Here is a 144,179-nt window from a genome sequence, read left to right as displayed (position 1 = left end):
ACTAAACATCTGCTGGCTCAGGAGATGGCACAAAGATACGACAAAAGTGTGTCCCATTTTCTCAGGGTTTGAGAGGTACTGATGCTGTCTGCCACTTCCAGTGCAAAACTTCTGAGTTTTAAAGGTTAGATGCATTGGTTAGGCTCATTAGCATTGAACTCCAAGTCTCCATAAGGGTAGGCTGGTTTTGACAACTAGGCCAGCCTGTGAGTAAGGTGTCTTCAAAGAGAAGCAGCTCTTTGGAGCAACATCAATAAATCTTTGGATATCTGGAATGCAATAGGAAGGGGAGTACGCCTTTGTGGAACAAGGCCAATCTTCCAATAAGTGAATTTTGCTGTGCTGGACTGATGCTAATTTGCTGTATATATTTTGATGCGAAGAAACCATCACTTTAATTGAAAAGTTAGTTTCTCTTTAAGTCTCTCAGGTGCTGCAATGCTTCTTGCAGAAGAATTAACCTGTGGGCCACAACTTCTTCTTTAGTCAAAAGCAAATACTTCTAGAATTTTCATAAAGTCTGCTTTAAGAAGCACATGCAACAGGCATTTTATCCGCTTTCAGAAATATTTACTGGCCTCAAAAGACACTGAAATTGTAGACTTAATCACCTGTGTATAAAGTTTACAGAATAAGAAACAAATTCTGCAGATCTGATACGTTTAGCACAGTCACTACCCACAAGATTGGTGGCCAGTATTTCCCTTTAAGGATCTGTTCTAGGGTTTCCTTATGCAGAATTCTTCCAACAGCCAAGTAAGCAGCAGTGGCAAAGCAGCATAAAAATTGTACAAACACTGCCTAGCCTTCACACTTATGACTGAACTGCAGCACTGCGTAGAAATATATTGTTAATATGTTTGTAAAGTTCAAAATTCACTTAATATCAGTGTTGTTATTCTAAACACTGTTTCATCCTGTCTGTAAATCGTTTCTCACACATCCTTCTGTTTCCTGTCCTCTATTCTCAGCCAAGACACCCCTTGCACAAGTGAGCCTAGATTCTCTAGTGCACACCAAATCACACACCTTTTCATTCACCTCTTCCTGATCCCTGATATTTCTGGCTTGGTGCAGTTCTTCGTCTTTCCCAGACCTCAGTTTTCCAATACATCCCACTTACCTCAGCTGGATTTTGGCAGAAGGGGGACAGTGGGAACTGGCAGCTGGCAAGCAGCAGCTCCCAGCAGATGCACAGCATAGGGAAGGAAGGAAATTCTGCAGCAAATGGTGCATATGGAGCCTGATCCTATTGTGTTCGTTTGGCCCCGCCATTCAATGAACAAAATTTTTCCTTAGCCCTGAGCAGCTTTTTCTGTGGCTTCTGCAAACCCAAGATTAGTCAACAACTCATTACACATCTGGACACTAAGAGTTTGCTTTCTTAAATGTCGGACTTGCCACAGGTTTAGTCTGTCGTGAGGAACAATAGCTTCTGCATGTATAAAGAAGTAACCCCTAAAAACATTAAAATAATGGGAAACTGCTAAGATTTACTTTATCAAGGGGTTAGGTAGGAGGTATTCCAGATGAAAATGCCTGAACATCTTTTTTTTTTATAAACACAGCTATCTTTTTGCCACAGATTCCTGGCAAGCAAGGCGCACAAGTGTATATTACACATAATATGCAACAAGCTGTGCAAGAAAGCAAAAAAAAAACCAAAACAAAACAGCTAAAATCTATGTTCAAAAAATGTCAGAAGAGAGCTTTTATATTAAATTGTAGTGTTACATCCTCATAAAATTCTCTCCATGATGATTTATTAAATGATGTTCTCTATTTAGCCTTAACCTACAACTTGCTGTTTACTTGGAGTTGTAGTACATGGTTTATTGTCAGTCTTGTGTTTGTTTTCTTTTATTTTTTTTTTTTTCCAAATTATTTCAATGACTTGTGAAAGCTGATAGGGAAGTTCATCCCAAGAAAGAAGCTAATGAAGGCAGCAGATCTTGGTTCCTTACAGACTTAGAAAACTGTGTCCATGGAAACAAAGAGAAGTAAAACCTGAGATTCCCCGTTTCTTCTCTGCTGTATGACGTGATGAGAAATAATCAGTGTAGTGATATCCGAGGACAAACATTTTGTTGTAGCAACTCCAAGACATGAGGTGCCAGGAAACTAGTGTCAGACAAGTTCCAAATGATGACACACGCTAGCAGGTAACGCCTGCCATTTCCCCAGCTACTGTGTCTCAGCATGCAGCTTTGCGACGACTATCACTAAACTGTTGGTCTGTGAGTTTGTATTGGTTTTGTAGCTATGGATTCCATATGAAAACAGAAATCAGTTTTGGTACCAGCTCGCGGAAATATGTTATGATAGCTCTTTAAATCATGAGTTACTGCATTACCATAACTTTAATGTTGCTAATGTCCCAAACATGGTTTGGGAGATTATCTCCCTCACACAGCTACTTACATTTTGTTTGTTATAGCAATCTAGAAGGTTACAGCACATTTTGTGATGATATGTAAGCAAGCCTGATCTGGGATAGCTTTTTTCTCCAATCGTGTTTTTATCTTCACAGATTTTTTCATTTTCTGTTGAGAACTGTGTGCACATACTAGTTCTCTCTCTCTCCAGAGAATGCTTTATTTATACCACATATTTTTTAAATCTTTGTTAAAGAAACCACCATCTTAACAGGATAACTCCCCTCATTTATTTGCCTCTGACATGACTCCCGAAAACCTAGTAACTTCTTCCTTACTCTTCATTTAGAACCATCTGCCTCCCATCCTTTTACTTTTCCCAGAGGATATAGACCTGCTTTCCCTACCCTTTTTTAATAGGTTGGTTTTTCTGTACCCCTCTTGGAGCAGTCTACTCAATCGTCTCTGTTGCCACAGATATAAGTTAACTGCCTCTACTTTCATAACTTGTGGCAACCCTTTCATTTTAAACCTATGAAGGTTTATATTCATTTAGGAAATTTGGAGGAATGATTTAGCAAACATAGTCACAGCTATGAAATGCGAGTCACACCAAAGTATAATACACCCCACTCCCTCCACCTCCCCACCCCTGAAAAATACACATACATACTGGTCATGAACAGAGCAGTTCGATTTAATTTTCGTGACCAAAAGCTAAGCGTCATCACCTACTCCAGATAGGGTTTTGCTCTCAAAACTTTCGGTTCTTCCAAACTGGGACCGCAGGGACAAAAGGCCCAGACTTCCTTTTGACCAGCAGCAACACACTAAATGCTCAGACTCCACAAGACTACTACACAGCTACTGTTTTTCTCTTTACTTTTTCAGCTAGTCAACCCAGTTCAGCCATTCCTTCCTTCCTTCCTTCCTTCCTTCCTTCCTTCCTTCCTTCCTTCCTTCCTTCCTTCCTTCCTTCCTTCCTTCCTTCCTTCCTTCCTTCCTTCCTTCCTTCCTTCCTTCCTCCCTCCCTCCCTCCCTCCCTCCCTCCCTCCCTTCCTTCCTTCCTCCCTCCCTCCCTCCCTCCCTCCCTCCCTTCCTTCCTTCCTCCCTCCCTCCCTCCCTCCCTCCCTCCCTCCCTTCCTTCCTTCCTTCCTTCCTTCCTTCCTTCCTTCCTTCCTTCCTTCCTTCCTTCCTTCCTTCCTTCCTTCCTTCCTTCCTTCCTTCCTTCCTTCCTTCTTTCCACTGTCTTGGTACCTCCTATAACAGCAATCCTGCCTGTTTAAAATGCAGAGCCTATTTATCCAGCTGTACTCCCTGATTAACACACCAGTAGTGATCTGAAGCGTGACTCTATCTCAGAATAATCCAAGTAACTAGATGAAGTACAAGTCCAGTAAATGATCAGCACAGGAACATCAGTAAGGTCTTCTCTGATTTAAAGATGAGTCTTTTCTTATTCATCTGCCCAGTTGAGTAGAACTGAGCAGAAGGTACTGAGTTATAGCAAAAGTGATGTTATTTTTCCATTAAATTATGCTGGATAGCTTGAGCTAACTTAGTTGGAAACTTGCCTTGTTACTTCGTCCTAGTCTGAAAAAATCCCTAAAGCTGAGTCTAGAATTGGCAAGGCTTCAGAATTATCTTCTAAGCAAACCAAAAAAACCTGTCTACCCCATGGCAGTGATTAATTTCCTTTGCATAAACTTCAACATACATCTTCTCCTGAAAGGAACAAATGAGATACTTACACTGTACCAAGTGCATATCTAACTAAAAATGATCTATAATCATACCTTTTTCAACTCTGAGCAACTTCATCTTTTAGATATCTTTGGGATATCTTCTACAGGAAGGCTGATCTCTGTCTTTTAACAGAGATGATCTAAACACTGCTTTGCATTGTTTGAACATACTATATTTCTAACCTCAGTGGGTCATCAACTTCATTGTAGTGTCAGAGATGTCCAGACTGGGTGCTAAACAATATATCTCCCAAACTGGAAGGAGCATTATGCTGTTATGCTACTGCAATGCTCTCCTTGGGCTAATTAGCCCTGATTCAGGGGCACACCACTGTGCTAACAGCCGTGCTGCTGCCAGGGTCCCCCGATAATTCACACGCAGCACTAGCTCGTGTACCTCTGCTGTCTAGACAAACCTGTAGTGCAGTTTTTTCACTGGCACTCTATAGAAAACTTTTTAGAAGTCCAGGATTATGAAGTCCTTGGCTTCCCTTTAAAATTCTTTCTGGCAATTCCTGCAATTAGTCATGCGTGACTTCATATTTAATAGCTATAATTAAATCATAATTTACCCTGTGCTTTAACTGTGTTCTATATGAACAGCTTCGCTTTCCCTAGATAGGCTAGTTACTCAAGTCAATAGTTTCCTGTCTGTTCCATAGAAGCAAGATTAACTTCTGGAGAGTGCTGAAACATCCCTCTTTCCAAAAGACGATTAAAGTATTTGAACTTCTTTCTTTGCCTGGGGACAACAAGAAGAATTCTTCCTGGCACAAGAGCTTTATTATTTCTCCCAGTTTTTGCTTTTTTCAGCTTGCTTCTGGTAACATCTCAATTTCTTTGAGTAATTCTGCTTCTATGGAGGGAAAAAAAATCTTTCCTATATCTAATCCTTTTCTTTACCTTGTATGGTGAAAATTGCTGTAATGTTATAGCAATGTCTTTACAAACAAATTGCCACCTTTTGGAAGTCTGATAGCCTTTTTCAGATGTTTCCTGGTTTTTCTATAATAAAAATGACTGATGTGTTACTGATTTCTGTGCAGTCTTGCTTTCTGTTAGTACCAGCCGGTTTACAGCTATGTCACCTTGTCATTGCTAAAGTGACACTGTGCTTAGGCTGGCTGCTGGAAGGAGAGACTGGTCGTACCTCAAGAAGTGCAAACAGACCACATACATGGCATACTGAAGGCCAAACACACTACAGACTTGACTGTGACTATTCAGGCAAGTCCACTCAAAGCATACCCAATACCTTAACCCATAGATCATCCTTTCATTGTGCTACTGTTTTCCTTTCCATTTTTCTATCTTTAAGGTCATTTCAGACAAGTTCCAATGTTTTGCTTTGTCCTTTGACATTTGGGCCCTGAATCATGATTACAGCAACCTGAAAATCAACTTTCAAATCTATCATTATTAATAATTTTCAGCAAAGGTACCAAGCACACAGAGCACAGAGTAAAAACAAGAAAAGATTAGTACTCTTGGGCTTTATTCTTGACTTCTTTTTTTTTAAATCCTGCTAGCTTTTTAAAATTAATCTCAAATTACTTCACCTTCTCTCCCCTGGCTAATGGAAATGGATCCTCTCCTAAATTTTTCCCCTCCCTGACCAGTTCTGCTGCTTTTAGAATTCTTTTTCATTTCTTTCCCCATCCTTGAACAACATAGTTAACACTACTAGGTTAGAAATTTGCTTAGGCATAATTATCCACTGTAATCTTGGTTTACTAGAATACTCCTGATCAAGGTCCATACTTCATCTTTCTGCTGATTTCCCTAATATCCCTTTATCTATTTAATCATTTAGTAACAATTCAACTTGACGAAAAACTGATCAGTCAAATGACACTAATGTCCTAGCTTGTCATGTTCCTTCTTTATTTTGAGACTGTGTATCTTTCGCTTTTCAGTCTGCCATTTTTGTACATTTTCTTTGCTAGCTATAAAAACACTGTCTATTGAAGTTGTTTCTCTGGCAGGCAAGGAGCAGAATATTAAAGTAAGAGAACTGATGTAATTTTGTTGATCAAAAATCTATCTAGCCCAATCTACCAATCTTGATAATGGCTAGCAAAAGTTGTTTAAGGAATAGTAGAAGCACATGCAATTAATTCAGTGCTCTTGACCCAAGGTATCCAACCTGCTTCTGACAGTCATCTTACAGACTTTCTGAGCTGGAGGTTCCATCCAAAATAGTTGGCAAAGGCTGTTCTTGCAAGAATTTGTCTGATTCCATTTTGAACACATGTAAACTTTTGGCTTCCAGAATATCCTGTGGCAATGAGTTCCGCTATGTATGTACGTGCTGCATGAAAACAATTCCTTTTTTGTGTGTGTTTTAAACCCAGTCACTTCATTGGGTATGCTTTCTTTTCCAAATTGCTACAAATAGTGAATCATGGTTTGAAATTTTTCTTATCTTTAACATATATGATACTAGAACTTCTTCCATAGGCCTCAGCTCCTTTTTAAGATCAAATCCTCATCTACTTAATCTTTACTTATCTGCAAGGAGGTGAATAATAATTTCCAAAAGGCATTCAGGAACACCTTGGGCAAACCTGCAGAGTATTTAACTAGGGGACCAACACTAAAGTTCCAAGCACAGCCTCTCAGTTGCAAGACAGGTGCTCTGCGTCACTCTCCAGCCATGTGTGTGGCTCACTTTTGGACTTATTACAGTGTCTTTAAAGTCAGAAAAGTGTGGGGTCACTTTTCAGATTACCCTGTCAGGGGAGACTTACAGCTGTAAGCTAGGCATCAGAGTCATCTAGCAAAAGTTTGTAAAGTGAGAGCACAGCACAGCATGGCAAGATCCTTCAGATCCAGCACATCTGGAGCTGAACTGAACCTTTGGGACATGCAGGTAAGCAGCTAGGCAAGCACCTACTTAGTGCTCAGTTATCTGTTTGTTACCACATTGCTTATGAAAAATGTGTAATTACTCTAGCAAGCAGATTTACATGATATGTAGGCAGACTGTCTGTGCTACACTTTAACAGCCTCTAGCTATAAATAACATTATTAGGAAAGCACGTTGCCTTAGATGGAGAGAGCAGAGATAATCACCTTTCTGACTGTCTACTGTCTAGAAATATATTTAGATTTCACGTTTAAAGATTAAAAATAGACCCAACAATTGCATTCTGTTTTAGACATTGAGATAAGCTTCTTACCCAAATGATACAATTGACATAATAATGCCAAAAGTTTATTAAAAGTTTTAAAACTCATTAAAAATTTGGTCAAAAATCTGAGACCTTAAAAGGCCCTTTAATTAAAAGGTGAAAATTAGGGCTGTGACCGTTTCGTTCCAAGAGGTATAACACAGGTGGCTGGCACAGCTACTCCACAGCTATGTACATGTACCACCCTCCTGATGGACACCACTGCCCTGAACCTGAGACAGCTGAACCACCACAGATTTCAGCATGGGTTTCCACTCAGTACTGAGGCTGGTTTATGTAAAATGCCCGCCTGCAAATTCTGGCTGGTTTTGAGGGGCACATTCTGTATGGCTTCCTGCCACATCAGGGATGTTACAGGCTAAAGCCAGGTCCCTGCTGTCCTTGTCCCAGGATCAGATGGTGGGGTTACTTGGCATGTCCTGTACTGTTCTCTTCCTGGAGCAAAATATAAAAGAATTGGCAGCAGCTAGTTACTACTCACACACCTTCAATTCCACCTTCTTTACATGGTAGGAAGAAAGATCCTGAGCCCTGTGCTTCCATTTCCACTGTTGCACCACTGTGCCTGTTCCCTGCTTCAAGCACCACTGGACCAAAGACATGCTGGCCTGCTGAAAAGGCCAAGTGTCCCACCTGGCAGAGCCTAACCTGAAAAGCCTGAGAGCCCTTTGCCCAGCAAGCATCTCACCAGGAAGCTGTGTAACTACACAGCATGCACCTCCCTATGGGTAGCCACTTTATCATACCTTCTGACCCAAGAAAGTGGATATAACTTTGTGGTAAGCTAAATGTGCAAGTTTTCACTGAGGCCAGATTAGCTCAGCCACTCTGCCCTCTTGTAGCGTGTGATTGTTGATGCTACAACTTTCACGAGCATTGTTAGGATGCACAGAAAGGTCTGACCTGGTTGGATGTCTGTGGTGGACACCATTAGGACCATTAAAGCCCTTTACATTGTTTCTTTCAGTTTGGTCCACTGAAGTCCAAGCAACCTCAGAAACAGCAGCATTGCTCCGAATCCTGCCAACCTGACCTGTGACTAGCTGTAACCAAGAGCAGACAGTCAGGTGGAACTTCACCAAGCGGATTTGCATATCTCTGTGGAAAAGATTAATTGGTCAGACTCACGAACTAGTGAACTACCTATCAAACTAGGCCAACTAGGTTGGACTTCCACTTTCTGTTTGTAGAGGTGAAAAATAAATACATGCATATACTGAACCACAACACCTCAGCAAAGGAGCAGAGGACGTAATTGGCCTGCAGGCCATACAGGATACTCATTCACACAGGATACCTGCTCTGAACACTCCTTGCTATGAATTTTGTTTTGGTTGTTTTCTTAACAGAAGGGCAATCCCACACCCAGGCACTCCCCGTATGTTCTCAGCAAAGTTGTAAAACAAGCTCTCTGAGTCAAGAGTTACAAATTGTGGGTAAACGCATCAGATAAAGACCCACAGCTTCCCCAAATGCTTATATTCTACAAGGGTATCTGGTGTGGGACTTCATTGGCATGCATGGTCTTGTGCAAGTGCTGAATACAGATGAGATCTTCCATGTGGGATAAAGTATTTTTATAGTTTATGAAGATTATAAATAAGGTTTAAAAAAAAAATCTGTGTTTTTGTCTTCATCATTTGGTTCATCTGAAATCAAATATTTGCACCTTCTGTTGATTATCATATACTTGCCTCTGCTTATCATCTGTTCAACTAGCCAGAATGACTGGTCCTTGACCTTCATGTCTTTCCAAACTTCATAGTAGCTGGCTTATTACGATTGTTCCTCTCAATTATTTATTGAGAAGGAGAGAATGACTACAAATAGAGATGTGTCTAAACATAGAAACACTGAAGACATAAAACCACCTTTATGTTAGTGGCTATATCACATGTATACAATATTAACAAAGTAGCTTAGAATACAAGTGACATTCAAGTTAAAAACAAACAAATTTGTTATAAGTCAGGCAGTAAACAGACAGCTGGCTTCTGAAGGATACTCTCTGCTGCTTTCCACATACATAATATTTATTTTAAATTTCAGCGGGCTTATGCAAACTGCAGAGCTGTACAAAATTCTGATTAGATTGTTTAACTTTCTGTTGAATGAGTAGTACAAATCCCTCTGTGTGACAAAACCCAGAAGTCAAATGTAATACAGACTCTTGCCATAGAAATTTGGCTCCTGAATTTGAACTGTAGCAGCTCAAGGTTCTGGTGTGATGGTGAAGAAAGAACCATCATCCTTGACTACACACAACATTTAGCTAGTGGGTAATATTTGATATGTGCAATTTTTCTTTCTCTGATTCTCAAAACATCCACTTTGTAAATGTTAAACAAGGAAATTAGGAAATTACATAATTTTTTTTAGATTAGTTTTAGTTGCTATTAATTCCCATGAATACTCCTGATCTAATCTCTTCTCCCACTAGGGGCATGACCCAGCTCTTAGCAAAATAGGTGGTAAACCTTTCCATTAATTTTGGTGGGAACTAAAGAGATCCCTAAAGACCAATTAGCAGATCACTGTTTAGTTATGTGCAAAGCTCTGCTAGGGATAGATTTTGCTGTTTTCTAAAGGAGCCATCCAGAAACTGGAAGTTCGTTTCCTGTGATTCATAGCCCCATCGGGTAATGCAGTAGAATGCATTATGAGTGCTAATGTGACCACCAATATTGAAACAAATATCTCGTTTATTCACTGCCATCAAGGCTCTTGAAAAGAACAGCCCATAAATTCTTAATGATAAGTGCCTAAAATAAACGTCAATGAGACACACTGGATCAAAGCAGAAAACAAACAAGGTATCACATTCTGAGATCTTTTTAGTAGTGTTTCATTATTACACCTGAAGAGAGTACTGTCCTTTCTGAAAGATATATTTTCCTGAAGGTGACATTTATATAGATCATATAATAAAGTCTCCCAATTAGAGTAGATGTGGGGAAATCAATGCAGAAAAAAAGCTTGCCCTACTGTTTTGTACTGTCTCCCAGCTTAGAGAGTTAAAACACATGCCAATTTCCAGATAATCCACCATTGTCCAGAAACAAATACCAATATTTCCTGTATTTTTTGTTAAATCAGTAATAGTATCTAAACAGCATTTTGAAGAAATATTAGTTAGAGATGCGGAAAGAAATGAAGAAATCAAATAAAGCGCAACAGGTGTTTACCATGCCAGGCTATCCAGATATCTTTCCATGACAACTGTCTTATCACTGGGAAATTATTAATTCAACAAAGAGTTTTACTGCAAATATAGGTGAATAACAAAGAGAAGACAATGGGTTGAAAGGAGAAATTCGGGCTAGAGGAAGACTAGCAAAGGAGTTTCTGAAAGATCAGTCAGGGCTCATCTTGTCCAATACTGTCATCAGAGAATTTGGCACAGAAATAGAAATGAGCTGATGAAAGGTGGTGACAATTCTTACTTGAAAGTATTTGTCATCACAGTGAGGGACCAGGCTATTTTAAAGGAAGAACCGGACAACTTTGAGGTCTAGAGTAATAGCAATTGCATAAAATGTAATATTATGTTCGACTCAAAAATCTTTAAGGTCCTTTCCAACCTAAATGATTCTGTGATTTTGGTAGAATCCTAGAATCATACCATCATTAAGTTTGGAAAAGACCTCTAAGATCATCAGATCCAACTGTCAACCCAGCACCATTATGCCTGCTAAGCCATGTCCTGAAGTGCCACATCGACACATTTTTTGAACACCTCCAGGGATGGGGACTCCATCACTTCCCTGGGAAGCCTGTTCCAATGCCCAACCACTCTTTCAGTAAAGAAATTTTTCCTAATATCCAGTCCAAACCTCCCCTGATGCAACTTGAGGCCATTGCCTCTCATCTATTGCTGGTTACCTGACAGAAGATACCCACACCTTCCTCACTACAACCTCCTTTCAGGTAGTTGTAGAGAGCAATAAGGTCTCCCCTCAGCCTCCTCTTCTCCAGACTAAACAGCCCCAGCTCCCTCAGCCGCTTCTCATAAGACTTGTTCTCTAGACCCCTCACCAGTCTCGCCACCCTTCTCTGGACACGCTCCAGCACCTCAATGTCCTTCTTGTAGTGAGGGGCCCAAAACTGAACACAATACTCGAGATGCGGCCTCACCAGTGTCGAGTACAGAGGCACGATCACCTCCCTACTCCTGCTGGCCACACTATTCCTGATACAAGCCAGGATGCTGTTGGCCTTCTTGGCCACCTGGGCACACTGCTGGCTCATGTTCAGCCTACTGTCAACCAACACCCCCAGGTCGTTTTCTGCCGGGCAGCTTTCTGCTCCCCAAGCCTGTAGCATTGCATGGGATTGTTGTGACCAAAGTGCAGGACCCGGCATTTGGCCTTGTTGAATCTCATACAGTTGGCCTCGGCCCATCAATCCAGCCTGTCCAGATCCCTCTGTAGACTCTTCCTACCCTCGAGCAGATCGCTACTCCTGCCCAACTTGGTGTCTTCTGCAAACTTACTGAGGGAGCACTTAATTCCTTCATCAAGATCATTGATAAAGATATTTATTAAAAAAAAAAACAGACCCAAAACTGAGCCCTGGGGAACATCACTTGTGACCAGTCGCCAACTGGATTTAACTCCTTTCAGCACCACTCTCTGCGCTCGGCCATTCAGCCAGTTCTTTATCCAGCGAAGCATACACCCATTCAATCCACGAGCAGCCAGTTTCTCCAGGAGGATGTTGTGGAGAACAGTGTCAAAGGCCTTACTAAAATCCAGGTAGATTACATCCACAGCCTTTCCCTCATCCCTTAGGTGGGTCACCTGGTCATAGAAGGAGATCAGATTGGTCAAGCAGGACCTGCCTTTCATGAACCCGTGCTGGCTGGGCCTGATCCCCTGGTTGTCCTTCACATTCCCGGTGAGCGCACTCAGAATGAGTTGCTCCAGAATCTTCCCCGGCACCGAGGTCAGGCTGACAGGCCTGTAGTTCCCAGGTTCCTCCTTCCAGCCCTGCTTGTAGATGGGCATCACATTGGCAAGTCTCCAGTCATCTGGGACCTCCCCTGTGAGACAGGTCTGTTGATAAATGATGGAGGGTGGCTTGGCCAGCTCCTCCACCAGCACCTTCGGTACTCTTGGGTAGATCCCATTCAACTTTGATTGCAAAGTCTTTCAACTACTAATAAGAAGATTTTTTGTTAGAACACATTTGTTGGGAGTAAATGAGAGGGAGAAATTACTGAGAGTACCAGTTGCTCACAGGATTATTATGATCCATCAATGTGAGGTGACTGTGAAGAAGGCAACTGCAATCCCCATGAATCCTTTTTCCAGAAGAGAAAAGAAACTATTAATGACATTGTAATTGTGAAACCTCCGTATATAATTCTGATTATTTGTGTTCAAGAAAGATGAATGTGAGCTGAAAGACCTACAGTGAACAAAGTAATGACAAGCAACTTCACTTGTCTAGCAAAACAAGAACTGTCAGGTGATATGTTTGCTGCTCCTCAGGGGTAAAACAGAGGAGAGAGAAAATACAGTAGAGCAGGAGGACAATGTCAGGATGATTAAGGCCAAATTTAAACTGGCCATGGGTGAATGCAGCCTAGAAATTAGGAAAATTTTTGTAACCATCAGAATATTATGATCCTGAGGAGCTTTTTTCCTACAAGTGTGGGGCCATACCTTTGCAGTGGAGCATCATGAGTTTGTAAAGAAATGAATATAAACTGGCCACCTCAGACAGCAAAGATTTGCACTTCCATGTTAAAGTCTCATATACATTGATTTCAGTCTTCACTTACAATCTCCTGGGTGTTTTTCATGAGTAGATAGGTGAATCTGGGTCATTCAGGGGTCCAGCTCTAGTTTTGCCACCAGCCCTTGAGGCTGGTGACTAGTTGAAGCAAGTTCAAGCACAGATTAGCAATCAGACTGTGAGCCAGAGGCAGGATTGGTGTAGTCTTTGCCAGAATTTTTTCCCTTGCTGCAGCACGACACAGTGTAAGTGTATTGAAGAGATGGAACAAATTCTTTTCTCATTCGCTTCCCCTTCACACTATATTTACCTTCAGAAATGTAGCCCATTATGTTGACTGATGCATAAATACTCCCAAAGGAGAGAAGCAGGGCAATTCATATTCTCAACTTATTCCTGCTAAAAGTTGAACACAGGATTATAGTCTGTGAACTACGCAGGTTGGAAAACTATAGGTGGAACTATAGGTACCACAGGTAGAAGCTGTAGTGATAACAGTGATTCTTCAGTAACCACTTCTTGGTATTGCCAAGATTTCTGTTCAGATCTGCAGTTCTGCTAGGCATCTGTGTGGCTTAATAGTAAAAGCAAGAACTGTCTTAGGCTGTTGGAAGGATTTGGATACCAGCAGTAATTTTTGTATGGTTTACTTTCATTAGCAGTCTTCCCTTCTGCTGAAGGAACGTCATACGCTAACCTTCACGGTGTTTTGTGAAGAGCTGTCACCTTTGTTTTACACATGGGGACCCAAGAGACTATGCGACGCACTGAAAAAAAAGTACAGAAATACTGTGAAGAGATCACAAGCAAGATCTTCCAAGGCCTGGAGTAACATTCCAGCCACTGAATAACCCTTCTCTTTCACCCTAGAAAACTTCAGCTGAGGTTACCAGGGGTTCCCGCATGTGAAAGGCCAATGGGATTCATGCCTGGAATAGAAAATACACTGTGAAGCCACATATATTTGTAGTCTGTGCAGCTGAAATGACAAACAAAAAGCCATCAATACTTCCTACAACATAGAAGAGATGTGGCTACAGAAGGACTCTTGGCACTCCAGCCCATTAATTTTGGCTCTCTGAATAAAGGGTTGTGCTGTCCTGCAAAAAGAAGGCATTCTGTTTCTGTTGTAAAAGGGGCCGTGTAAGAACAGAGACAGGCAAATAATACACAAGAGAGCTTAAAGAAGGAAACCTCTGACGCACTGTGTGTTTCAGATCTTTGTCATTGATTTAACTTGTCTGTGGCAAGGAGCTTTTGTTTATAGACCTCATGTTCCTCTCTGATGAGTGATATGGGCTGCATTGATTTATAGAGTGAATGGTCTGACTACGTTTTTATCTGCTTCGCCTACTTGCCCTGTAGAAGGCACCAAGAAGTTTTTCCAATGTGATACTCTCTGTGGCTTTTCAAATTTTGGATTCTGTCCTTTGTTCAGGCTTAAGCACCTATTAGAAATACAGGATAAAGTTATATTCATAATGCTTTACTTTGAAAGACACGAGTCTGTCAAGACACCTGAACATCCAGTACCAGCTGCTGGAGTTACAGACCTCAGACAGGTAATCTTAACAGCCCACGTTCTGAGGCAGCCATTTAGAGTTAGTCAAGAAGAGACATGAATATTCGGGTTGTGTTTGAAACCACTTTTTCTTTGCGAGTTAAGCTCTCTGAGAGACACCTGGAAGGAAAGATCTTGCAATATCCTTGAGGTCCAAATCCCCAGATTCTCACCTCTGGACAGCATGAATCTGCACTTTTCCCTTATGTGGTATCCCTAGAGAAGGAACCAACCTTTTCTATTACAGTCTAGTGCTTGTAGTGTCTTCTTGTCCCTGCAGAGGATTAGAGATATCTCCTGTGTAAACTGAGATTACATGGATAGGCAGATTATTGATTAGCCTGGAACAGAGGACACTCTTCTCTCCCTCTGCTAGAGTATGAGCAAAGAGGTAAAGACTGGTGAGAAAAAGAAGGAATGACTCCATGGTCCTAGTAGTCAGCCTGTCCCTTATAGGAGAGCTCTGCCGAGTGACTGTTACTAAAGCATTGCAGTCCCGGCCCCTTGCTGAACAGTGACATCATGAATAAAATAGGTGGGTATTTCTGAGAGCAGGGTTTGAAATCTTTCATGCTGGGAAGCGCTTCAGATCTTCTAGAGAAGAAATATAAGCCATTACACAAAAACTGGACTTCTAAATCCCTAGCTTTTCAAAAGAAGATGGCCAGCACTCTTTTCTGACAGGCTTTATGCTACCAGCATATATTAACGATGCTCTGAGCATGAGGTGTCTCCCAAGGAACCTAGATGATGGAACAGCTACTGCTGGTCTCAGATGAGAACTGCATGTCCCTTTGCTCAAAAGAGATCTCTGTGACAAAGCACTGACATAACTCTGGGCACCAGGAAAATTTCAAGTTAAAGAGGTAAGCACATACTGAGGTTAGCAGCTTTTTGTATCAACAGGGTTTTCTGTCGTGATTTTAGGTTTAGGTTCGTCAGAAACACTTTGTTCCTACTTTAGGATTAAGATCCTCTACGGTATGTAGCCCTTGGTTCAGTCACATGCATTAGCTATAAAGTCCAAAAGCAAAAATAAGCATGAACTGTCAACACAAAAACACTCATCAAAAGTGCAAACACAAAAGGTCTCTGGAGGCTGTTACTCTGGATGTGCACTGTACCAGATTTTGGACCCTGCTGACTTCAGACGGACGTAACTGAGAACAGATCTTCATCGTCTGTATCTAAAGGACTTTGCTTTATATGCATTATCATCAGTTAATTCACCTTAGGGGACTTCAGTACCGAAGGTGTAAGTAAAGCTAAAGTGGTGAAATAATGTGTAACGCTGTGTTGTTTCATACCCAAAAAGCCTCTTGGGTTAATTGTTTGAACTCTGCCTGTTAGTACTGGTGATACCATGGTATCAGTGTCTTCCAGACACTGGAGTGACATTCCTTGTGAATACACCAACCTGGCAGGCAGGCATAAAGGAATCACATTTAGAGGAACTTCCTTTTCACCCTAGTCATGCTGTGTTTTGAGAAAAACTGGCAGAAACCAGCTTTGAGGAACAGCATTGTCTTGCTTGGCAGCTGTGTTCTCTGTGTTGGCTGCCAGTGGAGCTCCAAGGTGATCTCACCACCACCTTCTCTTTAGCCTCATTTCCTGAGGAACTTGAGTTTCTCTGTTCATGTTGTCTTTCCATTTGTATGTCAGTTTGTCTGTCAGTTGCCTTCTACCCTAGTAGCTTTTAAATCTGACAGCTGCTGACAATTATGCCAGACTAAAAAGGAGAATTTCCGATGGGAGATGAGTTCCACAAGCCTTGTGAAAATCAACAGGTGAGCAGAGGAAAGCAGCTAATGCAAATTAGAGAAAGAAGTAACAGGGAAAAGTTTCAATGTAAACTCCACAAGACCTTCTGGCTGGACAATCACCATGCATGTGTCTGCTTTCTGATCAGCATGCATATGGGTCACAGCATCTGCAGCACTGTGCTACCTCAGCCTGTAGTTAAGAGACATGGGGGTGAAATGAGGTGAAGAAAAAATGAGCAATTAAAGGAAAAAGGGGTAAGTAAGAATTAATGTAAGGATATGTAGTAGACATGAGGGGACTGTGGAAGTCTTACAGACTTCTGAGAGAAACTGATTGTCATGGGAAGGTCACATGAAAATCCATAGGAAGCTGGGCTTCCTTGTTCTGCTTTTCATGAAACAGGATATGTCACATATCTAAAACTGAACAAGCTCAAAATATAGCAGCAAAAATGTGGGTCTTCAGAGTACAGCAAAGCTACAATTTCATTAGATAGTGTCTTCATTCCAGATTAGGCCAAATTTGACAACAGATGTAGCTGCACCTGTTCAGCAACCGTATTCAGAGTGAAAAGGGACTTGCAGCTAAGCTTTTAATGAAGTCCCTTACTGTGTAGCTCTGCTGTTGCAAACTGAGTATCTGAGTTTAAAGGAAGGAAACACTGGCTGCATCAAGTACTAAATGTGGGTCATTTTCAAGCATAAATGATGCCTTTACAATGGATGAAACAGGCCCCCATCAAAGATCAACAGACGTCTCCACTGTCACATACTTCAGCTTCCTCCTTGCTGCCAGCATCTGAACCTCTCATCATTCATGCTGCATATATGTTCGCTCACTCCCAGGCTCCCTTTTGAAGCGAAATGACTAGTTTCCTTGGAGAGGAAGCCTGGACGTTGTTGACAGAATAGTTTGCTCCAGGCTCTGCTCCAGACAGAAAAAATGGGCTTGGACTGTAGCAAGTTTAACTCCCTCAACCCATGACAGTTGTCTGATGTTATTCCACAAGGCCTTATGTCCTCAAATCCCCTATGTGTTGTCATGGCACACCACAAGAAGGCAATACATACTTTGAATTAGTAAATCACAAATGCTTAATAATAAGCTCTCAGGGACATACGGGGCCACAGGAGACCTGGGCCAAGGACTATGCCAACCACACTGCCCTAAAGAGAGTAACGTGGATGGGAGTCATCTTGCACCACTTGGCCTGGGGTCAGAGACTACCCTTGGGGCAGCTGCTCTGGTAGTACGGGCATGGCCCCGGAGAAGCCAGGGCAGATGCCAGAGCTCCCGACAGAAGGACTTTGCTTCCAGGCTTACAGCTGGAATTTCAACTATTCACACCGATAGGTGCCACCCCTCACCATCAGCTTTCACTCTGGAGACTCGGACAGCCCCTCCAGCCTTTCTCCTCAGAGGCGGGTTAAAGTATTCTCTCAAAATAGATAATGAGGTAATCATTTTATTTTCCTAGCTGCTTAAGGCGAGTGTTAGAAGAGTTAATCCAGGGATCAAAGGTCTTTGTTAGCAGAGAGTCTTTTGAATCCCTTATGTGCCAGTCTCAGAAATAACACAGAAAGTGTACAGATCTGAAAATGACAGCCAGAATGGAAACCAAATCAGCCACTACCTTCTAATATCATTTAGTGTCTTTTAAAAGTTTGGGTCAAGTTTGATTTTGCTGGTTCAAGTAATTTATTGTGGGATTTAGCCAGCTGCTGAATCTTTTCATGCAAGTAAAACTCTCCAAAAGGGCCTTAAATTCCTGTGACGAGTACAGTTATTTTGTATGAGGTCGACTGCAGCTTCTAATTATAGGATGATGAATATATCCCCCAATCAGTAACTCTCTAAGGCATTTTATAAAAATAGATTATAAAAAACAAATAAAGAAGCAGGCATGTTTTAGGTTAACAAAAACATTGATACTCTAAACTCTCCCCATAGTCCTTGTATTTAAGACATTTGTAAATTCAGATAGTAAGCCCATTCAGATACAAACACACAAACTTTACATAGCATAGAGTTCAGGTATTCAGGGAAAAGGAATATTAATATATCCAATGGTGAATGAATACGAAAATAAGTGGAGGTTTTTAATGACTCACATAAAATTAAATTGACTGTTTTCTGTGATACCCAGTAGAGACTGCATGAAGGCACTTACCAGAGGTGTATGTGCTTTTAAAGGGTGTTGATTTAAGACCTGATTTGTTTGAAGATTGACTTGAAAGAATTTCAAAGGATGTAGCTTAATTAAAAATATTCCAAACTTTGCATTCCTCACAAAACCTTTTGACCTCTCATGACATTTCATGCTTGAAGGTGAGGAGTTCAATGACTGCTTCTCACTTCTCCAAAGGCACTCCTGATCCTTCTCCCCATGTAACAACCATCATTAGCTGTTGATAGGCGCTAATTACACCAACCTAAAATGCGAGTCAAGAGAAGTGGTAGGTTAGTAGGTTGCAGGCGCCTACTGCACTGGGTGGACTTTTTCCAGCCGTGCATCAAACATGGCTCATCCTTTCGAAGATCCCAAGAACAGAGCGTACACGCGAAGGTCTGTGCGTTGCAGCCATCGCAAAGTCTGGCATTCCCACCAACAGAGGAATCAAATGGAGCTATCCATTAACAGGCCAGCGAGGAGTCATTAGAGGGACTCCTCCGATGCCCGCCGCCTCCCATGACGGATGGCCTGTTGTCACCCCCTCCGAAGGGGCCTCTTACCATGCAGGCTGTTTGCATTCAGTCAACACTTTGCTTTTACAGGCCTGTGGAGCCAAAGATTGCCAGACTTTTGAACCCCAGGCTAACTTCTGTCTGGCTACAGCCTCATTTTCTGGAGCCAAAATCTTTTTTAACAACTACACAATAACAAGTAATTAGAGTAAAGTCTGCTAATCTTCTCCTTTGGGCCTGCAGGCTGTGTATTCAGAATCAGTTGGGGTGAAGGTAGAATTACTGCCATCAAAGCCTGAGGTTACTTTGTAAAAGGGGTTGAACTCTAGGTCAAGGAAATGTTAACTGGACAAAGAGAGATCAGGGCAGATAGTGTTAAAATTAAAACTGTCCCACTGAGGTAATGCAGAATTGACTGCTTTTGCTCTGAAAACTAGCTGAATGAAAGACGTGAAGGGAAGGCTAGAGCATTTCTTTCAAAAGGTGAAAACATAGTTAGCAATAAAGGATCTATTGACTTACTTTCATTTGGGAATTTATTTTTAGTCTCTTTTATTCAGTAAGGCAAAGTAAAAGATCTTATTTTTTATGTCACCTTGTATTTGAGCCACCTTGTTTCCTAAAGATGTTTGAGTTACTAAATTAAATAAGCTATTTCTTAAATATATTCTCTCTCCCAAAAGCCCAAGTGCACAATTCATTAGAAATGGAGAGGTTTCTGCTCTTGACTTAAGAGTCCTGAGGACAAATGGGACTTGCTGGGTGGCCGGAAGGATAAACAAGCCCAGACTCCCACGTACTGTGGAGGAAACGTGCTCCAGCAGACAGCGGTGTCCGTGCAGCATCCTGGATATAGCACGAGGCTGGTTTTTGTTTCTCCGCTGCATGCACATAGCACAGGTGGAGGAGAGATTCCAGTTTTTCAAAGGATTAGAGCCCAGCCATTGAAAATCTTTAATCATTCAAAATAAGATCACAGATTTTACCTGGAAATCTGTCACTGAGCAGGGCAGCCTTCATTCCACAGCATGGAGTCACTCCAAAATTAATTCCTCTTGCTGCCGTCAAGGATAACAAACATGCCGCTACCCCTTCACCGGTATCAAAGCTGTCCGCTCCGACAGGATCGGCGGCACTTTGTTCTCCTCCTTCACTGGGAACAGGCCTCTGCCTGCTGCTGCCAGTGGGTTTGGAGTCCCTATATGGAAGTGGAAGTGCAGAAATGTTGAGGCCAGCTATTTCCCATGCCAGGTCCCTCTGGGCTCTGCCACGGCACCCTGGCTGCCTCCCCCGCTTCCGGGAAATGGACAGAAATGCTTTGGCTGACACAGGCAAGGGGTATCTTTGGAATCCCTCAGTATGTGATGGCTATTAGCATAGCAGTGGAATTACCTTGCAGTTCAATTATTAGGGCAAAGATGTATTTTAAAGTGCTGCAGTTGCCAGCTGGATTAAGCCAAGCACAGTAAAGTAGGTACTGCTTTCTGCTTCCAAGTCTAGTTATCAGAAGGGTGCTCTTGTGGGTCCTCTGCAAAGTTGAAGGCTCCCAGGGAAGTTGGTGTAGGTACCATCACAGCAGAAAAAGTGTTCTGTACAAGACCAATGGTAGCAAAACCAACTCTCTGCTCTGTGGCGGGACAGTTGAGTGCACAGGGAAAGATGTCTCCAGCCCCACATCTTCCTTCCTAGGAGGGGGGCATCCTAAAGCTCTCCCCTGTGCTGTGGACAGAAGGACACTATCCAGTTTCTTCAGCAAAAAAAGGCAATAGCCAGTCTTCTTTAGCTCTCTGTCATTTTGTTGGCTTTTTCCAGGGGTTTTAGGAACCCCGTGCTGACATTAACTTCATGACAATCTAAACTTTCTCCATACATGAACTAAATGAAACAGGTCTCATCAGTAATAGCTTGCTTTTGTGATGGGTAGATTTTGCATACATTTTCTTTTAATTATATCAGAGTGAAATAAATTAGTGATGATGACTAATCATGGACACAAAGCAATTTTTTTTTCTTTTGAAGCATTCTTCTGACATGGAGATAGAAAATGACAAGTGCATTTTTATGTTAATTATAGCCATGTGAATTACCTCAGATAGATGGCACGACAACAATGCTAAAATCCACCAAAGTGAAGGGTGCCTTTTTTTTCTGAAACCTAGCAGAGGAGCAGTGTCCATGGTTCAACAGACAGTGAGATACTTTTCTTCAAGTTTCAGGTTAGAAGTAATTGTTCTCTGCTGCACTAGCAGCAACATCAAAACTAGTTAACTTCTGCCTGGTTTAAATACCTCACAGATTAAACTAACCAGTGTAACTGTACCATGAAGCAATTCTGTATTTATGTGAACATAACAAATTGGTCTTCTCTCAGGCTGAAGTGCAAACCTCTTTCCTAATTCAAATGCCTCCATCCACACTCTTTTCTGCTTTAACTCTGCAAAATGATTTTTTGCAGCTACCAGTGAAAACTGCCCGTCAAAACACCACACAATACTCCTTCATTTAGGACAGAATTTGCTTTTAGAATATGATTTACAAGCACATTGTAGCTGTTACACAAAGGTCTGTTCAAAATGGGAACTAAAAATAGACAGAAAATTAAGCTGGAGAATCAGAACCTGGCCTTCTCTGTGAGGAACTTGTAGTTTCTCATACACCTGTTATCCTGTGGGGAAGTTAGCAAGCTGGTTTGAGGGTCTTGCAGGCTTGTTTCCTTTAGGAAAGAAATCAAGTCTGTGTGCCCTCTGGTACCATCTCACTTTAATTCTTGAAGATTTTTTTCCATGCACCCAACCAAAGCAGACATAAGGAAGCACTTTCCTTGCCCAGAAGCCCCCTAACCTGTCTTTCCAATTAATTGTATGCCCAGACAGTAGGGCCATAGCTGGATTTTATAGCTAAGCCTATCTCAGTTCAAGCTAATGCCAAAAGATTCAGTTCTGTCCATATCTCTACTGCCACTAATCACATCCTCCTATTCCCGGCATTGCACTGTGTCTGATGCTTTTCTGACCTCATGGTGTGCTACATCAGGGCTAGATCACCAGAAAAAAATACTGATAAGTTTTGCAGAGCATTGCAGACAGGCAAGTGCTTGTGACAGCAAAGGAAGAAACAAGAGGACACAGCTGAAAACTGAGAAGGAGAAAGGGAATAGATTGTCTTTTCAGTAGCAACTGGTCATCTGATTGCCTGGCCTAGCATCAGGCTGTACCCTGCACCCTGACTGTCTGTTCCATCTCAATGTGATGGCCATGACTGTTTCCCTTCGAGTCTGGTGACTTTTTTCTGTACAAACAATAGCTTGCCCATCATATTCTTGTTCTTGCATACACAGACCTAGTATTTTATTACTCCTCAAGCTTTGTCACACACTCCTTGCCTTGGGCCATAACCCATGTCTGCTTCCTACTATCTTTTTATAAAAGACCATTTATTAAACTATCCAGTACTGAGTCCCAGAGAAGCAAACTCACTGTCTTCAGTCAGGTCTGTGATTACCAACAGATCAAAGACCTGTCTGACAAAATTGGGACTTCTAGGCAGACACCTAAGATACGAAAAGAGGTAGAAACTTCTACAGTGAAAGAATCAATCCTCATCATCACCGTAGGTAGAAGGCGCAAGGAACAGAATCATCTGACATTCACTTTGGAACAATACAGGTTCTTTTCTGTTTTTCTTGAATAACAGTAACTCATATTTACAAGAATGCATTAGAAAGTCTATTTTTCCTTTTTTCCCTCCAAGTAACAGCATTCACAAGCATGGCTCCTGTGCCTGATTCATCTCTGTGTTAATTCAGCTTTATTTCAGGCACTCCATTTATAGTGCTGCAACAACATGAACTATGAGTCCGGTCTCTGATGAGCGAAAGGGTAGGATGGACTTTTAAGTGGCTCGTGACTTAGGGCTGAGTTGCCTAAATTTCCTGTTTGGTGCTCCTCTGTGGGACCTGCTCCCCAGGGTGCGAGGGCTCTGCACTTCCCAAAAAAACTGTTTCTTCTTCCCTCATGCTAAGCAGTCAAAACACAAGGACATTTAGCTCATTCGTTAATTCAGAAAATTCTAGCAATGTGAGAAATTGCCTTGCCCAAGAATTCCTGGCTTCTTCAGTCATTAATCGATATTATCAATTGTTATGCAGCCTGCAGTGTGCAATGTGCTTCCACAGCCAAAAGAATGTCCCAGTGTCTGATTTTGCCAATAGTTATGAAGTGTGTGAATAACTTTACTGACAGCAATAAGCTCACTGAACTCTGTAGTAAGACTCAGCAATCCAAGTATGTAGATAAGAACTGTCATTCTGGAATACAGCAACATGTACATTATTTAAGTCAAGCTACACACTGTGTCTGGCTGTGCAGGACTCAGGAAAAAGGGAAATTTTCTTTTGACCTCAGATAATTCTCTTATTTTTTTATTAACACCACAATAATATTCCATAGCTCTAACCAGGTCTCATTATCCAAGGTACTGTATAAACATAGCAGATGATAAAATCCCTGCCAAAGGAAGCTTACACACACTTTGAAGTATAAAAAACATGGATCCTGTTAACTTTATTCCACTGTAATCGACAGGGTCTTTTAAAACCTTAACACTGTAATAACAAGCTATGGGCTTGAGTGTGATCTCTGCTACTCTTGTGTAAAGCCATAGGAACGCCTTTCATTTAGACCTCCACAGAGAGGTTGAAATATGTATTGCTGACATGAAGTAAAAACACTGTTAGAAGAATATTATTAAGGTTGCAACCTCAAGCACTTTGAAGCTTACAGAAGAACTTGTGCACCTAGCTGCCACCTGAGACACCTCAAAGCATGCAAAGTTTAACTGCCATTGAACCCCAGAAACAGCTCCATTTCTTCGTCTCTCGCGTTTCCCGCAACACCACCAAGGTGCCCCGCTTTCTGTCAGCTGATGTGCGTTTTCTCCTCTGCCTAACACCAAAACTGTTCTTAGCTAACTGAACTCATCCATATTTTGCCTGGCAAAAACAGGAATGTAGAGTATTTACACTGCACAGTGCACAGACACTGAAGATGGTTGTGATTGGTACTGCTCAGGTACAGAAACAGTACAGCTGTGCAATCGAACTTACCCATTTTGGGGCAGACTTACTGCACAATCCTCTACCTCACTGACACAACATCACATGTGCCCTGCCTCCTCCCAGGGTGCTGCGTTCATAGAGGCAGCAGTGACTGGGGAGGCAAAGGTTGGGGAGTCCCGCGCCGTTGCTGCTTGGTGGGGCTTGCAGCTCAACACCAGGAGTCGGCTCAGCTAAATTTTTTCTCTGCTGACTTATAAAGTTCAAGATGCAGTTGTTTACCATGTGCAAATCACCATCTTCCAACTGTTCAAATCTTGGGCAAACTGAGCTTTTCAGGGAAGCAGCGCCAGGCTCATTCCTGACACACCCTGACAGATTTTGCGTCCCTTCCTCCAGGCACAGAGTGCCAAAGCTGTTCAGGGAAACAGTAACAGATTTTGTTACACAGACAAAAAGCAAGGAATTTTCTTTAGGAAAAAAAAATGGTCGAGTCTTTTAGGATGACATTTTCAGAGGGATATTAATTTCTTTTCATCTTTATAAATCAGCCAGAGGCATCTGTATTCGAGTCCAAACAAAGTCTTACAAAGTTGTAAACATCTGAAAAGCAAGTCCTCTTACAAGAGGAAGCATTTGTCCACCTTAATAACAGAAATTGCTGTCTACTCTGACCGCAATCTGCAAATATAAAAAAGCCTTTGTTCACAGACAGTAGGCAGCAAAATTTCATTTAAAACAAAAAAACTGGGTGAGGGATTATAAAGGTGTGTGTGAAAGACTAATTTGTTGTTCCTGTTTGTATTCCCAGAAATCAGACACATTTTGTCTGTATTTGTAACAAAAACATCCTGCACAAGGTCCACGCATTACTGAATTCCTAAAGCTTGAATGGAATATCAGTTCAGTGCTGGGCTTCAGCATGGGCTGAATTTCTTCACAGAGAGCAAGGCTGGCCTGGAGACCCCTCAAACGAATGTGGTAGAAATACTGACACAGAAAATGCAGTTTAGGTCCTAATCAATCAAGCAACAGCTGAACTCTCGCTGATTCTGAATTATTTTTTTATGTGTTAGTAGGTCCCCAGGACACTAAAATTATCATTTATTAAAATAATAAGAAAAGTTCTCTCTCAGCGCATTGAGATGTTTTGCCTTTCTAGCTCCATGCCTAGTTCAGAATCCTATAATATTACTGCACACAGGAAAAAGGGACCTACAAAAATCAATAATGTCTATAATGGTCTCTATATAGAGGCAGATAATGTCTTCAAGGGGTTCAAGAGTGTTACGACCACCAGTCTGTGGTGGAGCCTCTGCTTTGTCACCTCTGCAGCTATGTTGATTTACGTCATTTGAGTGTCCAGCTCACCAACTGACCAGTTAATGTGTTTTCAGAAATACTAGTGCTTCCAGTCTGTTTTTGTAAGGACATCATTTCCCAGCAAAGGGAAAAAATGACTGCTTCAGACTATAAAGCACTTTTACCCTGAGTAAACCAAGTGTCAGCCATCAATCTATTTTTCAGATGTCTTCAGTTGCAGATGGGAATTTATTTCCTACAGTGTTGAGTTCAGCAGGAGAAAAAGATGAAAAAAGAGACTTCCGTAATGCCCCAAAACATGGCTTTAACAGAAAAACAGAGAAGTCTGCTAAATAAAAGTCTTGGAGTTAAGCAAGCACATTGCCCATTTAGGAAGGTGGAAGATCTCGGCAGCAGAACTTTCCAAAACACTTGTGCCTCTGGAAAAATGAGTAAAGTGCTCCACCATGGACTCCACATTATGGTAAACAGACCTCCCACGTAGCATCGTTTTATGTCGCTGGTATTTGCAGTGCTGGAACAGCCTAGGGATGGGAGAGCGCCAGCATTTCTGCACGCTTCCTGTGTCCTAGGGATAGCAGCTGTGAAGTAGAGCTGGGCACACTTTCCGTTGCATCTCTCAAATATAGTCCTGAATGCAGCTTCTGTCATTAAGAAATATTTCCTAAACAGACTTCATACCCCCACTTTCCATCTGATAATCATCTCCTTGTGTTTGTGGTAAGTCAACATCCTTCATCTTTGCCTTATGAGGAAAAGCCATGGCTGTGAGCACTCCAAGAATCCCTCAGTGCTTGCAGATCCCTATGATAACAAACGACAGAAAGCATGTAACATGCTTTTTTCCTTTCCTTACAGAGACAGCACTTTACTCAAAGGAGAGCAGCTCCCATACCAGCTTTCTGCCTGTGCTAGCTACTAAGCTACAGCACATGCTTATCTCTCAAATCTGGCAATGAAGCGAGGAGACACGCGGTGCAGCACCATCCGTTTCTGGCTGTTAGGGAGCGGGGAGAAAAGGACAGAGTTCGTATACCCCGATGTCACCACACGCCACAAGAAAACACCAGTGGCTAGCCTTTATTTCCCTTTGGCGATGAGGTGCGTTTGGAGCAAACTCAGCCACCTTGCTGGTACGCAGCATCTTGCTGGAATCCCAGGAGATGCTCACATGCGCTGCTGGGTGACGGAGGGGTCTGGCCCCATACCTGCATCCCTGGGGTAACTGAGCAATGCTGAACATGCTCATTCAAGGTCTAGGGGGGTACTGAGCTGAGCTTAGCAATTTGTTCCACTGTCTTCACTCGGGCAAAGCTTTTGGTGATTTATAGTGGTGTGGAGAGAGGGCCTAAGCTGTAGCCTCATGTAAACATTCACAGGCAATTGTTTTTCCTGGAGCTCTGAATGAAGTGTCATCACACTTCTCAACAGGGAAAAATTTTTGGATAAGCTTTTCATAGAAGCTGAAGAAATGCTCTCCAGACACAGGACTGCTAAGCCCGGCTTCAGTTTTGCTAGTAGAGCTGCCTTTGGCGGCCACATTTTTGGGCTCTCCCCACTTTCCTCCCCACTTCCTGCTCCTTAGAGGGGTTTGGTGCCCTGTGACACCAGATGGGCCCTGGGGAAAGGCTGCTTCCTCACCCCCACCTACCCTGTTAGCAGCAGTGGGGTGCTGGGTGCTATACAGAGAGGACCCGGGGAAGCCACGGAGAGCCAAACCTATCTAGTGACAGAAAATGGAGGTGGGGAATAAGATCATCTGCTTGGCAGTGGCAAGAGGACAGCAGTGGTATGTTCTTCCTTTTCTATACACCTTTTCTACAGCTCACTAAAACTGACCGACTCTACAAGACTTATCCTATTTTTCACTGTGAAAACAAAGAGAAACAGGGACTCTTAAGGCTGGGAGAAAGTGGAGCATATTTAGGAAACCTGAGAAAAACAGGAAGAGAGTAAGAGGGAAAAAAGACCAGGTAAGAAAATTAAAAAGGACAGACAGACCATGGAGCTTAGGAAAAGGTATGGAAGAAGGCAAGGGGGGAAGTGCAGCATTAAAAAAGGACAAGAAAGAGAATGGGGAAAGAGAAAGCGATGGATAAAACAACCAAAAACCAGAAGGAGGTAGAAGACATTTTGAAGGTGGCCATAGAGTGGCTTGAAAGGGTGTGAGTGGGAAAGAGGAAATGCAAGAAGGGGAACCAGAGCAATGAGCAACACAACATTATCGCACAGAAAATGGAAAGTGAAGAGCCAGTGTGCACCCAAACACTGAAGGGAACCTTGGCCTTACCAGAGCAAAGGGGACATGGCTGCCACGGGACACAATGGCACCCTTTGTGTTATAGGCACAGATGGGTTGTGTGAGCAAGCTCTGATCGCTCCTGACGGTACAGTTTTCCTTCCTAATATCTCCATAGCTTCTGAAGGAATTCAGTACCTCACTCTCCCACATTATAATATGAAGCAGGTTGTGATTTTTTTAGCTGCAAAGGGGGGATATTTCTCCCCTTTCCCCTATACACATCAGGCCTGTCCCTACAGGCACAAAGGATTTATTCTTCCCTTTACAAATTACTTTACCAGCTGAGGAACTGCAATAGCTGCCAAACCCCCCAGAAGCCTGAGACCTCTGCCCCATCCCAGCAAGGACTGAACTGAGGGAGGGGAGAGAGGAAGCGAGTTATTTCGAACCAAGGGGGGGGGGGCGGGGGACAAGACTGCATCAACAAGCAGAGCCCAGCCTCAGAAAAGATGGCAAGTGCTCGCGTGGCATGAACCATTCCCTTCACCATGCTGGGGCAGAGTTACCCAGGAGCCTGTGTGGAGAGGGTGAGCGTTGCTGCTGAGACCCCTTGCTGTTTTTCCCTCCAAACCATTTGTAATTAAGCGCCAGCACATGAGTGAGTGCAAACACCCCGAGCAAAATCAGAGGTTGAACCAGGTTTTGGGTTGGCTCCAGTGTTGGCTTGGGTTTGTCTGTGACCAAAGTTGTTCTCACCCAATCCTGGTTCAAGTTCAGCCAGAGTTTCTAACAGCCCTGGTTCAGGCCCCACTCAGGGAAAAATCCGGAAGAAGTTTTCTGCCTGACTTTGCTGTGTGTGCGTGTGTGTGTGTGAGCAAAGCTGGTTGTCTTTGCTTGCTTGTCCCGAAAAATGATGAATTGCAGAAGTACCCATTTGGTGTTAGTCATTCAGTGAAGCAGGAAGGAAGCAGGAAGCCCTTGTGAGCACTAACTTTTCAAAGCAGCTTGCAAAGAAAGCCAAGGCGCTCCTGCCCTAGGCTACATGGCTGCACACTGCTCCATCACCTTAACAGGCACCTAGTCACAATTCACATTTGCAACTCATTCAGCTGGAAATATTTGCCCGGTGCAAACAGCTGAGGCGTTCGGCACCAGCCCGTTCTCGTGCAAGGCGTATGAAAAAGGGGGAGGGAAGAGGAGCCCGACACTTGCCGAACGGGAGAGGCCCGGTTGCGCTCAACAGGTTCAGTTCACGCTGTGACCCTGCCCGGCTTCCTGCTATTCAGATGTGTTACTTCCCCTTTGTGGTAATGGCCTGTGGCAGCCGGCCAGAAAACACTATTAATTTCAGAAGTGGCCTGACAACAAACCCACAGCGAAACGAGAGGAAGTGGCGGGGAGGCCATCTGTTGACTTCAGCAGAACAGTAGGAATGAGCTATGTAGGTTCTACAAGGAAAGCAGATTAATAATCCACAAAGAGGAAACTGGCTAAAATTATCCACAGGCCGTATTAAAACAAAAAACAAAACAAAACAAAAAAATACAGGAGAAAGAAAAAAACCAAGGGAGTCGCTTGAGCTGCAGCTGGACAGGAAATTGCTAGAGCTGCTTGCAAATCTCCACTTTGAACAGAGCAGCACAGGGAATGCCAAGAGCGGAAACCGTTCAAAACTGGATTAGCACAAGCCAAGTTTAACTGCAACCCACTTCTACTTTCACAGTTTATGCACTCAATCTAGGCCACTACTGCATGAGACACTGACTCACTTTTTTCCCATGTTTTGCTTGCTTTTCATTTCACACACTTGCAGTTTCTAAAATTACCTTAAATGCATTCTGCCTGCCAGGAGTTCTGCAGAACCCCAGCCGACAGCCCCAGCTGCAGCACCAGCCCGTCACCGTGGTACTGCACGCAGATTTTGGCACCACCCTACCCTGGGCCACCTCTCATCAGGAAGGATGTTAATAAACTGCAGCAGGAAGTTTTGCAATTGCTATAATCCCCCTTTTTCCTGCTGCAGAGGCAGGATTACTTGAAGGGTCCAAAGAAGAAATGAGGTGACTAAGGGTACGTATTGACTTTTCCTCCTTACCTTCACCTGTTCAGTTGCAACGTAGCTGCACAGCAATAGAAAAATCATTTACAGGCTGCAGACTGTTGATGGATCTCTGTGAAATGATTTCCTGCCACACAGATAAGGAAGACATGAACCCATCTCCTGACATCTGTAACAAAAGTGGCCAAAACCTGTAAACAAACCCTAGAAAAAAGCTTCTTACTCTTAAAAAAAAAAAAAAAAAAAAAAATCCTTGTGGCCCAGGGTTAGGTGCATCCCTGGGGTAGCAAAGGGATGCCAGAGTCTTTTGCAATTAACCTGAAGTCCTTCAAAAGCATTCCCTTCACCAAATCAAGACAAGAATCCAGTTTATTCAGTTAGGCACCAGCGGACCAAAGGGGAAATCAAGGCTTTATTGTCTGAGCAGCTGTATAAAAGCTATTGAAAGCAATCATTACCTTTAAACATAACCATATGTGTAAGTGCAATTAACCACACCCACACAGAGGGAAAGAAGGAATAAACCAGCCGGGTTCTCAATAGCCAAAAATAGTTATTTATTTATTAATAATTTAAGGTTTTACATTCTTATAATAAATTCCATCTTAAAACTTTTACACCGTGAATTAGACTCTCCCTTATTGGCAACAGTGTGCAGGTTCACTGTGTGTACACGCAGGTACAAATGCTCACACATACTTCCAGTTTTGTACAAAAAAAGAAAAAGACGCAAAATATTGCATTTGAGGTGAAGCTCCCTGAAGAATTTGTACAGAGGTAATGCACTGCTTAGCACATCCGAAAGTTTTAAAAAGTGATCAAAAATCTTTCGCATTCAAAGACAAACCTCTTCCCAGATGATCTATTTACAAAAGGTAAGGCAAAAAATTAATTTAATTTAAAAAATATATATCATGTGGAAACTACACCAAGAGTGTGAGAAAAAAAATCACCACAAGAAAAAGATATATGAAAGAGACGGTACTTGCTCACAAAACATGATTTGAAAACTTCTCACCATTGTCATTTCTCCCTCATGGAAACCTTGCTTCAGTTGAACAATAAAATTAAGCATGCTGCAAATATATTCTTTTCAATTAAAAAAAATAAAGAACAAACAAATAAAGCAGAATTTATGAAGAGAACAAAAACACAGATGTCCCTTGGATTGATTTCTTGAATACATGTGAATTCAAAAAAAAAGAATTGCAAATCCATTTAAGATTAAATATTTACATCGATCAAGTAGAATACTACCAAGCTCCCAGCAAACAAGTACTCCAAATACACTAAGCTGAAATCTCTTTCTTTGGCTCCTCTAAATTAAAACAAACAAACGAAAATAATCAGTCTTCACTGAAGACAAAGACGCATGTCACAGATCCGAAAGCAGAGAGGGAAGCAGGACAGTTCCGGTGTCTGGAGAACACGTGCTCAGCCTGTCCAGCCTTCCCCTACCCCTCTGGAAGTCCTCGGAGCCAAGCCACTGCCTGAGTGGGGATGAGCGCACTGCCCACTGGCCGCCTGGTCACCACAGTCCTGCCCGGAGAGCTCACCACGTTCCCTCCCTTCGCGATAGCCGATGCTGTACTGTGTAACCTTTCCTAGCCTGCGCTGGCAGCTGCTTTTTGATAGCATAGGCCAGAAAAAGAGAAAGCTGTGTTTGCTTTATCACTGCCAAAGAGAAACCATTGAGGAGTGATCCCGTGAAACAGACAGAAGGGAGGTGGTGGGAGCTCACGTGGACTGCAGGGAGTCCACCTGAAAGACGTTCTGGTTGGAAGGGGTGGTGAAGTACAGCTGCTGGTTCGGCACTCGATTGTCACAGGGGCTGCTCAGCCCCAGAGTCCGCTCAAAGTCCAGCAGCTGACCCATGAAGTTGAAGTTGGGCGAAATGTTGGACTTCTTCATCTTGACGATATCGTAGGCATCGTTCATGGACAAGTTGAGCTTCTGCATGAGGTAGGCCACCGTCACTGTGACCGAGCGGCTGATCCCTGCTAAACAATGCACCAGGACGCCACAGTTCTTCCCCCGTGCTTCATCTGTACAGAGACAAAGAGGCACAGAAGGACACGTAAGACAGGGAGTTGGTAACCGATCTCTTAACACAAGTGAGATGAGTATCAAGCAGAGAGAAAGGACGATTCTGATCTCAGTGGCCAGCAATGCAACGCAAGAGTTAACTTCCCCGGCTTAAAACCAGGACAAGAGGAGAATCCACCCCCCTACGTATATCTGCCAGAGAGTCCAACGGCTGAGAAAACTAAGAGTGAGACAAAGGGAGCAGGATACGATGCATGACACTGTTTCAAAAGTCAGTTTTGAAAGACACGCTCTCGCCTGGAGATTTGCCTTAAATTCTTACAGTACCCTTGCCCCAGCATGGAAATCCTGCAATATGTCACTGAATGCCTTTTATACAGACCAGCAGACTGCAAAGGTCTATTAAATTATTCTCCAACTGTTGTGCAGCTAACAATGGAGGTATTCAAGCATTTTAAAAGAATGAGGGAAGTCACAGGGGACAGCCCATTAGGAGGAACAGGCTGTCAACATTGGTTGAAAATGGGTTCCTTTGTAATAGGAAATGCATTACAATGCCTGGAGATTAGTTTCTTTGTGGCTTCCAGCCCACATTTCTTCCTGCTGGGCTCAGATTACCTACATTCTCCACTATTACCGGTATCATTCAACCGGATTACAGGACAGCTTCCCAACAGATAATGCGGTGCCCACTCCACCGCACCCCGACGGGGTGATTTTAGTCCTCCCCGAAAAGAAGGAGGGCGCAGATTTTAACCAGAACTCCTTGAGCCCAAGGGGACGTGTTTCCAAAGCTGACGGATAATGTCTTAAGGGCTGGCTAACCGAGGCACCGAGCCCAAGAGGTATATCATTATTACCACGAGATTTAATTAAAGCTCTGACTATACATTAGCCAGGGATACGGGTTATGAATAACTTGCATTTAAAAGCTAAAGTTAGCTTCCCCAGATCGTTTCTTTTGATTATACTGCTCTTCAGTAACCTCAAGAAGAAGAAAAAAAACCCACACACACACAAAAAAGGACGAATAAGCTATCGACCCCGGGTTCGTTTACCTCCCTCCCACCCTGTCAGGAAGAGATTTAAAAATATTCCCCCCCCGCCCCATCCTGCGCATTGCCCAGTCCCCAGCTCCGATACAAACGGCTCAGGGAGGAATCCCACAGCCGGCCAAACCAGGCACACGTCTGCAACCGGCAAACACCGCCTACAAATGCACCGGGGCTCCTCAATGAACCCCCACGCAGCCCCCACCCGCCCCTCAGCTTCAGCCGGCTTTAGGACCGGAATGCGGGGCATCCCCTGGAGACTGCCAGAAACGCCGCTACCGCTTCTCGCCCGAAATCTCGTGAATACTTGAAAAGAAACTGAATTCTGCCGCTTGACATACAGCCGTTAGCAAATAACCGGGTCTCACCTATAAAGGAGATGGCCTCAGGAAAGAACTGAGACAGATTTTGGCTCCAGTGGTCAGAGATCGGGATCTGTTTGTACTTAAATTCGCCGGCGTTTTCAAAGAGGTTAGGCAGGTTGGGGGTAACATTCAAGATGTATTTAATGCCAAACTCTTCTAAAACGTCCAGATTCGTGGAGTCCTTGGCACAGCCTAAGTAGAGGTAGGGTAAAATCTCCACCGGGAAGGAAGGCTGGTTGTTGGAGAGAGGGCTGCCATCGGAGTCGGTGGCACTGTTGGGGTCTCTGTCAATGTCAGATTCAATGTCTGATGAGGAATCGGAGCTGATTCGGAGGCCTCCCAAGCCCAGGACTGGCAAAGGAGGAGAGCTGCTGCTACACGAACTGTCTAGGTTAGTTTCGCAGTGCAGGGCGAACTCGGCCTGGAACTTGCTGAAACCACCTGGGGAGAGAAAATAAAAAGGGGGGGGGGGGGAAATGCAACATGATGTAAGATGGCAAGCCGGCTTACTTCCTCGATACAGCCCTGTCTGCAGACGGGCATCTGCTTCCCACCCTCCCGAGCCCCGGGAAAAAGGGAAAAAAAAAGGTCACACTCTGCCGCAGAAGGACTAACCTAAAAGAAGGCTCCAGAAAATCTCCCGCTGCGGCGGAGGGCTCGGCACAGCGAAGATTAAAGCTCCGTGCCGCTTCGCCCCGCGGGGACCTCTGGGGAGAGGTCTCGGGCGCAACCCCTTCCCCCCTGCCCTCCCCGGGCTCCCCGCTAGCCCCGTCCTCCCCGGGCTGCTGCAGCCGCGCCAGCCCTCCAGGTCTCCTTAAACAAAGCGAGGACAGGGATCCTGGGGGCGGGGGCGAGAGGGCAGGGGGAAAAGCCCTCTGCCCGGCTCCGCGCCCTCCCGGAGCGTCAGCGTGCAATGCCCGGGGGACGCGGCGGACGCCCCCCTCCCTCTTTCACGATCAGGGCCGCACTTCCGAGCCGCGGGGCTCACCTCCCCGACACCCGCAGCCCCCGGCCCCCAGGCAGGCAGGCAGCGATCTCTCCCCTCGACTCCCCCGGGCGACCCTTCTCACCTTCGAGATAAAACGCCTTGCAGCCTTCGTCTTTGAGGCGCTTGAGGAGCAGCCCCAGCACGGACTCGCCGCCCGTGTTCTCGTTCCAGTCGCGGCTGTGCTCGTCGTACAGCACCACCGTGTCGGTGCCGCACCGGCGAGCGAAGCGTTCCCGGTCCTCCTCGCTGCTGGCGACGAGGGAGCGCAGGGGCAGGTTGCCCTTCTGTAGCCGCCGCAGCATGATGCCGGGGATGGCCACGTTGATGGCCGACTCGATGTGGGACGACTCGTACAACTCCTGCGGCCGACAGTCCATCAGCAGCAGCCGGTCGTTGCCCATCTCCAGCTGCTCGTTCAGCCACGCCACGGATTTACTAATCGCCATTTCCGACGCGAAAGGGACGGGTCTGAACGTATCTAGCATGAGGAAGCACGGGGGGAGCAGAGCGTGCTCTGGAAGAGCCCCTCTCTCTCTCTCTCACAGAGGCATGCGGCTGGCTCGGCGAGGCGGGCTGCACCGCTCCAACTCCCCACAACTTATCTCCCTCCGCCCCAGGAAAATGAATCACGCAGCCCCCCCCTCCCGCGCCGCCTCCCCCGCGTCGGGCAGCGGTGGAGTCACGGGGAGGGAGAAGCAGCCCCAGCCCCGGCGTGTGTGTGCGTGTGTCCCTAAGTCCGAGCGGGTGTGTAAGTGCAAGCGTGTGCCTGCGTGCGCCCAGCCAGCCTGCCCCGTCTCCTCTCTCTCTCTTTTTTTTTTTTTTTTTTTTGTCAATGAATCCCTGAATGAACCTGCCTAATCGCCGCTGCAGCCCGAGCCCTTGGGCTTTTCCTCCGCCTCGAGTGAATGAAATCCAATTAACGCGCCGCCGAGCGGTGCTCCCCCGCTCCGCGCGGGCTCAGGCGCGGTGCCGCTGCCGCCGCTGCCCGTCCCCGCTCCCCGCCCGCAGCGCCCCGCGGCCGCGGCCCCGCGCAGCCCGGCGGCTCCTCAATGGGCACCACGGCAGGCCGCCTCAATGGGTACATTCTGCGGCGCAGCCAATGGGGGAGCGCGGAAGGGGCTGTTGCCGCGGCGACGGGCCGGCTGGAACAGGTTGTGTTGATGAATCGTTAATGAGTTTGTCATTCACAAAAACGGAAAGGAATTTCCGCTCCGGATAAGCCGAGTGCAAACAAGCGGCAGCCGCGGCGCGGGGGGTGGGGGCGGCGGGGGCAGGTGAGGGGGCGCGGCCCGGCCCTCCCTCCCCTCTACCCCCCCTCCCCTCCCGTCCCCGCCGGCGGCGGAGCGAAAGGCACCCCTTTCCTGTCCCTCCCTGTTTTCTCTCCCTAAATCCGACGCCCGCGGGGGGCTGGCCGCGTCTCCCCTAATTCCCCAGCTCTGATCCCGGCCGGGCTTCTCGTTAGGGCGCTCCGGGAATCCCGTTTTTCGGGAGACGGGTAGCCCCTGTCCTCAGCTGATCTCTGCGCGGGTGAAGGGTAAATCCCGAGCTAATCCCTTCCCACGCGGCCCGGCTCTATTCGCCGCGCCAAGTGCAGCCGGGCAGCCGGTACCGCCTCAGAGCAGCCTGCGGGCACGGCTGAACCCCGAGCGGGCCGCCCCAAAAACCTGACCGGGGACAGCAGCCCGCCTCGGCGCCGCCGGCCCCGCCAGGTAGCCGGTGCCTGACTGGCGGCCGCCCGGCCCGGCCCGCGGCTCCTCGCACCTGGCAGCCGCAGCACCGGCTCCTCCCGGGTGGGGCCCCCCGCCGCTTCCCCGCCGCCCCGGCCGGGCGGGACGGCGCTGCGGTCCCCCCCGCACGCTGCGGGGCCCGGCGGAGCGGCGCCGGGGTAGCTGGGGCCGGAGGCTGAGCCGGGCGGGGCTGTTCCAAGGTGCGAGTTAGGAAACGGGTAAGTGAATAGCGGGGAGCGGAGATAACCCGGGAGAAGCCCGGCCTCAGCGCTAACCCCGCCGCCAGCGTCGGCCCGGGAGTCAGATTGTTGTTCAGGGGCTCGTCTGGTGTGCGCCGGTGCCGCGCTGCAGGGCTGGCGGCTGCTCACCCCCGCTGGGGGAGCTTCCCTCGGCAGCGAGCGGCCCGAGGGCGCTGACCCCGGGGACAGCGAGCGGCACCGGCAGCCCCGCGTGTTCTGCGCAGAAAGCGCCCGTGGTGTTCATTACAGCGGGCACGTCCTGCGCTGCGTCTTGAAGCAAGGCTGGCACCCGGGTGGCCCTAACGACATCCTCCCCAGCGGGGACTCGGAGGGGGTCCCGGCTTGCTGTCTGTTCCAGGGGCTTGCGTGAACGTGGGACCGAAGTGTCACGGGAACCTCGCCCCGACCCCGAGCGGGGGGGTTTGCCCGGGCTGATGTGCAGCTCGGGGGACGCGCACCGCACGCGCGTTGTCCCGCCGCTCGGGACGGGTAGGCTGTCCGGTCCACCTTGCCCACAGTCAGCGACCTTCCAGGCTGTTCTTAGCAGGTCCTTCACTTGCTGTTCAGCTCTGTGTATTCAGGGCGCGGTGTTGAAACGTTCGGAGAAGTGGCAGATCAAAGCAAGAGCCTTTGATTTTTATTTATTTATTTGTTGATCCCCCCATCCCCATTTAAGTGTTCTGTGTTCACCCATGTCAGGGCTCAAGCAGGACAGAAATTCTTTGGGGCTGGCACTGTTGGTCGCTCTGTATTAGTATGGCAAATAGCACAGTCCTGGTAAAATGAATAATCAAGTCATAATATTTTTTTTCCTTAAAATTGGCATCAGTTTGGGGTTTTTTAAATTATTCTTTACCCATCTTCTCAAGTATATCAGATCAACTTTTGTTCAAATTTTACAAACTAATATAATTCAGACCTCAGCCTTACTAACTGTGGATTTAAGGCTTTGGAAATGGAAGTTCTGCAAAGCAACTGAAATAGGAATTTGCAAACCACCTCAACTGTATTTATCTCTCAAGGTGCAGTATGATGCAATGCTTGTCATACAACTATCTTAAACATTTCTTATTGCTCATTTGTTCTTATAATAAGCTGTGTTTTCTCTGTTAGCCTTCATCTCAACAGGAGCCACACTCAGAAGAATCCTCAAATGATCAATTGTCACCTAAGGGGTCAACTTAGAAAACAAGCAGGAGTCATATTAAACCACAGTGAGTGTGACCCGAAAGTTAAAGACAAGGGCTATTTCAGTATAACATTGTGACAATTCCCAGCAAGCTTGACACAACGATAAATAGCATTTGTTCCTTATAATCCATGTTATTATTAACTAACATGGTTCTTTGGGGTTAAAGTGTACTTTGATTACCTGGTTAAAAATGAAAGTGCACAGAAAAACATCAGCACATTGCAGAGTTAGGATTCGAAGAAAACAGAACAAGCCTCAAATTACTTCCATCAAACACTTCCATATTCACACAAGGTAAACTTGCCTTTCTGATGACTAAAATATTTCCAGAAGAAAATATGTTCTGATTATCATCTTCGGGGCATTTTCAGTGATGTTTTATAGCAGTGGTTTAAAATAAAAATCTTAGTCATTCAACATTTTAAGTGAAAACTACATATTATGCAAGCAGTTTATCAAACCCATTGAGATACCTGCCTAGTAGTAATGCAACAATAAATAATGATAGCATTTAAAGAGATTTTTATCATTAGTACTTTCAGATTTGAATGAAATGTTACGAGCATTAAGGTTAAGTATATGAAGGCAATAAAACTTTAGATGAAGCACGCCCAGGAGAGTTGTATTTCCCCAGTGGAGCTGGGGCAGAGGCTTGTCGTGACAATGGCTATAGCCAGCCCGTTGCACAGCAGCAGTCTGAGGGTGGCATTCGACCAGTTGGGAGCCAGGCAGGAGATTTTGTACTGCAGCAGAGTTAAACAAGTAAAATACAGACGACACCCTTTGAATTTGTAGTAGTAGCTCCCTTAGCAAACACCAGCTGAAGAACTAACAGAGAATGTAAACTACGTGGGCCATTGTTATCTTTGTGTTCGCATGTGTGCGCGCGCTCACTTTTCCTCTCTCTCTCTGAACCACGCTGTCCTGCCAGTCGCTGAGGGATGCAGGAGTGGACTCAGTAACCACGCTACCATTCGATGCTTTGTCAGAGGCCAGATCTACAGCCCACGTCTCACCAGGAGGTCACTTCTCCCTCGACTTTTATAGTACCTAGGCAATAAGAAGAGCCTCTTCCTGATAACCATGATCCCCTCATTCATCCACTCACTGCCTGAGTCACCTTTTGAACCCTGAAATGTGTATTTCTGGGTGGGGTTTGTCTTGTTTGTGGTTGGTTTTTCATTTTATACCTCCTTGGCTGTGAATGAAACCTCTTCAGCTCAGCTCTAAGCATATTGACCACAAAAAGCCTACTTTGCTGGATTTTGGACCATAAACCTTCTGCTCATTTTTAGCAAGTGTAGAGGCCTGAATAGATCTCCGTGCGTGTTTATAAGCTGAGCTTGTCTTGGCCAGAGGTGCAGACAGAGGACAAGAGTCTCGCATGGAGGGTGGAGTTTAGAGTTCAGTGTTGCTTTGCCCAATTCCTTCATGTCTCTCCCTGTAATGGAAGCCTTGGCCCTGAATTAGGCAGACAGGCTATCCACGTAGTGTAATTGGAGAGAGAAGTACCAAAAAGGTAGGTATCTATGACGTTTTGAAACCAGGCCAACTGGGCCGCTGTGAGACACTTCACAGCCTGGGATACTAAGGCAGCAGCGCCGAGGCATCCTCAGGAGGCTAAGTACTGATGAAGTTCCTTCTTGCATTAGACATTAGGGATGGGAAAGTTTTTTATGTAAGTCCTTTCTTCTTCTAAAGGTGCAGGTTCATTCCTCACTTCTACTTGACTTGGAGCAGCGTTTGATAGGAGCCTATCTTTCTACGAGAAGATGGGGCCCAAAATAGGAAGGATTTTCTGCTTCTTTGCTCAGACCTTTCCCATGTTGCATCAATCCATACTTACGGAAGCAGGGACTCCAGCCTTGGTTTTCCACATCCCGCTGATGACCTGAATCAAAGTGACAGAGACACCTTTTGTCTCGGCACCGTTTGATGTCAGGTGAATGAAGTATGCTCTGGGATTGCCTGCTGGAAAAGGCCAGGGGGCATGAAATGTGCTGGCATCAAGATTTTTGTTGAGATGCCTACTCATCTCAACTCTGGAAATGCAAGATCTTGGCAAATGTAGTGGAGACAGGTTTCCCCACTGGCAGGCCACACTTCGGCATGAATTTTGAGGATCTTGACTGTCAGCTTTCACTGAACAAGCAAATGCCTGTGATTCAGCTAGGTAGCCATTCAGCTTTAGATGTCAGAAGTTAGATGTTCACATTTTAGCTAGTTATTTCTCTTAATAAGCACTTTTAGGGGGTCTTCAGAGGGGACAAACTGCACTTTGGAGCCACTCAGTTCCCTTCACTGTTTTTAAATGTAGTGTAACCAGCCCTTACTTTTAGGTGCTTACTTTACAATCTGTGATTCTCACCTCTAGGTTTTGCTGTAAGTCCTTCTAAAAGTTCCTTTTAATTTCAGTAAAAGTGAGAATTAATGGTCTGTCTGTGTTAGTTTGAGTGAATGATCTATTTGAAAATAGAAATACACAAATCATCCTAGACCAAACTGGCCATAAAGTACAGTGCCTTTGGTGCAGAACTGGTTAGTGCGGGGTGCCTCAAAGCGAGAACAGAACTGCCCTATAAAGCATTTTACTTGTTTTATGTAAAGCACAAACAATTTATGGAAATGGCATGTAACTGATTATTCAACGTCCAATTATTTGCATCTAAAATAATTCCTGAAGTTGGAGAAATAAAACACTGAATGACTCCATTTAGGAAATCCTTTTGACTCAAGTGCTTTCCTTGAAACAGCAAATAGCTGGATGACCTCAAGCACATATTTAATTGTGCCTTGTAATAAAATAATGTAATTAGCAATTACTTAGGAACGACGCTTTAAAATACTTAACAGCTACTACAGGCATGCATTTATTCAAGAGGTTTTGTTTTCTTTTGACTTCTTGCAGTATAAACTCGGTTCCCTTCTGAATGTGGCTCATAGGTGAATTCTCCAAATGGTTCCTCAGGGTGTGCAAAGGTGAGCAGTTCTGCTTGACAGCAGATGGCTAATGGCAGTAGGGTGCTCCCTTGCTTAGAGGATAAAACTAAACTTTCAGGAGGGCAGTGTGAGACGCACATTTAGCCAGGCTCAGAGAGTATTGGCCAAGCACACAGGCCAGCACTCTAATCCTTTTTTTCTTCTTTTTTTTCCCCCACCAGGTACTGCCATTGGTAGTGGCTGTTTTGGTGACATCGACCTGTGTATCACTTCACAGTGGTTTACGCTCTGCTGGCAATAGAAACATAGCACAGGTGGGCAGCTCCGTCTTAAAAATGATAAACATGAAGAGAACAGAAGGCTATGTGCGCGCATATTTTTCTTATAATTAATTACATGTTAATTTGAAAGTTTAAAATAAGAAATGGACTGTATAATAGAAGCAACAAAGAGAAGCAGACTAAATTTTTAAAGTGGTACTGAGACAATGATTGCATAAAATTACTGATATATCCTTAAATTTGCTGGCAGTTATTAAATTAGTAAGTTAGCTTACTAGTTGGAATCCAGATTCACAGGATTCTGTTACCTTAGCTAAGGAAAATAGCAACTCCTATTCAAAAGTCCTGATCCATGATGCAGGAATCTCATGCTATTTGTATAGGGACAACAATGTGCTTATATTATTTCTTTGCCAATACCGAAGGGTTCAGTAGTGCCCAAAGTATGTTCTCATCTTTTGCGTGCTGGTGCATTTCTCTCTGCTGTTGCCTGCTATTCAGGGACACCCTATGTCACACTGTACCGGGCACACACATCACATCAGATGAGGCTGCTGAGAAAATGCTATAATCTCTTTAGTGCTGCCTGTTTTGATGTGCTGGGAAGGGCTTAACCAGGGGAGGCATTAGTGCTATCACTAAAGTGTGTTCCTTCAATAGCACTGTCCCGTTTTCATCCCATTCACTCATCCTAGAAGGAAGCAAACCTGACAGCACCAAGCAAGCGTAGAAAGCAGCTCTCTCTTCCCAATGCTAGAGATATATTTTCCTCTGCGTTTACAAGGTCCCCTGATCCCAAATCTCTCTCTTGTTCTGACCATGGGAATAAAGCCTGCCCCTGGGATGACTGAAGGCTTGTTCTAAGACCGTGAAAAGAGTAAACAAGGACTGAGTTTGCACAGTGCGGGGTAAATCAACTGTGCAGAGAGCAGAGCAGGGACAGCAAATTATGTAAGAAAAAGATCTTCGTCCCGGGACAGGCATATTCAGGAAAAGAAATGCTGCACAGCTATCTTATGTTCTGGTTCCAGAGAGGCAATTAGGAGTCCAACCCAGGCACGAACAATTCAATTTCCACTGTCTGTTTTTTATACGGCCATTGGAATGTGTCCTGGGGACCCGATGGAGCCGAGCACACAGTTTGGCTCCAGGATGTCACAGGGGGAGAGACGTGGACAGATATATATCCTGGCACCTGCAACTCCCATTTAGCACGTCTGCTTTACCTTTCACAGATGGAACCCGCTTGGGGACCTCTCCTGGGCCAGGCAGGACCTGCACCGAGTTGGGTAAATTCATTGGCAGAGGTAAGAGTTTCCTTATTTTCGGGCTGGGGGTTTTCCTGGTGACCTGCTGCTGCCAAACACAGTTTGATAAAAGCTTGTGGAGGGGGAAGCATCAAGCTGATGGCCCGATCTAGGTGCTAAAATGTCCCACTCTGTTAAAAAACAGAGCTCAAATCACATGCTGAATTTGAAGAACCAGCGGCGTTGCTGGCTTCCAGTGGACAGCATGTGATGTACATCTTCATGCCCTGCCAAGTGAGGGCCTAGCTTTGTGGTTTAGTTTGCTACATTTTGCACCACCCCTCACCTCCACTTCCCATCCCCTCCCCCCCCTAAAAAAAAATAAACAGGAGAGAAAAAGAAAACTGCCAAACTACAGTGGTTTAAAGGGGTCTGTCACCACAACTCCAAAGTCCCACAGATCAACCTAGTAATTTCTTTTCATCTGGAAGCTCAAGGGACGTTGGTCAATGGGAGAGAGAAACTAGTAGAAAGAATTTGGTGTAAATAGAGTAAATGGGGAAAGGATAATGCCCTAAACATGAAGCAGTATTAAAAACGTCCGGGGAAGTACTGGGTTGTGCACATTACTAGGAATGTACATATTCAAGGTGTATAGTCCTTTTGAAAGGCATACGTCTCAAGGTATAGACATAAATGGTGACGGTAGTTATTCTTCATCTTCAATTCAACATTTAAGAGCTTTGCAGTACTCAATATACCTTGAAGATTGGGTGTGTACACGTGTAGTGTCTGCTAATGTTGACAAGAGAATTACTGCTGTTAAGTTTATCCTGGCTTTAGTATGCTTAGATACTTATGAAGACTTAATGGTAGAACTGTCCCATCCAAACTCCAGGTCATCACTTGGCATGTCAGAGCACATCGGCATGATGATTACAGTACCATTCATGGTCACAGTTTATGTTACTCATTCGGTATATTGGTGCCATCAGCACGCTGCAAAGGTTGATTACATTAAATTATTATTTTCTCTGAGCAGTTTTGTAGTACAGCTGTAAAGCATAAAACCATTTCACCAAGTTTTCTATTCTGGCTAAACTGTGCATGTAAATCTCTGTTCAAGTGTTCCCAAGAGGCTGTTGTAGAGATGCCTACACCCGTATGCCTTCCAGTGATCCATTGGAGCCTCCCCGCTCTTTCTTAGAGGTTTTCTCGAGTAACTTATAAATGTTCGTTTGTTATTTTATTTTTGCTTCCAGTCCCGTTTTTCACCAATCTTCTTCATTTCATGTGGCAGTCCCATCAGATCAGAGAAGTTAAGCATTTCTGAATCACATCGGAATTTGAACGGGAATAAGACAGAAGTGTGCAGGACGCAAGGACCAGGACCCAGCAGTGCCCTGCTCCCTTTCCAGTTTGCACCAGGTCAGCACCTCAGCACGGGGTTAGGATGAGCTGCACAGAGGAGAGCGCTGTCCTGCAGATAAGAAGGTTCACAGCCAGCTGTAATAACTGGGTTCAGAATGGCAAACATTACACAGCACAGAGGTCAAAACTGAATAGGTTGTAGGTACAGTTGCTTCCGTATCTTGTTTCAGCAAGGAGAATCCACAAGACCACAGCCAGCCACATCTAATCCCAGCCTTGTCCTTATATGGGGCTCGGGAAGGTTTTTGGAGAGCAGATACCCTCTGCAGCGCTGCCATTCTGGGCTGCTTCCTCCGTGATAGGTGGGCAAGATCCCAAAGATGTAGATTATTCTTTTTTTTTTTCCCCTGAGTGAAGAGTAAATTTACTGAATCAGGGAAATCACATTAGAATTACACTATAGATGATGTATCCTAGATGGTTAGGTCTTCAGATACGTAGAGGAAAGCTCATGAGTCAGCCCTGCAATTTTTGGTGGAGTAGGTCTATTCTGGCGTGTGGGTGTTCGCAGAACAATTACGTAAGTGTCAGGGTAGCGAGGAACTTTTGACATTTCTGGCAGCTTAATTGAGTTCTTTTCAGTCAAAAATATACTAATTGTTGTTCTCTTGCATTAAACACACATCATTGCCTTAACTGGATTTGGGGGGCATTTTTTTAAGCATCAGTTGTCAGGGGAAAATATGGGAGTGGTTTTATTCTTGAGAAAGCAGGAGATTTTTCACAGTTACAGTGAGACGAACATTTGTGAGAACCATTTTAAATCATACAAGAGGGTGTGAAAGTTGCTGTGCCATATGCCTGGAATTTACTATGGTAAAGCTAATTACTGCCACTGAATGCAAGGCCCCGTCAGCATTTTCATCACCACACCCACCCTCAACATCTTTTCTTTTTTTTTTTGAGTTTCAGTTTGCTAGTTTTTGGTCTAAAGAATGATAATGTAACCTCCAAACTAACCCTTGAAATGCTTTGTGGCCTATATTCAAGGTGAGCAGGTTTGGTACCCCACTGAAGTATGGTGGATTAAATTACAAGGCAACTGCTTTTCTACATGTATTACACCGGCAAAGAAGGAGAACTTGTTTCCCAAGAGCGAGATACCAAAATTGGTCAGACTAGGCCAGTGTCCAAATGGCATTTTCAGAGAAGATTTCTTTCTAAAGATTAAATACAAAAGAAGCAAAAACTCATAGCTTTTTTCTTTCTTATTTGATCCAAGTTGTGCCTTTGGTACCAAAATCCTCCAGTCAAAGTAGTCAATGGATTTTTTTTTTTGTCTGGATAAATACGAAGCCTTTCAAATGATCATGACCTTGATATACTGTCTCTTCTTCTACATGGTGCAATTAATCAACCAGGTCACAACTCAGAATGGTGCTGGGCATCTAGCTGATGTGCTTGCATGATCATCTAGCAAAATAACATTTGTCCATGGGTCTCGGAGATTCAACAAATGGCTGTAGGATATTTTTCACCTAAAAAAGTATATTTTCTGAAGTCAGATAGGGAGAAGGGCTCTTTTATGTGCTCTGTAGATTCAGAGGAAGAACTGAACCTGCCAGCTGTGTGGGTGCTTCTCCACACACAGCACGTCGTCTGTGTTAGCAAGTCCTTACCGCGACTGGAAGTATGTAAGATGAGGACTCTACCAGTGACAGTATGTGGTGAGGAATCACTGGGATAACCTGTGTTCTTTGGGCTCCAACCAATACATTTTTTGGCCAGGATTTTTCCTAATTAGCGAGGACAACTTCAGCCTGGATGTTCTGGCTTAATGATATGTACATTATGCCAGCTCAGACTTTTAGCATAAGGGGGTACATTTTATCACTTGTCTCTGAAAATAGCAGACTCCAAGTTTGAATCTGAAGTCACTGCAATCATCCAACTGCTTCTTCAAAACTTAGAAAATTCTGGAGATCTGCAGTGTGAATCCGTGGCCTTACATCACTCACAGCCTAGTGGACTGAAGGGATTCATTGTTCTGATGTTTGCAGGAGGAATTGCTTAAATCCAGTGAGCAAAAACAAAGGGACTCTCAGTGCCTCATATTTCCTCCCCAGGATTTATGCAAGGCAAATAAAGGAACCAAGTCTTCTGCACTGAGTGCCTGGGATGAGAGCACTCTTCACTCCGGCCCAGTGCTTTCAACTGCCACCCGTGTGGATTCATGTAGTTACTCAGAGAAAACTGGAGGTAAATAAGCATGAGTTCTTGCGTATCAAGAGCTCTCTATGTTCACTGATAAAATTAATCTCTCTTTGATTCAGACACAGACTAATTATTTAAAAACAATTGCTCCCACTCCTTTGAGACTCATTAACAACACACGTGATGCCTCTGCTATGTGAGGTGGGCAAGTACTGTTACAGGTAGGGAAAGGTCACCTACCTGCATCCTTCAGCTTCAGGGCAACTCAGAAACCTACCACAGGATATTTCCTTTGAAGGCTTTTGTTAAAACTGGACTTTTTTTTTTTTTTTCTGAAAACCTACAAAAGTAAATGTATAAATGCTGCATTATGAATTGGTAAAGCTAGGAGATATATTGCTGTGGGAGAACACTGATTACAGTCTGCTAGTTGTCAGATGCACACTTGTCTGACTTTGTTGATTGCTTGATTCAATCACTTTGATGCTATTTATCTCGTCTGAGTAAGATTGTCAGTATTGTCGAGCTAGAGACTGGACTGGAAACAAGTAGAGCAGTAGGTATTCTGGTTTTAGTGGTGAGGCAACTGTAGGTAAATTGACCCAGTTCTCTTCATCAATATGTTCCACAACAAATAGAGACTGTAACATTAAAATAGTAGCAAGAAACAACAGGAAAATCCATAGCCATTAGAATAACGGCAGTCTGTGCTGTGAAAACCATTTTAGGTGTAGTGCCTCACCTCCTTGTGAGTGGGGTTAGAGCAGTTTTTCAAGCTAGGTTAGCTGACACAGTAAGGCAAAAGCAGTGCCTGGAATAGGACCCACGATGTTGCTTGTCTTTTTGCTCTCATAAGCATAGCTCACATTGATTTTGCAACTGATTCCCTGCAAATATATATTGCATAGTACTTTAGAGGGCAGATGAGGCCAAACTTCCAGAGAAATTAACCAAGGGCTTTTTATTCTTAGGGCTTGGAATTGATCAATTGCTCTGATCTTCCATTAAGCTGAATTCAGCACATTGCCTTTAGAAAGAAGGCGAAAATGAACTTCTGACCATAGAGACAGTCGAGACGAGATGGGAAAATCATGCCAGAGGGATCAGATCCAGCAGTGGCAAGGCAAGCTCCACGCAGGGGTTACAAGTAAGGTGAAGGTGACCCCAAAACCTCCCCTGTGCCAACAGCTGCCCTGTGGATCTGTGCAGCTCCTGCACTGTGCCCCTTGTCTCCTTTCCTCCCAAATTCCCATCTGACCTTCATACTCAGGCCTCCAAAAACATGTGAACTGCCTCCATTCACTATGGGTTGAAGAGTTTGCCTGCGAGCAATTCTTGGGCATCTGACTTGTGTCCTACATGCACTGTCGTGAGGCACACTGATGAAAGGGTCATGCGGGCCAGTGAGGACGGAACTGAGCATCTGCTGAGGTTGTTTTTGCCTAAGGCCACGCCTTAGAGCAAGAGCCTGTTTGGGAGCAGCGAGGAGACTTTTTTCTCACTTGGGGTGGGGTTATGAACCTGAGGTCAGGGAGGAAGGAGCAAGACAAAATGGGGCCACTGAACCTGAGGTAACAGCCCTCCATGAAACACGGTCTCTCTATCTGAGAACAGGCTGCCCACCTAGTCTGATCTCTGCCTGAGCTCTTCTTACCAGCATGAGGAGAAAACGCCTTTGCCAACATATTCTTAAAAAAAGACTGTTTTCTTTAGCTCTTCATAATCTGAACAGCAGGCGCATTTGTTGAAACTCAAGGTGTCCATTTTTGTTTCTGCTCCTGGGTGAGAGGGACCTCACACTTCTCCTTTGGCATGGTTTAGTTCACTTTTGGAGGAAGTATAAAATGCTTCTTGAGCAGTAGTAGGGAGGGCTTTTTTCCTCTGACTCCTTTCCTTCCCTCAGGTCCAAAGAAGGGTTTCTAGGAAGAAATTTCATTTATTATTTTAAAAGACATAGCACTTCTAGGAACCTACAGTCAGTACATACCTGGAAGAGAAAAGATGGGTTTATAATTTCAGAGGAATCAAAATGAATTCCCCAAATCTTATATCAAAGATTCCCTCCAACGGTTTTCTTAGCACAGGGTCCATGTTCATCTGAAATTACCCATATGTTTTCATGGCTTTCATAAGAACATGTGGGCTATATTTGCTATGGAGTGGCCCTCGGATCAGGGTGAATTTTACATTCCAAGAATCAACTTGAGCTGAAGCAACCCAAAGTTCAAGTCAGAATTTTTTTTTTTCCCCGCTGTCAGTGACATTTGTGAATGATGGAAAACCATCCATATGGCTAAACAGACTATCTCCACTCTCCCACAAGTAGTGACTTAGAGGATGAAAGTAATATTCATCCTGATCATCTGTTTTGTAACAGGATATTTATCTCAAGCTTTCAAGAACGTCGCTATTATTGAGGGAGGAGGGGAACGGGCAGTAAGACAGGATCTGTAACAGGTTATTGATGCTGGGAAGTGTGTAAGCCGGAGGGAAGGAAACCTGACTGAACCCCACCAGCCCTGCTATTGCCCCAGAAGGGGGGCTGTGGGCCCGTGATAATACAAGGAGGAGGAAGCATTCTCATCATGGTCAGTTAGGAGTCCAAGGGTGCTAAGTGTGGTTTGAAAAATAGTAGGACCCTGAAAGAGGGGATGACAACAACACATCTAAAGTGTGTGAAGAGAGGATTGGTTAGGACAGGGATGAGGGACAAGGTTTTAAATCTGTTTCTACAAGCACATCCTAGAAAGCTAATCCCATTGTGCTGCAGGGAGGCTGGCAGTGGAGGAGGCTGAGTGTCAGCTCTGGGACTCGGGTCCAGTTAAGCAAATGGCACATTTCTGATTGATACTGGCCCAGAGTATGGCTCAGCGTTCATGGCCATCTAAAAATGACCTAATTTAAACTCTGTTTCTGACCTAAGGAGCATGAAAATTTCAAAGCTTTTTGTTTCCAGTCAGGACTTCCAGAGATGGTATTAATAGCTTTGGTGAACTGTAATCCATTGATTTAAAGCACCTGTGCTTCTGAAAGTCAGGATTTTATCAATTTTTTATCACTTACACAGGAAGCACTGCTGGGCTTAATGCTATTTATCCAGCTGGACATATTGACTTTGACTTAGGAGATCAAAGCATTCGGGTTAGGGATTGTGTAACGTCTTCCTATAAGAACTGTCAGGGGTAAATTTACCAAAGCCTGAAACTTTGATTGATGGTCATTTTGCATGAGTGTTCAGCATCAGGAAACACACAACAGACCTTTTCTCTTACTGGAGCTGCAGGCTGTGGCACCTTTAAACACACATATTTTGAAACACGTTTCACCACCTCCTGGAACATAACAGTACATAAAACCCTGGAGGTACACTTGAAAGTGAGCTTTCCCCAGGCTCCAAGGAGGTGACCCAGGACCCTTTAAGATGGAGCTTGCTGTAGTGCAAATTGGGACCCAGTAAGGAAAATAAGCTATTTGTCTTTTTTTTTTCTTTCTTTCTCTTTTGCCATTGTAATAACAGCATTTCCCAATATGTAAGAGGATAGAAAGTGCTAGCTCAGGAGCTCAGAGATTCGGTCCTCTTCTTCAGTGAGTCCTCCTTGCAGCATTGCAGGCAACAGCACAGACTGGCAGATAGAGCAAGACCTTCCTCCGAGGCTAGATAAGACACTTGACTTCTTGTCCCAGCTTATGGAAAGTCATACCACCTTCTGTGAACCGACTTCCCCCATCTACTTACGTGTGAAGGGTACTCAATATGCCTGTTAAACACTTTGGCATCTTACATCAGCGATTATTGAGGGTTTTTTCACCTCCTCTAACTTTTAAAAGGTAGGACTCTGGCCTCCTTCAGTAGGGTGATGAGGAGAGACTCCACTGAGCAGAGCTCAGCAGGGAATTCTAATTTAGGGGCATTAGCTTCCCCCCAACAGAGAATACCTTCTACTACTGGCTAAAAAGGGAGCCATGGAGAGCAATGTCCTGTGTAAAATATCTGCCCCACCCTCAGTGGAATTAAAATGATATTGGGTGCCCTCATCACAGGAGGTGTTGTCAGCATTTGTTAGTTGCCCTTCCTGTAGTAGCAGGGGTCATGTACAAAATTAAAACAGATGAAATATGACAGATGATTGTCTGAGTTTTTCTCTCAACATAAAATTAAAACCCAAGTTATATAGCATTATACTGGCCCTATTACTGTCCATCCATAGGTTTGAAAGCCATGCAGACCTTTGATCTTCTCTGAAAATTATTGTCATTGTACCAGACAGTGTTTCTCTTTCTTTTTTTTGGTTAGGTGCTGAGAGTGCAGGCTATGCCCAAAAGGTGGGCCAGCCCTCGTTTGGCCCATCCCATCTCTGTAGATGTGCCCTGTGGGTCTGTCCCTGGGGCTGAGCATGGCTGTGGGGAGCTGTGCTGGCCAGCACTTACCCAAGACTCGGGTGTCTGCAGCCAGCTTGCCTCTACCCAGAGGAGCGAGGGCTTTTTGAGTGGTGCTAAAGGGGCTTGTCGCTGCTGCCGCCCTTTTGTCTGCTCGTCATGGTCCTTGTCCGGAGCGTGCCACTGCCTGTGCACAGCCGGCCTCTGGTACTGCAGTGTGCAGAGGTCTCCTGTCCTGCAGAAGGGCGGCAGTTTGAAAATGTTCCATGGGCTTTTCCTTTTCTTTTTTTTTTTTGTTTTCTGCAAACAAACAAGCAAAGCTTAAATATTTGGAGTGCGGATTGCATGGCTCAAGGACTCAGGATGATTAAAAGCAGGAGCCATACAGAGACATCCAGAAATGATTGTTTTTAACAAGACAGGAACTTTGTCTGAAAACAGGATGACCTGCTGCAAAAGACGCCAACAAATCCCTGTAGAGCATTAGAAAAAAACAAGCAGGCGCCTGAGTGTGCTTAAAAAAAAAAATACTGCCTGGTAATAAAAAGGGATGTAAGGGTAAACAGGAAAAGAGCACTCCACACTGTGAGCAGCCTGGAGGAGGAGAGGCTGGGAAGAACGCTGATCTGAAAACCTGATATGGAAACTGAAGGGAAAGATTTCTTCATATTCCCCGGGACAAGCCCCCTGTGAAAAGACAGCCTCCGTGCAGCTTTGAGCGGCAGTTGCCTACTAGTTCCCGTGTGCTTTTGTACCAGTAGTATGGAGGCTCTGGGAGAGTAGCAGGGGCTCCGTGGGTTTTGTTGGCTGGCTTCGGTGGCTGTAGTGTCGTTTCAGATTTGCATGAAATATAGGCTTAAGAGATGTTTCTACTGCGTAACTGTATTTCCTCATGATAAAGTTACTGCAGTTCCGCACACCTGTGCTGCAGTTACACTGCAGCACGGCTCACTCTCCCAGTTTTGGTGTGAATCTCGTGACATATGTTGTGTTTTCTGCTAAGCCCTAGCTCATCTGAAACAAGTCTTTCTAACCTTCATGACTAACAAAGAAAATCTTGAAATCATGAAGGCAGCTTACCATAACGCATAAAACAAAAACCCTATTATTGATGTTTTCTGATGGTGACTTTTAAAATCAAATACTATTTTGAGGAATTAGGATATTGATATTAAGGCTTGGTCACATTGACAGCTTCAGCTGCTAAGCAGGTTTTCACTGCAACCTGTGTGCAGTCAGTGAGACACCTGCAGCGATAAATGTGATGGGGTACGTATGCAGCATCAGGCCCATGGACCGCAAACTCCTTTACAGCAGGTTGCTCCGTGATGCTGCTCCAAAGTCAAACACTTGCTCAGAACTGAAATAACAATTTATTGCAGCTTGTGTTTGTATGTGGCCAGAAATGGATTCAGCTGGTTGTAAAATCCACTGACAGTGAAAGATTCATCCTCTCCAAAGGCAGGCGAGTGGCTTGGGTTGGTTTCAGTGGTTTGGCTTCGTGCTGGGGCTTTCAACAGGAGGTTGCTCTTCCCTGGGCGCCAGACAGCTTCTGTGCAGTCAGCTTGCCATGGTGGCCATGCTCCTGTACTTGCTGAAAGAGCACGGCTTTTCTGTTTTGGTGGGTCCTGCAAACAACGCTGTAGTTCAGGCAAACATCTGTGGCCTTACAGGCACTAATGGGAGTTACAAAGAGGCTTTTGGATCGCCTGCCCTGGATGCAGCCCTAAATCCCCAGTGACGCACGCCCAGTGCCCCAGTGCTCCTCCAGCTCACTGCGGGTGTTTCCAAGCTGCGGCCTGGGAGTGCCTCTCTGTCCCTCCATACCAGGCTGCCCTTCAGAGGCTTGAGCCTTTTTGGATGGGGAGAGCAGGGGAGCAGACTTGGAATCACAGAATCATTTACGTTGGAAAAGACCTTTGAGATCATCAAGTCCAACCACAAACATAACACTGCCAAGTCCACCACTAAACCATGTCCCTAAGTGCCATGACCACACGTCTTTTAAATACCTCCAGGTGCCTCAACCGCTCCCCTGGGCAGCCTGTTCCAATGCTTGACAACCCTTTTGGTGAAGTAATTTTTCCTAATATCCAATCTAAACCGCCCCTGGTGCAACTTGGTGCTGTTTCTTCTTGTCCTGTCACTTGTTACTTGGGAGAAGAGACTGCTACCCACCTCACTACAACTGCCTTTCAAGTAGTTGTAGAGAGCAATAAGGTCTCCCCACAGCCTCCTTGTCTCTGGCCTGAACAACCCCAGTTCCCTCAACCATTCTTCACAGGACTTGTTCTCTAGACCCTTCACCAGCTTCGTTGCTCTCCTTTGGACATGCTCCAGCACCTCAATGTCTTTCTTGTGCTGAGGTTCCCAAAAGTGAACACAGTACTTGAGGTGGAGTGAGCTCACACTTGTTTGTGAGCTCTTCAGATAATGGAAAAGACATTAGTCTCCACCCTATTCTGGGTATTGCTTTAAGGCTGACAAAGAATAACTTCTTCTCAGCCAGGAGGAGGACGGGCACTGTGGGCGCAGGGCTGCTCTGACGCCGGGCATCTCAGACACAGCTACCCCTGCACAGCTTTTTGGCCCCTGCACCTGAAGCAAATTGCTTCCTGCTGAGGAGCCGTTTGTCTTCAATTTAGGATCAGTTCACCTGCACCTTTCAGTTTTGCACGCCTTTTCTCAGGTAGCCCAGTCCCTTGGGCACGGCTTTTTATTAATTCACTTTTTTACTGCATAACAGACACATTTGTTTTTTTCTTTGCTTTAGTCTAAATGACAGGTGATTTGCCACTATTAACGTATGTGACTGCCTATGGATCAAATACTTCTTCATGGCCTGCAGCGTCCTTCAGCACTGCACTATTCAAGATTAAGATTATATAGTAGACACTATGATCAGAGAAATTTCCAATTTCTGAGATATGAATTAAAACTGAATTAATTTTTATCTCATCAAGATAGAAATACCAGCTGCTTAGTCCACCAGTTACCTAATTCTCTGATCCTCACACTCATCTTCACCAGGACATAAATGGCTATAGCAGCACATTTTGGTTTGCCTCTATAACTTCCAAACTCACTATGAACACAGAACACAAGACCTACTTGCAGGGTCTGTGAAAGGCTCTTGAGATTTTTATTCTTACAAGATGCTCTTGTCCTCCTCGGACAAGCAAAGACATGATATAATTTACAATGGTCCAAGAAAAATTAATTTAAGTAGACATGTCAAAGCGGTGACAGCTTGATTTAAAAAAGATTGTAAAATAAGTGTGCAAGATACTTAAATACATCATTTGGGGGGGGGGAAATTCCTTCTCCATAAGGAAAAGATGCTTTAAACTGTGCCTTAAAATGAGTACAAATCAGGTGAGATGTCCCAAGTCCCAAATACACCAGCTGTCAAAGGAGCTCAGCAGAAGCAGCATCACTGCAGATGTAGCAAGGCAAAAATAATTTCATTTATGTTAAAAATGCTGAGTTCAGGGCAGTTACTTAGATTTCTCCAAATATTTTATTTTTTCCATAGCTCTGTCTTGAGTAAGAGGTAGTGGCTTCTTTTTGTTGCTTTGTATTTGAATGGTGGATATTATGAGCCTTTTTTTTGCATTTGCATTTGCATCTGGAGACAGTTTAACTCTTGCAAATGAAATGTTCACCTCAGCTTCTTGGAAGGGAGTCGTGGAGGACTAATGCTGTTAGAGCAGGATAACTTTTAGGCCATTCACTCTGTAATGGGATATGAAGTAATTGGCTATTTTGCTGCTGCCCAGTGGGGTCTCAGCTTGGCCCAGTGTTGCTCCCTCAGTGGCTGCCATGCCTGTGTCCCGCCAGCGCCCAGAAGCACAGACCTTCTTCACTGGCCAAAAAGGCGATTTAACCAGCCATTTTGCTGCAAAAAGCTCACTGTTTTGGGCAGTGAAAACACAGCCTCTTCACAACACTGCCCTCTCTCCAGGGCGATGCTGCTATTTGCAAGGGCTGACCAGGCAGCACGAAGACTGTGCTGGGCACGGGGTGGTGCAGCCCAATGCTGGCGTCCCCAGCATGGGACAGTCGTGGCCACCGCCACCCCCTGAGCTGGCTGCAGGGAGATGGATCCTGGAGGGAAGACAGAGGGGAAGAGAGCAAAGGGGAGGCAGGCTGTGATCAAGGTTTGGGGAAAAGGGGCTACTTCAGCAACAGGCCAAGGCTGGTGGGGACCTCTGGAGACCATCCAGCCCAAGCGCACTGCTCAGAGCAGGGTCAGCCAGAGCAGGTTGCCCAGGGCCAGGTTCTGCACCTCTAGCTGTCAGTGGTGCAGAAGCAAGCCTGAAGTTTGAAACCTTAAAGTCAGAAGTTTGGCATAGCACAGCTTATCCCGAACTCATGCTAAGAGGTTCTGAGCTATGAGGGATGATGCTCTGACAAGATCATTTGAATGAAGCTCTTTTTCTTTGTATTCCAACTAGTCACAGATTATTTTTTCTTCTCACTCCAGATATTATTTTGCATTATCCTTGCCATATGGAAGAAAGGAATGATGCTGTTCAGATCTGTTGCCATAAAAACATGAAATGTTGTTTGTGTGATCTTCAGAGTAGATTAGAACTGGGAATTTCCACTTTGGGGGGATTTTTGGCATGTTGAAGTTCATTTTCTTTTCAGTCTAGACAAGCTACAGTAGTGTCAATTTTTCTTACAAATTAGAAATCCCATCACAAATGGATTTGTAAAATATGTAAATGTTTTATTAAACTTTATAAACAGTGTTTCAAAGCAAGATGTTTGTTGATAACTTCCTTTTATTATTTTATATAATTTGATTTTTAAATGTCATATTTGATTTTTCTGGCCATCTAGATACTCAAAATATTCCGTGAAGAAGGACATTGGCATTGCTGCTTCCTCTGAAGTCCTCATTGATTTCTGGGAACAGGGCATGTCAAAAACATGAGTGCTTTCAGCAAGCTCAATGTTGAAACATGCTATTTAGCACAAAGAGTTAAAAAAGAAGTACTGTGAAGATGGGAGCCGTGGGTAAGCATCTTGGCAGTGATACGTGTCATCCATGACCAGTTATACCTGAGTTGTGAGGCATGATGATGGAGCAGCCAGTGCAAGGGTTACTATGGTAAGTGTCTGATTTCCTGACATTATAAAACGACATATGGATTTCCTTTAAAGGAGCTTGGCTACTCCCAGTGATGGAAATAATGCAGACAACACAGTTACAACTGCTCCTAATTCTCACGGAGGGTTTAGATTACCTTTCTGGCACTCTGGTTTCTGAAGAGACGTGCTGGCTGTGGTGGCAGCAAGCCAGCGCTCCCCAGTCAGGTTCTCCGCTCCAGCTAATAAATCCCCTGGGAGCTGGGCTGGTAGCACAGAGTGTGGTGCACTGGCACTTCAGGGGCCTGAAGAAGAGCCGGACCCAGTGCAGCGTTCATGCTCCGACAGAGCCATGCTGGAGACAGCCTGGGTCTCTCTGCCCCACGTCCCAGCCACTTTTCCACCAGCTCTGCGTAGAGCTGATGGGTTTGGGCTTAGCCCCGTGGGGACGCAGCCATCTTATTTTTTGCCTCATCTGGCTCTGGAAGCAGGACAGCCATGTCTATGTGGTGCTTCCCCCGAGCCAGGAATCCTGGCTGATTTGAGCCATCGTCCCAATGGCACTGTTTGTCCCCCAGACAGCTCAGCAGCCCAGACAGTGGGATAAAAACATACTCGGGGAGACCAGCTGGCATCATTATACTGCTGCAAGAATTAGAGAAGTTTGTTACTCTTCCAAGGGCCCTTACAATATGGGGAGATTGGACTTTGCGTCAGAGTTTACATGCTGTGACCTGGACTGTGCCAGCCCAGTCCCACCTGGGGATGCCTTCTCACCTCTTCCCATCTTCATTTCTTAATCAGACATACACAATGCAATGCTGAAAGGTGCAAAGCAAAATGTAAAATGATTTATTAGGGTACATTATACCAGTGCTCAAAAACAACGTAGCAAAAAGAAAAACAACAACCAACCTCAAACTGTATCCACACGTATTTTGGATAAGCGTTTGCAGTAGCACAGAAACAGTTTCTGAGGCATTTGACATACAAAGTGCACCTTCTGGCCTTCGCTGGTATGAAATTCAGAACATTTTCAGAGTTTCTTGGCAGTGCAGACGGGAAGTTACTGCTGACTAGACGAAGTGATGCCACAGGTGTGAAGTGATAGATGAGGAGACAACAACAGCTCAGAGAGATGCGTCTCCACTGCAGCACAGGGGCAGACGTATCTTCTTCAGCACAAAATTGCTTGTAAATTGTTATTGTCCAGTGTCACCACTGAGTGAAATCAAGCCAAACCGATTACTAATACAGAGTATCCAGTCTTTTTCCCATGGTCTGAATTTATACATCATAGGTCCAGGTTAAATCATACATATTAGGAACGAACATAGAATAGCTACAGAGCTCAGAAGTGCAGATGACTGGGGAATCATACGTTAATGAGATAAAAATTGTATTTTTCCTCTCAAATGCAAAGGGACTATGTAAAGTGGAGAATTTTCCTTGAGGGAAACACCATTTTGGACGGATTTTTTCCATTGTTGTTCAGCATCATTCCAGCCCAGCCAAATAATCCAAGCTACCGGGAACAAGGCAGTATCACCTGTGAGTGACACAAGAGCAGCTGGGGAAGGGGAGGAAGACTGTCAGCGATGAGTTGCTGGGGTAGATACCTGGGGCTTCGGCAGGGTGTTAACTCCTGAAGAAAAACAAGCAGACTCCAGTTGGAGTCACGAGCAGCTGCATGGGCGACAGGAGTGGATTCTCTTTCCTGAAAATGATCCTGTGGTAAAAGATGACCTATAAGGAGAAAAGAAATATAAGGGACGAGAGGAGAAAATGCTTAGTAAGTGATAGAAAATGCCAGGCCTGCTCATGGTCCACTGAGTCCCTTGCCAAGCAGCTATGTCCTGCAGCTGACGGATAATCCTGGGCAGGGAACAGCCAGCCAGGGAAGGCAGTTCATGTGTGGTGTGTATACGAGACAGTACTTCATCTCCAGGCCTCGGTGGAGGAAAGGGAGCAGAGGTTAACACCCTGATGGGTAGTAGCAGGCATAGATGTGATGTTCTTTCATCATGCTTGTTTATGGTGTGGCAGCTGGGCTGAACACGCTCATTTATATTGCACTGCACGGTGTGTGAGTGTTCAGCAGACAGAGGCAGGTCTCTGAAAACAAGGTATTAATAAAGGCTGCAGATCAAGAGCACAGTGAACTAAACCTTTAATGTTGCACTGCAGGGCAGTAGCTCCCACACTAAAGCAAAGAAGGGGTTTGAACATGTGGGCTGCTGGCTTCATGCACCCCGGCAAGTACCACCACACCGATGTTTATAAACCATCCTAGAGGGTGTCTGGGAATAGCACAGGGGCTCAGCAAGGGCAGACTAGTTCTCCAACAACACACTGCAGCTGAATTTGGCGTGTGAGGTAACTGAACTGGCCTTGGGCCATCCAGCAGCCATCTGAACCTGGCCAGTTGTACTGGTCTAAACACCTCTGTAGACCTAACTTGAGCAAAGTACTCCATTGCGGCTATCACAGCCTGGGCAGACTTTGCTGGCGGGACTTTCATTCTTTTAAGAAAGTAGAATTAAAATGAGCTGGACCAGCAGGGCAAGAAAGGAGGAGACATTTCAGACTTCTCTGTAAAGTATCCAAATTATAGTAAAGCGCCTGAAAATGTGCTTCCTGAGAGAGTGTCAAACTGTTGTACATGTAAATGCTATGAAATGATAGGGAGCTGAAGAAAAAAAAGATCATTGACTTTGCAGATGAATGACCAAAGTGCCAACACGACAAAACGAGCTCTCGGTTTGCCAAAACTGTGTTTGTTAAGCTTTCGAGCACTGAGCAACAGGAATGTAAAACCTCTTTCAGTCTGGTGGCAAGAGGCAGCTGAGGAGGAAGGGTACTTGTCTGAACTGAAAGTTGACTTTTGCTAGACTGGTGTTCCTGGCAGGTTACACCTGCTTCCCACCCTGTGCCTTGCTGCCACTCTGTCTAGAGCAACGTGCTCCTAACAATAGCTGGTGGCTGGAAGGTACAGCGTGTGCTGCACTGCTCATTTCCCCTTCCTCCCAGCCTGATTGTTATTGCAGCGGTCGGGAGAAAGGAGGGCTCTTTAACACCATTAAGCTGTGAGAAACCGTGGCTGTGACAGTGAGGGTCTGACTTCACACGATATGAAGTTGAAGAAAAATGTTCAAAGAGAGAAGATGCCTTCCTGTAAGTACTTTGTACTGTAAAGCGTATGTACATACACAAACACTCACATGCACACGCATCCGGGAGGAGGTGTGTGTGTCCATGGGGGGAAATCCTGCCTGCACCAAAGTCAACGACAAAAATTCCCACTGACCTTGGCAGGGCAGGGCTTTCGCAACTGTGTTTGTGTGTGGTGGGACATTGTGCAAGCATCCAGACGCACTGTGAGAGCATTGGCTCACTACAGGGCTGGGGGATGGCAGCCTGAGCCGCCCTAGCACTGCACTGAAATACATCTGAGGAGTGAAGGCTCGTCCTCAAGCCAAGCCCCCCACCCCAGCAGTGGTACGTTGCCATGTTGTCATGTCTTTCTGCGTCACGTCCAAGCTGGAGGAGCTTTGTCTGCCTGCGAGCCATGAGAGCATTCCCAGGCAGTGGTCTTGCCTGCCTCGAGGGACTGGCAGGGGTCTTTGGCTGCTTGTTTGGTTTTGGCTTGAGGACTCTTTTTGGTTTATTTGCTTCCTTTTTTTTGTCCTTTTACCATTTGTTTGGAATAGTCTAAAAATTGGTGAACTGCCTTCATTTACTCTGCTCCCAAAATAGGTAGGATAGTTTTTGAGGGTTAATTAGAAGGGCCAACAGGCCCCTGGATAACCCTAATCATACATTCACTTATTTCATCCAGCTTATTTTACCCTTGGCTCTGCCTTTGGTGAGGCAGAAGTTCTAGAAACCTACTTCTACAACTGACTTCAGTGGTTACTGTCTTGAAAACTACTATTTTAAGGTTGATTATAATGCTGTTCCAGTGATTTTTTTCAACTGTTTGGAATTTATGCAGCTCTAAGCATCTTTCAGTGATAATATATATAGAAATTTAAGATCCTTGCATAATGATGTAAATCTTGGTTTCCTTAGGTACCTTTTGGAGAGCCATTAAAAGTAATTTAGGGGCCCAAGGTTTAAAGGCCTGCTCTAGTATGTTTAGCTATAATGTGCCAAAATGCAAGTGGCTATTTTCACATCAATCCCTGCACACAGTGGGCCAGCTACCTGATTTTATTAACATAAAATATGTATTGTATTTATGGATTCCTCCTATTCATAACTATCATCTTGTAATAGCTGGAATCTCGTTTTTTCTGTCCTTTGCTGGCGCTGCAAGCATCACAAAGCAGCATCACCACTTGTGACAGGCACTTACCTGCCACCTTCATCCTGACCGCACACCTCCCAGCCGGCACTCCTCTGTGGGGCACAGAATTAGGTGACTCCCAAAATCAGAGCGGTGATTCCTGCAGGAAAGCACTACATATTCACAACTGGGACCAGATTCGGGGCAGTATGCCAAGTTCTTTTGAGAATTTGGTCGTAATTGTAATTACCACAGCTGATGGCTGCCCACTTCTGAAAATCTGCTGCAGTGTTATGGGTACTGAACATTGGGAAAATCTGGTGATAAAGACCAGCCCGTCAGTGGAGTGCTGTCTCAGTTCAAGGCTGACATGAAGGACAGCAGAACAGGGGCCAGAGTTGGTAGTAAAAGAAAGCAGAAATGCGTTTAGACAGTGCTGGTTCAAGATTACAAATACCTGGCAAATCCAAACCAAAACAGGAGGATTACTAACAAATGTCGAGCATACCTGTTTCCGCGTAACAAGGATAAAACGCTAATTCACTTGCAGAACAAACGGTCTGAATTACCTTTCCAAAAGACTAGGATGTCCTCAGCTCCTGCAGAAGAGCTCTGAACTAAGAGCCTGAATCCAGAGCCTTCCAGTTGCTCTGAGCAAATGCATCCTCACTTCCATGCAGAGCCGTGGCCCCTTGGCCATGCTCCATGTTTCACTGGAAGAGCTGGTAACACTGCAAGCTGCTGAAGAAGAAAAAATGCTGGACTGCTTTGGAGCTCTGACATCTGAGTGAGAGAAATTCACTGCAATTTAATGAATTTTTATTTCAGTCATTTTAAAGATGTGTATGAACTACTTTCAGAATGTTATTATCATCTGTAATTTTTTTTTTTCAGTGAATTTTTACACTGAATAGTTACATATTCTCTACTTTCTCACTTTGGCACACCTTGTACGTGGAAACCTGTACGGGACAACACATAAATGATTGTGGCAACCACTCTATAAAGACGTAAAGTGCAGTCATTGCCACAGTACCTAAAAACAAATTCTATAAAATTTACCTTCAAAAGGGGATCTCAGCTGCCCCTGAACGTATCTGGATGACCCCTACATGTGCTAGCAATATGCTACAATGACATACATGTGTTCCCACACGGCCTACCCCTGCACTGACAGCACAGGTTTCTTTGTTCAGAATCACATTATGCATATGTTTGTTATTCATGTTTCTGCTTCCGTAACTTTCCTTTGATGTAATTTTAATACAACTTTTTTCATCCTTATTTGAAACAGAAACTCTGGGACAAAAAGAGCATCAAATACAGGATATACTGAATATCATTAGGCAATGTTTTATACTTTTTTCTGCAAGTCTAAGCCATAATAAAAAATGCATATTTCTCAGAAGAAAAATAAAACTCTCACTTTTCATTCAGGAGCTACAGACTCAGAGTTAGGGTCAGGCTGGGATGCTACAGCACTGAGCTGACCAAAGTCTACCGCAGAGGGTTTTTGTCAGGGGAGGCAGAAGGAGATTCAGATTGGTTTCAACTCTGCTAGAGACATTTTATTTTAAGTGGGCATTAGCTTCTAAATCCCCTGCGAGTCCTATACTCTGTCAGATAAAGTTTTGAAAAATGAATGGAAAGACGCTTATGTGAAGGCTGGGAAAGATGCTTAATCTTAAGCTTTACATTCCTCTTTAAAGGTTTCTGAGCCACGCCTTCACCTGTTATTATTAGCTTGCACAGTGTATGAAGATAACACTACTCTGCGTTTAACCTTTAGACAAAATTCCTGTGATTACTGGCCCTGGTTCCCAAAGCGACTGTGAGAAACGAACAGGGCAGATGGGAGCAGGCTTTCCCAGTGGATGCTAAAGAACATTTCTGTAATGATTTAAAGCCATGTTAAACAATAGCTTGTTCACATTCAAATGCAGAGCATCCCAAGATGCTGCGTGAGGCAGGGGAGAGAGCTGAAATTGCTTTTGCAGAGATGCTAGGCATAATTAAAGGCTTATGTCTGAATCTTACAGCTAACAAACTGCTGTACAACAGGGGAAACAGCTCCCTAAGTAGCTTTTTACAAAACGCTAAATATACTATCATAACAATAAAACCTAACTATCCAGCTGCCAGTGAATTATGTGCATGTGGTACTGTGGACATCACGTCCCCTCTCTCCCCCTGAATCCATCCCTTTCTGCTGCTGGAAAATAGCAAAGGTCCTCCCAGGAGCAGCTGAAAAGTTTAATCAAGTAAGTCGGAGCTGCTTAATCTGCTTTTGCAATCTGGCTGCACTTTTTCTGAAAATCATGATTGTTCCTTTGGCAAAGTTCAGGGCGAAGTGAGAGCTGTTAGCGTGGCCCAAAGAGGTGGGGGGAGAAAAAAGCTGCTTGCTGTCTCCCCTTGTGACATGACAAAGAAAGGCAAATGTGTGAAGGTATTAGAGCCTGACTGCAGAGCAGGAAGAGGAAAACAAATGGCACCACACCATATGCCCATAATCCCAATTAAAATGCATTCAAATTCATTTCTCTTCTCTTCGGCTTCCCTTTTCCACACCAGTGAACAAGCATGTTTGACAACAGAGTGTGGGAATTTCTAGTTCACTGAGCAGGTTTCCTTTCTATTTGCCCCTGCATCTACCTGATGCTGCTGCTCCAAACCCTCGCCGTACACTCCAATGCAATCCCCTCTCCCCTCACTGTACAGCCAGGCGTTGCGCACTGTGCTGGGGACTCCAGCAAAAAGGAAACTGGGAAGCAGCATACACATCTTGAGGTAAAGCCTTCTCAGTGGCAGTGCTGGGTTTTGTAGGAAATCAAACCTTTTAGGTTCCCTGTTGATGCTGTGCTTATTTCGCCGCCTTTCCCAGGCATGGAGCTTCCCTTGCTCAAGGGAAACACACGGAGAAGCATCTAGCAGGTGAGCGGGACCTCCTGGCTTCAAGAGGCATCGAGCAAAGAGGCACAGCAGCCAAGGAGATACATACTCAGTGCCACCAGCAAGAAGGGGGCAGGGGAAAAGTGCCGCAGGGTGCTTAGGAGGCTGGAAAATGACTTGGAGTCAGTGAGTTCTTGAACCCATGAGAGGAAGGCAGCACAGACTCTTCATTAGAGGCTGAACGAATCGAGAGAGGGAGAGGATGTTAGTGTGGCAAATCAATCTGCAAGCAGCAAAATTATTTTAAAAAATGCAAAAGGATGCACTCACCATTATAAAATCGAATAGGAAGAGCAACAAATAAACATGGTCCACAGTTCATAAAACCATGGTTAGATAGATAGCAGAACCCTTTTCTCAGGCAGGATAGCAGGCAACCTCATCTGCAGCTTTTCACATTTATACTTTTCACAGTTCTAATGCAGAACTAATTATTTCTCTCTTAAGGCCTTTGCCTCTCCTCTTCGTCTTCCTATTGACACAAAGCAATTAACTGGACCTATAACCACAGCATTGCTTTTCACTATTTGCCTCTTGCTTCAAACTCTGTTACTTTCTCCCTTGCAGCATCTCTCAGATCTCAACCAAGAATTCAAAACACTTGCTTCTAACTTTGCAGTCTCCAGGTTTTGGGTTTTACATCCCTCTCCTTGCCAGCCTTTCCACATCTCCATCCCACTGCTTCCTACAGAGAGTACAGCTGCCAGGTTGATGATACAGATGCGGAGATAAAATTCAATTCTCAAGAGCTGCCTTATTAAAATGATTTTAACACACAGTTCCAGGTAGTTTTTTCTGCATGTATTTTCTTTTTGTTTTTGTGTTCACCACATCGACCATTGCCTCTTAAGCAGGTGAAACTAGCCTGAACTGAGCTAGTGTCCATCCTAATGTATCTACTATTTATCTGGCCTGGGTCATTCTTTCCGATGGCTTTCAGTGAACTGCCTGCCTGTGTCCTCGGAAGAAATGTCTCCTACACCAGTTCACTCCTATCAGCTGTCCATACACTTTCTGATGTCAGAGGGTCTCCAGAAAAGGTCCAAAGGTGGAGGGGGTGTGTGTGTGTGTGACATACCTCGTTATTTGAAAAACCTGGAAATTTCTAGAAAATTTCATCCTGAAAAGGATACTTAGCATGCAAAATTTCATTCACATGTTGGGAAATTTGTGGGAATGGCCTCTTACGAAAAGAAACATAGGAAATGAGGGCTATTTGCACACTGCTTTCCTAGCCAGGGCTCCCATATGAGCTAAGTGATTCTGTATGTCAAGCCATAGTGGTGCTGTATGAAGTGTAGTATTTACTTAAAATACTCTCGCAGACAATGTACTGATTCAAACTTGATCCCATGGCTGCTGCAAACAATGTCATTATTATACAGCTCGTTATCCCACGACAGCTGGCAGAAATGAGCTTGGTAATTCACACATAACTTTGAAAATACACCTGCCCTTCTACCTGTGTTACCCATCATGACTTCTGAATGGCCCACTTGGACAGGCAGCTACCAAACAATACTAGTACCAATGCTTCAGGCCCATCGGAAGAAACAAGTGAACAGCACAAAGGAGATTCCTCCTGGCGTACACTGAGGTTATGCCTGTGGTCATTTTTTGCTGTGGGACTGGGGAGATCACGGTGCCTCTGTCGTGTGAGGTAACCCACAAGAGAAATCTGCAAGGAGGCACAACATTTTGAGGTTGCCTTGCACTATTCAGGGCTTGGCAGACCCATTGTTTATACAACACTTAATATCGAACTGATGCTTTTGGGAAACTCCACCCGTGAGTGATCCAGAAAACTTCCTGATATGCCCAACAAGACTTCAGCCAAGTGCTCTAACAGTAGGCTGCAAAATATTATTTCAGAGGAAAAGGATAGGAGAGAAGAGAGGGTGGTAACACAGAGAGGAAGAGATAAGCAAAAAACTGATGGGCTACAGTAGGACAGACAATATAGGCAGGAAAAAGTATTAATGAAGAAGAAGGCAGAGATTGTGGTTACATTTGGGAAGACCGTTCAACCCAATTAGCAGAGGCTATACTTAAGCAGGATGAGGTGCACGTTTGTCCTCTCCCTATCTTTCTCTCTGCTTGCATTCCGCTTCTGCTGGTGTTGCCTCTTCCACTCACACTCCTAAAACTTAAAGCCTCTTCTCCTTGGAGGTTTCAGTGTCTGGCGGGGCTTACCGCACCACCTGGAAAATTACACCGGGGCGCATCCCTTTCTTTCCCTGTTCTTTCTATAGCCCCTGGCAGTGCTGTGACAGCAATATAGTCTGATGCCGTTGGCTGCACTAGCCTCTTGGACAACCCACTTTCAGATGTAATGGGTTTCCTGATTGAGAAAATATTATTAAAACTGAGAGGTCTGAAAAAAATGGAGAAAGATTCTCTAATACTTGAAGAGAATATGAAAATGATGGATCATTTCCATCCATATCCAGCTGGATCCTGCTGTTTGGTAACACCAAGACCAAATTAACTCAACTTTGAATCACCAGGTCTTCTCAATGATGGCTGAATGCTTCTTCTCAGTCAGATGCTTTTCAAGGTCAAGTTAACCCAAGTACACAGATACAGTTAACATTCTGATGAAACTCATGGTCTGAAGGAAAAAAACATACAAGACATTGATAGAAGATGAGAGTCCAGAGTACAAAGGCAGATGAAGTTGACTGCCTACAGTGTGAGCCCTGAAGTGAAAAAGAAGTTATCTGCCTTCCCCAGCTTACTTCACCTGTTGAGCCCCAGGATGCTAAGCATGTGCCTGCGAAAGGTCCTGCCCTCAGATAACCCCACAATAAAGAGAAGAAATGAAACAACTGGCACCCCCCAGGTGATTCAGACTGAAGCGCAGAGAAAGATCCCTGTCTCCAAATGAAGGTGGAGCAGATAAACCAGGGAGCAGCAGCCAAAGCAGGTGGCTTTCTAGAGCACATCTCTGTGCTTAACCTCCCAAGAAATCACCTCACGTCCACAATTCCAGCAGCTACGAGTGCCCAGAAGACACTAGAGAAGTTAATGCAGCCTCTGTACCAGAAACTGGTCTGGGAGAATCGAGTGAAGGAGACAGCGCTGGAGGGCACTGCTACTTCAGAGAAACCGCAATGCAATTAGGCATTTTAGAAAATAGAGAGAAAAAGACAATATTGTCACCAGGAGGTCTCCTGAAAATGCTCAGAAGTGAAACTCGATGTGGTATGAAAAATCTTTCACTTCCAGGGCAGTTTAACTTGAGCAGCTTCTCTGGAAGGGAGGAAAGCTGCTCTGGGTCTCCCATGTAACAAACCAAGAGACTGGGCAGTGCGATGCCTGATTCTGAACAACCAGAAGTCTAAGCCAGGCAGAGCCAATGTGTATTTCTCCCAAGGCCTTTTCCCTCTAATTAAAAAAAAAAAAAGAAATCAAGAAAAGAAGCCAGGAAGAATCACAGGTTCAGTCCAGAGCTGTCGCACAGCCGTGGAGCCTGGAGAGCTGCCAGAAGAGCTGGCAGGAAATCAGGCGGGCTTGTGATGGAAACCTGCCTGTGTGTCATCGGAAGTTCATCCAAACAGAGACGCTTCGGTGAAACATTTTGCTTACGACAAATCGGCAATCTCTGACAAAAACCTGTGCTGTTGGAAACCTCCCAGACAGTGTGTCTTATGGCATAATCATTCCTTAAATAAAAAAAAAAAAAAGAAGAAAGAAACTGGGTGTGTCATAACTAACATTAATGGGCTACATTATATATAGTTTCATAAGTGTCTCCTTACATGGGCAAATATTAAAAATGAGACCTCGGGGTTTTCAATGTAGTTTTGTTTTCACAATGAACGCTGAAGGCTCAGCTTTGCTACCCTACAACATACACAAATGTAAAAGTAATGGTGAAATGCTGGGTGAGGATAGAGTGATTTTATTGTATCCATCATTTTTTCACTCTGAATAGCATTTTTCAAATTAATATTTGAAAAGTATTTTTGTATTCCTCCCTGTTCTTCCCAAATGCATGACACATAAAAATACTGATAATTCCCTCCCAATACTCATATGATGTAATGAGGGCATAACTCATTCACTTTGAAATTACTAGCTTGATCATTTAGAGCAAAGAGAGAAATGTGGAAAACACATACATAACTTGGAATAGCTGAAAGCATTTTTCTTTTAAAAGAAAAAAAGGCAAAACGAGGGATATTTCCTCTTTCACGGTTTTGAATGACTACTGGAAACCTCTCTCATTCTTGCATCTCTTCCAAAGGAGTACCCAAAAGGCCACAGGATAAGGTCTGCATACAAACTGAGGACTTAGTCCTGCATACTCTTCATTTACCTGAGCTCCAGAGCCAGAAGTGGGAGGCTCTAATTCAGAAAGCTGTGAAATAAATATCAAAGTACCCATTTAAACCAACCAGAAGCTCAAGTCACAATGGCTATATTTGTTTTCCATGTACCTTTGAAAGAAAGCAGTGATCAGCTGCTATTTTCATTTAATTTCTTTGGCCCCCCCCAAGTTATGTGAATATAGTGCACAAGATTAAGACATTTTCAGCATGTAACTTCAATCATGTGAGAAGTCCCACTGATTCCAGCCAGCGACTTCCTATTGAGTCAGCAAAGTACTTATGCCTGCGTGTGATTTTGGGATGACTAATCTCCCTGGCTGCGTCTGCGCCAGCGGGTAGGTACATTGGGCAGGATGTTCTGCGGCCCCGGCCCCCGGCATACGCCCCGACTGCATCCTGGCTCTGGGCTGGGACACGACCAGCATGACCACGAGCTCCTGCACACTGTGCTTTCGTTTGGAAAGAAACCCCTATGCGCGGAGCTGGCAAGAAGTGCCGTATACTTCGTGAGAGTCCGCAGCCGGGGTGGCTGACGGGCCATCTACCCTGCTGCACGGCCAAAAGCCCAGCTTCATGCTTCATGTTATCCACGTGCTGAAACTCCTTGGTAACTTGGAGTGGTACTATATCAGCCCTGGCTCGAACGAGGCTGTCACAACTGCTCTAATGAGCCTCTCGCAGTCTTTCAATAATGCGGCTATTTATAGGCTAGGTCTATAGTGGATAGATTGCAGAAGCTGCACAACAGCTCACAGTGTTTTAGCAATGAAGCTGTAGAGAGACATCAGCGCAGACTGAAACCACTCAGTACAGTTACATACAATCAAATATTATAATTTACTATGCTTTGCCTGATTACACTCACTGCTTAACTGAGAAGTTAATGGCATCTTGTTACATTTATAAAATTTTCTTAGAAGTAAAAGCTGGTCTTGTGAAGTACAAGAATTTTCAAGTCCCACAGATTGAGAGCTAAGCCCTGCTTTTGCTCACAACATCAATTTTTAGGTGCAGCATCACTTAATTTTAACAGAATACCCCCAGTAATCAGTGCAGAATTTGGACATAGTCAGAAACCACTACCAACCACCTCGTCTCTCTCTTTCAAGTTCCTCTTTTTAGACTCTAGCAAATATCCTGGGTCTTGTGCTCCCGGTGTGTATCATTAGGTGAAAACACTAATAAAAGAATGATTAAAAAATGTTTGACAAGTGCTCTTATGAGGAAGAATTGCTGCCGGGAGCTTTCTGTCCTTTTCACCACCCAAGTATATTGCATCTTAAATGTTTCTTTCTGAGATGTGTGAGATGAGGCAGCATGAAGCAGCAGGACCCTTTGCGCATGGCTCACCTGAATATTCCTTCAAAGAAATCAGAGACCTTCCCAAACGTCCGTCTCTATGACACTTGTTCATAAAGTCCCAGTAAACAGCAGGTTGCCACAAGCATGCTTTGCTTATGAATCTTACAAATCTTCTTCTAAATCTTATGACAGAATTGACATTCGATAGAGGTGTTGGAATAAGTGCTGTAAGCCTTTGGCTTTCATCACCGTGGCCAGAAAAGGCTTCAGTGACACCCTACAGCACAGAGACCAGCAGTTCCTGCTACTTTCTCTGAGGTTTTATCTCTCTAAAAGGAGCAGAGATTTCCTCTGGGGATTAGGAGGAGGGAAGACACTTGAGATAGAGGTGCTATTTCATTACAATACAAAGCCCAGAAAGATGAAAAAGATAGCCAGTGGTTGCCTTTTCTTCTCTTTCTGGCAATTGCTTCCTCTTCAGCAGCTTTGAAGAGAAGTTGGATCCCTCTGTTTTACCAGGTCTCTAAGGGCACAGGCCATGAAGGGACTTACAAACCTAACTACTACACCGAGTTGCAGAATCCTTTATTTGGACAGCAGTGAGACCCTCAGCATTTCTCCTCAGCCCACTCCTGCCTCTGCAAGCGCACTGAGCCCACTGAGCCCTCTAACACCCCAGTCCCTGCTATAGGCGTGTGAAAATGGCGTGACCCCGGTCGCCAGCAGACTCAGTACCCCCATTAATGCCAAAGCTCTGTGGGATTCCTGAAGTAGATGTTCCTGCACTGGTCTAGACTGTCACTGCTTCCCAGACTCAGTTCTCCTCAGGTGAGAGAGAGTGACTCCTGAAGGACGAGGTTAGGTTAGGCACGTGGATCCAAACCAATGTCCCTGCTCCAGCGGACATGTATGAGCAGCCAACAATTTCCCAGAGACCCTTGGAATCAAACTATTAAACTATCCAACTGCAGCTCTTCTGAACCTGACACACCCAGATGCTTTTTTCCACTCGTTTATTAATTTTTGCTTCTGAAGGCAGCGAAATTGAAGTGAGGCAAGGTGAAGACCTTCATCTGATTGTGCAGGAAACACATTAGTGAAAACAAGCAATTTTTCTCCTTCAAGCTGCATTTACGAATACACTGGTGGTACCTTATCTAGAACTGCTGACTCTTACAAAAGAAATGTTTTGGAAGGGATGACACATTTTGTCTCATATAAGGTTCCTCAGTGCTCATCAGTAAAATACTATTCTTCAATACCAATGAATAATCAAAGACCTTCTTTTCACATTGTTAAGACTATTAAGTGTGAGTACAATACTAAGTTTAAACATGTAATATAACAGGTAACAAATGTAGATTGTGGCTCACTGACTAGTTCAGAAACTCTTTTTTGTCTGCTGGATTTAAACTTTCTGGTGAAATCAGTGAGGAGTGTACTCAGCACATCCTGTTAGCTGAGTCAATTGAAATTGCACCTGTTCTTGGATGCAAGTCATAACAAATGTAACCCATATACATTGTAAAGAAAAGGACTTGCATGCACTTTTTCCAATTAACATCTGCCTTTTGGCAAGTCATTAACCTATTTTCTCACAAAGAAACGGCTTCAATTGTATTATGCATCTGAAGCATGCAAAAGTCCCTGAGGGGGCACTCTGACAAAAACATACTGTTCCTGGATCCAATGTGAACATACATATTCATTAATTGTTTGGGGCAAAGAGTACAGAATTTCTGATTTTTACAAGTCTTACAAGGTAAACAGGTTACATAAAGCTACGTCCTTGGAAATACATTTACATCCCAGCTACCGTCGTTCAGTAGAAAACTCAAGGGTGGTTTTGTGCTGTGATATGGCAATGAAAATAATACAGCAACATGGTAATAAGACTTTTAGGAAGAAAAAAATCCTGTTTGCCCTAAGAATAGTACAGAATATTTATTTATGTAAATAAATAAAGGTGGGAAGTTCTATTTCTCAAATCACTCATGCTGCAGGGATCTGTTCAGGCCATTCTAAAATGGTGAGGAAAACCCATTCTATCACAATTTCTCCAGCTAGAAGATTAGTTTAATTAAAATTTAAAACTACAGTTTAAGTTTCTCACCATAAAGATAATGAAACAACGAATCTTACACCCCCAAAGACAAGGGAGTTGTTTAGATACATTCACTTTCAGGAACCATAAGATTATAAAAAATATGTCAGAGGTAGTGAAAAGTAAATACTTAAGATTTTTGGAGAATGTAGTGGTGCATTAAAAAAAAAAAAATCAAAACCACAAAACCCAACCAAAAATGAAAGAATCTCCAAAAAATATAGAAAAAACACAGAATACAGTTTGAGTTGTCAGGTTGGTCCATAAAGCACAATGGATTATTGGCACAAACTGATGTCCCAGTCTGATTTTACCCTGGTATTTGAAAACCTCTATGTTCAGATCAAAAGAAAAAGTGAAGTGCCTTAAGGTCCAATGTTGCAACATTTAGCCGTTCGGCATCTGGCCCCCCAGGTGATAATTAGGAACCTCTAAACGTGCTCCCAAAGGAAGTACATATTGCCATCCAAAATGAAAAACCAAGAAAAATACCTTTATTACCTCAACATCATGCTTTATGTAATGCCCTAGATAAAAAATCTATTAAAATTCCACTGAATTTTGATGGGAATTACAAATAAAATTTAAGACACAGTAGTAACTGACAGCATTTCTTTCAATTTGGAAGAGCGTTTTTGTTTCAAAATGTCTGCAGAAGCACTTACGATGAGTTGCTGAGCTACTGCATAATGCTTTAACGCTTCAGGAATTTGAAGTTGGGTTCCTCCAGAGAGTCTCCCAGTGACGCCAGCAGGAGAGGTTATTCCTGATGCCACCTTCTCTCTCTCCCCCACAAACCTTGGGCATCTACTGGATGCCACTCAGACATTGGTGTTTGGGGTTTTTTTTAATAAATAATTGAGCCATTTTTGCAGTAGCTGACCTGGATGCTGGAAGCAGTCTTCCTCCAGCAGGGTGGCCTATTTACATTTACTATCAGAGGGATAACTCGGCTTGAGGAAAGCTGGACTGCATCAGGTACTTGGTTCAGCTTGTTTAGAACACGTATGAAGTTTCAGTACTTCACTGCAGTCTGCAATACAGACACACTTTTCACAATCATTTAAAGACCTGTGCAATTATGTTTTCACGCAGTGCAGAAGCACAACTAAGGCTAAACAGCAGTCATTTTCCTCTAGCTTTATAAGATAATTCAAATGAGTCAAGTTACCAGTTATTTGCTAGAGCACAAATCCTAGAGTAAATGCTTCTGAGAGTTTAACCAGCCTCTTCAGGAAGTTCTTCTATTCCATTGTTGTATCTGAAATTATGCGGATCAAGAAAATGAGATAACTAGCCCACATCAACGTTCCTTTCAAAGAAACCTAAAGTTAGCTGGTTGTGGTTGTGTTTTAGGAAGGCCATAACAGCTTGAGGAAAATACCTCCGTCCTGCTCTCAACCAACTATCTCTAGTTATGCAGACATCCCAAGTGTCATGCATGTTGAGTTTCAATACCAACAGACCACGTAATCAAATGACAAGAACATATCTCCATTTGGAAACGTTACGTTAGTGCACCAGACTCACAAACAGCAGAGGAATAAACTGGATTAAGTAGTAAGTGCTCTAGATAATACTGAAAAGGAAGAAGGATTAGTGACAGGAGCAAAGAGAGAAAGGAAAATTTCAGCAGAGATTTTATTAAAAAATACAGAAGTAAAAGAAATTTCAAAATTTTGTTGATAATCCTGAAAAGCTTAAAAAAAAATTTACAGATCTAAAACATATATATACAATCCACTCAGAGAAAACAAGAAACAAGCAACAGATTTTAATAGCTACATGATTTTGTGTCTTCTAATGGAGCCAAGAAAAGGCAAAGACCACAAGAATATTTGCAAACACATAAAGCAAAGTACATCTGACCTAAAACACAGTATTTACATAACTATGTGCTATATAGCATTATAAACAATTGCATAATCAAAGGTCAGACTGTTTACATTGGAATATGTAAGACCATCCTTTCATAAAAAACCTGCGGCTAGGATGTTGCATAGAAATAGGTCCATCTAAAAGTTGTATAAGAGACTGCTTCTTCGCAATAAACAGTACTACTAAAGACTATGTTGAAAATATGTAGTCCTTGTTGGCAAAATTCAGAGTTTACCAAGCAAGTGAAGTGATGTCTGGCTATCTGAAGGTGATTATTGTGAGAAAAGACGAAAAGTTATAAAAGAAAAATTGACTGCTCATTGCTTTGGCTCAAACTGCAACAGCACGTACACACTGAGCTTCTCTACTTAAGCTGATGTCTATTGATGTTAACGAGGTTCAGCCTAGGAAATGGGCTTTATCTATATACAGTCAGTGGCAGAATTGGATTAAAATGCTCCCCCCATTTCCAGTGTCCTATTTTTCAACATACAAAACATGAAGTTGCAGAAATGGATGACTACCTGGTTTTGATTGTGAATTTAAAAAAGGTGTTGTGCAATTGCCATTTAAAAAAATTATAGGTAGACATAAGGAAGCACAGATGTTTTCTATTAGAAAACAAAATCTTCAATCGTCTTTCTAAAAATTGCATTTTTATTAAAAAAAAACCCAAATTAATCATACATTACAAAGTCCTGATTTATGGCTTCATTCATAACGCATTAGCTGACGAGGACATTCATAGCATGCAAAGCTTGAGCACCTGTGGAAGTCCCTGGAGAATGAAAATCTTGTATTTATGATACAGATTTCACACCACAAATATATTCATCAGAAGTATGAAGTCAATTTTTATTTTTCTAAATATGAAAAATGAATTTTGATGGGATGAGATAAGCAGAAGTGCCCAACTGCGTCAGTCTTGCAGCTGAATTCACACAGATGCAATTATAGTTTCAAAGTTTTAAGTGACTTCATTTTCATATTTGTAACCAAAAGTTTTTATACTACATATTCTTGCAATCATCATTTAGAGGATATAGAGTAACTGTCGCTACTTTTTGGTAAAATATCTGAAATTATGTAAGGGACAAAGAAAACCTCTGGCATTTTTGGAGTTAGGGCTAATTAGGTATTATTTAGTTTAGGTGCTTGAGTAATGTTGCCTTAGCACAGAGCATTTTTTTCACAATCCTCACCTGAGTTAAAAAACCTGCATAGAGTACTTCCATAACAATTGCTATTCATCTAAAAATAAGTAGTTTGTTGCTTAGTCATATTCAAAGATCTTATTAGGTTGAAATAAGAGTCCTGTAATGTTCAATGGGAATGATTTTCGAAAGTGTTGGTTTTGGCTGGGCTACACTTTATTAAATATACAACCAGAATATTTGCTTGCTACCAGTGTTCAAAATGTGTTGCATTTTTTTTCTTCAGTTTTTACTACATTGACTTGTTAGAAAAGGATCTTGTTTGCTTATAGCAAAATCCAATGAAGTAATATTTATTATTTCCTTGCAAATATATGAAACATTCTTCAATACAGCTAGTTTTCCTCTTTTATTCTTCCTGTCTTCCCTGAAGTAACATTTTTTGTTGACTTTCTAAGCATTCTTTCAATTTATCTTCAGTCAAAGTCAGACGTTGTTCCAGGATTGAAATAGTCTGCATGAAGAGGACAGCAATTTCAATTTGTTTGTACATTACTCACACAGTATTATAAAAGTGTGCAACATAGTAACATAAGAAAAATCACTTTAACTCCACAGAAAGAAAATATCCTGAGATGACTTTTCCTTAACTATTCCACTATTTACAGATGTATTTAAAAATAATGGCTTTGTATCTATGGAGATTGTCTAAAAGTTTAAAACTGTTTCCACAAAATATTTCTCTGAGAGAAAAATACATACGTGGATATATAAATTACTCTGAAATAATATGGAAAAGTTGAATCCTTATTTCAATAAAAAAACAGCCATCACTGATGAGCCGGAACGATGTCTTCCAGAAACCTAAAAGAAATTCTAAGGCATCCCCAAAAAACAGGAAATGAGAAAAAATATGCTATCAAAAGGCATTCTCCAAGAGATTACCATCATCAGAAAACGTAGGTTTCTGGCAGTTTCTTTTTAATCCAATTTACTACACAAACAATTTTCAACTGATTACTTGACTTCATACTTCCCAAAACTTACTTCTTGAATTAACATATATATTGCAAAACAATGCAGAAAAAAAACCTTAGCTACTCCCTTTTGATTTGGTTTTACTTTAATATATTACAGACTACGGAATAGAATCTTAAAATATAGATTGGCTAAATCTGGATTACTAAAAAAAAGTATTGACCATTTGCAAAGTGACTCATAATCACTGACTAAGACTAGTATTTGTGCAGTTTCACTTACACTAGGAATTATTCCACTGCTTAGATTGCTACCTAAGCCAACATTTTGAGCACTAAGTTTGAAAAGGGATTTAATGGTACATTGCCAATTTACTTTGTTCATTCCATGCTAATGCATGATTGTTCAAGCTGGAATCCGACCATGTCTGCTAAACAATTGGCTTCTGGCAAATCTATGCTAGATCTCACTACTGAAAAACAGTGACTCCTCCAGAGTTACAAATACAACAATACTCTTTATGATTATGTAGCAGGAAGATTTCACTTTAGCAAACACAATATACGTGATCAATATTTGCTGAAAGGAAAAAACTAAAACAGTCACTTGATTATGCAACTATTCAAAATAATCCCACGGACTTTAATATTTTGATGTATGAACATGGTTCCTGGGGTTTTTTTGTCTATTGACAGCATTATCATTTTCCACTGCAAGCGTTATCTGTTATTGAATACTTACTAGAGTTAAAACATCCAGCTGCTCCACAATGTGCTCCAAAGCATTACTCAGGGAGGGGAAGTTGCCTGTTTGCTTGTCCACATTATGCACAGCTGATTCGCTCTCATTTTCTGACTTCCTTTTTGAACTTGTTGCCAAGACTGAAGCAGGGGGATACTGCAGATCTTCACTGCTGACATGATCCTTCAATACAGAAACACCATTTGAAGATTCAGTTGCCTTTGTCTTCATTTAATTGGAACCATACAAGAAGATAGGCAGAGAAGTCTGGCTTTTAATTTAAAAAAAAAAAAAGCTATATACATATATATGCACACACACAAGGGGCCTTCAGATTTGCTTCTGGTATCAGGTCTAATTCATAACACTTCAATTTGTTCTGACCTAAGAGAGAATTTCAGCTGTGATGGATGAGGCAATAAGAGAAATCTCAGCAGTCTTTATGTACATGTTTCAGGTACACATGATTGAGGAACTACATGCTGTACTACCAGAGCTTGAATTAAAGCTTGAATAAATAACTATTGTTGACTGGTGTTTTCTTCAAAAGGATAGCTCTAGTTCACAAAGGAATTAATTCATAGCAGTCATATGGATTAAAAAAAAAAAAAAAAAAAAATCAATATGTGACTAGATGACCACAAGTGTTCCTTCCAACTTCATAGTATGAAACCTTTGTTTAGTATGAATTAACCTCTTCGTTCAGAATAACAAAAAACACAGAAAAACTAAGTAGTTTTTAGTTTTCTATTCAGGGGCATTACTTTTTGAGAAACCAATTCCTCCAGAAAATGGGAGAAGGAAAAAACAGAGAAGACCCACACAATTAAAACTTAAGAGAGAAATAAGTTTGATGTATAAACGTTGCTCCAGGGTAAGTGAGAGCACATGATCTTCCCAATGACTTCCAGTTTTGTTTGTGCCTTGAAGTTCTTAATGGCACTTTTGAGTCACGAAAGGTTAAATCATCACTAATTCATTAGAAGGTCCTTCATAACAACTTCACCCGATTTATTAATGACTTTTTGAGATTTCTTTGAAAACTTCTTATACCTTCAGATAATTTTAGTTTATTTTTACACTAAAATAAACTGAGGTAGTCAAGTTTTATTATCTCTAATTATATTTCAAATATCTACAACATTTACAAAATAAAACTTTTAAATATTTACAATTTAACTGTTTCTCTGAAATTTATCAACAACTGATGAAAATATCCTTTAGCTATCCAAGGGGAAATTTTAGTCTTACCTGATGTATTTAAAATACCCAACATTTATAATGCACCCAGAAGATATTTACGTGTAAAGCTGAACAGATTTTCAAAAGAAAGTCTTAAAATCATTGCCAGCCATTAAAAAAAAATTCTCCTAAAACAAACTAGAATGTACATTGCTAGGTGGAATTAGTGGCAAACCTTTACAAGATTACCTAGGCACGTTGATGAGTTTCTGTCAAGAATGATTCATGTGTAGCTGACCCTGCTTTTGAATCAGGCAGAGTCAGAGAGTGATGGATGAAATACTACTACTACGACAATGTAACGATTTTAAATATAAGTAATACTAAATCATATCTATACTATCAGGAACTTCTACTGCAGCATTATCCACAATACTATTCTTGTGCCTTCAGGGCCATCCTGCACAGTCCTGACCAACTAACATGTTCTGTTCTCTGGACTCATTGTTTCTGATTGTCCAAACTCGTTTCTTCCCTAAGTGCTGGGGTTGTGCTATCTGTACCAATGAGAGAGAATTAAGCAAGAGACAAGTTGCATCCACCATCTGTCTGGAAGGGCTTTTCTTTTTGCTAGCAAAGCACAAAAGCAAACCAAAAATGCCACACACAGTAGAAGATTGTGGGTCTAGGACGGGGACTAGCTGAAAGCAGAGAATGTGGTGGGGTAAGAGGGTTTCGTATCTCAGGAAGAGAAGGGCAAAGAAGAAACCTCTCTGGGTTAAAAGCTCCATCGTCCAGTTAAGTTCTGCAAGAACAGGTCTCAGCCCCCAGGCAAGAACCCATGAAGTGCAGAGCATGGGGTTGATAGGGAGAGGCGGAGATACTCACGCATATATTTCAGACCTTAACTTACAACGGCACAAAACCACACAGAACCTTTCTCAAGATTTGATAGTACCATGGTATTTGGTGATATGTCACTTTCATTGATTTCATTATGATGAAAGAAACAGATAAATGAACTAGAACATACCTCCAGTTCCCTTTCAGCCCTCTTTTCTGTGCTTGGTGACTGATTTATGCAAATGAACTAAGCATGTCAAGTAATAAAGGTCTGATGCAACTAATACTGAAATTCAGTGATTTGTATTGATACAGGGTTGTGTCAAAAAATAAAAGTGTGCTAGAGATCAGACTACAGATTTGAAACATTAAACATCTGAGGCTGTTCTACAGAATGTCCTAATGGTTACAACATTTGCAGTGGACTACAGAGAGCTGGCTTTCTCAGTCTAAGGCTATTTAAACCCATGGCTCATAGCGCAACGCTTTGTCAGCTAGGCTGTTGCCTTTTAAAGGCATGAAACTGTGGAAGAAAGGATATTCTTTCCAGCCATTCTGTTCGAGTTTTGCCACTGGTCAACACAAAGCAGCTTTAGTTCAGTGGTTAGGATGCTCAATCAGAAGCAAGTAAGTCCTACTCCCACGAGAGGCTTTGTATTTTATGTATAAGGTGACAAAATGAATAGAAACTCCACAGAGGAAAGGATTTGAACCCCAAACCTCCCCACACTCCTAACTAGATGGTTTAATTACATCTTTGTCTCCAGTACCATGAATTTCAATTTCTTCTCAATATGAAAAATCTTGTGATGTCAACTTCAAATTATTCCAGAGAAGTGTAAAGTTTGAAGGAGTCACCTGTTAGCACAAAATGAAATAGAATACAAATGGTTTGATTTTTGGACAAGATAGTCGGAAAATGAATTTCCCATTTAATTTTACTTTGCTTTAGCTCCTTTCTTTTAAGTGTTAGAAGTCCTCAGAAGAAAGTGTTCCAAATATGTCAGAATATTCTGGATCACAATGTATCCCATGTACTTTTAGATGAGCATGAAGTATATAGGACCAGTTCATCGTAAGACTGTCCACATCTTCCCTTTGCAGATTTCATTATATGAGACACCATTAATTGAATCTTAGAAAAGCTCAGATTCACTGTGTTATTTCTGACTTAGCAAGTTATATCTGAGAATATCCTTGGGAAACAGGATTAATGGAAGCTTTTTGGCACACACTTACTGCATCACAAGATGGAGATAGTCTCCAATGCTGATTAACATGGAAAAGGTTAAGCTGAATTTGGTATTCAAACGGTAAAGAAAAAATATTGCCGTATATTACAGAATTTCTGCCTTACAACCAATCACACTATGAAGAACATCCTTGTATTTAACTACAGCAAGGGAGTCTGTTAGAATAGACTACTTAGTGAGATTTCTATAGAAAGATAGTGAGATTACAGAAACCTCGCTTCTGTCTGTAAATCTTGACTGCTTGCCCAGAAGCTTCCAAACCTCAACCAGGATTAGCTAAATCTGACAGAGAGTTAGAAGGCTCACTGATTAAGTTGCAACAAATTTCAGGAAAATTGGAAGCAGGGTAGATGGGACACGTTGCAGGAAAGACAGGTAGAACTCAAGCATCATATATTCTGCATGGCAGCAGCAAACCTTTCCAGTTGTCACATGCCTTATGAAATGCAGGCAGCCGATGAGGGAAGGTAAAAGCGTCAGTGAAAAACAGCCAGCTGGTGCAGGAACAATTTGTAAAGCTTATGCAATTATTCTTCGTAGACACCTGTATGTGTCCTCTGAAAATTCTGGCACCTTTTGCTGATTTTAATCAAAGCTATCGAAGAAGTAGGGATCTCAGAAGTAATTAAGCTCCTGAAAGCTTCAGGAAACCATTTGCCAGAGTTTCCCATCTGAGGCTAACGCAGCTCTACAAGTTCACACTCCGTAGCTGCAAAGGGGAGTAAGGATAGGAGATCCCGAAGTGCGAGAGAGACCCAGGCTGGAAACCATGTCTTCCCAGACACCAAGATCAATAAGATCATTAGAAATAAACACAGCACAGTTTGTCTAATGTTAACAAAGCTACTTGTATTGATGTTTTCAGACGAATTAGATAACACAGCCAAAAATGACATAACTGTAAACTTCAGCTGATCCTCTCTGACTTTTGCTTAAAGGCATCATACTGCTTTGCAAGTTCAGCATCCTACAGATAATCTATTAATTCTCAAGTATTTAAAATAATAAAAAATAGATTTAACATTCAATGGCACTAAAACTAAAAATTTGCTGTCTGTGATGTAAAGTATTAAGATTTAAAGTAATGGAGCAGGAGAGGAAAACAATCTGAGGTTATTAGACATTGACAAGTTCTTCTAAAAACGGTTCTACTCTGAGGCTGGTGTTTCTCAGTTTCTTTCCAAACAAGGCCGCTGTATTTCAGACTGAAAATAAAGTAGAGATTTCAGTTTAAGCTCCCACAAAGTGATTACAAATTTTGCTATTAAACCCAACCTAAACAGATTCTTCCAACCCAAGGAGGAAAGCTGTCAATTCCGGTAAACAGAGCAAATGCTATGCTACTGAAATTCTCACCAAACATTTTTTTCTTACAGTAAAATTGATCCAGAATTCAATCTATCACACAAACAGGCTGTGAAAAATGCTTTGTAGCTCAGTAAATTGCCACCAACATTGCCAAGTTAGAGTACTGGAAAAGTCGTCCTGTAATTTTGTGGGTTAAGCAGGAAATTGAAATTCTTCCGTTACATACTCAAAGACATTTAGGGACAATGAGCACAAAAGTGCTTATATAAATAAAGAAAAGGCCTTGATGTTTCTCAAATCTGAAAGGATCAAATACAGATAAGCAAATAATTGAACTTTCAAAATTAGTAAGAGAGAAATGAAATGAGACTGTTTCAAATTTTCATCTTATCTAAGTTGTGCCAAAATGGTTGATATTTTTATCATATTTCAGAAATTTGTAGAGATTTTAAAATGTTGTCAGACATCAAGTATGCTGCTATACCCTTGGGGGGCCTTTTTATATGTTAACCTTTCCTCATATCTAAATTTACAGTCTCCTCCAGTTCAGTGAAGGGTCCAAAATTGCTGAAATCTAATGCAACACTCAAATGTCAAAACCTTGTTATAAAGGAGTGACACTAGTCTCGGTAGGTTTCCTTTACTTTTGGATATGTATATGTCCACAACTTTCATTCAGCATAATATTTTATAAAAAAGATGCTTTCTAAAGAAACTCTTTCTACCCCACAGCCTATTTTACACAAAGTGTTTCAAGAACTAGATGTTCCCCTTCCTTCAAATTAGGCCCCTTCTAAAGTACTTTAAATACTACCAATTCATGAACAACAGTTCTATAGGTTGCCAGCAATGTAGTAAAAAGGACTCATAGTTCAAAAAAACCATTCTAAAATATTTCAGAGCTATAGCAGATTTTGAGAGAATAAATTTGAATAAGGCAATCAATTTTAAATTGTTACTTCTGAGCAAAGCTAAAAATAAAATTAAAATGTGTATAGTGTTTCCATTCACAGCCCCTTAGTAATATAACGGACTCACATTTGGGCAACTTCATGCAAGTTATAAATAAGGAGAAGGAACAGATTTAATTAATCAATACGAAGTTATTACCATGACATTACCAAGCGGATGTTCAGTAGAAAATTAAATTTAGCTTATAAATGATGTCACAAACAGAAAACCATAATTGCTCATCTTTGTTTTCTGTCAAGCAAAATAGCCAAAACTCTGTGGGTGGTACTTAATCAATTTGTGAAAGATCCTTACACATAACCTTATCACCTCTGCCTGTTCCCAAACGTTTTCCCATGAAACATTCACAGATCAGACAGAAACAAACAGTGCATCCCAGTCTCCCTTCACTTCATGGTGTATAAGAATAGAATCTGAGTAAAATGCATCCATATTTAAAGATGTGTGAGCAGTTTTATTTATAGAGAAAAAAAAAATTCCCTCGAGGAAAAAAATATGAAAAAATATGAGCCTCTGTCGCTCAATTGAAAATCATTAGTCTTCAATGTTCCAAGAGCTTCAAATTCAGAAAATATAGACAACAGCTTCCAAATGAGTATCTTAATGATCTTATAATTAAGATGGGCTTATATGAAAAAGTGACATTGGTAAGCTTCCTAATGAATCACAAAAAATTGGCATGGTCTTCTTTTTAAAAATAATCCTTTAAATTTTGAACACATGGTACATTTGCCTACTAATACTAAAACATTTCTGATACTGCGATTAAAACAAGTACAAACAATTAGTCATAAGTAGGGCATTAAGCTCAAATGGACCAATGAGGAAAGGCATAACAGAGTAGTCTCCCACCTCACCAGACCTTGATTTCCTATCTTTTTTGGTTATTTGAAATCATGGCAAGTTTCTCAGGAGAAGTAACAGTACTGTTACTATCACTGCTTTTTCCTCCATCTTGTGAGCCCACCCTCGAACAAAAATGGTTCACTGTGGATATGCTAAATTGAACCATTCGGGAGATGTTTTTTCCTCTGTTTTTTTTGTAGGCCGTAATTATTCACAGATCGCTTCTACTGCTTTGAAACTATTTTTTCAGTCAATAAGTGATCCACGTAAACCAGAGCTCTCTGATCTGTTAGGCTAACACTGAGTATGTTAAATCACAATCTGTTTTATCAGTTTCTACTGCAGAAAACTTCTCCGTCGTTTCAGCTGATGACAGCACTCTTTGTTTCCGCTCTTCTCGCACGCACATGAATCGGCACAGCAAAACCTGCCACGTGCCAGACTGCAGCTTTCTGCCCCTTGGTATCTGATACGGTAGTTCTGGTATCATTTATTTGCGAGCGTTAATTGAAGTTTTGCATTCAAGCAGTGAAATACAGATAAACTACACAGTGCATCTAAAATAAAGTTCTACCAAGCATTTCTAGCTTGAGCAGACCTCTTTCAGAACAACTCGTAACACACTATTTCATACCTAATTCGAAGTCTTTCATGGCTTCTCACGCAGCTCAGTCTTCTCTAGCTCTTAAAAGAATGTCCAAGCTAAAACCAAAAACTGAAAGCACTTAATGTAAGTGCACCTCACCCAATCTGACAAGAAAATATTCCTCCTCTCTGGTACAGGTATCATCACTGAAGTGATCACAGAACATCCTTCAGTTTAGAACTTGACCAGGAGTAATGGTATCAGGATACAAACTCACAGCCAACAAGCCCAGCTAGAATATCAGACTGTATTGCGTCGCAAAAAAAACATCTAAAATAGAATAGCACTTTGCTAGTCTTGAAAACAAGAAATTCAGCCTTAAGCTAGCTGAGTTTACAGAGGTCATGAGGCCAGTACAGCACAGAAAAAACTAGTTGCTAAACTGTTTTTTGAAAAATATCAGTACAAAATTAACTGAAGTACTGATGCACTTATGCCTATGGTCTGATTAATCAGATTTATTTATGGTCTGATTAATCAGATTATTTATTTCTATCAGTATTACAGCAATGTTAAATTTAGCACTGCTATGATGGCATGAAACAATAAACTCTTCTATTCACAGGCACATCTCAAGATATCCTGAATGTATAGTTTTATGTAAAGAAATCATATCATACTTTACAAGTGTTTTCACACACATAATGAGAAACTGGGTATGTGGTTTTGTTATGTCAGCTTTTTTGCACAAGTTTGATTCGCCATTGCTGCTGCAAGTCTGAGAAAGCACTGTAAAACAATGCTTATCCAAGGCACTGAGTATTTTGCAACACCATGTGTACAGAACAAAAAAATTTCTTCATACTGCATTCATGTCAAGAGAATACAGAACCAAAAATAAGCAATTTTTTCCAAGAAATACAAAAACTTTATTTCCTTAATAAAAACCTAATAGAAGTTCACAAATAATTGAGTGCATCCAGTTAGAACAAAAATAATATTTCTGAAATGTTTTTCTAAACTCTTTGACCATCAGTAACACCTAAGCTTTACCTAAAACCTGAAAATGAGTTTGTTCATTAATGTAAATTTATAACATCAATAGTTCCCAGCACAGTCAGAATCTGACTCAGTAAAGTGATCCAAAAACAATGAATAGCTATGCTCTGTTTCCACTGGATTTAGATAAAACTAACCCTTAAAATGAAATACAGTACCTAAATACAGTAGCTATGTAGCTTGTAAAGAAAGAAAAAAAACCACAGTCCCCTCAAACATGTTCTAATCAAACATGTTCTAATTAAATCACTGCATTTTAAGCATTTAGAGAAAACTGAGTATTTCTCTCCATAAAAGAAGCAATACTGTTGAAAAGTTAATAAATAAAAAAATAAATGTCATGAACATCTGACACAAACTAGACAGAAATCATTAGAGGTTCAATTTCCAAAGATGAGAATTTCCCTGCCAGGAAGCCAATTCTAAATCTAACAGTTCAGGAAGACCATATTCAAACACTTTCATAAATTATAAAAATACTTGCACCACACACACTAAAAATAACAATATGTACCCCACGGAATAAAGGTAAAGGAAGGTAATAAATGATCTTCAATATATCTTCAACAAGAAGCTTTGTAAAGCTGATGACATAATATGAAGCCATAGAAACATTCCTGCTATTGACAATTATAAAGCAGCCAATTTTAATTTAGGCAAATTACTTTGAACTGCATGCGTGCACATCCAAGACAACATCTTAAAACTAAAATCAATGCTAAAGTTTCAAGTGATGACTTCTTTTTACACATATAGAGTCCTAATAAAATTTATATTACATACTCTGCTTGAAATTCTTATCCATACTAGGGCAGGGAAAAGCTGAAGAAGGGCAGGATGAATACTTGTAACAGAAACTGGAAACATAACAAAATAGATACTAGAAATGAAATAACAATAGCAAATGAATAACCCTATATGGACAAGGCCTCCTTTCTAGTACTATAAATAGAATATTCTGCTGTATTTGATACTACAAATGCCAAGGAATAAAAACAGAAGTAAAAAAAACCCTAGGACTTTCCTAGCACATCTGCCCTGTACTCCAAGTAACAGGCTTCGGAGGTTCACAGAGCACACTAAATACATGGAGGGAAGGAGGCAGAGTTACCTCCGAGTGCGAGTGAGAGCACAGCAACCTCACCAGAACACATCTACTCAGAGAAACGACAGCCGTTCTTCTGGATTGCCTGCTCATGACTTCTTTCTGCCCTCTTCCCCCTACTTATGAGACTGACTGAAAGTCTCTGCTTTAGACCAACAGAAGAAGAAGAAGAATAGAAGAAAGTCTAACTGAACTTCACAAAGAAACAATAGCTGGTAACAGTATGATTTACTGTGCAGAGTCTTAAATTATATATAAGGCCTAGGACTTGTATAGTCACCTATTATATTCATTAGTATTGTTCAAAATGAATTTGCAATCAAAAGAGATTGTTCAACCAACTCAAAGGAATTTCTCCTTCTTGAAGGCATGTTTACTCCTAGGAAAACCAAACCAAAGCCAGTTTGCTTAATTTTTCAAACTAAATCATACACTTTACAATATGCAATTGATTTCTCTCACTTAAGTGTCTCATACTTAACCTGTTGGGGCAAAACTGATCTTGATCAAGTTACACTGTATGTAAATGAGAAGAGCTAAAGAAACACGCTTCTGTCTTAAACGCCACCTCTCCATAACAATGAACAAAAAATTACTGGAGACAAAATCCTGAAGAGACAGATTCTGCTAGGACAAGGAGAAGGATTAAAGGGCGTGAGCAACCTCCTCCTAAACCCTGTAGAAAGCTGAGAAGTGCTGCAGTCCCTGTGCTCCAGTCTCCACAGGCCAGGGGTCTGGGGCTTCTCAAGGGTGGGAGGCTGCTGCGCAGAACCAGGGCAGAGCGGTTCACGCCACAGAGCCTCCCTTCGTGCACACACACACGCTACGGTGGCAGAGCCTCCTGCACGTAAGGTCTTTTTGCAAGCCCATATATAAGTATACACTCGTATACCTATCTACACACAACCTTCTTGCAAAGTTATAGGCAAAGCCAACAGAAGCTCCTTTCTGTTGGCAGAGCTGCACCTGTACCAATGTTTTTTGTCAGGATAACAGTGTCAGTGCTATGGTACGATTTTTTAATTTTTTTTGTACTTCATGCCAACGTAACTCATGTCAACAAAACATCGTTGCATAGACAAACTTAGCTTGCCTCCCGTTAGGGGATGCTAGGTGGGGCAGGGTGTCTACACAAAGATTTCACAGAGAAATCTTCTCTTGCTAGCGGAGATCTGGCAGCTTTGACTTCCCTTCAGAGCAGGGGTAACAACAGGAGGGTATACCGCTTGACCAGGTGGCTACCAACAATACCATTGTATTTTTACTCCTACTTCTAGGGAGCAAACAATCTCTTCCAATTCAAACTATTTATAAGAAAATATCAGAGTAAAAATCAATAGAAACTAACTTAGCAATCTAGCATAGTAGAGTCCAAAGTTAAATCCAACAGGGCCAGCACAATTGCTTGAAGATTTTGCCAAAAAGCCAGATGCTACTAATATGGAGAGAAGAAAAAAAAAAGATGCCCAATATTTCACAGCTTGGAACTGAAATCTTGTGACTATAGCCAGGAAAAAAATGCTTTACTATGTAGTAGAGGAACACTGTCCCTCAGCATTTGACCAAGGCTTTTACTTATAAAATATTATGCCTATAATAGATGATGAAGAAATGTTTGACAAGAACATCAGAATCTTCTACAACAGTGACACAGAAAACTCCCATAAGGATAAAATGAAGCTTCAAAATTTTCCTTGAAAAGTCAATTTTAAGTGTTTTTATCAGGTTTCATTTAATACCTGGTGAAAGCAGCAAAAGTGTACACTCTGCTATTTCAATGCTCAGCATTAGTAATACGCTGAAGGTTTGGACGAGCTGTCCAGTTCATCCAGGTGAAAACAATACTCAGTGCTGCTGAGCTTAGTTCAGAGGTGGCATTTTCCATAAGTGCTTTAGCAGCACTAGCATAACTTTGTACTTAAGTCAATTGATTTTTACAATTTACTGTGGTAGGAATCAAATTAGGGAACTGCAGAAACTGAGAAATTTGAGAATTGCATACAAATATCCAAGAATTGTTAACTTTGGAGTGGTCTGACATGCCTGTTACACTCTTGAAAAATCATTTATTTTAATTAGTGTTCTATTACAAACATCTGTCAAAATACCCACATTATTCAGCACCAATTAAAATGCTAAATGTGTTGGCACATAAGATTGGTAGGTAGATAGATTCTGCTTGGCTGTATTAAAAAAGGAATTCAACAACGACAAAAATTACAGTTCAAGCATTAAGACTGCCAATAATAGCTTTATTTTGAAATGCTTCCTAATTTTCTCCCACTGTTGGGCTGTGACAGTTGCAGCTTTGAGGAAACCAAAATAAACACCTTACTGCTTTAAGAATATGTTCTGCAGTTCTGTTAGTTCATTAAAATCAGAATTCAATCTAAAAAGGCAAAAAAAAACCTCTCTGTGATAAGCTGAGAGAGTGTGTTTCATTGCTCAAGCAATTCATTAGCTACCAGGCTCTAAACATTTATATTCTCCCTATTCAGTTTCTTCCTACCTAAAGTGACAAAAATTAACAAACCATTGGGGGTGACTAACTGTCAGCATGGGATAAATGGCAACACCACTCTCCCTGAATATGGGTCGTTGGGACAAGGGGAAGGGTAGGGATGGTGCCTGACTCGGCGAGTTACAATTCCAAGAACATTTGCTATTCTTAAATTTCACAGGAACATACTACTAGAAGACCTCTTGATCGCTGAATCTGGTCCTCAGCTACGAGAAGGAGTTTGCATCCATACCATTCTCATTGAGCAATCTCTTATTTTGGAACTGACACCATTTCCCATGGTGAATTTCTTTTACGACTATTTATTTAATTTTAAAAAACATAAATGTGGACAAAACTTAGTTTATACATATTATGTTCAAGCCAAGTAAAAGTGCAAAAATCTTCCGACTTCTGCCTCAACAGATGTTCTCAATATCAGAACGGTCACATCCAAAATCCTGTTGACTTTTGTTAAAATAAATATGGATAAATAAATAACAAAAGCAGTCAGCTAAAATTTAGGGGTTTGTTCTTCGCTTCTGCAAATGATGCTGGGAGAAAGCCCCCTTTGCCCTTAGTTCTTTGTGTAAGAATGTCTTATAGATTAAGATCCTGATTCATATTATTGGTGATGTGACACCCCTGGCTACTTTGCAGTCAGCTTTTCCTCCCTGCCAACCAAAAACAGAAGAGGGGGGCAGGGGGAAAATCTAGTATAACTACTGCCACTCAGCAGCAAAATTCTACAAGGCCAACAACTTGACGAAGATCTGCCTCCTGATTCTTACAGGATTCCTTTGCCACTAAGCTGCAGAACACAGCAGAAGGAAAGAAACCTGGTCTACCGTCCACGACAATTCACAACTTTGTGTTCCAGATCCAATCACTGTCACAACTTATTACTCTTTCTTGGTACAACAGAAAACTCCACTTACAGTTTCCATCCTCTGTAGTGACGCTTCTGTGACAAGAAAAGCTGGGGTACTACAAACAGATACACAACTCACCAGAAACAAGACCAATGCTTACTCCTTCATTCAGCAAGGTGTAGCATTTTGTGCATAGAAGACGTTCTGAAGAACAGGCTTACTGCGGATTGGCACATGTCTCCATTTAATGTATATAAGTAGAAAATAATAATAATAATAATATAATTTATGATTTTTCAAAAAATAGCATAAGGTCACACAGGACTGTAAAAATACATACACAAACAAATATCTCTTTAGAGTAGAAGAATACATATAAAAGGCTATATATACTTTTATATATGTATTTTTTATATATATAACATTTTTCTGTGTATATGTATACAATGATATATTCACATATATATATATCTGTATACACACACACTTATATTAAACACCTTACAAACTCTTATTACTTTAGAACAGAAATAAACTGCAGCTCTGTCCCCTATCATATGCAAAACTTTAAAACTGTGTGTATCTATATTAGGAAAATAAATGGAAAACACCAAATAAAGGGCTTGCCATTTGAAGATAAATATTAAAATCCACTGGTCACAGTGTTTTAGTTTATTCATACATCTACCCCAGTTTAAATTAACCTGTTAAAAACCCATGCAATTCTTCTGCACACATTCCATATTTAATTATGTTTGCTGCTACATTACTAGCACTTGTGGTATGTTTGTGATTTTCTGTTTGTTTTGAACGGCCAAACTTAAAACATTGATTAACATTAGTATTCTCTATGAGTTCAAAATAGGAAAAATGAGTTCAAAATAGGAATACAGCCAGTGACTGAGGAACAATTATATATCCTCAGTCACTGTTTAAATTGCTCACCTTCCTATTGCTCTAGCGTACAAAAAGTGTTTTGGAATTATATTTGTCCTAGTGAGGTCCAGATCAGAACTATCACAGTCTAAAACAGTATTCAATATCAATTGTCTTCATATAGGTCTACACAAGTCAGTATATTCTTGTATGAATGCTGTATCAAAGTTCTGACAAAAAAAAAAAAGAAAATGAACTTACATCAACTGTTTCTTTTTGGTGTAAAGGAACAAACTTTTAATGTGACTAGTCACACTGGCAGCCAAAACAGGAGCATCAGTTTGTTCCACAAGTAGGATTCAAAGCCACAGAACGTGTACAACTTGCAGGTGACACACAAGGGCAGAACTTGCTTGTCTCACTATATCTCAAACTACCACACATCTGTTCTGGAAATCTGGTCCTCTGGTTAGGCCAGGACAAAGAAACCAGGAACTTTTATTCTGTTCCTGCTCGCCACTTCTTTGGCATTGAAGTCTGATGCTTTACTGAGCAACAGAACGGAAATTTTGTTAAGCATCACCATGGATTCAGATTAAAGCCCTCTTGCTTTGTAATGATGACTAAGTTGCAGTCTCTACAACTTTTCTGTTTTTAGAAAAAAAATCCCTTATTTGTACTAATACTATGATCTTTTAAAACTTCTGAAAGGAAGATTACTTTGGTATTTTATTATCACCAGCAGCAGCCTGGTAATGGCAAGAATTTATGGAACTGTGCAAGGTACAACAGGATGTATCATTTCCCATACTCTAACGAAAAAAGAGCATCACTAGCACTCCCCATCATCTACGCCCCCGCATTTTCAGGAAAAGTATTTCTAATAATAATAAAAATAATATTGGACAACATTAACACAAATCTTTTCTAGAGATCAATCGAGTTAAGTGTGTAACACTTACACAGAATCACAGAATCACAGAATAGTAGGGGTTGGAAGGGACCTCTGTGGGTCATCTAGTCCAACCCTCCTGCCGAAGCACGGTCACCTACAGCAGGCTGCACAGGACCTTGTCCAGGCGGGTCTTGAATATCTCCAGAGAAGGAGACTCCACAACCTCCCTGGGCAGCCTGTTCCAGTGCTCTGTCACCCTCAGAGGGAAGAAGTTCTTCCTCATGTTCAGACGGAACTTCCTGTGCCTCAGTTTGTGCCCATTGCCCCTTGTCCTGTCACTGGGCACCACTGAAAAGAGCTTGTCCCCATCCTCCTGACACCCACCCTTCAGATATTTGTAAGCATTTATTAGGTCCCATCGCAGCCTTCTCTTCTTCAGGCTGAACAAGCCCAGTTCCCTCAGCCTCTCCTCGTAGGGGAGATGTTCCAGTCCCCTCATCATCCTCGTAGCCCTCCGCTGGACTCTCTCCAGTAGCTCTTCATCTTTCTTGAACTGGGGAGCCCAGAACTGGACACAGTACTCCAGATGAGGCCTCACTAGGGCAGTGTAGAGGGGAAGGAGAACCTCCCTCGACCTGCTGGCCACACTCTTCTTGATGCACCCCAGGATCCCATTGGCTTTCTTGGCAGCTAGGGCACACTGCTGGCTCATGGTTAACCTGTCGTCCACCAGGACGCCCAGGTCCCTCTCCGCAGAGCTGCTCTCCAGCAGGTCCACCCCAAGCCTGTACTGGTGCATGAGGTTGTTCTTCCCCAGGTGCAGGACCCTGCATTTGGCTTTGTTGAACCTCATCAGGTTCCTCTCTGCCCAGCTTTCCAGCCTATCCAGGTCACGCTGAATGGCAGCACAGCCTTCTGGTGTATCTACCACACCTCCCAGTTACACATAAGATACTCCTGCTAAGAACAGCAGCTCAGATTCCGAAACGTGATTGCGCTCCCTTGTGCTCATGGCCGCGTGACACTTTCAAAGAAAGTAAAGCACATTTCTCTAAATAGTTTGATTGTACAGGTTAGAGTTGTATTAAGGATATAATCAAATTGAAAGAAAGATACATAAATAATATTTAAATACTTCACTAAATAAGTATTAAAGGAAAACTGCATTAAATACTATCTGCTGGGGTATAGATAAGAAATAAACACAATTGTGCTAAAAGACATATAAACCAGAATATCTTATTGCTACGTCCCCTTTATTATTTCCATTTGATTAAGGCTGACTGTGTTCTTGCAACTGCACAGATGAAGTAAACAACACGTAATCAATTGTATAGTATCAGTTATGACAGGTAGTGTTCTAGTCAAGATGTGGAGATACTACACTCAGTGGGATATGGCAGAAAGCATATCCCTAATGTGCGTCGCACTCCGTACTTGATGTTAAAATCACAATAAAAACGAAAGCAGTTGGCACTATAATCCCAGATCAACAGCTGGCATTCCAGTCCCAAATGCCAAATTCCTGTTGGGGATTTAGAGCCTTCACAGATAAGATATACTGCTGCTTTTTACAACTTTAAAAGGCAGAATAATACAAATGACCATAAACTAGAAGTGATGAAACACAGTTGATCAGGATAATTGAAGGCATCAGCAAAGACTCTATAGCCATTAGAATTAGGAACAATAAAAAGAAGATTTTAGCCTACTTTCCTAAGGAAACAATGCTAAGTCTATCATTTCCGTCTGCTTGTCCACACACCTCTGTTTTAAGTTTTTAAGTTGTTGCAGATTTAAGACGGTCTGATGGAGGAATAGATATCTTAGAGTGAGCTGATTTCATATAAATTTCCTGAGAATAGTTTGCCAGCTAAAAGAGAGAAATCAGTAAGTACTCCCACTGGGAGAAAGGCTCTGGCAGAAGTTTACAAATTATTGGAGGCCAGAGAATGCATATGAGAGAAACAGAGCTTACAATTACCTCAAAGCAAGGGAAAAGCTTCAAATAAAACCTTACAGTCAGCTATGAAACACAGATTTGTAGGAAGGTAGGCTACATAATTTCTGTCACTCAAGGATTATTTGTACTTCACAAATGTCAGGAACAAACAAAGTCCTAGCAATGGCATACTTATTAGCTAGAGCTGCTAGAGAGTGACGCAGAAATTTTTTAATGTGGTTAATGAAATATTTTTATCTTCTATTTTGGAAGATAATAAATGCTATAATTACATTTCTGGCAAAATACTTGCTATTCCAACCGTGGCAAAAAAAGACTGTTAAACAATTTATACTGTATGTAAATATTTTTAAGTCCTGGGTTACACAGTTTGAACTCAATGGTTTGAAATAACAAGTAAGATAATGATGTTGATTTTTAATGTAACCTGGAATAATGGAGAAATACCAGGGGAGTGGGGAAGCTGACATTCCATTAGTAGTTAGAAAGGATAAACAGGATCACTGTGTGGTCATAGGTCACAGTCAGCTTGAGAACTGTGTCAGGGAAAAACACTGAAAAGTTGATTTAGGACATATATAGCAAAGATTTAAGGCATAATGTCAAGAAAATCTATATGGTTTGAGAAAAAAGAAATAGTCTGTCAAACTGAAGACCTCTCCAGTGAAACATTTAGACAAATTGTTCCTGATGAAAATGCTTTTTTTCTTTAAATCCATAATATGCACGCTACAATTTTAATTAACACATTTTAGGTTGTGATGCAGTATCAAGTCAATTATCTAGCTAGTGTTTCTTCAAAAACAGTTAAATCAGAAGGTTACTACAGAATTATGATGGTTTTAGTGATTCCACTGAAGTCTGTTCTTGTGTCAGTCCCATGAAAAATGCACCAGCGATCTGGAAGATAAAGTTTACAGATGACACAAAAAGGCATACTGGAAACTATTAGAATAGTCAGGGTTACTTGGCAATCTGACTTCATTCAGCTGTCCAAATGCAACCTTATGTACTCATGTAAGATCCTGGAGATGAAGACATTCTAGTGTAATATACTACAGAAAGCAGAGGTGTTGAAAATAATGACAATGACATAATATATAACTGAGTGAAATGATAATTCTTTGATGCTATAAGGTTATTGAGTGAAGAATTACAGCAACTTCTTACATGTAGTTATAACAAGCTGGAAGTACTGAGCAAGAGATAGTATTGTACTGTTACACTACACTGGCAAAAATTGGAAGTATGGACACAGAATTCCTGTCCTAAGAGATGCGTAAGAAATGAGGAAACACCTATAAGAATGAATCATGGCTTGGAAGAGTAATCTTTTCAGTGAGGAATGTTTGATACTGGTTTATCTAAGAATAGGTTAAGGATAAAGAAATTTATTCTCTTAAATCTCTATGTCAAGAAAGGGGTCTTCCTCTACAATAAAAATACTGCAATAATCAACTCAGAGTTGCACTGCAAAACTTATGCTTCAGGTATCTGACATGCAGTGTGGAACCGACACCTTGGCATTCAGGAAGTACGACCTCCACGCAGCCACAACATGCAGAGGACAGCATCTATTTATCTCTCCTTCCCTCGCACCAACCCCAGCTGGTACAACTAGAGTACTATATGGGGGTGGGGGTGGGAAGTACATCTTCTCAGAACAGTGATGATCTCCACTTCTGGTGTTAGTCACACAGCTCCCAGCTCCTACTTTTTTTCTTCCCCCCCCCCCCCCCCCCCCCCCATACTGTTTACTGCAAAATTCATAAGGGCAAAGGAATCCAGCATTTCTCTTCCAGAGGAACACCCTAATCACTAACCATGGATGGCTTCTCACTTGCTTTCCTCTGATGCTATATACTTTCAGATTTTACTTTACAGTGCTTCAAATTCAAGCATGAAGGATGGAGCTGCATCCATTCAGCCTGTCTCAGCTGCTGTTTAGGTTACAGCCATGCAGACAGAAAAGAATCCTCTTCTGCTGAAAAATAACCGAATCCAACACACCTACTGCCTGGACAAAAGGAAGCCATAACTACCACCTCCTTTGCCTGTATTTTTCCATTGCATTTTAAAAAAGGTGATGTTCAGATGTGTCATACATGTAACACCCGTATGTGTTCTACCACAGTCATATTGGATACACGGCTTCATGGACATCAGTCAACCTCAGTTAGGTTACAGCCAGCACTAATCTCCTTCTTAATCTCCAAATAATTTTTTCTCATTATTTCTTTTCTTTTGTGCAAGTATTAGTGTTTGGATAGCTGAGCAGGTCAGGGAATTGACTTGGATGGAATTAACCAGACAAAAACAGTTGTTAAGTTAAAATGACTGTGAAATCATCCTTTAGCATTGTCCTACTTCACTTCTGACTCCAAAACTATTTTGGTGGAAGACAGAAGCCAAGATGCTTTCAGAGTTTTTCTATCTCAAACATCTATCTGATGAAGTAATATTGTTGCTCTTGCTGCTGAATTTTATTTGAAAAGTCTCAGTCTTTCAGTCTCATTTTAACCATCCTATGTACTTTTTGGATCTCTCAGTGTTTCCATTATCTCACATGAAGCAAGTAACTACATCTCTTACAGAAAACTAGACAGTAATGCAGCAAGACTTGCAAGGAGAGATGTGTTGTACTAGAACAATTGATAAATTTGGAAAACACTCAAGCAAGCTGTTAGGCAGAAAGTACCCTCTGGGTTTAGATATCACTGTAATCTAAGTGATAAACAGAATTTGCTCGCACTTGTTCAAGCACTGTCATTCAGGGAAAAATAAGGAAAGATATAAACAGCATTACAAGTGTTTGCTGCTGTAACAAATTTGGATTAAAAATTTTGAATAACATACTCATTCTATATATGTATTTCATTTTATATTCAAGGTTCTACCACACAGCTGCAAGCATACTGCACTAAACATAGATTCCAGTAGCATTCAAGAACAAAGGGTAATTCAAGGGCAGTATTTTAGCTTTAGCATCTTGTTTTCTGACACATCTGATCTGTAGCTCAGCTTTATTATCCAACTTAAGATAAACAAAAATAAAACCTTGCAGCCTTCTCTAAGAGAGTCACACACTACGAACTAATCTAAACATTCCCGTGTTTCTCAGTCCCACAAAATGTGTGATCTCAGAATTATTAAAGTCCCATCAATACCAAGAAGTTCAAAACTTAACTTGTGCTACTGCATGAAAAAAAATTAAAACAGGTGTTTACAGAATAACAGAGCTACTGAATGCTAACTTCATTAACTTCCATTAAGCTAAATGACTCACAAATAGCATTTAGATCAGTAGTAAATCATCATCTAGGTCAGCAGGAAGCTCTTTATAGACTGACAATCCAAGTGACAGAAACACTTTTCTACAAGTGCTCTAGTAGTAATTTCCTGTGTGAAAGGCTTGCTGCTGCTCCTGCATTCCTCAGGGGACGCTTCTTTGCAGAGGATATTGCTCTTCCCCAGGAAGAGGAAGGAACCAGTTGTTAGTGGATGTGTGGGCTGATAGCTGTCGGGCATTTTCTGCATGCCGAGGAATCAGCTGTGTGAACTGTGAAGACAGCTTAGATTCCCAGCCCAAGCAGGGGAAAAGGCTGCTTGGGCAGACAAGGTCAGAGCAGACATGTACAGTATCTCAGGAAGTTGAAACAGAAATAATACCTGGAACTTCCATCCCTCTAGTTCCCAGAAATGTGCTGATTTGCTAAAGGAACAATATACAGACGTGGATCAACTTGAAAAGCATTCCTGAAGCATTGCACTGTTGCCATGAGTAAGACCCTATACAAAGTAAAATATTGCCAGTTCTAAAAGTCATCTATGGCAAGCCTATTCTCCCACAAAACAGTACCCATAGAACAGCAATAGCATCTGTTAGTAGCGTCACTATGAGCAAAGGCAACATGATTAAACAAACTGCCTTGTGAGGAAACTAAACATTGAAGCTTAATCTTTTATATGCTGGGTATGTGCAGATTTTTTTCTTGCCAAGTGTCTCTCCTGACCTTCCAGTCCCACAGTAACTCAAACTCCCTCTGTTTGCGCAGTGACATTCTTACAGGGCAGGTCACCAGTAGCCACTCCGTGCCCAGTCCTGTATCAGTGAATTCAGTATCACATCCCACTGGCTTTTTCTTTAGTGGCAGCACTAATATGTTACCTTATTCTACTAACTGCTTATTTCCAAACTTGGTTAAAAAAACCAAACACCAACTATTTGATTTAAAAATTATTAGGGAGATAGGATGGAGACAGACACACAAACAGTACAATCTCATAAGGTACGTTTCCTCAGGAAAGCAGGCTAAAAATAGTACAGGAAATATTATGTTCTTGCACTCTCTGGTGCCCAGATTCAGAATTCTGTCTCCAGTGAAAACTTCACTTTCTCTCAAGCTCCAGTTCACTCAAAGAATATAATGAAGCATATTAAGGAACATCAAGACATGTATTATTACCTAATTATGTAGCGGCACAACACATTTCCTGTTCTCTCCTTGTAAACCAGCAGTTACACGCTGTGTTAGAATAACATCACTGCAAAACGCAAGGGCCATTTGGATCATATTCTACTTCTATTACAAATGTTGAGTTCACCTTCATGTATCTGATCTTTAAGTGTTATTTGATGCTAGTGGTATCAAAGCATACTGCTTTTAAGTACACAAATCTTTTTAAACATGCCTGCGCCTCTACAGAGGCTCAGAATGCAAGTTTAGAAATTCACTGCTCAATATGCCAAACACTTCATCCTTTCGCCACTAGTGACAGAAGATGAGCCATTTTGTTCGTATACACCATACCTTCTTCGGAAGACCCCTAACTGGGCAACAGAAAAGGCTGTCTCCACTGCCTTATGGTTGTTCCAGATGGATTAGCTGTAGCCTTTGAGAGGGATGGGAGACTTTCCTTCCCTGACAGTAGCTGAACATGTTTAGCTGCAGATCTGTGGAGAAAAGGCAACCTATGTTCTTCCTCCAGCCCCACACACTGTCCCTGCATAGCATGAAAAGAGTAGAAAGGACAGAGAGAAGGATTCATTTGCAAAGACACGAGAGCAGAGTTTACAAACTCTTATTTTATTCTGCTGCACTAAACACTTCTGAGTTCCTTTATTTACAGCATTTATTCTATGTTTTTACAAGACCTAGCATCAGAGAATACGAGCCTGTTTGAGAGTTTTTTTGGTATGCTCTTCTATGGAAAAGGTGAGGACGGTTTTACCTCAGAACTTTGGAGAAACAGAATCTCTTCACATTATTCCCTAATTTCACTCTATGTTTGTGATTTGGAGTTCAGATCATGGAGTTGGCAGTTTGTTCAAATATTCATTTACTGGTAATCAGAAGAATGGCAGTACACAAAAAACTCCATAGCTATTCAGGGAGCGGCCTTTCTTATTTCTCTGTCTGGGAACAAGGAGGGTAAGGTGATGGAAGAGGCTGGGAACTGTCAATTTTTATCAAAGCCCTTCTGCTGGTGGGATCACTTCTCAATGCAGAGCTTGGTCTAATAGGCAACTGAGTTTTGGACAAGGAACACAAGCAGGAGATTTTTCTCTTTTTATTAGAAGACAATGATTCCAGTCCTCCTCTCAAAGAGATAGGACCAGAACTTTTCTTTGGTAGAGAAAAACATATGAATATCATGCAATGATCAGAGTTTGAGTGAAAGGCTAAATGTCCGAAATCCCAAGAAAACTTGGTATCTATGAACTACAGAAAGCTGTTGTGCTTTCATATTAACTATAACAAGCAGTAAGGGCAATCACTGTGCACAGGGAAGTGTGTCCGTCTGAACATGAGGAGGAACTTCTTCCCTCTGAGGGTGACGGAGCACTGGAACAGGCTGCCCAGGGAGGTTGTGGAGTCTCCTTCTCTGGAGATATTCAAGACCCGCCTGGACAAGATCCTGTGCGGCCTGCTGTAGGTGACCCTGCTTCGGCAGGGGGGTTGGACTAGATGACCCACAGAGGTCCCTTCCAACCCCTACTATTCTGTGATTCTGTGATTCTGTGAAGTGCCATATAAGCTTTGCTCTACTGGCTGTTCCCTTCTGAACCGGACTTGGGCCCCAGAGGAGATGATCTATCTACAAAATTGCTATTCTTTCCTTTCTTCCTTTTCCCCTCCCCTTAACCTTACTGAAGACAGTTAAGTGTTTATTTCCATGTAAGGCTAGAGCCAGGAAAGGATGTAAATCAGAATAAATTTGAAGTTACATGGTAAGGAAAATATGCAGTGTTTTTAGCTTTTAAGATAAAATTTCTTTTGTCAACCTCTTCTACAGATTTCCCCGAAATACACACTGGGGAAGCAACGTGTGCAGGATAAATCGAGAGCACAGACACTTCTACTTTTTGCATTAAGACACCTACTACAAATGCAGTACAGATAAATGAACAATGTCTTACCGTGAAGAATAAAAGTTGCACATGCTCTTATTTGCTTTAACATATTGGGGAGGAGGGAGTGAGGGAGTGCAGGGGAGGCGAATCTCTTTGGTCACTTTCTATTTTAAAACACAGTATGTTCCTTTTGCTCCAAACAGGACCAATTCTGATCTTTCACCTTCCAATAATTAATCCAGTCGTAACTTTGTTCAAGTCATACTATAAATGAACAATAAATATGTGTTGCTTTCAATGTTAACTAGCACTGGAAGAGAAAGAACAGCAAATATCTCTCAGCCAGCGCAGACATTCTGACTTCCAGATTACAGTACACTGCTTCGCTTCCTCCAAATCCTGTTTACATGAGCAAGGTCAAGGGATGGAACATTCGAGAGCCTCTACAGCGATTTCCTGCTGCTGTCAGTAAAAATTAACGGGACATCATCAACTTTCCCTTGTTCTCAACAGCTTATCAGGAACCGGAGGTTAGCAATGTATTGCCTTTACAGACTTGAGAAAGCCCAACCTCCCTCAAAACTAAAGGTAAAAGTCAGAGGATGAAACAGGAGGAAATAGTCCCAAAAGGAAACCAGACTTCCATTTTTTCCTTTTCAATAGTTCAGAAAACAAAGACAATATTAAGCTGCTTGACACACGGAAAAGAAGGGGCGGGAGAGAGGCAGTAATGCTTTCAGAGCCTTCAATGAGACTGAAAGGAGAAAAAACACCACCACCCCCAGTCCCCAAATTTTGACTCCAATTCAATGAACATTTTCAGAGTGTAAAAGGCTAGAACACACCTCATTTTTAATAACTGCAACATATGAAGGCTCTTATAACTGGAAAAGCCAGGGCATTACGCAAATACCAGTTAGTTAAGCCTATATGGCTTGTTTTTATACTGGTTTCAATAACAAAGGAGAACTGAATAACAAATTCAAAGCTATTTTCCCAACAATAATAATACAAAGGAGAATTCTTAATGTTTTTGTAATTATAGTCCAAAAGAAACCAGTTTCACACCGAAGATTACACTGAAGTTTTTCAAATGACAAAATGAACACATTCCCTTCACTAAGTTTATAAAGGAAGCTGCATCAGTGTGAATCTTAGATAAAAACTGGTTTTTCACCTTGTTCAAAAAAGAACACAAGCTGAAAAGATAGGGTGCTTAGAGTTCAGAGAGTTTAATAACTGAAGTAGCAAAATACCTACAAGAACATTCATACCCGCATATTTTGGCTTACTCTTGGAAGCAAGAAAATACAAGTAAATTTAAAAAACCCACATAAGCAGGCATTTTAAGTGTTGAAGCTGTTACGGATTGTTGGCTTTGATGAAGCAACAAATTAAAATTCCTTGAAAAGGAGAAGTGGGAGGAAGAGATAATACCAGTATTTCCTCATACAAATAAAGCTCAAAATATAAATGAACTGCTAAGAAAAAAGCTAAATATATATTTTAAATTCACAATAAAGAATCAAGAGTGTTAAATTTTTTAATAGTTGTTTTTCGTATCTTTTCCAGGAAGACTGCTGTCAAGAATAGATGACAGTGATACTTAGCTGCACCTTAATTATCTGGAGTTGTGTGTCCTGTTTTGGGCTTCTCAATACAAGACAGACATTGACATACTGGAGCAAGTCCAACAGAGGGTAAGCAAGATGGTGAGGGGACTGGAACGCATGATATACAAGAAAAGGCAGAGAACCAGGTTTGCTCAGCCTTAAGAAGGAAGGGTACAGGGAGATGTTACTGCCATCTCAAATAGCTGTGGACATAGAGAATACAGAGCCAGACACTTATTAAATGATGACTGTGATAGTATTAGAGGCAATAGACATGCTGGAACATAGGAAATTCTAGGTATGTATTATGAAAAAGGTGTATTTTCACCGAACACTAGAGCAAGTTGCCCAGAGAGGTGGTGGAATCTCCATCCTTGCGCATCTGAACTGGACAAGGTCTTTAGGAACCTGATCCAAGTTGGCCTTGGTTTAAGCAGAAGGTTAGATGAAATTATTCCAGACATCCCTCTCAACCTATACTGCTCTATCATTTTTATTAACAAATCTTTACAGAAGGGAAGAAAACGAATACCTTTTTGCTCTGCTACAAGTCATCTTAGGGGCAGTAGCAGCGTATTTCCTATGACCAGCAGGACAGGATGCAGTTCTAATACCTGAACAGATTCTCAATAGGGAGAACACTTTCTCCTGTTTCCTGGAGTAGCTTGAAATCTATGGGAGTTTGCCTGCTTGCCACCAGGAATTTTGACAGGCATTCAACAAAACATTATGAGGTTTTGATCAGTCTTCCAATCTCCCTGAAGATATTTCAGAGAGCTTTAGGGAACTCATCACAGATGAGTTCAAAACGCTTCAACATTGTTACTTGTCCCAGAGAAGCTGGTCTTTAAATTCTTGAGACGGTGATCTGAGAAAGGTTGTATCTCTCTTTCAGTAGAAAAATTAAAGTAAGTATGTTCATTAGCTACTTGCAGTGGTCTAGGGATTTCCAAGGTGTCTCGCAAATAACCCTTAGGGCTCTGCTGTGTTACATGCATGATAGATAAAGGCATTGAACAAGAATCCTTAAAGATACATAAGTGCAGAGTGCATTTTTTTCTCTACACATATCAGAAGGGCAGAAGAACTGCTTAAGCTAGAGAAAAACACTTCAAAAAGAATAAGTAGGTAAAGACAGGGCATTTGTAAATTAACCTGGCAACCCGATCAAAGATTGTTAGTCATTTCAACAGTGTTCTTCCAGCAGACATAAGACCAAAAAGCCATACACGGCTTTAAGATGGGTTTTGACAAGTTTTCAGGAAAAAACAGAAAGCGTACAGTGATACTGGTTTTGATAACCAGTAGAAAAAGAGCAACCCAGAAGGGCTGGAATCAGGGAGAGGGATGGGGGAGGAATACAGGTTGGTAACCTCAAGTTAAAGAAGGGTTAAAAAAGTAATACAAAAATAATGCACAAACATAGTGTCATTCAAGTGAGGAAAAACAGTATCAAGAGGAAATCTGGCAGTGAAGGTGAGATGGGAAGAAATCCAGCATCTGTCCTTCCCCCTTTGATTTTTATGAAGAACACATGAAGCCTCAATAGACAGGGCCTCTACATATCAGGGAAATTGAGCCAGTTTCACATGAAAACATCCAAGTCACTGAGATTCAGAACCTTTCAGAAACAAGACACAGAGACCGGATGGCTGGCCTTATTAATAAACAGGTGATAATTCCACAAACAACAGAAGCTGGTAATGAGGAAGACAGACACTGGACAGGACGATGACACTAAAAGACGAGTTAACATTAGAAAGTAGGGAGGACCAGATAGACTAGCAAAGTTGGGCAAAATGTTATTTACTACAGCAGACAAAGGATGTTAGTGGTAGAGAAAGTGTGCAAGTGGTTTCTGGATTTGTGTCAATAGTGGTGTGATGGACAGAGCACCTGTCCTTAAGGCTGTAGTCTGAGTAACAAGGATACAGAAGTGTTGCTAGACGGAAAAAAGATGCAGATGGTGAATGTTCAGATGCAGAAAGGTGAGAATCAATGGTGAACAGGAGATCAAGATAATGGAAAAAAAAGTACTGGTTACTGACAGTCAAAAGGTATCAATTTTGAAGCAACATTTTTGTAATGAAGACTATAAAGCCAGCCAGTCAACAATCAAATGGATGCTGTCTCTGGTGGGTCAACTTATTCTTACTATGAGTTCTGGGCATAAAGTTTTATAAACTGCTCTCATATCAAAAGCATTGATGAAGGACATTAAATGATTGACAGATGTATAGGTATGTAACAAAGAATTACAGTGTAACCATACATTTGAATTCTGTGATCAGTATCAGGATTAGGAAGTAATGAACACAGAGTATTTTAAAGTGATAGGTAGCCAATAAATCATATCCTCCACAATCCACTGTCAAGCCTACTGAAGAGATTTCTGTTAGTCTGCCAACTACTTTTGACAGAAGTTATCTTAAAGAACCATATTTCCATTGTGAAAACACGACAACTGCTAGCCTTTAAAATATATGAAATCATCATCTCTGAAGTAAAAGTTATTCTATGATTGTTTGTTTTGAAGAAAAGGTTTCTCTTAGACAACAACCTCTGTATCATGATCTTCAACAAATGATTGTAAAGAATTTTATAAAGTACCTTCACAACATACCTTTTCATAAAGCATTCATGACAAAGTAGAACAGCAGAAACTACACCTGCTGCCTAATTCGTATGTACTAACCCTTCAGCCACACAAACTCTTGTTATAGTAATTAAAACTGCTCAAGATACCATTTATGCCTTCACAGGAACAGATTCAGAGCTAAAAGAGAAATTCTCATTTTAACCTAAATCTAGAACAGTACGTCTTTTAGATTTCTACCAGGAGAGCATATTTCTCCTCCCACGGAACTACCATTAAAACATTGCCTTCCTTTCCTCCCACATGCCATACCAATGTCATATGAAAAGCTAACACTAGAAGGATCTAATCCTATGAATCTGTCTTAAAATGTGTTACTTTTTTTTCCTCCTAGAGAACTACTAGATGCCTTAAAAGGAGAAAAAAAAAATCATCACTTTTGGAATTTTATCAATCAGGCAACTATTATTTAGGTTTCCCATAATTTTCAGATAAAGACAGAGTTACAGAAAGTGTTTAAGAATAAGCCACAAATTATAACAGTAATATTTAGATATAATTAGCATGGGCTCATAGTAGAATTTCTGCTTAGCATATAGGTAAAATTACTAGTAAAGCGTAAAAGCTTTGCTATTACACCATCTTCTGGTTAGCCTTGGGAACTGTGAAAGAAAGGTTGAGAAGGTAGGATATTGAGTTCTGAGCAGCTGACAACTGTTAAAAAAATACAATTCATTCATACAGACAGAAAGAGCACATTTCTGATGTTATTTTAAGCTATACCTTAGGTTATTTTTCTCCTTTCTTTTTCCCTCTCAGAAGGCAACTTACCCAAGTATTGAAAGATGAAGAGGAACTAATCTCTATGACAGGTGGGTCAAGTGTTTGTGTATTAGTCACATCAAAGGTAGGGTTGACCTGTTGAAAATTAATTATATTATTATTATTTCAGCACCAGCAGAGAAAGGGAAATAAGACTGAAGGGAAAAGGACCACTTGCTATGTTAAGGCACCACTACTCACTAAAGACTGGAAACCGGCTTTAAAGTTTGTAAAAATAAAGGTAAGATGTTACCCTCTGTGTAAAATGCAATCATATAATACAGAAAAAGAATCCAGATGCGCGTTAATTACAGAAATACAATTTATACTTCATAAACACCCATCACCCAAAACTAAGTTTGGGGATTCCTACCACAGGAGGTGCAAATATAAAGAAGTTCAGCTGTATAACAAATCAATAAAAAGGAAGTTACAAATACTAGTTTGAAATGGATTTACTAAGACAGCTAACTCAAAACCTGCCCAAGGCTGAAGCCATGCAATTAACAGAGTGGCCAGTGATGCTGCTGAACAGTAGGAAGCATTCAAACAACTTCCCAACTCTGTCACTTGCAGGTGCTTTTGAAAGTTTTTGCATGTGCACAACAGCTATAAAAGCTCCTGAAAGTCACCTTTGAGTTTTACTTTCCAGCATCAGTCACTTGTGGGTGCAGTCGCAGGCCATCTTTCCTATTCCTCCTTCCACCAGGGTAATTGTCCCTGGCAGAAGTGGTGTATTGCTCTTGGTAACTTTGGACTTGAGAGCTGCCTTCTAGCAGTGATGCTCAATCAGTTTGTTACAGTCCAAAGACAGCAGTAGCCCTCCACTTGTGGAGGTTTCCATATACAACTCTGATGGACCCCGTTTTTTATGTTACACTGGTTCGCTGCCTGTTGTAGTTTACTCAGGGCACATCCTCACCCGCAGTCTCATACCACAGCTTGTAAGTCCCACTCCCACTCAGTCTGAGCTAGGATCAATGTGGTTGCACACGCTCTGGTTCAGCAATGCATAGGAAGGCATGCGCCAAGCTAGTCCCTAAGCCCGAGCTGCCTTACTGACATGGGAATATCACTAGCAACAAAGCTGAAAGTGAGCACACATTTAGCAGCCCAGATCGATCAGTCCCCAACTCACACTGAAGTTCTTCATGTTACCTATCACAACCAAACAGCCAGACTGTCGACATGATTGCTTCTTACGTGTCAATTCTGACTGTCAAGGTAACTTGAAAAACACTGTTGTGGAAATCAGGTAGAAGGTAACACTGAATTCTGTGATAACTTCACTGGCCAAACACAAACAATGCTGTTCCTAAAACCACAAGAAAAACTGCTTTATACCGGGATAATGTCAGAGGCTGACTGATCAGATATGTCATCACAACACCTGTGATTTTGATGTCTTAATACCACAGTTGGATCACTCACTTATCGTGGTTACATGGGTTATTCTGTAACTTTAGCAATATTTTGCTAATGTCCTTTCCTGAAAGTGAAGTACAAAGAAAATATAAAATATAAGAGAATATAAAGTTCAGGAAAGCTGCTGCTTTTATCTATCTTAGTGTTTCACCTAAGGATCACACTATCGTCCCCATGAAAATCTGTGTGCGTATTTTTCCTACCATTGTATTATCTATAGGTGTGTCACAGTCCAATACATTTGCCCTCCCTGTGATGTATAGAAGTACTGTTCTTATTTTATGAACTGACAAGATTCACAGAAAGACTAGATGACTTTCAAATCACCAAGAAGTCCTGTGTAGTAAAGAGAAATGAACTTTTTATCAGTAATCCAACAACAGCCTTATAAGAGACACTATCAGTTCCAACCATCTTACTTGAAAGTGGAAAAACCATAAAGAAAAATCCCCTAACGCACACTTGCCTAGTGACAGGGTTATATTTCAGTTGCTGAAAGTTCATTAGATACAGGGGTCATTTTATTTTGCCTTTTCAAGGAGAAAGGGCCTACCATTTCACCTGAAGACTGTCAAAACTCTGGCTCAGCCAGACTGCTCTTTCAGTAACAGCTTCAGTACTATTTGCACAAGCAAAAATCCCTGATGCTAGGGTCCATACATTGGCATATGGAATTTTAGGTCAGAGATCCATTTGTTAAGTAGCTAGAACTGAGATCATAAAACTGGAATTACCAGCCAAGGAAGGCAGGCAACAGCATCTTGTACTGCCTGAAGCCTTTTCATTCAGTTCATTTGGTTTTTCATAACTTACATGCAGAAATTTCGGTTAAAATTAACAGAAGTAAGATCTTCCTTTGTAAATGTGGGGGGTGGGGGATGAAGAAGATGAACAAAGAAGGTAAAAAGACATTTAAATACAGATGTTACCTGTTCAGTCAAGCTGAAAGTGATCCTCACACTTTGCAGCAGTTACAAATCACAGATGACAAGACTTCCTTCAGGAAAGATTTTAATTCTATTCTTAAGCTAGTTCAAGCTAGTTCACCTTTCTGACCAGCAGTGCTTAGCTTTTTCTTGGATTCAGTTTCAACATGCCATTCTTCATGCATGAGCTCATTTTTATAGGTATTCTGTCACTTAATTCAGATCATAGTTGCATCAATCGAGAACGAGCTACCCACAGACAATCAGGAAAACCTATCCTCTACAGAGCCATCAGAGCTGATAACTTATAATTCTCCTTCAATTTGTAGATGTTAGGATCAAGTCTTGCTTTCTTCCAATTTTGTCAAATAGACTTGGAAGAAAGAAAGGGAAAAAGGAGAACCAAAACCAGATAACATGGTCTAAGTAGTAACTTTTACATTTATCTCAAAGTTCTACCATTTTAACTGGACTTCTCCTTTAATTGCTTTTCTACAGAAATCTGATTAGTCTCCGCTGCATATAGTATTGCTTACCACTATCAGAGTTAAGGTGAGGAAGCAGGGAACTGCAAATTTTTCTCACCCCACCATGCATACCCTGTCTTTTTAGATTAAACAGACAGCTGTCCTAAAGAACGTATATTTGTTTAGCACCCAGCATAACTATCATAAATATAATTAACACATTATCGGAGTGTCAATCATCCTACGAGCAGCTAAGCCTAAAGTCTTTTTCTGACATGCATCATTCAGGCACTGAAAAGAGGACAATGCACCTGCAGGACTCTACAGATGAGGAACAGCAGGTGCCTATCACCTATCTACACTCTAATGTAGAGGACCTACTGTGGTATTACTAATAGCTCTTGAAACATCTTCTCTAATACCTCCTTGTCATATACATCAAATATTGAAGAATGAATTAAATGCTTTTCTTGCTATGAGGTTGCTAAATAAATACATGGTGTGATTAAGTTAAGAAAATGTGCTTTTTATGTGGAAATGTCACATCCTGGAGCTGGAATGAAAGTCTCCTCTGCATATAGCTCTGCTTACTGCTTTATCAGAGCTAAGGGGAGGATGTGGGCATTGCAAACACTGACTTGGGCTGCAGGAACTGTCATAGACCATATTAAAAGATATACCTCTATATAGAGTTATACAAAATTGTTAAGCATCAAGTCAGAAGTAGCAAAGTGCCTAAAGAAAAGAGCACAAAACCATGAAGGTTGTAGCTAAACCCTTCTTGAAAATATTCGTGTTTAATATTGCACTAAAATTAATGAGGTAATGGACTGAAGCTAAGTGTAAGAGTTTTAAATGACTTGACATTGCCTGACAAGGTGATGTAGTTAGCTGTCAAATAATATCACCAAACATATCTGAAAAAAACAGAACACCAAAAAGCAAGGTAGAGAGAACTGTCATGTATTAAAGGTTTTCAAAAACCCTCTCCCAAAGCTTTCTTTTAATTATCTGGTAAACTGATACATAAGTATTTTCATTAACTTCTTCCAATACGATGATACAATTATCCCATTTTGATCCATAGCACAAGAAAATATATTTGAAGGAAGGTTTCTACAGAACATTTCATGTAAGGATTTACAGATTGCTAAAGACTGAAGTGGAGAAAACCCAAAATATATTATTTCAGGAAAGTGAGAGGCGGGAATTAGGATGACTGCTTAGGACAGAGAACTAGGGAAGGAACAAAAGAAGCAGGCCAAACTAAGCATGTGATTCACAGCCATAAGCTTTAAGTAAATGATTATGCCTCTGCAGCTATCCCTCTGCTGATTTTAATAAAATACATCCAATCTAAAAAAAAATCCCACACTTCACTTTATTTTTATAATGCTTTTCATACGACATTAGTGTTATATCAAAATACTAAAAATTAATAAAATTAAAAGAAATTTTAAACGACTCGCACAAAGTATTTCCTACGATATTGAAGCAGCTAGCTGTGAAATAGTCTCTCCAAACATACCAAGAGAAATTCAGCTTTTAATTTGATTAAACACTGTTCTTTGTGCTAGACTGGAGCCCTCAAGTCAAGCAAGCCATATATTCTTATTTCTACTGCCACCTAGCATGTATTTGGATTTCCTTTATCTAAGAAAATATTTACAACGGAAACTACACTGAAAATTTTAAGATGACGCTAAATCAACAAACAGTAGCTTTCCATGCTCAAGATATAAACTCTACACATCTTAATATGTTCAAACATCAATGCTATGTTTTTAAAGGAAACTGTTCTTCCTGTCGTCCATCCGCTTTAAAGAGGTCTCTGGTATAGGAAAGATTAATTACGTATAAACATAGGAAAAACTTAGAAATACTACTGTCACCAAGTGGAATGCATTTCTTTCCGTATATTGCACCAAAACTGCATTACTGTTTAAACACATTCTTTTAAAATATCTCCAAAAGGTTCTTATTTCACAGAGAGAAAATGACTGGGATTTATCTCAGCTAAATTTAGACATACTGCTAAAAACCTGTATTTGAGCTGGTCACCCAAGATTACCTCTATGGTTAATGGAAAAAAGTAGGCGCCTTCAGAGAACAAGCAATTTACTTACGTTTCCTAGTTGTCTGAATAATTGTAATGATTATAAGCTTTAGACCTCTACTTGTTTGAATATTTAAGAATAACATTGATCAGTGAGGCTGCAGAACAGTTGTAAAGATTTAAGTCAAGAACATGAAAATCAACACTGTGTTAAAATTCAGGCTACTGCTGGTCTGAAAGGAGGGGATACAGATAAAGAATTTCTTGTAAAATTTAATTACACTTCAAAAAGCAGGCAGGATGAGAGAAAAAACTAGAAAAGGTATCTTAAACATTACTGGCTCTGTGTATACCTTTGAAGAGTAAATAAGGAAAAGTTCTGAGAAAAGGTGAAAGTACGCTTATGCTTCACATTTCAGTCGCTATCCTGAAGGCAAAATACCAGGTGATAACTGCAATTCTTAATGCCTTTGTGCAAGCTGTTTTGTTCAAAACGGCATTTCCAACTGGTGATGAGTGAAAACACTACAACTGCCTCTCTGAAACCAGCTGAATAAATTCTGAGCAAAGCCAGCTTCATTATGTGTGTATTATTTTCCCAGAATCAAGTTCTGAAATAGCAGGGACCTTGCCACAGTGAGGCAAGCAGGGACACAGAAGCAACAACTATCCAAAAGCAGTAAGAAACCTGGAGAGACATGAAACATTAGGAATTAAAAAAGCACAGACAGAATTACTTCCCTCAAGTTTTACATGTACATCTGTTGAACTTTGTGTTCTACCACTTTGAATTTTATCCTGAGGCAATCCATCTTCATTCCTGCTATAGACGTGACTAAACTTCACCAGCTCAGCATAACTCAGGGCCATGTATTATAACACATCTCAAGTGTCTAGATGACATCGTATTGGCTTGTAGCAAGCCTTAAAAGGTCATCTAGACTTTTAAATATCCCATATTTGAACTGCCTCCTGTAACTCTTGCATATGTTACCAAGCCTCTTAAAATACTGTTACTTCAGTTTAATTAAGATAAATCATCCTCGTGAAAAAGAAAATAAACAGAAAGCAAGGAGTTCTGCATTTTATCTGAGGTACAGATGAGATACTAGGGAAAACTGTGTCATTACAATTGCTGCACTCCAACGGAAGAGATCACCCAGAGAGACGGGGGGGAATCTCCACCCTTGTTCAAGGCACCCCTCACTAGACACACCCACGGCTATCTTGGTGTACCATTGGCAACAAGACCAGATGACCTCCAAAAGCTCCCTCTGACATGTCGGCGTTTCAGTTCCTCCTTTCCCTGGTATATTAGAAATATGATTAGCCATAGAAAGATGAAGGTGGTATTGTAGTGGAACTGCCTAGTGCTAAAATTCTCTCTATTGCATGTTGCTTAGAAAGAGGTAGGGATGTTAAAAGAAAAAAAAAGTATGTTTTAAGTGAAGAGGGACAAAAATTTTTCTCATTTTTTTGTTCTCCAAGGTACAGCATAGCACAGTGGGGCTAGAAACACTGCTTTTTTTCAGTTAAAGGAAGAAATACTTAAGAAGATGGAACACGGAAAAATTTCAAGCATAGTTAGCGCCACTAAAGCATGTTACTGCTGGTAGTAACCTGATACTAGTTTTGTCTAGATAAGTTATATCTCTGTCCAGATGGCGAGGTCTGTTCTTTCGTGCCACAACAAAACCCCCCATAATTTTTGTTGGGACAGACAAGAGGGGCAGTAAAAAATAGGAAAAGACAGACAGAGCAACAAAAATTTGCTACCTTCACTTTAACACTCTCTAAACTATTATATTATTACATTAATTCTAAAAATAAGCTGCAAAGGAGATCCTCCTAATCATTATTATATTAAATTTACAAATATAAAAATATAGTAGTTACAGTAGTTACAGTAATATCAGTTTTGTTGAAAATATCAGACACTGTTCTGTCTCAAAGAACGTAACATACTTCATGTTCATTTAAGTGCAAGATATTCTACAGATAACATCATATTAATAGAATAAACACAGCAACCTTACTCTTAAAATCCTGAAATCAGGCCAGAAAATATACCACAAGAGTCCAAAACTGCTACAAACAACAAAGCCATAAGGCCCATTCACTCTTAGGGAGCAGCCACCCCAGAAGCCTATAAGCTATAAATGTTACTGGCATGGAGAAATGCAGGTATTAGGTTAAGTGAAATCTGTCAAAGGTAACTGATAAATAATTTCTTGACATTCAACTATCAAATCGGTAATGAGGTACTTCCTAGCCTTAGTTTAACTTCAGCCCGAACGCCTTAATACTTTAGCACAGCTTTTCAATTACCTGGGACCGGGGACAAAAAAATAAAAAATTCTGGAAAATTGCTTTAGAGAATTTTCATATCTTTGCCAGGCATCTGAGCAGCAGAGGTCTGGAAAAATTGACCTGAAAAGAAAGCAACCGAACCCTGCAGCTACAAGCTACTGTGTTTGTTTAACATGTGCTATAACTGGATGCGATTTGACTGTGTCTTGAAGCAAGCTGTTGATGCAGCTAGAGTGGTTTAAATTTTCTGGAAAATACTGTGATTGAGTTTGCTCCAGCACTGACCGCCTATACTGAAGGCTGCTACTGGTAAAATTAACTTCATACATTGACCTTACAGTGAATATGACAGTCTGGCAAAGAAGTTTGCTTACGAACCTTGTCATACATGCAGTTGTCCTGTTCTTGTTCTGACCAAAATACTAAGCATTAGAAAGCTTCACATCCAACTTGACAACAGAACTAGACACATAAGAAGACTTTGTGATAGATTCCATCAGGGTTCCCCTCCTCCACCAAAATATTCCCAATCTTTATACTACTTGCACTGCACACATACACAGAAAGCAGCTCAATATCCTCAAAGCTCAATGTTTTAAAAATCTAAGCAGGAAACAAATGCCACAGCAGCAGTATCTGCATTTCATACAAACAAAAAAAGGTAATAGTGCATTTCTGTAGTACTCTATTAGTATATGACAGCAACCAAAAAGTTCCTAGATTTGTATCAGATACAGTTCTTGGACATTAGAGGCACTTGGAGAATATCAAAGAAGAGATAAAAGTACAGGTAATCACCATGCAGAACCTAGTCAGATCTACCAAAGACAGTCATAAATATATCCCCGAGTTTTTAGCATAAACAATGGTCTTGTCTCAGGCATAGTACTGTTTACCTATTTAGCATAGCTTTCAGACAACCCAGCAAACACAGCATTGTCCAAATACTGCCACAGAATATTTGACATTTCACTTTTGTTCCCTAATTCCCAATATTCCCAAGGGTTGCTGGTAGAAGGTTTGACAGTAAAGTAGCTGAAGAGGAACTCGGACTACATAGTGACATAAAACACACTACCAGCCTAGAAAGGCTTCCTAAACTTTTAGATAGATATGAAGATCTTCTCATAATACCTGAAGGTCTTCGAAAGAGGGACAACTTGTGACAATCAAGTATTTGACTTTCAGTAATGATCCCACCTTGTTCTGCTTATAATGATACATTTTGAATAGTATCCTAAAGCTCACTGCAGACTCAGATATCTTCTGCAACAGTTGCCATGTTACTTCAGAAACCAGATTATCGCCTATGCTTTGTTCAAACCAAGTGTAGAGTACAGACTCACACAAGCAGCATGAGACGAACTCACCAGGATAAATCCGACAGCATCAGCTAGCCTAGTAACCTTCATGTGGATTCATAGGTATTATACATAACAAAATTCCAAAGCATTATACATACAAAAAGTTCTCTGGTAAATAGAGAACACATTTAACTATAAATACTAGACAGATAGCGTTTACAAAAGCTTCTGGTTTCCTTTATTAGATTACTTATCACACTCACCTCAACTGACTCAAGTTTTTCATCATGGAGATGAGGTGACCTTGGGTAAATATCAAGAAGATGAGGAGGATCATCAATATGTGTTCTTCTAATATGGTGTTTAAGAACTTCTTTATAATCAGATGAATCAAAGTTGGTTTTCCACAGTAATACCTGTAAGAAGCCATCATATCAGTAACTACTTGAAGCCTGTCCACTTTGACAACCATTAAAAGTATTTTTCAGAAATTAATAAGCTATACACAAGCAGCACAAATCACAGATCTGTTCACAGAAATTCCAAGCAGACTATATAATATTTTTAATATATTGCTAAGTAGCTACATTGTTACAAATTCATTTCATGTTCAACAACTTCCATGACTCTTGAGTGGAAGACCCTAAATATGTACTAGGATACATAATGCACCAATCAAGATGGACCCAGGCTAACTCGGACATTAGTAACAGTGAAAGCAAGATGCGTGGATCTCAGTACAAACTATACAAACCTGCCTCAGAACCTGGCACTCGCAGGACATTTCAGTATTAGATTCGTTGATTCACAGCAGCTCACTGTACCATAAACAGGAGGTCCTGCTTTGTCTCCCTCCTCAGCCATGTAGTTCCACCACCTCCATCACCCAAACCAGCATAAAAGTTATTCACATTTTTTATGTGGCTTTTATCTATTTTTTCAGGCTAATTTTCTGCTGGTTTAGCAAATCAAATTGGCTCAGCACTGAGTGTAAACAAGGGTATAGGCAGGAGGCAGCAGAAGCAGGACCTTTCATCAGTGGTGAGCATTTGAGCTGCTCAAGCTCTAAATATGTTTCATTTCACCCTGAAGTGGAAGGCCATGCCACTTCAACTTCATTATCACAGATAAAATTCGTAAAACCAGCATGGAAACATCTGTATATGCACTGAGTGTCTCAACTGCAATGCAGTGTAAAAGCATCTATGCACAACCATAGAAGAATAGTTATTTCATAAGGAAGTATTTTCCTTTATGTCAAGGCAGTCACCAGACGCAATGAGTTGTCTCTTCTATATGGTAAGAACTGAAATAATAGCACAGGCTACCTTCCAAAGAAATAGGTATAACTTTGCTCTTTCACTTAGAAGGTCTTATGTTTTCCATGAAAGTATGTAAATGAAATAATTTGTCATGTGCACATACAGCCAAGAAGCGTGAAGAACATGAACTTCAGAACACTACGTTTGGGTTTTTTTGATTGAGGGAAGAAGCAAACAGGAAGAAACAAAAAAGTATCCAGTGCTTGCTTCATATACTTCATGTGCTTTTGAACAAAGCGTTCAGCCAGCTCTGCACCAGCCAGAAAGAAACTTGAAACTAGAAGCAGACATACTGGTTTTCCGTCTTTGATGGAGAAAAACTAGATTTTATCAGGTGTCTGAGAATGTAAGTCTTCAAATAATATGTGTATAGAGCAAGTAATCTGTGGTAAACTTACAATGAATCAGCTGCCTCCAACTCATGCTGCAGACTGACTATCTTCTAGATACTGTACGAGGGATAGAAGATGATACTTCTATGGCCAGCCTCTGCTCATCAGCTTGACATTGCTGACCTGCCAGCAGAACTCTTCAAATGAATACACCCTACATTTACAGTAAACCAACTTAATTCTATCACAGTGAGTTGAGAAGAAGTCCCAACACCACTCTCCTGGCACACCTGGAAGAGGGCTATGGACAGGTCAGCAGAAAAGGATGTTTGTGGAGTACATGTGTAACAGAAAATGGACACTGAGGAATAAAGTTCTTATGTTTACTATAGATATATACATAGGCACATTAAAACTTACAATACAAACGTGAAAGTTACAGCAAAGTAAGTAGCCCTCTCCCAACAGAACATTCACAAGAAAGAGGGAAAAACTTCAACAGATAAAAATGTGCCTTTCTATAAAGTAAAATAAACCACAATTCATTATTAGACCTACTATGACAACTTTCAAAATTCAGTTTTTACCTAAGAAAGCACTTCCTGATGAAACTGTATCTTTCCTCATGCATTCAGCATGAAGCCACTACAGCAAACTGCTGAGAAACATGAGTCATCTCAGATTTTGCACTAAAATACCTACTCACTCCATGATCCCACATGCCACCAGCACTACAGCATGGAGTCAGAGCAGGAGAAAGGCAATGACATGACTGCACTGAACACGCATATCATTCAGGCGGCCCCAAATTCAAAGGAACCTTGCAATAAGACAAGCACTCCCAGAGTACACTAGCATTTATTTGGGAGGTTGAGTTAGGCTTAATACTGTAGGTCCTTTCCGTCATTGTAGCTTCTCAGATGACTCTTCTGTCATGTGACCTAGTTTAATACACGCACTTCCTCTCAAGTTAAGTATAATACATCAATCTTCATAAAACTCACAAGAAAGTACTAATGAAAAGAAAGGTCAACATTTCAGAATTACCTGGGAATCATAAGTTTCATTTTGGAACTGAAAATGCTCATAAAAAACTTTAGTATGGTAAATAAGTTTTTATATTATGTATTTATAATGTTTCTCCTCAAATTTAACGTTAGGCTAAACAAAGTCCGTATAACACACTACCAGACAGAATGCACGTCAGTATACAGTAATTAGCATGTTCCTGTGACATACTATATTTAACTCCCATCCACTGTAACAAACATTAAGACACTTAACTTAAAGAGACAATACCACAAACCTGAGCATCTGCTCCACCTGAGGCAAATTTTTCACCACCTTTTGAAAAAGTCACAGAAAGCACAGGTCCCTGAAGGAAACAAAATTAGCATACAGTAGAATTATGCTATTGCTGTAATCACGGTATTTTAATGCAAAGAGAAAAACACTTCTACCGTTATCCAATATAAACAGATTTTTCAATTTTAATAAAATAAGGAACAATTTAACTGCAGTGAAATTTTCACAAAACAACTTGATTTAAGAGTTACTATTGCACAACTTTGTAAGATACTGCATTACAATTACTACAATCAATACTAGGAAAATAGTGGCATTTTCCTTAGATACTGTATTTTAACTGCAATGAAGAATTATCAAGTTTATATGACATTACTCAAGACAATGTTTTTGAGCGATTGATTATCAAAAGTAGGGTTTGTTTTGCATTAAGAGGAAGGGGAGAAAATGTCTACCATTCCTCACAAAAGTTATCTTCCACAAGCTTCCCCCTCCTCAGAGAGCACTGTTTTTCAATAAACAAAAGATTAATGTGCCAAATAATTGACTTTGACAATCAAGAGAGTGAATTATTAATTAATTCAGAACTTAACATCAAGGATGCATACAACACTGACAGATGAACTGCATGGTCGTAGGTAAAATTGATGCATTTCCTTATGTACTTGTGACAAGGTGTATTAATACAATACTTTGCTAAAGTTTATCTGCAAGTTGCAAGATACAAGACACGATGGCATACATGTTACTTTGCCTTTGAAAAGATACTGAATAGCTTATTAAAATCTCCATTTAAATAGGATTATTTTGTATACCTTGTGTCCATGAAGAGTGTAAATAAGTCTTCCTTCTAAGAGGTCCAAAATCTTAAGGGTACCATCAGTAGAAGCAGTGATGAGATAGTTACCAGAAGGATGGAACGATACACAATTAACCCCTGCTCTGTGAACTAATTTACAGAAGACAATATTCAAAGACTAGATATCTAATAACAGGACATCTATCTACACTTTATTTCTTTGCTCTTTTCTATTTCCCAAAGAACAACCTACTTCATTTGAAGGAAAAACAACAAAAATGCTGGGGCATAGCAGCCTCTCCAAAGCAATTTTTAGAACAGAGCTAAGCAAATAAGAGAAACATTGCAAATGAGTAATCAGGATTCAGTTTGAGTTTTTAAGGTTGCTAGACTACAAAAAAGATTACGTACAGAATGCCAGTATGACCTGTTTGCCCACTTCCCCCAGTAAGGAATGAAATCATACAACCTAAATAAATCACATTTCGTAGCAAAGAGCTTCATTCTAAAGAAAATACAACAAACTACATTGCTTTTACCTTTGTAATGCTGCAGTAGCTTGTTCATTCGAATATCCCACAGTTTCACTGTGTGATTGGAACCTGCTGAAGCTATACATGTACCACTCGGGTTGAAATCCACAAAATTTGCAAATCTAAATATAATTAATGAAAATAGATTAATTGTATGCTTCCACAGAAATATTTGGAGAAATTTATATATAGAAAAAATAATATTAACACTGAGTTGCCACAAACATGTGTGGAATCCACGTGTATGAAAACTCAAATAAGGTATTTCAAGCAACTGAAATAAGCATGAGAAAACAAGATGTGCATGATAGATCAGACTATATAATCTGTTTTTTGTTGAAAAAATAGTATAATTGTCCTGACTCAAAGCTTTAGTTTGTGTTGGAGTACAAAGTTCCTAGAAGAAAGTGCTGCAGAGTTTATAAGCAGCAAATAAAAATTTGTCTAAGAGCAGAATATCTAGCTATAATGTTTTAGCTTGGAAAAAGGATAGACACGGCAGCCATGAAATTAGCAGAGTACATATACAAGATTAATATTCCACGGCATTTGTTAATTAAAACTCTGGTACCAAGATGTTTAAGAAAACTGCAGATAAGTAAAAGCAGGTATTTTCTAAGCCTATATAAGGCATGTCACTAAAGCTAACAGAATACTGTTTTCTTCAACAAGTGGAGAATTCTTAAACTTCTTGTTGAAGCATCCAATATCAAATAGCATTATCGAAATGTAGGAAAAACATAAAACTGTTCAAAAATCCAAAACCAATTTGACATCTCTCTGGCTTATTTCTTGACTACAGGAAAACAGCTCGGTAAGTACAACCAGTTAACCTCTTTAAAAACGTGAGCTTAAATAATAAAAGTTCACATGGGTGGTAGAAGAAGTTTGATCTATTTTCAGATACAACATATATATGTTAACACCAAAACCCATGAATTTAATCTCATTGAAACTACACATTTACAATTCTCCTTTTTTGTAGTAACACTTACCCTCCATAATCTAAGAAGCTATCAATACAAGTTTTATTTCTCGTATCCCAGATCTTAACAGATTTATCCTCACTGCAAGATGCTATTAGTCTTCCATCAGGTGAAAATCTGGAACAAGCAAGTGTACATATTACTAAACAACTGATACCACCTAGATTAGCATCAGAGATGTAAGTAGCAAAACCACAGGAATGAAGAAAGTCTTATTTGGAGCTAAAATGCATAGCATTCAAAGAATATTTGAATTTCTCATATTTCTCATGGAGTAATTAAAAGATCCTCCTCCCACTCTCTTGCCCACGCCCCTCCCCCCCCTTCACAATCAACAACAATTAAAAACAGCCACAAGTAAGAAAACAGGGCAGGGGGGAAGTAAGGGCAGCCTAAGGTTGTCACTTCAGATACCGAAGAGATTATTATAGAAAACTATAGGCGGAAAGACAAAGAGGACACAGTAAAACCTTGTGTTCCATTTCAACCTACATATATAGTCTCTTGTGAGTTCCCTCTAGGCTTACAAACTGTCAGCAAAACATTCATAATTATTCCTAGACTAGCAGACTAGGTTTTTAAGCAGGAAAATTGATTTAATTTCACCAATTCTTATTATTTCTCATATTGAGTAACTGCACAAGGACATTAGAATACTCTTCAAGAACTTCGACACGATTTCCTAGAGCTTTTATTTTTCATCTCAACAATCAGATACTTTGGAACCTTGTAGGGCTTTGCACTTCACGAGTGTTTAATTTCTTTCTCAAGAGGTTTAAATCGGGCCTCTCAGTTGCAGATTTTCCATTAACATCAAAAAAAAAACAAAACAGCAAAGAACATTCTTTTCTTGTCTTTGAAGACCTGCCCTGCCTTTAAATAGGATGCAAACCTAAACTCTCAGTACATAGGCCACTTTTTTACCTTTTGCAATTACGTTATCTTAACTCATATTGACTCATGACCATTCTTTTATGCCACTACTGTTCCAAGAATAGTTGAGAAAACCCCTACCATGCATAATAAATCTAGAAACAAGTGAATGCTGTGAAACAAGTTAGTACAGCACAAACACATACAGTACTGGGGAAACAGACAGGATACTGATTGAAAATAAATATAGAAGAGCTTCTCAGTCCTTTAAAGTAAAAGAATTAAGACCTAGCAACAGATTTAATACGTATACATATTAACACAGAGCAAGTTTTCAGACTTCAACTAGCAGATATATATAAAACATGTCTGTGTGCAAGATCATTTACTAAAATTTTATTATTATTAATAGTTCATCATTCATCATTCACAGATTATTCTTCTCTTAGTTCTGCTCTGAAAAATAAAACTTCTTTGTTGGGAGTTCTGCTTCTTTAAAAAGAGAATAAAAACAACTTACTTGGCACAACGAACCCAATGACTGTGTTGGAATAGGGAAAACAAAAGGCCCTGACGGCGAACACTCCATATTTTTATTGATTTATCATTGGATGTTGAAACTAGAAAGTGGCCATCATGCGAGAAGCTCACGCTACGAACAGATGCTGTATGACCTTTCAGTACTGATGATTCACCATGACTGGGAAAAAAAAAACACAACAAAAGACACCAAACCAGAACAAAAAACACAATTATATTAAACAGATAGTTTAAAACACCATAAAACTCAATGTTAACATATTTGGAAGCTTATCCAAATGAAAAAGCAACGTATACAGGCTAAATCTTAGCATTGCCAATATCTTGATCCTTATTCACATATTAAATATTAGAATAACAGACTTTAAAGTAATTGTATTTAATGACAAAGTTTAGAATAACTGTGCAATTAACTGTCAGCTTTAGCCTCCATACAGTATTTGAAAGCAAATTTATTATGTTTTGACATAGCAATCTACAAAATGCTTAAGAGTTAAAGTAACATTAGTCTTTCCAAGATCATTCTGAATAGCTCGTAATCACTATTAGAGAACAGTCTAAAAAGATAAATAAGTCCATTCAAAACACTATTTTTCCAAAAATGCTATTTTTTTTGTTTTCTTCATCACTTGTCTCCCCAAAATGAAGTACAGCCATGTAATCCTTATTAAAAGAAATACATCCTTTAAGCCAGAGAAATACTACCAAGCATAGTCCTACACACATGAAATTATGACCTCTGAATTGCTACATTTTTCTTTGGAAACTACAGAATATTCAGTAAAGAACGAAATAACACAGTAAAGAACAGTGATGCTCATGCTTCCCAGTCTCTGTTTCTGTCAAAGCCCAGGGACGTGGGAAGGAAAGAGAAACTTTATTTGAGTAAGGACTCAAATATTCACATTGCACATTAATGACACACATATCCAGCATCGCCCAGTTATACTGACATGCAAGGAATCCACAGTCTCACGGTACGATCTTGAGAAGCTGAAGCAAGTAGCTGCCCATCTGGTGAGAACTGTACACTGGTCACCGCTTCCGCATGGCCTACAAATCTGTAGGCTCTGCATTGTGTCTTCAGCTTCCACACCATAAGAAATCTATCCAAAGAGGAGGTAGCTGGCAAGAAATAAGAGGTATTATGAGTCCAATCACTGTTGTTAGAAAAATCAGAGCTAGTGACTATGGATTTGGATTCACCAGTGAACTTGCTGGGTAGCAGGGGGAGGGAGCCGTTATTGGGTTTTAATGGATACTGGGCCTGAGCAGAAACCTGGCAGCCAGCAATGCCAACACCAGGCTTTTGGCAGGACATCAGCAGGCTAGGAGGAGTAAAGGATAATTCTTAACAGGTAGCTCTCCCACGTATTAAGCAAACTGGCTTACAAGTACTTTCAAGCTACAGAGCAAAAAGTCCAAAGCTGATCACCATGCACATGTCATTAAGTCCGAATTCAGATTTGGCATTACCAGATACTAAGAACAAGAGACAAATTGTTCAGTGAGCTCACCTTGATCTCCAAGATGAAATTTGTTTCAAGCATCAAGTGTTTGAAAAAACAAGCCAACTTAAACTCAATGTATCGTTTCAAACACTTCAGATATCTACACTAAAGTGTATATCCAAATACGACAACTCTGTAATCCTATTTAAGTACCATTTTTTTTTATACTAACATTTGTCCAGTTCAAAACACAATGTGAAGTTGTTGGTTTGATAATAGAAAGAGATGAACTTTTTATTTTTTTGCCTTCACTTTACAGGTGGACCATACTATCTATATTTGAGAAAGCTAACATAGCTTTTTTCAGAGCTTGATCATTTTCAGGAAACTGTAAGAAGCAAAAGCAATGAGCATCTGAATTAAACTGATGAGTTTGATATTCCTACGCCCCTATTATCTTCATCTCTCTTAAGCACTAGCATGCAGGTTATAAATAAGAACAGAGGATTTGTACTCCTACCCCTCAGTTATAAAATTTCTACTCCTAGTACAGAAAGGGAGGGAAAGGAAGAACAGGGACCTCCTGGAAGTTGGAGAGGACATTAAAGGGATGGCTCTTCCCTTCCAAACCTCTTTCAGGCACCAACATAGCACAAAGGAATGGAGTCTGTTTATTAGCACGTGTATCAAGGCAAGCCTTCAACAAAATATTAGATATTAAACTCTTCTTAGAGATTTGGCACAGAGTTTTGATTTTTTTTTCTCCCAAAAGACTAGCTTCCAGTAAAAGATGTGGGACCAGACTACTATTATGCCCATATCAATAGGCCTAAATTTGACACAGAAGTACAAGATCTTCCCTCACCCCCCCAAACTTTTCAGAACTCTATTTTACAGAAGGCTCTTTCTAATTGTACTTGAATTATTTCATTTTTCCCTTTGATTCAGAACAATGTGACCAAGAGTGGCATAAAACAGAAAGAAAAAAGGGAAACATAAGCCAAACCACAATTTGAACGCATCACTTTGGAAACATGGAACAGACAAGATTGATGCTTTCTAAAACAAATAACATACGAACTGCCAATTACACGTGGAACACCAAGAAGTACCTTATGAACTGCATCAATGCCAGGTAATAAATACCAGTCCTCTTCACTTTCAGTTCTAAAAACTGAAGGAAATATTTTAAAAGACGCCAACACAATAAATTCAAAGTCTGGCTTCTTATAGCTTGCTCTTACAGATGGATTTTCCCCAAGGTTAATGCGACACAAGCATCGACCTGAAGTTCTCCTTTCCCTGGGACATCCACAAGCGTCTTCCTTGCTCTCCCTCTGGACTCCCTGCTGCCTACGTTCACACAGCATCCTCTCTCCAACCTGAGATAAGTTTCTCTCTTGAAGCCGCCCGCTCATTACCATGACACTCAAAGGCTATTATTATCTCTGATACTGCAGTTCCAGTCCAGCTGAGAGCACCCCAGGGGTGATGGAGGGAAGAAGTTCAGGAGCTGCACAGGAAAGGGGGAGTAATTGAGAGATCCATTACAGAATTATTTTCTTAAGGTGCACAGGCTGATGTGAGTCTACATCCAAAGAGTATGTGAGAGGCATAAACCCAGAAAAGGAAACAAAGTCAAAACTCTGACTCTACATTCAACTTTGGCCCCTATCCCACCATGGAAACCAGGTTCCTTTACCATCAACAAGGTACAACCAAGACAGGGTCTTCCCTGTTCAAGCTGGCTGAAATCAACATTGGTGCATATGGCTAACATATAAGCATCGTGCTCTACGGTAAACAGATCACCTTAGCCAACAACAGGCACCAAATACAAGAGTCTGTACGGTAACAGTGTTGCCAGCAATAATTTCCATTACCTATATTAATCTTAAAAACAGTTTTATACATAAAATCTGCTATATAATTTACTATTATCAAATAAACTTCCCTGGTTTTCTTTTTATATTCCACTTTCAGGGATTTTGCCTACTTCGTAACAATGCTTCTCCAATTTACTCAAGCACTGTATCTCAAGAATTGCTTCTTTCTCCTTTTATGTATTTTTTTCCCCTCAAGTTCATGTTGTCTAATGCATTTAAGTGTTCAAAGGGAGGGGAGTGAGGACCTTCCACGACAGATTACACACGGAGTCCTGCAGCAGTGCAGACCAGACCCAGCTGTTATGTTCTGTCAGCACTTGCTAAGTATGCCAGCACCAGGCCACCAGTAAATGGTGCACAACAGATCTCCAAGGCTAATTTACAGTATTGGAACTGAAACAAAAGAAACTCTGAAGGTCCAGAAGAATTTTTTAAGATGGGCTGTACCACAGACAGGTCCGTTGCACATGCTACTCTGAAAAAACACGACATAACCAGAGGTTATGGTTAGAGGTGAAAGAAAATCTGTCCTTTCTGTAGTAATGAAGTATTTGATCAGCCGCAGAATATAACTAGAAAGAAGCAAGCTGAAAATTCACACTGAGCTGACTCCAACATGCAACTTAGTCCAGTTCACAACCTCAGTGCCTTTTTTTTTTTTTTTTTAAATAAATGTCAGTGCTTCGGTACACACCCAACTATAGCTAATGCGTCTCTAGGTAATTTGCTTTTCTGGTGATGAGTCATAACAGAATTTAGCTTGGCCTTAGGCAAAGGCCAAGTTTACACATCATGTTGCCGCAGTTCTCTAAACAGATATCTGGGCTTCACAGGTGCCACGAAAAAAATGTCATATTATTTGCAGTGAAACCAAGCTCAGCTTTTAAGTTGTGAAAATTGATGGTATACATTTTCATATATACACATGTATATATGAAGACACAAGTTGCCACAATATGGAATTACTGTTACACTCCCATTGCCGAAACTACCACATCAGTGACTACAAGTTGTGTAACAGATCAGAAGAGTCAACTCAGCCCGGCTTTAACTGCTTGATGGACCCCTTGGTCACCATTGCCCCCCAACAAATACTGAAGCATCTCCAGTATAATTAACTCACTCAGTGCAAGGATTACAGGTCAGACAGAGTACAGGGCAGTGCACAGGATGGGGGTGTGAATATTCAGACACCACCACCACAAACCCACACACTTTACAGGAACCCTGCAAATCTCAGTGTGATAAGGTGCAACGTCACAATGCAAACACATTTAACAGTGACTCTCAAGGTTTCCTACCTGGAAGAAAATATTAATTAAACCTCTGTCAGTGGAGCTGATCTGGAATTCTAAGTGCAGTGGATGAGTTGTGAGGAACTTGTAATAGCTCCCATGAAATTCAAATTCATCACTGATTTTACCGTATACTGTATGTACTTACACAAGTGGAAGAGAATTGAAAAATCAGCACATTAGCCAACATTTAATTATCATTCTGGATTTTATTTTTTTCAAAAGAAACACCAATCTTCCCACATTTATTCAGTGTTTACATTCGATTTCTTTTAATTCACTTAAAATCAGTAGTTTAAAATATATACAAGTATTCCCCAAACTTTCAAAGTCTACCAGAATAGAAAATCTTTCAGAGTTTTAGATTTTCCAGAAGTCTGTACACACTGAAAAACAACTGGATTGGAGTATTTCTGTAGAATTGCTGCAAGTCAGTCCAAAACTAGTGGAACTTTAAATGGCAAGGGGCTTTTTTTTTTCCTCCTCTTTCTCTCTCCTTCTCTAGCCCCCTCTCCCCAACCATTTTTATTCCGATTGGAAACAAATTTAATTTTATTTATTTACTTTAGGACCAGGTTATTTACTTTTGCTTTTTTACTTTTATTTTTCTAAATAGCCACAAAAATAGAATGGGAAGTGGTGGGAAGAAGGAAGGGTTCAGATACATGTGGAGAGAATAACTTTTCAAAACTTTTTAAGAGGTAGATTCACTTAGACTTATTGCTTAAACAGATAAGGAACACTTTGAATGTCAGTTTTAACATGAATGTAGTTCTTAATAGGAAATGTAGTTTTGCCAAGTCCTAAAAAAGTTAATTGTATAAAAGTTTCATAGTCACACCATTTAATTACTTTCATCTAAGGAAACATGCATTGCACATACAACTCATACTCTGCCACGTAGGAGAGCCCAGGCCTTTCTACTCTCATTTCTATTGAATGTAACAGTTTACAGCAAGCTTTTCACAAAAGCACATACTTTGTATAATTTATTATCCCAGTACATAATGACTGGATGCCTTTTAAAATTTGATAAATGGATCATAACTGGTAGGTCCACAAAAGAATTCCTTGCTGCAGAGTGGAATGGAATTTTTCAGGAATGTCTCCCTTATATAGTAAAGAAGTTCCCTTTTTTTAACAAAAAAAGAAGAAAAAAAAAATCAACTGGGGGGGGGGGGGAGAAGAAGAAAGGAAAAAAAAAAAATATCAAATTGCAAGCAAACTCCTAAACATAAGTTAGAGATTTAAACAAACCTATGCCACACAGTGGCAAGTGTTTTTAGCATGATTCAACACTACATCCCCAACTGCCAATTTTCTTCTTCTGTTCCCCTTCTATCTTCTCCTGCTTCCACCCGAATCTCTCAACTCCTTAAAACCACTATGATTCAAGAATACTTCCTGACTTCCTCTTGCTTTAGTTTTGGCAAATCTACATTTATTTCAGGTCTCACTTGCTCTCTTTTAATCCTTCTACCTGCCAACACCTGCAGCAAATGCACACCTACTACATTCCTCAAGTATCCAGATTCTTACCGCCCGCTTGCTCAAGTTCCTACCTACCAGCCCCATGTCAAGAATTACTACGCTATGGCTACTGAAGAACATTCATCACTTCAGCAAAAGTAATCAGAAAAGCTGAAACATTAAGGTAAGTGTTCAACTTAAAGCATATAAAGCTAAAGACACAGATACTAACACAAGATTTTTTTTTTCCCAGTATACTATATCTGTCACATCTACTGTCTATAATCATGCCCAAAACAGATTAGTGGCATGATTTGAGAATCAATATTCTTCAAACACAGCATACTAGGATACAGAAAATATTCTAAATAAGTCGTTCTGCGAACCACCTAACCAACAAATCTTGGTTTTCTCTAAGCTGCCCTTTGTCTTTTCAACTCCCCTCACTTCAGGAACTCCAACTTCCCAACCTTACCCAAGGTCTCCCATTGTACTATTGTGACTAGAAAGAGACAGAGCATGCTGCGTTATTTCAAAACTCTACCTAGGGCTGAGGTATGCCAGCTGTTGCCAAAACACATGATGCAAAATAAGACAGCCCAAGTTTTCCTCTGTCTCTCCTTCCTCTACCCTGCTGACAGACATAAAAAAAAAAAAGATACATGGTATATTGACATAAGCTACGTGTCCCTAGGATGCTGGGCTTAACACAGAAAAGCTCACACAGAGGCAAAGCAAATGCTGAATATATAGCTAAGAAACAGCAGTAGCTAATGCAGTTCTGTGCCTTCTTTCCTTCTCCACTACTTTTAAACAGAACTCTAACTTGTAGCCATCCCTATTTCTTCCATGCGTAGTACCACCAGCATGTCTGTGGTTCCACTGCTACCACACTCTTCTCTAACTGCATAAGAGCTCCCAAATCACCCTCATGAGGTAAGTTTTCCAGAATAGGCACAAGACTGTGAAGCAGTGCCAAAGCGCATCTACTAAAAAAAACTTCCTTTTCTTCAATGTAATATAGCTAGTTGTCACCTTGAAACCCTTAAGAGCATGCGAATTCCCAGAAAACTGCGGAATATTACAGGGATTGAGATTCATCTTCCCACATCAATGTTGATTCAATCACATGCTACTGTAGCATTCCTTAGGGTGCTAGATACGTATGTTATAATGTATTTGCAACATAGGTCAGTTAATTCCACTGCAAGAACCTTAACGTTAACTTCTGTAAGGAAAGATTCTTTACTTTCATGTAACCTTACCTTGCAGGTTTAATGTGTATAATTTCCTAAAGAAAAAAAAAACACACTCCTCAGTACACTCAAAAGCCTTTGTTTTACCATAATCAACAGATCAAAAGTAAGAAAATATCAGATCAAAATTTTACAAAAATAAAAGGCATTAGATCTGTATTCAACATTTTAGAAACCCCAGTATTTACTTTTGCTTTCCACATAGTTCACCACAGCAGACATAGTTTCTACACCACTACAGATGCATCTGAAGACATTCCAAGGTATACAATCAAATGTCGCTATCTGCTCACGCATGTAAAACCCTCAGAAACCACAGTCCATTTGATTCGTACTATCAGCAGTGATTATTTCTCAAATTTCCAAATCTGATTTTTATCTGCAGCATTACAAGGTCCCATTTGCACATCAGCACGTCCCTCAGTTGTACGATAAGCAGTAAGGCACTTTCCCGAATGAGGATGATAAATAGTCCCATCTTCTTTGAAATGCCATATAATAATTTCTGGAACAGGAGATCCATCTTTTGGGCAGCTCCTCATACCTATGAAGTCTTCATGTTCAGGGACTTCAGCACATAGCTCAGTTACAGAGTTAAATCTGATCTCCTTGTTTGATGTGTATTCAAAAAATTGATTGCCTCCCTGACCATGGCATCCAAAGAGAGAAAGGTGAGCTCCAGTAGGATGATGTTCTGGTAAGACATAGTCAAGGCATTCTGAAGGTATTCCTGCACTGCGGACAGCACCATGCCAGCCAGGACGATCTTCCGGTACATGCAACTCAGCAAATACGTTTCTTAAATACCACTTAAAACTTTTGCATTTCAAACGCTCTCTTAGTATCTTTCTTTCAGAAATATCTCCATAGTTTTCTTTTCTTGCTGAAGGATTTCTGTTGTAAAAGTGCTCTTTGTACTCATCCATCCACACCTCAGCAGCACGTGCCGTGTTCTGAAGGAAATTCGGTCTAGCATAGGGCGCTCGCTTTGGAAACACGTGGCCTACATGGGAGCACGGATGAATTTCCAACATGCCTCCACACTGCCAAACCCTAAATGATAATTCTAAGTTCTCCCCTCCCCAGACATCCATTCCTGTATCATAGGTACCCAGGTACTCAAAATACTTCTTGCTGACAGCAAACAAGCCACCAGCCATAGTTGGGGATCTGATTGGGTCGGTTTCAGAATTGCGCCTGAGACGTTCAGGTTTAGGCACAGAGTGCCACTGGAACGTCAGCCGCCAGTCAAAGCCCCCAATCATGGGCTCTGCCGTTTGCATGTAGTATTCAAATGTTTTCCAGTCAATGGTGTCAATGACAGGACAAACAATCACAGTCTCATTCTCAGCAATCCTCTCGAGCAGTGGTTCCAGCCAGCCAGAGACACATTCACAATGGCAGTCTAGAAATGTGAGGACATCACCAGTGGCAAAGGTAGCGCCAATTAAGCGTGCACGAACCAATCCCTCTCGCTTGTTGGTTCTTATCAAACGAACTCTTTTCAAACTGCTTATGTATTTTTCAAGTTCAGTCTTCAAATACACTTTATCACTCAGGTCATCCACCAGTATAATTTCTTTTAGAAGCACCGAAGGTGATGTTTCCAGAACACTATGTATCGTCCGCAGCAACGTTGACCAGGCTTCGTTGTAAAAAGCGATTACAACGGATGTAGTGGGCAGCCTTCTGTAGTTGTAAGATTTAGTTTTACAGCCGCCCAGTCGATTATCTTCAATGTGCCGGTGAAGAGAGATTTTATCACTCAAATAAATATTAATCGCATACTTCTCAATCAGCTCTTGCTCCTGTTTCTTCTCCTCAGGACTCAGCTGCAGGCGAGAGGGTTTACCCCACTCTCCCGGGGCACGAGGATCAGGCGGGGATTTGTCATAAACAGGACGAGCCAAGTCCACAGCCTCGGCTGCTCCCTCAGAAAAGCGCCTCTCCCACTTCCCCTTGGTGATGCTCTCCCCGGCGAGGGAGGCTCCGAAGGAGGAAACCGACAGCTCGACCACGAAGTACGCGATCATCAGGAAGCCGAGAAACGCGCAGCTTTTGCGGACCCACGTCCATCTCCTCGCCAGACGGATCCTCATCGTCGGCGGTCAGAGGCAGCCCCTGCCCGAGAGGAGCTCCGTCAGCCGCCGCCGGCTCCCCGCCGCGCCCCCGGGACGGAGGGGGCCGCGGCCGCTCCCGGCTCCGCGCCCGGGCCGCCGCCCGAGCTAGCAGCTGGCCCCTCCGCGGCGGGCCCAGAGGCTTCCCGCGGGGCAGCAGCGGAGGCACGGAGCGGCCCCCCCGCCCTCGGCGCTCCCCTCGCACTTCCTCCTCCTCCTCCTCCCCGCTCGCCGCGGGACAAACCCCTCCTCCCACCCCGTGGTTTGCTCAAAAAGTTGTCGCTTCAGGAAGGGGCAGAGACTCCTCGGCCCGCCCGGCCGGCGCGGGAGCCCGCCCCGCCTCCGCGCCCGGCCCCGCACGCGCCGCGCCCGCCGGGCAGGGAGCGAGCCGCCCCGCCCGCGGCACACACGGCGCCCGGCCCCGCCGCCGGCCCCCGGCACTCACCCAGCCCCGCGCCGTCCGCGCTGAAGGCGACACCCGTCACCGCCGCTCCGTGGCCCCGGCAGGGCCGGATCAGGGTGGGGTCCTCCTGCGAAGAGGGCGCGCACCGTCAGCCCCCGGCCGCCCCAGCAGCCGTCAGCGGTCCCCCGTGCCCCGAGCGCTCCCACCCGCGGGGGCAGCGGCTGCAGCCGCGCAGCCCTGGGCGCCTGGCCACAGTCGTCGACCGCGGTGCCCTCTCGCAGGCCGGCGGCCGCAGCTCGCCCGCCCTCCGGAGCGCTGCCCGGGGCCGAGCCCTTACCAGCGCGCAGGCCATGGGCGGAGCGCGGCGCCAAGGCAACGGCAGCTGCCGGAGCGGAGCGGCACGGCGCTCCGTCAAACGCCCCGCGCTCCAGGCGCGGCCGGCCGAGCGCCGAATTCATCCACGGCGCCCACGGCGCGCCCCGCCACCTTCCCATTCGCCGGCCGCCCCGCGGGGGGCGGGACCGCAGGGCCGCCTATCGGTCGTGTAGGTGCTCGACTCCCTCTTAAAGGTGCAGGGCCCTGGTCCATCACCAATCGAATCAGAGTCGGATAGTGAGAAATAAACCTAGATCTTAAAACACCTTCCCCCCACCCCTCCGTTCTTCCCAGGCTCAGCTTCACTCCCGCTTCTCTCCCTCCTCCCCCCGAGCAGCGCAGGGGGACGGGAATGGGGGTTACAGTCAGTACATCACACGTTGTCTCTGCTGCTCCTTCTCAGCGGGAGGACTCCTCACACTCTGCCCTGCTCCAGCGTGAGGTCCCTCTCACAGGAGACAGTTCTCCACAAACTTTTCCAACGTGAGTCCTTCCCACGGGCTGCAGCTCTTCACGAACGAACTGCCCCAGCGTGGGTCCCTTCCAAGGTGTGCAGTCCTTCAGGAACAGGCTGCTCCAGCGTGGGTCCCCACGGGGTCACAAGTCCTGCCAGCAACCTGCTCCAGTGTGGACTCCTCGCTCTCTTCACGGGTCCACAGGTCCTGGCAGGAGCCTGCTCCAGCGCGGGGCTCCCCATGGAATCACAGCTTCCTTCAGGCATCCACCTGCTCCGGCGTGGGGTCCCTTCCACGGGCTACGGGTGGAGATCTGATCCACCGTGGACCTCCATGGGCTGCAGGGGAACAACCTACCTCACCATGGTCTTCATCACAAGTTGCCAGGGAGGGCTCCCTGCTCCGACATTTACGGCACCTCCTTCCCCCCCCCTCCTTCTTCACTGACCTTGGTGTCTGCAGAGTTGTTTCTCTCACATAGTCTCACTCCTCTCTCTACCCTGCTGTTTCTCCTGAGACTTTTGTTTTTCTTACCTTTCTTAAATGTGTTGTCACAGAGGTGCTATCACCGTTGCTGACTGGTTGGCCTTGGCCAGCGGTGAGTCCGTCTTAGAGCTGGCTGGTACTGGCTTTATCAGACATGGGGGAAGCTTCTTGCAGCTTCTCACAGAAGCCACCCCCGTAGTCCCCCTGCTACCAAAACCTTGCCACTGTGCTGTGAATGTTTATGCAACTTCATGGCAAGCTAGATAAGGGAACCAATCTCACTCCGATAGCTCTGCTGGTAAGAAGAGGTTGACATCAATCAGCGAAAGGATGGGCTGTGACAGCAGAACTGCCGCTGGATATGCAAGTCTTCATGAAGAAGTAACTCATACTGCAATTACCCTTTTTTTTTTTTAAATCCAGTCTACTTTTTACAGAATTTCATCTGACATTAAACCCTTACAGCTACAGAATCAGGTCAGTAATTAGGCCAACACGTAAGGTTTGTCAGTTGGGGGACAGTTACCAATCATTTGTGTTTAACCATGAAATGCACACTTAGAATAAGATTTTTAAAACGCTGAAAAAAAGTAGAATTATCACAGCAAGTATGTAAGAAGATTTCCATTAATATCTTGTTCCTTACATTGTTGATATGCAGGCTGAGAATTTGCCTTTACAGCTTCAGAACATAAAAGAAGTTGTTTTTTAAAAATAAATGGTGGGACAGGACACATTAACTTGGACCCAAGTAAAGCTACAGATTTATGTCTTTATTTGTTCTTGGCTTGGTTTGAGTTTTTTCCACAAGGCTCAGTCACTCATCCCTTTGTGTTAGCACCCATGATTTAGTTATCACAAAGTAAAGATGTAGCATTAAAAAAGCTGGTAATGATAAGACTTGAATGACCCACGTTCTACCATGTTGCAGGAACAGGGAGTTAACTAGTTAAACTTAAATTCACTTGGTGTCTTCATCACTGTTTCTCAACTGTTTTTCCAACTGCCCTCCTGCTCCTAGGGTTTCTCAGCTGTGAACGATGCCCCTCAGCAGGGAGACAGCCAAGCTACGTTTAGATCCTATCCCTACAGGAAGCAGGTTTCGTAGCAGACTTTGAGTGAACTTAAGTTATTCCATGTTCTCCTTTCCTTTTCGCTCTTTTCTTTTGAATGAGAGACATTATCCTCTGTCCTGCTGTAATTGTGTACTATGGTATCGCAGCATTTCTGGTGTGTTATGTTCTGAGGTTCAGATGTGTTTTGGAAACTCCTTAAAACCCTCTGGATGGAAGTACATGCTCTTTTATCTACAAGCTGGACTAAATGACTATTCTCAGTCATACTGAACCTTTTTCCTTTTTCTTTCCTTTGCTTGCTTTGTAGTGATGCTACACTTCCAGCAGCTCAGTATCCTTTACTCTTTTTGGGGTGGTAGCAATAAACTGAAATCTGTACCTACCTATGAAATTCCTGAATTATAAAGTGGCAGCTGATAGGCACAAAGTAAAGGCAGGACAGCGATTACTGAGAGAAAGAGGGCGGCATCCCTCTTTCTACAAATTGCTGGAAGAGTGTTTCTCAAATTGCAGGGCTTACGAAGTTAGTCTGCTCCTTGCTGCTTCTCCTCACCTGAGAGTGTTTTGAAGACTCCCAGATGATTGTGGGAAGCAAAGTATTCCCTTGCCACAGATATATAATTAGCTGTAATGATTGTAGTTATAAAGCTGGCAGGTAATAGTTTTAATGCTGATTTTTTTTCTCATTAGCATGCATAGATTTTATTTTTAGAATGATTTTAAGATTATCATAACTCCTAATAATTTAGTACAGTATGAGCTGGCATTGTCTTTTTAAGGTTGAGAATAATTGTTCTGGGATATACAAGTGCAATCTACTGTATTAAATTGTTCTGCTCTGTGATGACAATGATAAATGGTGCATCAGAAAAGATCTTCCAAGTGTCGTGTCTCAGTAGGCTATGGTTTCAGCAGCTGCAAAGGTTTTTTTTTTCTCAGGCACTGAGTTAAGGTAGTATATGTCCAAACAGTTGTAGGGCGGAACCCTTTAAGACTGTGACTCAAGGTTCATGCAGGCTGTGTGGTCACTGTAGGAAAGGACCTAGTAAAAGTACGTGTAGAATCCAAGGACACATAGACAAACTTGTTACCCTTTGTGAGCGTATGTTGCAATGCACATGTAAATTACACCGATCACATATGATTTTGTGATAACTGAGGTAATACAATGCATGTGCGCAAGGGGCAAATGTAGTACACTAGCCCATGTAAAATTCTGTCATATCAAAAAGGAGGACCTTTAACTTAACCTACTCTAATAAAACCTGAGAATCCCAACTTCAATTACATGGCATCATATTGGGAGCAGCTGTGTTATCAGCAGAGCTGCCCAGACCCCTGGAGAGGCCTTTGGCCCTCGGGCTGTTGGCCGATACGAGCAGGCGGTGGTGCACCGTGGGCGCTGGGAGGGAGCGCGAGATGTGCTTTGCCAGTGTGCTGTCGGTTTTTCGTCCACCTACGTGCAGGAGAAGAATGTAGTCTCAGGGCGCAAAAATTTAATTATAGGCTGTCTTGCAGTTGTAGAACCATTATACCTTATGCTCCCAGCATCTTTCCAACCTCTGATCCTACCTTTTTTTCTCCTACATCAAAATGAAAATAAATATTAAGACTGTAAAGTAACTTCTAGAGTACCATTGCTTTTTTAAAAAATTTTCTTATAAAAATCCCACTAAAGTCTGTTTGCCAACAGCAGCAAGAAAACAGAAAAGGGTGTCAAGTAGGTACATATAGATTTGAAATGCAAGAATGATTTGGAATATATATGATGTTACTTTTAGTCTAAGAAACATATAGTCTCAGAAACCTCCCAGAGTCTTGAGGCAACTGGCAGGTGTAGTTGCTAAGCCATTCTTCATCATATGTGAAGTCATGGCAGTCAGGCAAAGTCCCCAGTGACTGGAGAAAAGGGATTACCACACCCAGACCTTGGGAACTACTGACCAGTGAGCCTCACCTCTGTGCTCAGTAAGATCACGGTGCAGATCCTCCTGGAAGTTATGTTGAAGCATATGGAAGGTGAGGAGATGATTAGAGACAGCCAACATGGCTACACCAAGGGCAAATCATGTCCTGACTAATCTAGTGGCCTTCTATGATGGAGTGACTGCATCAGTGGACAAGGGAAGAGCTATGGATGTCATCTACATGAACTTCTGTAAAGCCTTTAATACAGTCTCCCACAACATTCTTGCCTCTAAATTAGTGGTATGAATTTCATGGATGGACTATTGGATAAGGAATTGGCTGCATGGCAGCATCCAAACAGTTACAGTCAATGGCTTAGTGTCCAAATGGAAACCAGGAACAAGTGGTATCCCACGAGGGTTTGTTTTGGGACCAATACTATTTAATATCTTCATTAATGACATAGACAGTAGGATTGAGTGCACATTCAGCAAGTTTGTGGATGACACCAAGCTGAGTGGTGCAATTGATACAACAGAGGGAAGGGATGCCATCCAGGGGACCTTGACAGGCTTGAAGAGTGAGCCCATGCAAACCTCATGAAGTTCAGCAAGGCCAAGTGCAAATTCTGGCACCTGAACTGGGGCAATCCCCAATACCAATACAGACCAGGGGACAAATGAATTGAGAGCAGCCCTGTGGAGAAGAAGTTAGCGATACTGGTGGATGAAAAGCTGAACAAGACCCAGCAATGTGTACTTGCAGCCTAGAAATCCAATGGTGTCCGGGGCTGCATCAAAAAACCTGCTGTTTACTAACAGAGAAGGACTGGTGGGAGATGTGCTGGTTGGAGGCCATCCTGGGCTTAGTGACCATGAAATGACAGAGGTCTCGGTTCATGGTGAAGTAAAGAGGGGGGTCAGAAAAACCACCACCATGGATTTACGGAGGGCAAACTTTGGCCTGTTCAGGATGCTGGTTGAGAGGGTCCCCTGGGAGAGAGTCCTGAAGGGCAAAGGGGTCCAGGCAGGCTGGACATTCTTCAAGGAGGAAATCTTACAGCCACAGGAGCAGGCTGTCCCCTTGTGACACAAGACAAACCAGCGGGGAAGATGATAGGCCTGGCTGAACAGGGAGTTTTGCTGGGACTCAGCAAAAAAAGGAGAGTCTACCACATATGGAAGAAAGAAATTTTTCCTAATATCTAATCTAAACCTCCCCTGATGCAACTTGAGGCCATTGCCTCTCGTCCTATCGCTAGTTACTTGGGAGAAGAGACCAACACCCGCCTCACTACCACCTCCTTTCAGGTAGTTGTAGAGAGCAATAAGGTCTCCCCTCAGCCTCCTCTTCTCCAGACTAAACAGCCCCAGCTCCCTCAGCCGCTTCTCATAAGACTTGTTCTCCAGACCCCTCACCAGCCTCGTTGCTCTTCTCTGGACACACTCCAGCACCTCAATGTCCTTCTTGTAGTGAGGGGCCCAAAACTGAAAACAGTACTCAAGGTGCGGCCTCACCAGTGCCGAGTACAGGGGCACGATCACCTCCCTACTCCTGCTGGCCACACTATTCCTGATACAACCCAGGATGCCGTTGGCCTTCTTGGCCACCTGGGCACACTGCTGGCTCATGTTCAGCCGGCTGTCAGCCAGCATCCCCAGGTCCTTTTCTGCAGGGCATCTTTCCAGCCACTCCTCCCCAAGCCTGTAGCGTTGCATGGGGTTGTTGTGACCAAAGTGCAGGACTCGGCACTTGGCCTTGTTGAAACTCATACAGCTGGCCTCGGCCCATTGATCCAGCCTGTCCACATCGCTCAGCAGACTCTTCCTACCCTCGAGCAGATCATCACTCCCATACAACTTGGTGTCATCTGCAAACACATTGAGGGAGCACTCAATCCCCTCATCCAGATCATTGCTAAAGATGTTAAACAAGACTGGACTTAAAACTGAGCCCTGGGGAACACCACTCGTGAACAGCTTCCCAGGTTTGTGATGGTTAGAACAAGTCTGGAAGAATTTAGTACAGTGTAACAAAGGTTAGAATAAATTTATGAATGTATCAGCAGATGACATATAGAATGGTGTTTATAGAATACCTGGTGAGGCAGGTGTTGGTCTCTTCTCTCAGGTAAATAGAGACAGGACAAGACGCAATGGCCTAAAGTTGCATGAGGGGAGGTTTAGATTAGATATTAGGAAAAATTTGTTTACTGAAAGAGTGGTCAGGTGTTGGAACAGGCTGCCCAGGGAGGTGGTTGAGTCACCATTCCTGGAGGTATTTAAAAAACGTGTAGATGTGGCACTTCAGGATATGGTTCAGTAGGCATGGTGGTGTTGGGCGGATGGTTGGACTTGATGATCTTAGAGGTATTTTCCAACCTATGATTCTATGATTCTATGATTATTACTGCTTAACAATAGCAGTATATCTAGTATAGTGTGGATATTAACTGCAAGAGTGAGCCAATGAAAACTAATGAACAGTGAACTGCTGTATGGAGATAGGTAGCTTGGTGAAGTATCTGTTTAGATATGTATCACAAGGCAACACTTCACCTAAAGAATCTGGTAAGGAGAATGAACTAAGGAATGGAATAAATGACCAGGAGAAACTAAAATAAGAAATTTAACTAGAAAAATGAGGTCTTGACATTGGACCTCACTTAATTTTAGAAAAAAAAATGTAGCTTTTATTGAGGTTCAAACTCTGTAAAACCAAATTCTGGCTTAGCTGACAAATTTATGAATAAAAGGTGGCAGTAAATCTATTTGCTGAGTGTTAACAAGGAACTTGGTATTTGCACATGTGAGTAGGTATTTTATAGGTTCTTGTGGTTTGTTTTAAACCAGACTAAATTAAAACTGAACGAGTAAGGTTTTCAGCCATGAAACTGAAGATATAGAGAATATAAGGCATGGTAAAACCATAATACATCCTGCTTGACTCAGCTTTTCAAAAGAAAAACTACTATGCGTGTTAGTTTTAAACAGAAAATGTAGAGAAGCACCTGTTTTTACCATCTCCAATTACAATAAATCAGCATATTTCAGGAACTCAAAAAGCTGCTAGAAACACTCAGAAAAATACAAAATTTTTTCTTCGTACATAGACAGACAAACAGGGTATGAGACAGAAACATGCACTGAAGGCTGTGTAATAATCCCGAGTACAACAGTGAGGCTGGGTAGTTGATGATACACCGGTGAAGACCAAAGACAACAATGTCTTTTTTTCTGTATTTAAAGGAACAAAGCAGAAAGGGATGTATAGGTGTTACCTTGAGGCTTTGGGGAATCAGTGAGATTGAATGAAAAATTACAAAATGTGCATATTATAGCAAAAATAATCAGATACATTAATATGGTGCTTTTTATTGAGAGATTGTGAAGTATTTTTCTAATTTTATTAGTTGTTCTACAGGTAGGAAGTTGCTTGCTTTCATGTTTCTGTAGAAGCATACATGATGGTGAAGGCTATTGGAAGACTGCTGTTGAAAATGTGCATGTCAAAGAAACTAATTTTATGGGGGATTATAGCAAAATCAGAAACAGAATTGAAGTCTGACTCCCAGTTCTGATTTCAGGGCTCCAAGAAACTACTTGTGTGCCTTCAAGGAATACTTACGGCCCCCCCACCTCCCCCAAATATGTAGATATAAAATTCAGAGTTGTAAGAGTTGTTTTTTAAGTAAGGCCAATTGCTAAAATCACCTGTAAATGAGCATAACAGTCCCAATTGGCTAATGACATTTTCTGTTCAATAATCTTGATATTGTTCCAGATTCGACCAATGTTTTGTGTCATGCCTCGTTCAGATCCGATTTCTTATTGTACTTTTCCTGTACGTTAAGACAGAAGTAGTCACTTCTGTCATCTTAGCTGGTTAAGTTCACACCAGTAGTATTGTATTTGAGTATGTCTGTAGCTTTTGTTTTCCACTATTTGTTGGGGATTGTTCTGGTGGTATCAGTCATATGGAAGAACAAGGGAATGGCTGTTTCTGTGTTTCTTGCATTGCCTTGGATACGGTGGTTTACAGCAAGAGGTATATAGGTATTGTAGGCAGTACCTGGATTCACAGGGTGGTTTAGGCCTGAGTCAGAACTCAAGGGTTTTTTTAAATACCTTTTGCTTATGTTGATAAATTCCAGATTTGGTTTAAGTGTCTTCTAGCTCAGGCTGAAGCTTAATGGGCAGTCCAGTATCAGCAAGGTGTGTCAAGGTTTGTGCATTGACAGTATGTCTAAATATGCTCATTTAAGACTAGCTCGTTTCAGGCATTTTTAAAATCAACTAACTGTGTTAACTTTGAATTTTCTTGCATCCCTGTACCATATATATGCTTAGCTGTGGTACCAAACCAGATATAAATAAATCTAGTAGTTAGCTGCTTCCAAAAGGGACACCATCAATCTTTCTTTTCATGGGGGCATTAGTGGTCATCTGACCTAGGGGTGAAGTGGTTTAGAAAGCTAAACCAACGTGAATAGTAGTGTGGTGGTTGCTTATTTGTTGATGGTTTAGTGTTCTGCCAGTTTAGTGTATTGAATTCATTCTTTTTATGATCAGACCAATGGTAACTGGCACACATTAAGTGGCTGGAGCTTGCTGCTGAGTGCAGGACTGCTCCATTTGGCAATATTTAGCCAATACATTGTCTTAGAGAAGCTGTCAAACTACACCCTTAGACAATTAATTTTCTTTGTTCCATCAGCATACAGCTGCTCCCTCATGCTCAACCAGTAACAACCACCATCACGATTCTCATGCTAATTTATTTTTTCTGCTGCTGATGAGAGGGGAAAATGGAAATTACCTCACTTTCTGCTTTCATAAGCTTGCTTGTCTGCACTTATCCAAGGAGGACTAGGGGAAAACACATGTAAATATATCAAATATGAGTGAACAGTGAAGGTACAACAGAAAAACTAAAGCAAGTGCTTGAAACCAGGGACCAGTATGCCAGGTACAAAGTATGAGAAAGGATAACAAATGTTGTTACAGAAACAAGTGAGGAAAAACAATATACCAGTATTATTGGAAAACAAGGAACCTGATGGTGCCTGAACACCTGCAACTACAGGTGGAGGAAGGGAGTACGCAGCTGTTAACAAATCACAAGGGGAGGTCAGCAGGCCAATTGATCTTCTGGGTCCTCCACTACGACTTCCAGTTTAACAAGTCTGTTTACAGTGGCAAAGGAGGGGGAACATGGTGTCCTGAGAGATGCAGAAAGCAGAAGTGTGCGCTCAGTGGAGCAGGGGTGGTCTTCGACCACACAGCCTGGCACACATACTACATTTTATCTGTGGCATTACTTTCTTCTGCTAAATGCTTGCTGGAGGCCAGGGTCTGACCCGTCAGAGACTTCAGGTGCTTAGCACAGGGCTGTGCTACGTGCATTTGTTTAGCAATGTCGTGATGCTAGTCTCCCAACTTCACACCACCCATGCATCCTCTAAAGAGGATCCTTGATTCCCTATCTCCTGACTGGTCCAGAGATGACTTGGGCACTGAATTAGAAACGTCATTGCTCTCTCCTCTGCTGCCCCTTTGTGGCGTGTATGTCAGGACTGAACCACCAGTTTATTTTACCAAGGTTGAGCTAGATTTTTGTTAGTACACTTAAAAGAACTCGGAGATCTTGATTCTACTCTTCCCTCAGGTTAGTTTCTGGAGGGACAGGAGTAAGGCAAGGTGCTTCTGACCAGCAATGGCAGCATCTTCAGATTCAGGATTGTTACAGAGAAGACTGGGTCACATGAGAGAGAGAAAACTTTACATTTTTGCCACTTCATAGGCAACCCTAAATGCTGATTGATCTGCGTTCATCATTGCTATACCAGAGCAGGGTAGCAACTTCTTTGTCTGGAGAAAGAAAGCCTGCATCTGTATTTTTGGTGGTTTGGTGTTTTTTTTTTCTGTTGCAGCACTGGCTGCTTGGGCAGGAAGAGCTTTCAAGCATGACAGTTGGCAAACCCACAACATGACAGAGTACCACAGATGCTTCCTGCTGCTACCATTTAGGCTTTGTCTTGAATATTACTTGTGTGGCTGATGCACACAGAAAGATGAAGGGGGTACTAGTAGTTTCAGACTCTCGGTTTGATTATTAAATACACTATTCTGTTTGCATGCCTGCAATAAGTATAAAATGAGACAGCTAGACACTGGTCTGATTCAGAGTAAGCAGTGTAGTTACACCTTGTGAAAAGCTTCTTTTGAAATGATAAAAATAGAACCAATGGGCGCTATTCCACTGATAAGGCATGCAAGAGTAGTGGGTCATTTTGGGGGTAGAAAGTCCAAACTGCAAATACCTTCCCCACTCCATGCCTTCTTTTTTTAAATTCCCTTTCCTCTCCTGCAGGAAGGCTGCATGCATGCCTTGCTGGATATGTGTCAGCTTGCTTTAAGACTTCTTGTAGGAGCTCTAATATGATTAAATTTTATGCTGATCTCAGCATAATGACTGGTTTTGTTTCAGAGAGCAAGGACTTCTGAATGGCTGAACAGCCCCTGTACTGTACAGTGCAGCTTTTGCAGACGCAGTAGCAGCAATTGCACAGGAAGCATGTTCCGACGGCTTCTGCCCCTTCACAACTAACCTGGGCAGTTTTTCTCCAGTATGTTGTGAGGCTGCAACCTTACAAGTATTTTCACACCACACAATCTCTCCAAAGGAGACAAAATATTAAATTAGTGCTAAAATGATCACAAAGCTGCCTGTTAAAGATGGTAGCACCTAACATACTCTGTGCACTGCTTGCATTTTTTGCATCAATTCTTCTTCAGAAATTCAGTTTGCTGGCTCCTTCCATTCTGGTTTAAGAGAATCCATCCTTAACTAGACTTTGTTCTGAAAAACACAGCCTGCTGTTAATAATAACAGCTTGTTGTTGCACCTGTAGAACAGACAGGGTGTGCTTTGAATTTCCTAGTTGTTGTCAGAAGGGGGTCCTACATGCTTGCTACAAGAGCTGCCTTCAAGCTCACGCCTGCTGCAACGAAGTTTTCCTTCCGTAGTATTGAATATGATCCTGGAACTTATGTCTTCATCAAAAGCATATGACTTGCAGACAGGCACATTTTATTGTGACACATCTCTTAGTTATGTTAGCCATATTTAATTTTGATATTTTTAACAAAAAGCACTAGATTACGTTTCTTACATCAGTTTACTTAGAACATTTGGGATTCTAGTCTTGTTCTGCTCCCTCCAACCTACCGTCAGTTATGTGAAATCATACAATGATCCACGTTAGTTGTCAGATTTTGGTGTTCAGATTCACAGGACAGGCCCTAGTAGACTCTCCTGTAAACTAAAACAAAAAGTAAAAAGAGGACTGAAGCGCTCAAGCAAAAGCATGAACTGAGAGAGGGTATAGTGTGCAGCACTCCTGACGTTAGTGCCTCAAGCTGGAGGAGCCTGCTCTAAGCTACACCCTTTTCAACTTTCATATTCATTGTTTTTGCTCCTCTCACTCCTATCCTGTTAACCGGCTTTGCTTCCCTTGACGCTTTCAGCAGCCTCCTCGCTGCCTCTGCTTTATTTCGCACCCTCCCATTTCACTTCCCGCTTTAACTTCTTTCATCCACAGTGTATCAGCTGTTGCTTTCTCCACCCCTAGTTACTGGGGCACTGGGAGCCACAGAGGGGAGCACCTTTCTGCTCGAGTTTTGCTGTGCAGAGAGCAGCCTGTGCAGCTGACAGCACCTGACAAGCGTGTTTCGCAGCAGCAGCAACGCTAGCTCAGGCAGCAGCAGTTTACCCAGGAGCTGTTCCAACGTGGTTCACCATTTGGTCACACAAGCTGTTGAAACAGCACAACTGAGGGGACAAGGGGTAGCCTGAGCCAGCATCGTGGATCATCAGCACCGTGAAAGGCCCAGTTGCAAACCGATGGCATCCCCCTGCAACCAGGCAGAGCAGTTTGCTCAGAACAGGTGCAATTTTCAGTAATATTTTGCTGGACAACGGACAAGGCTGACTATATATATATCTAGCAGGTTGCAATTCGTCCATGCTTTCCACTGGGAAAGCACAAGAGATCCCCGGCACCAGCAGATCCTCCTTGACAAGTGTCAAAGTTTTTTCAAAAGCTTGGAGATGGTAGAATACCAGCAGCAATAAGCATTAACAGAAAAATAAACACTTCCCTCTCCAATTTAATTCTTTGAAATGGCTAAGCCCTTTTATTTCATAACATTACTCCCCCCCCGAAAGCAGACTTCTTGAGCTGTATAATTTCATTAGGATGGTTAGTAGTTAAATGTATTTCTCAATGAAGTTTCCTCAAAGGCCCGATTTCTAAGTTGCAGTACAACCATCAAGCCTTGCAAGACTGAAACTAGGCAAGAAAGCCGCAGGAGCACTTGTCTTGTATTTGGTAATATCCCAGACATAGTCAGTTTGGAAATAATTATGTATGGCTTAACTGTTGAACTTGCATTGATTCTGTGCACAACGTTTCAAACTGGGTTTATGACGGCATACAGGAGTATGTTACAGCATTTCAGTCCTTCTGACAATGATTGTCAGAGATCAAGCATGCCTTTGGAAAACAAACATTGAGAGTCTATCAGTTGTGCTGACTGCCTGCTGGGACAGTAATGAAGAAAGCCGACGTAAAGTAGTATTCTCAAGTGGTATTTTATCAGCTCACACTCCCCATCCAGCGATCAAAAAGCCTGTAACGCTTCTTCATTCAAACATATAAAATGCTGATTGTGTTGGCTGGTATTCAAGCTGACACATGATCGTTTAGCTGATATTCAAACTTCCACTGTTTGTAGCCCTCTTGGGAAACGGTGAAGTCAGTGAGATTTAAAGCTGTAACAATTGTATTCAAGTATTGACATACCTGCAGAATGGCAATAGCCCACGCTGTTTAAAAATGGCAGTTCAGAATACTTTTAACTTTGCTGTAGAATTTAGTTCATTTTTTATTGAAACATTAATACCTTTGAAATGAAACACATTGCAATATACTGGCCCTACAGAAGAAAAATCAAATTATTTCTGCACCTTTAAGGTAGAGGGCCAGAACACAGTTTATTAAGATTTAGTGGTGAGGCACTCCCCCACATCTTCTAAATGTACTTAGTTTAAATCTGTTTTAGTTTCAGAAGCAACGCATTATTTATAACAAAAAAAAAAACAGGCTATGACAACTGTTTTGCAGAAAACCAGCTATTTTTTCAATAGTTAGAATGTCAAATTTCTACTTGAATCATCTCACATTACTTTAACATTTGGTCAGCCAGCCAGCCAGCCAGCTAGCTTTACTCTACAGCTTATATGTGGAATAGTTGACAGAAGCTTTTTCTTATTACATCCTTTTTAAGACCAGAATGGCAGTTTTGTAATGTCAGGCTTCCTGCATTAGCATTTAAAGTTATATATGCAATTATCTGAGAACCAGTAAAAACAAACTCCAAATCTGACATAACACTAAGTCCTCCAGGTGTGACAAAGTATTTCTGTAACTCAAGGCAAAAGAGGGAGCATTTGTATGTAACAGCAGAACTGACACTGCATTTAATTTAATTTCATAGGTATTTTGATCAATTAGAAAAAAGCCTATAACACCACCACTCTGAGAACTCGGGTAAGGAGAAAAGTCAGCTTCTCAATTCCATTTAGATTACAGGCTTTTATGAATGAAAATATATTTTTCAGTGCTCTTTATTCTTGATCACCTAGAACAATAATATAGATTCCATTAACTTTATATGACTGAAAAAGAACTTTCTTTTTCAGAAACTGATCTTAAACACATGAAAACAGAAAAAAACCCACAGTAGCTTTGACAAAAAGGAGCAGGATTTTGCAAGAGTCTTAAATAGAGAGCGGGGCAGTGAAACCACACATGTCTACTTTTCATAATAATAAGTCATCTTTTGACTTTCCTTAGAAAGAGCTATGATTTTTATTCTTTATACACCTGAAAGATTTGAAGGAGCCAAATAACAGAGTAAGAAATCCTCTTCTTCCTTGAGGAGCAGCTGCTTTCCACAGGTCTGCAGCAGAACTTTCTGAAGATCACATTAAAATCTGTGGGCTTTCCTGTGAATTACAGACTGTTACTTTCAAGTGGCTAAACATGCCTGGCTTGTAGCATAAAACACAAATATTAGAAGGCATAAGCAAAGTGTAACAGATACCTACTGAAGACAGTTTAAAAATAGGATCGCAGGATAATTCAGGTTGGAAGGGGCCTTGGGAAGCCAGCTAAACACCTGCTCAAATCAGTAGAACTTCATGAAGTTTCATTCAGATTATTTCATGAAGCATCATTCCTTTAATGCCTGCAAAGACAAAAAGGCTGTGAATTTTCCTCACTAAAGAGTTATTGTCTGCTGAATAGTCTCCCATGTCCACAAAAGAATAACTGAATAAACCGTTAGTTTGAACATTTGAATACTGATTTAACCCCATATCCCTCTTTACAGCTCAGAATATCTTCCCAGACAGCTGTGTGCACAGCTGCATTACACTGTGATGGCATAAGCTCAGGAAGCAGGGGAAGGGGCAGCGATTAGAAGCCACACAAAATCTATGCAGTTCAGCACTGAACAGTAACAACTAAGCTCTGTGTTATTTCTCCTGCAGGTTCCCTCCTAACAGGAGATGAGAAAATGAGAAAAGCTGAAGTCCAGTTTACGCTTCGCTGACCTTTACTAAGATTCATTGGGAGTAAAAAAAAAAAAAAAAAAGCCATGGTATCTGAAGCTTCCTGCAAGGAGCTTTTCATTCACGGCCAGTAACTTAATTCCTGACCGTCTCTGAAATTTAAGAATATCACCACTGAAGACTTGATTAGATGTTAGTTTAAGTTCAGCTCACTAGAGAACAACTCTAAGAACTATAAAAACAGATAAGTAACATTACTTGCACTAAGCTTCATGTTACTTACATTAGCCATAGGACAAACTTTTAATTCTTTTTATTCCATTTTCAACTTGTAAGAAGAAGGTATGAGATAGAGCTGCTAGAAGAAAGAAGAGAAAAATGTATGCTTCTATTTAGTAAAAGATGCTTCTACAGAGGAATGGAAACTGCAAGTTTTCTTCAATGCACATATGCTATCCCCTTTCTTCTGCACCTAATGGCTCCAAAAAAGATCAAAGCCACTGGTGATATTTTAGACAACCTGAGTTCCTCTCTTGTAAGAAGTCCTCTGGGATACCTAACAGGCCAGCAAGCATAGGATATCATCTTGCATGCAACAGCTTAAAGCCTGAAAGTTGTAGTATTTTAGATAAAAAGCAAGCAAGGTAGAGTTGCTTATGGTTAGTCATACAATTTTGGGAGTACTTTTTACATGGTAGCATCGTTCAGTGCTATTGCCTAGACCAATGCACAGGAGAGTTCCTTTGACAAGATGTATGGAAAAAACAGACAGCTTTTTTTTCCCCCCGTTAGAAAAAAAAACAAAACAGTAGAAGTTCCATTTCAAAGTTTCGAAGCCCAGAAGAAATATCACCAGAATTGCTTAGCTGGTTACTTAGCAGATCAGGATTCCAGATGACCCATCATGTCTTTACAGAACATAGCTAAAGTTGCTGCCATTTTAAGACATTAATTTTTGACTTTTCCAGTCTGGTATCATTCAAAAAGGTTTACCATAGCAGAAGTGATCCAAGCTCTGCTATCACAGTAAGCATTACAGCAGGCAAATATCAGTAAATCCATTGGTCACGTCACATTCTTTCTTGCTTTGGCTCAGATTTGATCACTCCAGTGATTGATTTCTTTGCTGAATTCTATCTATGCATCTGTTGGTCACGTCATATTCTTTCTTGCTTTGGCTCAGATTTGATCACTCCAGTGATTGATTTCTTTGCTGAATTCTATCTATGCATCTGTTGGTCACGTCATATTCTTTCTTGCTTTGGCTCAGATTTGATCACTCCTGTGACTGATTTCTTTGCTGAATTCTATCTATGCGTACAAATAATATCCATGAGGCTAATGGGGAAACCCTACAGAATTACATCTCCTGCTCGAGAATTTCAGGATACAGAATGGCTGAGGTTGTCAGGGACCTCTGCAGATCATCTAATCAAACCCCCAGCTCAAAGAAGGGTCAGCTGTAGCAGGTTGCTCGGGACTGTGTCTAGTTAGGTTTTGAGTGTCTCCAAGGTTGGAAACCATAACCTCCCTGGGCAACATGGTCCAGCATCTGACCACCAGCACAGTAAAAAAAGTGTTTTCTGGTGTTCAGGCAGAATTTCACATGTTGTAACTTGTGCCCATTGCCTCTTGTTCTATCAGTGGGCATCACTGAGAAGATTCTTCTTCAATTCTAACCATCACACGTGTACAATTGTGCCAAATTAGACCCCTATACAGCTGAAGAGCTTAATGCTTGTTTTGGGGGTTAGGTGAGGGGGAGGAAGAGGGGCTGTTCAGCAAGCGTTTGCTACCTGTGGCCAAGGGATCTGTGCAGCACAGCACAGCCTGTGCCTGCTCATGTTAATTGTGTCGTGGGTTGATCAGTCCTACCACGTACAGGGGCATGCAGGTCAGAATCACTACGCCTGTTCAAGTAAGTAGATATTTTAT

At 41.8% G+C, this 144,179-nt stretch overlaps 3 protein-coding genes and 1 long non-coding RNA gene across 6 annotated transcripts; 1 reads left to right on the top strand and 3 right to left on the bottom strand.

Moving 5' to 3' along the window:
* Positions 1-30,273: 30,273 nt before the first annotated feature.
* Positions 30,274-35,180, bottom strand: DUSP6 (dual specificity phosphatase 6). The gene is made up of 3 exons (XM_075429166.1): positions 34,274-35,180; positions 33,207-33,644; positions 30,274-31,785 (listed from the first exon to the last, which is right to left on the bottom strand). Exons 1-3 carry the CDS (start codon positions 34,674-34,676, stop codon positions 31,478-31,480), a joined length of 1,149 nt encoding a protein of 382 aa, XP_075285281.1. The 5' UTR covers positions 34,677-35,180; the 3' UTR covers positions 30,274-31,477.
* Positions 35,181-40,515: 5,335 nt separating this feature from the next.
* On the top strand, positions 40,516-65,717 carry LOC142362221 (uncharacterized). Its single transcript, XR_012764833.1, has 4 exons — positions 40,516-40,603; positions 41,806-41,877; positions 43,118-43,245; positions 54,628-65,717. It is a non-coding gene; the product is annotated as an uncharacterized LOC142362221 (long non-coding RNA).
* A 5,831-nt stretch (positions 65,718-71,548) lies between these two features.
* On the bottom strand, positions 71,549-127,726 carry POC1B (POC1 centriolar protein B). Of its 3 annotated transcripts, XM_075428088.1 has the most exons (12): positions 127,644-127,726; positions 127,349-127,433; positions 118,382-118,553; positions 117,409-117,588; positions 116,025-116,132; positions 115,036-115,151; positions 114,513-114,646; positions 113,699-113,767; positions 111,002-111,154; positions 102,260-102,346; positions 74,605-74,787; positions 71,549-73,399 (listed from the first exon to the last, which is right to left on the bottom strand). In XM_075428088.1, exons 1-12 carry the CDS (start codon positions 127,656-127,658, stop codon positions 73,295-73,297), a joined length of 1,407 nt encoding a protein of 468 aa, XP_075284203.1. In that variant the 5' UTR covers positions 127,659-127,726; the 3' UTR covers positions 71,549-73,294. The 3 variants fall into 3 exon arrangements, with proteins under 3 accessions (XP_075284203.1, XP_075284204.1, XP_075284205.1); XM_075428089.1 differs by lacking the exon at positions 102,260-102,346; XM_075428090.1 differs by lacking the exon at positions 127,349-127,433 and having other exon boundaries at positions 127,644-127,722.
* Positions 122,267-127,426, bottom strand: GALNT4 (polypeptide N-acetylgalactosaminyltransferase 4). The gene is made up of 2 exons (XM_075428087.1): positions 127,349-127,426; positions 122,267-126,907 (listed from the first exon to the last, which is right to left on the bottom strand). The coding sequence occupies exon 2, from the start codon at positions 126,883-126,885 to the stop codon at positions 125,134-125,136; it is 1,752 nt and encodes a 583-aa protein (XP_075284202.1). The 5' UTR covers positions 126,886-126,907; positions 127,349-127,426; the 3' UTR covers positions 122,267-125,133.
* Positions 127,727-144,179: the final 16,453 nt, after the last annotated feature.

This window comes from Opisthocomus hoazin, chromosome 8 (genome assembly GCF_030867145.1).
Source record: "Opisthocomus hoazin isolate bOpiHoa1 chromosome 8, bOpiHoa1.hap1, whole genome shotgun sequence".
Lineage (NCBI taxonomy): Eukaryota > Metazoa > Chordata > Aves > Opisthocomiformes > Opisthocomidae > Opisthocomus > Opisthocomus hoazin.
This window is presented reverse-complemented; position numbering and strand designations above follow the sequence as displayed.

Coding starts and splice junctions, on each gene's coding strand:
- DUSP6 (XM_075429166.1), bottom strand. CDS start 34,676: ATGCTAGATACGTTCAGACCCGTCCCTTTCGCGTCGGAAATGGCGATT. Junction 33,645..34,273: donor CAAGGCGTTTTATCTCGAAG/GTGAGAAGGGTC, acceptor TTCTCTCCCCAG/GTGGTTTCAGCAAGTTCCAG. Junction 31,786..33,206: donor TGAGGCCATCTCCTTTATAG/GTGAGACCCGGT, acceptor GTCTCTGTACAG/ATGAAGCACGGGGGAAGAAC.
- GALNT4 (XM_075428087.1), bottom strand. CDS start 126,885: ATGAGGATCCGTCTGGCGAGGAGATGGACGTGGGTCCGCAAAAGCTGC.
- POC1B (XM_075428088.1), bottom strand. Junction 116,133..117,408: donor CATTGGGTTCGTTGTGCCAA/GTAAGTTGTTTT, acceptor TGCTTGTTCCAG/ATTTTCACCTGATGGAAGAC. Junction 113,768..114,512: donor ACACTCTTCATGGACACAAG/GTATACAAAATA, acceptor TGTTTCCTTCAG/GGACCTGTGCTTTCTGTGAC.